At 40.2% G+C, this 137,561-nt stretch overlaps 5 protein-coding genes across 8 annotated transcripts; 2 read left to right on the forward strand and 3 right to left on the reverse strand.

Annotated features, from left to right (window-relative positions):
• Positions 1 to 2,666: 2,666 nt before the first annotated feature.
• zfyve16 (zinc finger, FYVE domain containing 16) lies at positions 2,667 to 44,699 on the reverse strand. The gene is made up of 18 exons (XM_006797283.3): positions 44,509 to 44,699; positions 39,702 to 39,811; positions 35,771 to 37,887; positions 24,704 to 24,800; positions 18,650 to 18,826; positions 18,421 to 18,560; positions 12,837 to 13,053; positions 12,563 to 12,685; positions 11,713 to 11,868; positions 11,398 to 11,622; positions 10,756 to 10,838; positions 10,298 to 10,402; positions 9,398 to 9,548; positions 9,200 to 9,280; positions 8,950 to 9,112; positions 8,698 to 8,803; positions 8,383 to 8,559; positions 2,667 to 6,799 (listed from the first exon to the last, which is right to left on the reverse strand). Exons 2-18 carry the CDS (start codon positions 39,769 to 39,771, stop codon positions 6,623 to 6,625), a joined length of 4,365 nt encoding a protein of 1,454 aa, XP_006797346.2. The 5' UTR covers positions 39,772 to 39,811; positions 44,509 to 44,699; the 3' UTR covers positions 2,667 to 6,622.
• A 1,843-nt stretch (positions 44,700 to 46,542) lies between these two features.
• ube2l3a (ubiquitin-conjugating enzyme E2L 3a) lies at positions 46,543 to 51,021 on the forward strand. The gene is made up of 4 exons (XM_006797284.3): positions 46,543 to 46,668; positions 49,315 to 49,410; positions 49,926 to 50,112; positions 50,216 to 51,021. Exons 1-4 carry the CDS (start codon positions 46,642 to 46,644, stop codon positions 50,368 to 50,370), a joined length of 465 nt encoding a protein of 154 aa, XP_006797347.1. The 5' UTR covers positions 46,543 to 46,641; the 3' UTR covers positions 50,371 to 51,021.
• Positions 51,022 to 52,190: 1,169 nt separating this feature from the next.
• On the reverse strand, positions 52,191 to 64,325 carry ckmt2a (creatine kinase, mitochondrial 2a (sarcomeric)). 2 transcript variants are annotated; one of them, XM_006797286.2, is made up of 10 exons: positions 64,245 to 64,325; positions 62,511 to 62,687; positions 56,415 to 56,613; positions 55,821 to 55,916; positions 55,502 to 55,723; positions 54,568 to 54,653; positions 54,193 to 54,316; positions 53,066 to 53,200; positions 52,656 to 52,781; positions 52,191 to 52,539 (listed from the first exon to the last, which is right to left on the reverse strand). In XM_006797286.2, exons 2-10 carry the CDS (start codon positions 62,651 to 62,653, stop codon positions 52,423 to 52,425), a joined length of 1,248 nt encoding a protein of 415 aa, XP_006797349.2. In that variant the 5' UTR covers positions 62,654 to 62,687; positions 64,245 to 64,325; the 3' UTR covers positions 52,191 to 52,422. The 2 variants fall into 2 exon arrangements, with proteins under 2 accessions (XP_006797349.2, XP_087700098.1); XM_087843972.1 differs by lacking the exon at positions 64,245 to 64,325 and having other exon boundaries at positions 62,511 to 62,839.
• A 699-nt stretch (positions 64,326 to 65,024) lies between these two features.
• On the reverse strand, positions 65,025 to 108,510 carry rasgrf2a (Ras protein-specific guanine nucleotide-releasing factor 2a). 3 transcript variants are annotated; one of them, XM_006797287.2, is made up of 29 exons: positions 107,734 to 108,510; positions 95,357 to 95,463; positions 92,075 to 92,222; positions 91,745 to 91,834; positions 91,414 to 91,667; positions 90,926 to 91,005; positions 88,660 to 88,853; positions 87,862 to 87,971; positions 86,018 to 86,136; positions 85,765 to 85,928; positions 84,132 to 84,198; positions 83,900 to 84,027; positions 83,733 to 83,815; positions 82,829 to 83,077; positions 82,559 to 82,651; positions 81,967 to 82,475; positions 79,962 to 80,087; positions 79,202 to 79,291; positions 75,856 to 75,962; positions 70,685 to 70,797; positions 69,673 to 69,733; positions 69,546 to 69,575; positions 69,219 to 69,322; positions 68,586 to 68,670; positions 67,805 to 68,002; positions 67,642 to 67,721; positions 67,437 to 67,554; positions 66,725 to 66,793; positions 65,025 to 66,243 (listed from the first exon to the last, which is right to left on the reverse strand). In XM_006797287.2, the coding sequence occupies exons 1-29, from the start codon at positions 108,010 to 108,012 to the stop codon at positions 66,148 to 66,150; spliced, it is 3,951 nt and encodes a 1,316-aa protein (XP_006797350.1). In that variant the 5' UTR covers positions 108,013 to 108,510; the 3' UTR covers positions 65,025 to 66,147. The 3 variants fall into 3 exon arrangements, with proteins under 3 accessions (XP_006797350.1, XP_087700090.1, XP_006797352.1); XM_087843964.1 differs by lacking the exon at positions 69,546 to 69,575; XM_006797289.2 differs by lacking the exons at positions 69,546 to 69,575; positions 82,559 to 82,651.
• A 13,032-nt stretch (positions 108,511 to 121,542) lies between these two features.
• ankrd34ba (ankyrin repeat domain 34Ba) lies at positions 121,543 to 128,617 on the forward strand. The gene is made up of 2 exons (XM_006797290.2): positions 121,543 to 121,693; positions 123,736 to 128,617. The coding sequence occupies exon 2, from the start codon at positions 123,784 to 123,786 to the stop codon at positions 125,380 to 125,382; it is 1,599 nt and encodes a 532-aa protein (XP_006797353.1). The 5' UTR covers positions 121,543 to 121,693; positions 123,736 to 123,783; the 3' UTR covers positions 125,383 to 128,617.
• The last annotated feature ends 8,944 nt before the right edge of the window (positions 128,618 to 137,561 follow it).

The following is a 137,561-nucleotide window of genomic DNA, read 5'->3' on the forward strand; positions in this document are numbered from 1 at the left end:
ATTCTATAGCTACCTTCAAGCAAAAGTGCAAAAAACCCCACCAGTTTAATTCTAGTGCAGACTGAATGCGCTTTTATTCTATTAACCAAGTCTGCCTTTTTTATTGTTGTTATTTGGCATGTGTTATGTCATCGGACAGTATTGTCTCATTTATACTGTGTAGTTTTATGTGATCTATAAGTGTAATTTGGGAGTTTTGCTAAAATGCTTTAGATTTTGTTGACCATCACATTGTGCTCAATCGACTGAGATACTGTGTGTACAGGGGTTTGGCTTTTGCAGTGGTTTTATTTATCTGAATGACCCTTTTCTGTGGCTGCTTCCAAGTAAAGCTCCTCTTCCACTTCTCCCTATGGTGTACCTCAAGGTTCTGTTTTGAGGCCTTAAAGGTCTCTGTTATATCTGAATCTCTTCAGCTGATACTTGCTTGTTTGTTCTCAACTGAATGAAGATAAAACAGAAGTCATTGTTTTTTTCCCCTGACAGATTTGTGGGCATGGATGGCATGACTAATAGGGAGAGTCAGGTGGATACCCGATAAACTAGTTCACTTTCACCTCTCTTTTGGGCCAGTTCAGTAAGGCCCATAAGTGCAACTTTTCTAAGTGCTCACTTATCACACCATTGCTAATTAAGTTACACCAAATCCCCATTAACTTTGGAGTTCACTTTAATATTGGGGCTTTGAATTTTAGAGCTTTGTATAGACATGCACCAGTGTACATCGGAAAACTTTTACATATATACATCCCCAGCATATGATCAGGGCCTGGCTGTGCAGCATACAACAGTAGCGAGTCTGTGGGCCTGACTCTGTGAAGCAAGTGGAAACTCCAGTTAAATATTTTATTTTTAATTTTTTTTTAACTTTCAGAAAGATAACAGGCAGGTTGAGTTTTGTTTTTTCATAAAATTCTTTTATTCTTTAAATACACAGGCTATTCAGAAACTGGTTAGGATGCAGACCGCAGGGTCCTCAAAAAGTAAAGCTGGTCTTATGAATAAATGGATGATTTACAAAAACTTACATCAAATCAATCAATACTTCTCATTTTCACACAGTGGAAGGTTGTTTTAACGACCCGAGAGAGAAAGAAATTTGAATAATTTGCCTCCCAAAATATTTCTCAAAATGGACATGTTCTCGTCCCAAAATCCAAAGCTATTAGGCTTTGGACTGTGGAAGGAGAACATGTCCATTTTGTAATGGAGGGGAAAAAAGGTGGACTTTGTAAAAATCAATAAGTTTTACATAAACCACTGCCGTACGTTTCAGAGATGTTTGCACGGCAGTATAAACGGCACAATTTCCCCTCATACCCGCTTTCTACATCAGAATCAAAACTCACATTTTTCCTTTTTCAAACTACTCAATAACAACAACAATAATAATAATGATGATAATGGTGGTAATGGTAATAATAACAACTTTAGATAATCCACCATAAAGAACAAAAGCGGCTTTAGGTGGAAAAGAGTAAGTCTTTGTGAGCTCCTGATTAAAGTGTGGTTGGTGTTTAGTAAAGGACCTTAAATACAGATTCAATATAAATACAGATTCAGACTCAGCTTATTCAGTCCACTGAACACATTTCATTTGCATAGGTTTTTTACAGGTCAGATTTATAGCTGAATCTTTGGACAACCATTTATGTTAGCAGAAAATATCATCTGCAGATTAGGTGTACATGAATGCAGTTTTCAGGCAATAGATCACGGCCTCTCCAAAGGGTGAGAGATTTCTACTGAAGCTAGAAAGCCTCCCAATTTAACATTCAGTCATTGCATGCATGGCTAAAAATCAACACAGTCAGCTACGGCAGTTGACCTTTCTAGTGTTTAATAAACATATCTCACATGGAGAAGTTAATCAACAATTCACAGATTTCAGTGATTTAAAAAAACCTGTATATAAACCTTCATACATCTAGAAGACTGCAATCAACCTGGAGGTTTACAAGTCTTTACACGAGTATTCATAATAACCCAGTTGTTGCTAAGAATTAGAGCACGACTTGCAGAAGAGTTCATAACTAAGCTCAGTATTCAGATTTTTACCAAAAACATTCATGTCAAACGAAAGCGCTTCATGTATTTTGAGATTAGATATTTCCACCTTCTAACAATTAATTCATTTCTTGATTTGTTTCTCCTCTCAAACAGCTTGCTACACAAACTGCAGAATTAATGTAGCCAACCTTCTATCAAAAATATTAACTTTTTTTTCTTTTATACCAACATTTCAAAAATAACTTTTAATATTTAAAAAATGCACAAGGTTTGATACAATCTCTATGTATACAGGATATCATCTATACATTTGGGAAAAAAGTCCTGACTGAAAAGTGAGATGAGATGTGACACAATGCACTTTGCCCTAAAAAAAAAAAAGAAAGAAAGAAAACAAACAAACTCAGACCTAGCTTTAGACAAATGGAGGCTGCAAAACACTGCTACAAACAGTGGACACAAAAGTGAATGCACTTTACAGGGACATAACCTCTGTGTACTCTGAGTTTCAGGAGCATTTATTATTCCGACTCATAAGAGATAACTGCCGGTTTGGATCCAGAAATATCATTACCAAAAAAAAAAAAAAAAGGTTTGGTTTGCCAGATTGCCTTCAGGCATCTGTCAAACCAAACCTTTTTTTTTTTCTAACACATCAGCACACTGATATTTATAAAGTGCCTAAAGCTGTTATAAAGACATTAAATAATGCTAAAATATGAACCCAGTACAAAACAGCTCCTACTCCAATCAATAAACTGAGGAAATTAGCTTTTTTTGTCCTTCTGCACAAAACCTGGATGAGAAGATTGATACCACGCTTATATTTGTGTGTTAATTTTAAACTAAAGCCACAAAGCTGCTAGATGAGACTTGAATTTAGACTGGAAACCACCGTCGTGTCTCAGTTCTTGGCTACTTGAATGATAGAAAAGGACCACCAAACAAGATTCAGCCAGCAGGAGGCTGTAATCATCAGCACTGATGATAGTGGCTTTGCTAGCTTACTAGCTAAGAGCAGCAGACAGCAAATTGTCCATATGGGTGGTCAGAGGCAGAACAAGTTTAGGACATGCAGTAGATCACGGGACAACCGGAGTCCAACATTCAGAATGGCATTTCATTTAAGAGCAGAACGTGACATGTCCATTTGAGAATTAATCAGTCCAAAATTACATACTAGGCAAGTCAGTATGTAGTAGTAGTTTTAGTACTACATGAAGTGAACTAATATTATGAACAAAATTGAGACCAAGCATAGGAATTATTTATCTTAAAAGAAATGGTCAATAGAGAATTAGCTCTGAAAAGTTGGGCCAATAACAACACTTAAAAATAATAATTTGGCTGATAATTAAAATGTTATTGTTCTGCCTTTTCTGCAACAGAAACCAAAGTCTTCATTAGAACAAAATAACCAGTTGTTTCAGCATCTTGTAGTCGGCACAGAATTAAGGTGACAATACTTGAGTGTGTCACTGCTACTGTTACCTGTCACTGAATGTGTCAGTCAATGGCAGCCATTAAATCTGATGTTAGCTGGTAAAGACAATTAGCTGCTCTATCCATGTAAACAGACTAAAAACCAACCACCAATTAACTCAATTAACTCCAGTGGCTTTCATCCTTCTTTCTAAACATCAAACAAAATATACAGAATAATTTGTAAGCTTTGATGGTTCTTGAAGGCTGAATGAGGCCAGGCTACACAGTTTTACCCGTTTCTACCCATCACACTGAACTAAGCTAAGCTAATTCGTGAACATAGACTATATAAAAGATAGAGGTAGCCTTTGGGCTTGTAAAGTGGAGCCAATGTGGAAGAGCTTTAACTCTGAATTTTTATAAATGGCCAACAGGAGGCGACCAAACTGAATAGCAATAGTTTCAGTCTGATCCATCCATCACGCCTCACATCCAATTCAAAAACACTACAATGCTCACAATAAAAACAGGCACCTTCAGTCCCACATAACTGGTGACATTACTGTGGCCAATTCCATCGTTTATATACAATCTGTGTTAGTGACTTGATAATAGTGCAATCAATCTTCTCATCTGAAAGAATCATCTTCATTTTTTTAAATAACTAGTAAAAGTTGTGAGATGAACTGAATGAAAGAGTTCTCATTAGCTGTGCAAAAACAACATTTAACTGAGACTGAAGCAGATAACGTAAAACATCTTAAAGGGGAAAATAATCATTAGTATTTTGTGTTTGATCTGGCAAGAAGTCATCAACACTGAAAGAGCTTCTCTGTGAAAAACAGGAGGGGATTTTTTGTTTTAACTCCCCTGACTGGACATTTTAATCCAGAAGCAGAGTGTGTACAATTAATATAGCATCCTCTTTGTTAAATTTACACCTCCTTCTGAGAAATACTGTCGGGATTGACATCATCTTTTCTTTTGTAAGATCTCAGTGTGAAATGAAACCTCAGTGTGAAGATGGATGATCAAATAATAATGGAAACATTTTAAGACAAACATACTATTGGATCAATTTTGGTGCCAGCAGGATGATGGAAACTAAAGCTCTGAGAAGAGCTACACCTGCAAGCTCAGTAATGAGCAGCTTTAACGTCAGCTACTCACCAAGAAAGACAAATTCAACTACAAGAGAATATTTTAACCCCTCACCTCCACCAGTTGTAATACTATTATACAAATAGTTCTGTAGTTTCATCAAGGTCAGTAGGGCAACACTCTTAATCCTGCCAAAATATACCTGTCATATGTTCACTTTTTAGGAATATAAAAAACATTTGTAAAGTTCCAGACGCAAACTTCAGCTATGTTACTGACACACACACTGGGCCTCATGCAGGAAAGACTCACTCCCACAGGTTTGTTTCCATCACTCTCATTGCTTGTAAGGAAAGTGTGGCCTTATAATTACGAATTATAATTGACAGAATAAATAAATCCTTGATTATTGCTGCTGTTGTACAATCAGGGCTCAGAGAAATGTTTTTCAGATGCTTTCAGCTGAGAGGATTACGAAGTGTCATCTAGACACGGCCAAACATCTGGGCAGCTCAGTTGGGCTAACAGTTTGCACTGGTGAGGCTGCCTCCCCTGAATGAGTCGCATCCTGCACTTTTGTTGTGTGAAATTCATGTATATTCTAGACCTGTCGTTTAATGTAGTGCACAGTCTCTGCTTTTATCCACATTGGAATGTGTTTCTTTGACTTGGATACATCTTCATTGGATTTTTTGTCATAATGGCTGTCGTTTTTCTTTAAAGTCTGACATAACTTGTACACGTTATTCACTGTCAGCTTGTTAGGTTGTTGTGCATCAACGATTAGTTGTTGTGTAACACTTAACTGACAATAAATAAAGCAGAACAAGTAACAAAGCATGACAGGTCTAGATGTCAATTAAACCAATGATTCTGTCACACAAAATGAACACACTTTATGTAAAAACTCAATAATTGTTAACAGTGGATATAATGTCAAATATAATTTAAATGAAAAACAAATATATAAATGAAAAAAGGGGAGAGTCGTGAGAGTACCAGAGTGTTTTAGTAGGCAGCTGGGAAATAATTGGGAGTTGTTTTTAACATAAAGCTAAAATTAGCATCACTGGTCCATGCCATGCTGGTTGGGAGATTGTTGCTGCAAACGGGGCAGGGAGCAGCAGTGGATGTGTGTGCACCAAGAGACCTGCATAGCAGTTACATTGTGAGTGGAAGAGAGCTGAAGCCTCTGCTATCCAACTGTTACTTGTTGCAGAAAGCAGACTCAATTGAGAAAAAGAAAAAAAAAAACAGACCCTGAGCAATATAGACATAAAGGCGATTGTTAATCCTCCCTGTAGATAGACCTTGTTGATCAAACACTCTACTTTTCTTAGCTTGAGTTGAGTTAAACCGGGAGAAACTCTGGGCACGTGGATAGGTGTCCTTTAGAGAAGTGCACTGTAATGAAGTTTGGTTTAGTTTTTATAAATTATCATTAAAAGGCAAACTTGGAATTTAAATCAAATATCATTCATCAGCCCAGCCCTAGGACATAGTTACAAAGAGGTTTCCTGCAGAAGGCCCATTGTTTTCCTGTGCAGTATCATCACAACCATCATGTCAAATGAAAGCATAGTACCTTGAGAGAAAGTGAGCCCTGTGATGTCTGCATTTAGAACAAGCCAACTATGTATGTCAAGTAGCTCTACAGTAGCACCTGATCACCTGTCTACGCTCATTAATGTCCCTACTTTTAATGTAAAAATAATGAGAGCCATTTCCATATTGTCTGTAGGAAACATTCACTGAGGTACTCCACACTGACGGAGGCCAGCAGGGAGTCTGGAAGGCAGAGCAGAGGAAAGCGCTTTGAATAGTTTGGTTGCTTTTGGTCATGTTGTCATATTTCTTGTTTAGTGTTTGGCTTCTTGTATTAAAGCAGCTTTGGTGAACATGAAACACTCAAAAGTACAATGGCTTCTTAACAGAAGACCATCATCCAATCATTGATCCCTCTAAATCACAAACCTCAGGGTGGAAATGTTTTTCTTCCTGTGTGGGTGGCTGCTGCTCCAGCTGGGAACGAGCATCCTGCCTGAAGCTGCAGCTTTGTTTTTTTGCCTCCAAAACTTTGAGTGTGTCATGGTCTACATGCACATTCAATGGCATGTGTGATATAGAACATGAACTCCATGTCCATGGCAGTCTGTGGCACACTTGCACTCTCCCCATGGATGACAGGGATCAGAGCGCTGTCCATCTCATTCATGTAGCGCTGTGGGAGAAGACTGCCTTTGGAGCCAGCCTGGTACTCCACCTGAGAAAAAACAGTAAAGAAATATTCAAAAAGCTTTAAGTGCTTAACACAATAAATCCAAATAGGGCTGTCACAATACCAGATGTTCACTTCACGATTACTGTGGTCAAAAAAACTTCCCAAAACCTATTATTAGGGGCGCAACGATACACAAAATTCACAGTTCGGTTCGATACTTTTATCGATACAAAAAAATGTTCATGCCTTTTTAATTTGTCATTTATTAAAATTATAAATATATATTTTAACTCAAAAGTACAGTTTTTAAATTTAATGTTGCTGAAACAACGAAATAATAATTTTAAAAAAAAATCTATCTGATCGAGAAATCACTCATCTTTGGAAAAGAGTTTATTACAGAGAAATGGCTCTTTCCAAAATAAAAGCTAAACTATACGCTTCTTCTGGGCTATACTCTCAGGAGCATATTAAACATATCAGGTCCCCATAAGGAGAATCATGTGCTAAAGGCTGTCTAAATGACTCGGGTAAAGTTTGTAGTATGTGTGCTTGTTGTTTTTGTCTGCTTCCACTTGTCTTTGCACTAGGATGATGTCGACGTAAATGTGCAGTCATATTCGTTGTGTTCCCACTAGTGCTGTCAGCGTTAATGTCGTTAAAATGACATTAACGCCATAACGCGGCAAATCTCCGTTAACGAGTTACCACGGATCGCCCCGTGCGTGGGGCTGGACGGCGTCAACGCGTTAACAAGCTAACCGTGCTAACGCACTAGTTCCCACAAGTTGAGCATTGCGTGGCACAGCCAACATACTATTTTACTTTTGTCCATGACGCGCTTACCTTCAGGGTCATACGTCACATGAAAACCAAAATAGTTCCAAACGCCAGATTTGAATGAGGGTGGGGGAGGTTCAATTTGCCATGTTGCAACGAGAGCTTAACTTCTGTCTCGCTAGCTTGCCCTGCGCTCAGTGAATCTGCGTTCGACTACTCCGCCTAGGCTGCACTGTTGAGCGCAGATCCACTGAGCGCTCAACACAGACAGCATCGTCAGAAGGAAAGTTGATAAAATAAATTAAAAATGTTGTATTGTTCGATACATATGCGTACCGAACCAAAAGCACTGTATCGAACGGTTCAATATCGATACGAGTATCGTTGCACCCCTAATATATACATACACACACACACACACACACACACATATACTAGGGGTGCAACAATACACAAAATTCACGGTTCGGTGAATTTTGGCAAACACATACACACATGGAGTAAATCATTGTGTGCAGTTACCCTGTTATTTATATATATATATATATATATATATATATATATACACACATATATATATATATATACATACATACACACACGCACACACACATATACACACACGCACACATATGGTTAAACTCAAAACACAAGAGAGAGAGAGAGAATTCAAAAATGACCATTAGAGTGGTGATACTAGTGTGTGATTTTTAAATACAGTCAGTCATCATTAATACATCACTATTGTTGCATCTGCATTTTCAATACCTTGTAAGACCACTCTGCTAATGCAGAATGGTCTTAAAAAGGTTTTACAATATTAACCTGAAACACTGCTCGTTTACCATGTCAGCCTGTGTCGAGACACACAGTGAGAGTGAGTTGATGCCGCTGGAAGTGAGAACGGCGAGGTGAGGAGTGAGAGCGCTGCAGGTTGCCAACGCTATTTCCTTCTGAAAAACACTGCAGGACGATAAGACAGATGCCAGGTTGCAGTCTGGAGACTTCAGCTGGTAGAATACCTGAACAGAAATACAGTTCAGGTCATGCACACATCACGACTTTTAGATGGCTTTAGAACTCAGAATGGAAACCTCATTCAGTTCACAGAAGGTGTCAGATAGGAGCAAACAATTTGATGTGAAATAAGGAAAAATTACCTCAGTGCATGTAATCAGCCGATTGTCTGACTCAAACTCAGTGTCTTGTTGCATCCTCACACTACACACTCCATCTAGGGATCTTCCATCAACTCCACTAGTTTTGCTGCAGGAATACAAATTCACAGGGTCACATTAGAAAGTACTGTTTTCCCAGAGATTTAAACTGCATCGTGTTTTAGTTAAAATATGATCAAATACCGGCATTGGCAAACACATACACACATGGAGTAAATCATTGCGTGCAGTTACCCTGTGTTGACAGGTGGATTCCACTCCACCCAGCGGACAGTCACATTCTCTCTGAGCTGCTCATCATTAATCTTGCCACAGGGTATGTGGAAGTTTGTCTGCTCCCTGAGGGCAGAGCGAAGAGATTCCATGGTCTCTGGAGGGATTTGCACCATCAACCCATCTGGTAAAAACAAAACAATTGACTAGTCTGGCCTAGCAATAACAGAATGGACATAAGTATTTCAGAGCCAACAACCAGTCACAGTACCTTCTACAATGCTGGACTTCGCAATGAAACCTGAGGAGGCTTTAAGTGCTCCATTGAACACCACAAAACTGGCCCCAGTGACTGTAACAAAACACAAACCCCCAGAAGTTCATGTATGCATGGTACAACAAAATGCTTGCCTCTAATGTTTTATTTTTCAAAAATACAGGAGTATGGAGCATTTCTAAAGATACTCACCTGTCCGAGACTTCCCAGGCATGCTGTTGGCCTGGGTTTGGTAATTTCCCTCCTCATTCTGGTAACAGACCAGGTGAGAGTCGGCCTCCGAGCTGAATCTTGCTCCAATGCTGATGACATGTTCATTGGATGCATTTATCACCTTCTGCACCTGAAAAATACAGAAAAATATACATTTCTGTACAACACTGCTGTGTGTCAACTTTTGCTTTATTTACTTATTATTCTTACATACATACATTGTTTGATTTTGGCCTGTTGTAAAGAGAATTTTAAAACGACAAGGGAATCATTTTCTGGTTGTTCATTCAAAACAGATCTTACTACACATTCTTTAATAGATAATTTATCAAGGGTTTAATAGGGGTTTTTTTTCCTCTAAATGCTACCTCTATCTTCAGCTTCCAAAACGTATTTTTATTTGCCAACGATGGCCCTAAAACACAACTATATAAAACTAAGTAGCTTTGACTTGTTTGTACAAGACAATTTCTCAACATGTGGCAGGAAAATTTACAAAAGAAAGTAAAGAAAAACATATTGTACTGATCATTCAACTGATTTAATCTACTTTGTACCCTTTTCAGTTATCCTTTGCAGGGAGTTAGAGGACGACCACAAAAACCTAATTTCTAAACCAATATGTTTCTAGAGGTTACAGAAATTTTGGGGGTAGTTTGTAGTTTGATTACCAAAAAATTAACCCAAAGCACTTGTAAATAAAGAAGTCAACATCTACTGAAACCAAGTACATGAAGCTTGGGCACCAAAACACCTGAGAAGTTATTCTTTTTTTAGTTGCAACTGTGACAAATGACATATTCAAGCATTATCAATGTTTATCTAAATCCTAACCAGAATCTGAACAAGTTTATTTTACAAAATTAAAGGAACTCTTACCTCACTGAAGCTACTTTTGGGAATGTCAATGTAGCTGTGGCCCATCTCCATGTGGATCCTCAGGCCCTCCACCACTGACAGGCTATACTGGTAGTTCCTTAGATCCTGGATGAGAACAGTTTATAGAATCTGAACTCATCAAAGTGTTCTAATCAATTTTTTTCAAGTCTGCCAATAATCAGCATCACAAAAGTGTCTATGACTGTTGTCCTAAAAACATTTATGTTCAAAAACCTTTCACCAAAAGCCCAGTATAAAACAAATTAATTTTAAACTGTCAATCATCAAAATCAAAAACTACTCTGCCAGACACCCATGAAATCTGCATTACTTAAAATGTGGCTTGAGTGGAGTTAAGAATTATGTGTAGTTTTAGCTCTAACAAAATTTTGCCAAGCTTCTCAATTATAAATAAATCTTATTTTCTTTATTGCAAAATCTTATTTTGCACTACTTACAGCCAATAAATTCATAATGGTGTGTCCTGTCTCTCGATACACTGACTGCCGAAAACGGATACTTATCAGTGTGGTGGGATACGCTGAAAAACAAAAACATTATATGTAAATAAACCATAAAAGCACAATATGTATCACTTGTCCCTGTGTCTCTCCTAGAACAGCCTATATGCTTACAGACAGTAATTTACAATGGTTTAGTAATTTAACTTGTAGAGGGGTTTACCTTACAGTATAAAATGTGTTAGTGTGACTGCTTTTGTGATTTGAGCTATATAAATAAAACTGAATTGAACTGAAATGAACAAAAAAACGTAATCTATAAACAAATATATCACCATTTACAAATACAATTTTGTCCAAAAGTCCAAAATCTAAATAAATTAAACTTACTATCAGGTATACTGGCAAAAAGTTAAAGGTAAAATAAGCTCTTTACAAATGAGAAGGTGGAACTGGGGTATTTTTTATTTACTCAGCAAACTGCTGAAACTAATAATTTTAACAATAATAATAAACTAATAACCATAATGTTTCAGAAGAGCAGGTTTTTTTCATTTTCAACAAATCAAAGTTTAAGATTACTATGTTTTAATATGAAATAACACTCAGTGTTGTCATGAGCAACAAAGATTTACATACAGTTGTATTCAGCTCCAAGACGCAAAAGCAGTCTCAGTGGAAAGACTTTGGCCCAGGGCACCTCCAGTTTCTGAATGAGCAGGCCAAACAAGAATGGCTGTGAAGGGAGAGTGAGGCCGTCTAGAGACTGGCAGGTGGGAGAGAAGAATACCATCCCAGCATGATCCTTACTGCCCAAGAAACTACTTGTAAAAGTCACATTATCCAGCTCCTCCACAAACCTCCCTGTAACACAAGATAATGATTATGTTATCCTTTATAAGCTAAAGGTGTAGTTATTAAAAGTTGCAAAGGCAGGCTGAAGGCAGGTATTACCTTTTTGGGCATCCTGGAAAATGCTGAGATATATGGTAAAGAGGTCTTTGGGAAGAGTTTTTTCTTGAGGCAAACACTCCAACAGAAATACTAACTCTTTCTGTCCCAGAGCCTGCAGCCCATTAGAGCCAAAACACCAGCATTCCCTGCCAGAGTCTGGAAGATAAAACACACAAGAGTTAATACATTGGAAGGCATGTGAGGATTCACAAGATTTGAAAGAGGAAATATGAGATACACTACCAGTCAAAGGATTGGACACACATTCTTGTTCAATGTTTTTTTCTTTATTTCTACTGTTTGCTACATTGTAGATACATACTAAAGACATCAAATATATGACGGAAGATATCTGGAATTATGTAGCAAAAAAATAATTTAAAAAAAGATAAATAACTCTAAATATGTTTTATATTTTACATTCCTGAGAATAGCCACACTTTGCTTTGTTGACAGCGCTGCCAATCCTTGGTCTTCTCTCAATGAGCTACATGATGTAGTCACCTGAAATGGTTTTCACTTCAAAGGTGTGCCTTGTCAGGTTCATTTGGCCTCCACAGTCACCTGATCTGAACCCAATGGAGATGGTTTGGGATGAGATGGACCACAGAGTGAAGAAAAAAGGGCCAGCAAGTGCTGAGCATCTCTGGGAACTCCTTCAAGACTGCATAAAACCATTTCAGGTGACTACCTCATGAAGCTCATGGAGAGAATGCCATGACTGTGCAAAACAGTAATCAAAGCAAAGGATGACTATTTTGAATAATCTAAAACATAAAACATGTTTTGAGTTATTTCACACTTTAGTATACTACATAATTCCATATTTGTTTATTCATATTTCACTTACATGTCACCAGTTTGACATTGACTAGCAGGTTGGCATTAAGAATGAATGTCAGAGGACGGGGTCCGCCTTCTTCTAGTAAGTGCAGAATCTGACATGGAGCAGGATTCTCCTCAACTAAAACATCTAAACAGAAAACACAGCAGAGCGATTATTAAAGTATTTTGGATAAAAGCCAGTGTGAGACTTACATTTCACTCTGATCCAAGCACAACAGAAAGACATAAGATGTCCAGATGTGCAAAAATAAACCAAGAGATTCATGTCTAAAACACACCTCCTCCTTGGTCCTCTCCAGTGGCAATGAGCAGTGGAGGCAGCTCGTCTTCATTGTCTGGCAGCAGACTGGGAAACCTGTTCACTGAAGAACCAATTCCACAAAGCAACGCGAAATCCCAGGGTCCAGACACTGGGCGGCAAACTACCTCTGCTGCCACAGCAGCCTCAGGGGAAGATGCACTGTTAACTCCGGTCTCTGCCCCAGGTAAGCCAGGCTGAAATAAGAATGTCATTTTATGTAATACCATCGTCAATGGACTAATTTTTATTGTCCATTTTTTTTAATTTCTATTTATTGTCTATCTAATTGTCTATTTTAGTGTAGCAGTACTAGAAAATGCCAGGTTGCCAAGAAGCACATAAATCAGCTGCTTCTCAAGAGTTTCTCATCATTGTATGAACGTCAACTTGACCATGTTGGACAGCAGCTGGCAGCACTTGTTTTCAATTTATGAAAGAGTTTCTAGGACCTCTGGCCCTGATATTTGACATGGATATATGGAGTAGAAGGGCCAGTGACCTTAGCTGCAGTTCAATACACTGGGAGTGTATGCTGTTATTTTTGTGCCACTATTCTGAGCGCACGTAACAAAGAAATTTGAGCGCAAGTAAAAAAAAGTTTGCAGGTGCAAGTGTTGCATTTTGAGGAGAAATTTATTTTGAGCGAAGAAAAGCTGAATTTGAGCGAACAAAATTCATTGCTGCGTGCAAAAAATGTATTTCAGTGTTTGCTGAACACTGAAATCCACTGCTCTCAACGTGTTGCTCGCGCTCTCAACGTGTTGCTCGCGCTCTCAACGTGTTGCTCGCGCTCTCAACGTGTTGCTCGCGCTCTCAACGTGTTGCTCGCGCTCTCAACGTGTTGCTCGCGCTCTCAACGTGTTGCTCGCGCTCTCAACGTGTTGCTCGCGCTCTCAACGTGTTGCTCGCATTCTCAACATTTCTGCCCGTGCGTGTTCAACTCTTTGTGTACGCCGTTATATTTGTGCCACAAAACCAGCCAATCACAGACTTGGATGCAAAAATATCTGATTGGCTGTTCTGGTCTCCAGTCAGCTCGAAATGACAAAATGCAATATCCCAGATTCCATTTCGTCCAAAACTCAAACGAGGCAGTGGCGGAGGAACACAGAGTGACGGAGTTTGAAATATTACTCTTTCTGGGTCACAAAATAAACTTTTAAGATATTTTCATGCGAGAATGGTGCTGTGTAAACTTCAAATACCTGCTCGACTCATCAAAACATCACATATTTCCATAATGCTCTAATGTTTTCGGAGATGCCTGTTACCCACCAGCTGACCGGGTGGTCACTTGGGTTAAAAATAATATATAAAGCTCAACTGACAAAAAATCGGCCGACTACACCACCAGGTATTATAGGAAAAACCATAAAGCCTTTGAACTAAAACAAACGCTGTTGTGACAGTGATGTACACTGTCTTGTTGGTATATATGTATGATTTGTATCACCTTCATGTTTCCAAACCGATATCATGAGCAGCAGCTTTTACAGCTGTGGCTCCAGCAAACATCAGCTGATACTAGAAATTAATTTTAAATAAATTCTAACAACAGCTTATCAAGCTTGAACGTGCTGTTGTTGTTTAGCGCGACATCCGCTGGTTTCCTGTTTCTGGCGCAAAGTGGGAGATAAACAAGAGAGACGATCAGCTGATCATTGATCGGTTTTATGATTGAAGTAGCAACAAAAAAGGAGAGGGAGGGAGAGAGAATGAGGGGAGAAGAGGCAGCTGTGCAACGTAAAGACAGAATAACTCCAGCTTTGTCTTTTTTCATTCTAGCTGAAGTACAAGACTAATCGCGTTCCTTTTCCTCTCAATACGGATGTATTGTAATTGGTCCAGCCCAGAGTTGATCATGACCAATTGGCTAATCCACCACCTTTCATTGTTTATACTGTTACAAAAATAAACAAAACATAAAAATGAAAAATCACCATCAGCCCACCGGGCAAATGCCCAGTATGCCCAATGGCCTGTCCAGCTATGCGGTCAGCTGGTGTTTAACAGGCATCTCCGAAATTGTTAGAGCACTTATGGAAATATGTGATGTCTTGATGAATCGAGCAGGTATTTGAAGTTTACACAGCACCATTCTCGCATGAAAATATCTTAAAAGTTTATTTTGTGACCCAGAAAGAGTAATATTTCAAACTTCGCCACTCTGTGTTCCTCCGCCACTGCCTCGTTTGAGTTTTGGACGAAATGGTTTCTGGGATATTGCATTTCGTCATTTCGAGCTGATTGGAGACCAGAACAGCCAATCAGATATTTTTGCATCCAAGTCTGTGATTGGCTGGTTTTGTGGCACAAATATAACGGCGTACACAAAGAGTTGAACGCGCACGGGCAGAAATGTTGAGAGCGTAAATCAATCAATCAAGGCTTTATTCGCCACGTGCAGGTTGCCCTGCAGTGAAATAGGACCTCCCCCATCCCTTACACACACACAACACAGACATCACATGGGGATACAGGTCGGAGATCGGTAGCGTTACAGAAAAAAAACAGAAATATACACTACAATGGGAAAGTACAAGAGGAAAATTAAAGCTGCAAGCAGCGTTATGAGGGCCCTCGCACCCCATCACTTCGAGCCACGCCCGACACCTAAAACCAGCACGTCCGATCTGATGTCACATTGATGGAACTCATGCATTTAACCACCAGCTAACATTTCATCTTATTCAATCATGATTATAGTTCTCCCACTAGGTGGCGCTCTAACCATTACTGACAAATGGCATAACTAACATTTCCGAGCTTGAGTCTCATCATCCCAGCGACCTTTGGGAGAGATTGGAAATGGTGTTTTTGAGTGACAGCAGATTACTGCTTTTTGGCGAGTGATTCAAACTCCACGTGCCGCCATGACCAGTCTGGTACTGATCAGACTGGATTTCATTGAGTTATACTAATTTGTTTCTTCATGGCGAGACATCAATGTTCGCCATGCTGCTGAGGTCACACCCTTTCGCGAAAAGTCACAGTTTTCACTGTAACCCAAGACCAACTCCTTAAGGCTTTCCTGGAGAAATTTGAGGCTGCAGATGTCACCCATCACTATACTGTACCCCAAAGTGTAAAACATGACATTTCCTGTTTCCACTAGGTGGCGCTGTCCCTGATGTCAAATATGGCAGTTGAAAAATGTTCAGGGGTGGAGCCTTATCATATGTGTGCTCTTTGGTCCAGATCGGACAATGTATGACAAAATGAGAGGCAATAACACACCCCGGCGTGTCGAGCCACGCCCAACACCTAAAACCAGCACGTCCGATCTGATGTCAAATTGATGGAATTCATGCATTTAACCACCAGCTAACATTTCATCTCATTCAATCATGATTATAGTCGTCCCACTAGGTGGCGCTCTAATCATTACTGACAAATCGCATATCAAACATTTCCGAGCTCGACTCTGATCACGCCTGCAAACTTTGGGAGAGATTGGACATTGTGTTTTTGAGTGACAGCAGATTACTGCTTTTTGGCGAGTGATTGAAACTTCACGTGCCGCCATGACCACCCGTTTCCCTGAACGTAAAACACTTCGCAATTTAACATCACAAAGGTCTTCAGATTCCATGCACTGGAGATCGGTTTAATCTGAAGAAATCCCTTGGAGGAGTTCGTCAAAGTACGGTGCCTGAAAAGAGGGGAAAATGTCGCCAAAATTACACATTAATTTTAAAATGGCTGACTTCCTGTTGGATTTGGGATATTGCTCCAAGATACTTTTTTGTGCATCTTAATATCTTCCATAAGCTTACCAGGTTTCAGACTCATAGATAAAACACAGAGCAAGGGCTGATGTTTTGAAATTTTGTAGGGGGTGCTGTGGAGCGATTTCGCGCTATTCAATTGAAATGATCACATAACAACAAAGCCTTCATCACATTGGAGGTGTGCGCCAAATTTCAAGACTTTTTAAACATTCCAAGCCCCTCAAAAGCCACTTCATCTTTCATGGTGAACCGCGTTGCCACCAGGGTGCGCCGTTCAGTTTAAAGTCACAATTTTCGCACTGAACCATCATGAGGGACTGATGGTGATATTCACCGCTTTTGAGGTGGCCACGATGAACCTGTGAAAATCAGTACAACAAAGTGAAAGACATAACATTTCCTGTTCCCACTAGGTGGCGCTCTGCGTATTCCTGACAATGGGCACATCAATCTGTTCAGGGCGGGTCTGACATCACGCCTCTAAAGTCTTGTACTGATAAGACTGGATTTCATTGAGTTATACTAATTTGTTTCTTCATGGCGAGACTTCACAGTTTGCCATGCTGCTGAGGTCACACCCTTTAGCAAAAAGTCACAGTTTTCACTGTAACCCAAGACCAACTCCTTAAGGCTTTCCTGGAGAAATTTCAGGCTGCAGATGTCACCCATCACAATACTGTACCCCAAAGTGTAAAACATGACATTTCCTGTTCCCACTAGGTGGCGCTGTCCTTGATGTCAAATATGGCAGTTGAAATATGTTCAGGGGTGGAGCCTTATCATATGTGTGATAAGAGGCTAAGCAGGAAAGGTAAGGGAGAAGAGGAGAGGAGAAAAGTGCGACCACCTTCGTCAAGAGCAAGAGCAGAAAAAAAAATTGCGAGCGAGCGCAAATACAAAAACTGAGCGAGAGGGGCTGCTATTGTGTGTGTGTATGGATAATAGCAAACACTGAAATACATTTTTTGCACGCAGCAATGAATTTTGTTCACTCAAATTCAGCTTTTCTTCACTCAAAAATAAATTTCTCCTCAAAATGCAACACTTGCACCTGCAAACTTTTTCTTACTTGTGCTCAAATTTGCGCTCAGAATAGTGGCACAAAAATAACGCCATAGGAGTGGAGTCTGTGGGACCACAGAATGAGAAACCCGACTCTGAAAAAAAAAGTTAGCTGGGACTAGTTGGTCAGTAGTGACTGAACTTTCAAGACAGATGGGCATGTTGACTATAATACTAACTATTAAATGAATGTAGGTATTTACACTGTATTTGTACCAAAACAAGGGATCAGTAATTTGAGCCATTTGTTGAGTTATAAACAGGGGTGTACTAAGTGGTCTGCAGGTGCGGGTTCACTGTCAAAATAAAAGACGCGCACCAGATAAGAAGTTGCAACACGTGTTTGGGTACATAAGATTTTCTGGAGGAGGACAAAGATTTGTTCAGAACTCTTAAAGATGTCGAAGAAGCAAGCTCCTTTAAGCAATTACATTGGTGTTCCTCCATCTCCAAAGAAATGTCCAAAGGAGTCCAAACCGCAAAAGAAGCGCGCATTCTCGGAAAAGTGGTTGCAGGAGGTGAGCTGGTTTCAAACAAATGATGAACGCACAGAGATGTGGTGCAGAATATGCCGTGAAAATCCCACTCTAGCGGACAAAAACAGTGCCTTTTATATGTACGCAAAGGCGCGTTGCAACTTCTTGTCTGGTGCGCGTCTTTTATTTTGACAGTGAATGCGCACCTGCGGACCACTTATGTGCACCCCTGGTTATAAAGTTCTAAAAAGGTGGAATCCTGATAGATGAGCTATGAGGATGATTGCCTTACTGTTGTCTCATCTGGGGTGACACCACTGAACTCTTGGGAGCTCCTGCGGCTCATCACAGACAGCTTGGCAGTGTCTGCCACCTCTCCATTGGGTAAGATACCATCAGCAAACCACACGCGCTTTTGCTCACGAGGACAACCTGATAACACAGAAAAAGGAAGTGTCTTCAGGGGTACAGTTAAGGAAAACAAGTGAAAGGTAAAGCAGACTGTGTAAGAATAACCTTACCGTCATTGCTTGGGTGTTTAAGAACAGACACAGGCACCATGACAGTAGGTGGTGGGGAGTTTAGAGTACCAGCAGCACGGGCCTGCTGTAAAGGGGGGATTGTGCTGCAGTATTCAGATGGGACATTTGGGTTTGGGCTAGGACCTGTAGGACTCATCATCCGTTCCAGAGCCTGGGCTACAACAGAAGGATGCTGTTAGAAGCATGTTCATTTTTTTTTTTTTTTTTTTAAAGGTGTTAACTCGAGTCTAAAAACCTAGTTACCTGACTCATTTAGATGTAGAGACTAGTTTCTTGAATATGACTGTCTGAATGTCTGTGAAATGGTGGCAATCTAATCTGAGGTTTTATTTAGATTTTCAAGTCCTCTTTAGAGTAAACTAAACTTCAGTGGTCAAATGATTTTTCGTTACTAAAGTTTATTGTATTTCTGGAGAACTAATTAAAGGCTGTGCCTTTTCAAACATGCTGGTTTTAGTAGTAAGGCACAACTTTTATTTTGAATGCAATCCAGCAACTGCTTGCAGTTGGAAAGCATACATTTTTCCCAAGTGGCCCAGTTTACAGGTCTGTGTGACTGAGGCCTATAAGGCCCACTCAGCCTAAATTTGTCCCCTGCTACAAAGAACCAGGATATTTCTTTTTCCTTTAAAAAAAAAAAAATCTACAATTAATCTACAATTAATTAATGGTTGTTACAAAAATTAAAACAACATTTTAAAAAAGCAATCAGAAGATAAAAGGGGGGACATGTCTACTGCAATGCAAGATTGTGAATAATTTTCCTGTAATTAATAAGTTGTGTTTAGAAAGTGCAAGTGGTGGAGAACAAAGGAGAGCACTGCAACATATTATTATAGCTATATTTCATTGGTTTAATTAAAAAGGACTTCCACTTTCTGCGGTTCTGTTACAGATTTGGAAAATAAGTGAGGACACTGGAGAAGGAAAAATTAGAACAAAAATTAGACAAGCATCTCTATCAATAAGTTTCTTCAGAGAAGCCTGTTGAAAAAAAGCTGGACAGTATATTAGCAGTATCTGACCAATAATGGACTAACACAGATATATATCTAAATGCGTCTAAATGCAGTTTAAATATTGAATTTGTCAAGTATATAATATTTACACAGACTTCCACTGCAGGAATTTTATTTAAAAAAATCCTGACAAATAACAAAACGCCTCTCAAATTAGTTCTCTTACAGATGGACATCGACTCCATTGTCCTGGACTGCAGCTGGTAGCCCTCCATCTGTATTGCTGCCTCGGTGATTGTGTTGTTATGGAACTTGAACCACTTTCCACCTGCTCCACATTCCCTTAAGTGTGGCTCTCTAGCTATCATTACCAGCTGCAGTCCAAGATGGTGGAGTTGGAGTCCCTCTTAATGCAGCAGGAGAAGCAGGTGAACGATACAGAAGAGTGCCGCTACACGTTTCCTCTAGCTCACTGACTAAAAGAATAAAATTGGTGGCAGCCAGTGGTACCCTTAAGCCGATACACCGATGGTATCAGTTTCAAAATCCTACGTTCTCAAACTATCACATTCACAAGATGTTCACAAAATGTGACCGCTATCCTTGATCATGAGGTCAAGTTTTAGGACGTACACTTATATATACACACGTATAAATTTCAAACTCCTTCTTGGCTTGTTCTCAAGTTTCTGTATTCATAAAGTTCAGTGTTGGGGTGTAGGACTGTAGCCTACATCATAGGGGTGAGGGGAAAAAATCGATACTGTGTAGTATCGTGATATTTTGTTTGCTAATAATGTATGGATACAGGGACAGCAGGAATCGATATTTTGTTACAAAAAAGGTTTTTGTGCTCTGACTTCAGAGCATGTTGATCCTTTTTCTGAGCAAGAATCCTGACATTCCTTCACTGTCCAAATGTGTTTAACTTTTTTTTGGCAGCAATAAACATGACAGTTTACTTATTTTAATTTAAGACATGTTTTATTTTAATTAAGTTTAAAACTTTTTTATTTAATGTAAAATTATATTTTGTTTGTTTAATTTACTTTCAAATTCTTCAGTTGCTGAAGGGGCTGCATAGTTTTCATAAATTGCATAGTTCATAATAGCTATAATTTTACCAGATGGTTGCATTCAGTTAAGTTGGACTAGACTGTAATACAAACCGTTCAGTTTGTCAACAATAAAACTGAAATGAGAGAAAGACTGAGTGTGAGACTTTGTTATTAGATAAAATGAATATTGATAAAGTTTACCTTTATGTACAGAATCTGAATATCGCAAAATATTTTTAAAAATTGCAATAATATCGTAGTATATTATTATGATATTGTGATAATATCGTATCGTGGGATGTATGGTGATTCCCACCTCTACTACATCAGCATAACAGCTTTTCTAAAGCTGTTCCAGTTGGATATTGGTTCAGTCCCCAACATTGCTATAAGATGAGTTATTACTTTCAGGAAAACTGGCTATAGTGGAGAGGCTTTCAGAACAGCTTTTCTCAGCGCTGCTGATCAAGCAATTATGTCGTATTATATTGATTATGTATCACATAGCTTTAGTTATCCAGTATGTAATGACAGCAACAACAATGTCGCTTTCAAAAACACAGGAATGCAACCACAGCAGATTGAAACATTACAACGATATTATGGTTATTTAGACCCTTGTTTCTATAATTTCTTTTAAGTAATTCAATTAGTATCAATAATTCAATTAGTATCAATGCAAGAACAGTTATTCACCTTGCTGTGCAACGAAAGGATGACATGGCAGAAAAAAAGTCAACCAAGGCTTAAGGCTATTTACTGACCCCATTTTCAGTGCAACGGTAACATAACCAAATATATTACTTAAAATGGAGACAAAACACTGATTTGCAATATATGCACACATTCTAAACTCAAACAATCCAGCACAGCAGCAGTACAAAGTTTCTAACATTTTATTCATTACCAGTAAGAAACATCTTACCTCATCATCTCCTCCTCAACTAAAACACAATTAATCCACATTATGACAAATCTCTCTTGCCAACTGACATCAGACCACTCCTCACAGCTTTTCTGAAGCGGCTCCTCTCGTAAATAATAACAGGCTATTAGCTGTACGCTGAGGTGTATGCAGTAAGCCTCGTATACTGATGTCAGTGAGGGAGAGGAAAGCAAGAGAGGGGAGGAGAGGAGGAGCTGTGTGAGGGAGAGAAGAGAAGGATTGCAACACACTGCCCGAGCATCCAAAAGCCACTAAAGTGGACCATCTCCTCCTTAATTTAGACAGCATGTGAGCATCACATGTCCACTGCACTCGGTGGTCCTGTACTACATAGACTCACAAGCTCAAGGACAAGTAATAGTGTCCTGTTATCACTTTCCTCTCCAATCAACTCCGATCTCCCATCTCTCTCCAAATCACTGCTGCAGTCCAGCTAAAAAAAAAGGTGCCTATTTCCACGTCTTTTATTGTTACCAAGATGGTGAGCTTAGGGAGAGTTAAAGAAAATGTTTTTCCCAGTCTCCAAAACAGCATCACTTAATCTAATGCTAACTTTGTAACTGCTCCAATCCACCATTGTTTGTTTTACACAGCGAAAAATGAACTGTTAACTTAGTCTGATGTTTAAATTAGGTAGCCTGTTGAAGGCTGACTGTGGCAGCTATACCACTCTCTATTGCACTGATACTTGGAGCAAGCAGGAGTAAATCTAAAGAGGGGCATGAGGTGTACTAGACCATATTTATTTCAAGGCTTTCATCATATTATTCAGCTCATTGCAAGCACCTGCCTAGACAGCATGATAACACTAAGCTAGCCAAGAACCCAGAGTGATGTTGAATGCACACGACAGCCTAGCAGCCAGACCCTAAACTTCAGATAGCAAATGGATGAGCAGTCAGGCTGCAGCCTTTGTTTCTACCTGTTCATGTTTATACAGTGGAATCACTGTAACGAAGAAACTTCAGAAATATGTTAATGTGTAAATTGATTTACATCGCCCAAAATTTAGGATTCTTATCTTTGCTTTGTGCTGTCAGCTTTGTGTTCCTACTTAAATACTAAAGGAAAGATTGTATGTGTTTTCATTAGGATAGAAATGGGGCTGGGTATTGATTTTGATTTCTATAATCGATTCAATTCCAATTCAACTTTTTATAGCAGATAACCACCTTAAAAATGTACTGCAGTAGATCGATGAATCAACATAAGAACATTACCTGATGCTGCTTAAGTAAAGTAGAGCAAAGTTACAGAGGTTTTATTAAAGACACAGCTAAGCAATAATTTGTAAAAGTCTAAATTCCTCCAGTACTGAACAGCAGAAATTAGGCTTTCTTGTCGGAGGAAAACTTTGTTTTTCTTCAATGCAGCCACCACATCTTCCTTTAAACTAGAGCTGGGCGATAGAACGATAACGATATGTATTGCGAAATAACTTTTTCTCGATAGAAAAGTTAAACTACTGCGATAGGCCTCATCTCTCTTGTCCTCTTAAAAAAAAAAAAAAAAAAAAAAAAAAAAAGAGCAGCCAATCCAAATTAACTAGGGCAGAGCCGAACCAATCACAGCCGCAGCGTCACGTCACGTGACTTGTTACGTACAGCACAAGTGCCAAGCCGCACATGTGTATTTGTTTGGGAAGCAGCCAGCCGCCGTGCCGCCCGGGTAATGGAGGAAATGAGTGTGCCGTCTAGAGAAAAATCAACCGAGAGCATGACCGAAGGTTACCGAAGAGAAAACAGATGATGGTTCCAATGCCGGAGAGATTGTCGAACGGAAGAGCCATAGAAGTTCCGTACTGTGAAGGTATTTCAGCTATTTCAAGTCTGACAAAAAACAGAGTAGTGCGCACTGTAAATTGTGCCGAAAGCAAGTCTGGAAATACAATAAACCGGTGCATGCTCAATCTCTGACTGGAAGCGCTAATTCGTCATTCGGTTTTTGTCAGACTAAAGTAACTGTTAAAACTGTTTGAAAAGCTAAGCTATACAACAAGGAGAGATTGAGAATTTCCTTTTAGTTCTTAGTTTATTTGATATTGACAAAAGTTGACAAAATTTTGTCTGTTCTTCTGTAAAACAAACTAAGATTTTTTTTTAGAATTAATATTTTGTTTCTAAGTGGAACTGACAATGTAGTAGTCTGTTTTGTTTGTTCTATTTTGAAACTTAAACGCTTTAGCGGCTGCCTTTTGTGTAGTTTGCAATATTTGCCTTTATTTATCTGAAGAAGTCTCATGTTTCTTAAGTACATCTACCCTGTTGAACTTATTATGGGAAATAAATATTTAAATCAAAACAAGCTGCTGATTATTTCACATTTTACTTGTGAGCAACGGCACATTTAAATCTTACAAATATAGTTATTTGGCTTATATCGTGATATATATCGTTATCGCCCGAAATGAAGAAAACATATCATGATATGAAAAAATCTTATATCGCCCAGCTCTACTTTAAACGTTTACAGACAAACTCACTCATTCATTAGCATAGTTGAACACACAGACCATACATGCACAAAAACACACACACCAAATCTACAAAACCATCAGAACTCATTTTCCCTTCTACTAATGTAAGAAACACAACCCATTGTTAAAATACAAACAATGTTAGATTTAAGTACGTTCAAACTTGATTTCAACTTTAACTCTAAAAGTTTTGACTCCAAAACAGGCATTTAAAGAAATGTGAGGAAAATATAAAGGCCAGCTCAAATGCTCTAACTTTCTCATGCCCTGAAACTGGTCCTCACAAAAGGACAAATAATATTTTTATTGTCTTTATTTATTGTATTTTATTTACTTTCTTTGTTTTCATAATACAGTTTAATTTCATTACTCACTCATGTTTGGATGAGCAGTTAAATCATTTACTGCCCTCTGCCACCCCTGGAGGCTATTGCCAACTCCTTCTGTCTCAATTTCTCACCAGGGCCATCACAGGTGACCCCTTGCACGCCGCCAACCACCTGTTTGACTCGCTATATAATCATGTATTTTATAATGGTACAACACATGGGGATCTTAATAAAGGCATACAAATAAACCAAACAAGAACCTTACCTCTGTGAATGGTGTCAAAGCAGAGGACACATACACGAGCCTCTTTCTCCAGGTACTTCAGTTTACACTTCCTGTTGCAGCACACAGCACAGTAAACCTGCCACAGAGGAGAGAGGATGACATTGACGCATAGATACGCTACACAGCAATCTGCATGGACAGTAAATTCACGTCTGGAAGAAGACAACAATTAACAGGATATTGAAACGTGTTTGTCTATCTGGTCCTTCAAACAGCATAAGATTGTGCTATAAACAATAGTAGAACCGAATCATGTCTGATTTAATAAGAGGCCTTTGAGGGACTTAACTCAGCACAGACCTATAGAAGAGCTGAAAAAAAGAACTGCTGACTCATGCTCTCTGCTTACATCAATTCACTGTGCTATATTTGGTCCTCACTTCATCAGAAATTTTACCCTTACATGCTAAAAACTTCCAGAAATACCTTGAATTACACAAGAAGAAAAAACAGGCAATGCAAAACAGGCATTTATAAGAAGCTCATTAGGTAATCACTTCTATGGTGGAATCCATAAGATTTACATTTATTTATCAGAATCACTGTTGGGATCTAGATTTTTATGATGGATGCTTTTCACAGTTTTCAGATTTTTTTGTATAAAGTAATCAGGAAAAATCTCATTGTTCAACAGTGAACTCTGCATTTCTGAGTCAATTAACTGTTTAATTGTAAAGCTGGGCATACACTGTGTGATTTTTGGCCCATTTTGAGCATATTTTTCAGTTGTGCGACCGTTTTGGGGATCGGCCCAAGTTTCGCCTTAATTGTGTGTCATGCATCGTGGAGTATACATGGGGTAACAAGAAGCGATTAACACCTCACGAATAGCTCCCGATCATCAATCGTATGCTCGCAAGGAAATCAAACCTGTTTGAAATCATGTTGGCCTTTGTGAGGTTGTCAACGGAGCCTTTCACACTGCGCATGCGCAAACAGAAATGGAAGTGGAAAGACGAAGTAGCAGTTTGGCAGTGCAGCGTGTGATCTGGACACAAGCGATAGAGGCATAACTTGCAGAACTTTATCATGACTGCACCAACTATGAAAAGAGTTGCATGGACATTGCTGCTCAACTGCAGCTGCCTGGTCAATGTTTTTCATAAGCAATTTAGCAAAGTTGATGGTGGTGGTGTGTGTGTCTGTGTGAGTAAAGACAGAGAGGGAGAGCAAGAGACAGATTTAGTGTTATAAGCTTCATGTTATGGACGCACAGTGTGAGCACTCAGGTTGCATCAGAGCATCGGGCCATATAGTGTGAGACCCTGCATCATGACAGACGAACCTCTAGCCCCTGCGATTTAATTGTACAGTTTGAGCAGGAGCTGAATAATGTGACTGAAAAAAAAACCGCACAGTGTATGCCCAGCTTAACGGCATTAAACTGTTTAAGTTTCTCTTACAAATGACATTTTTAATCTCAATGAGATATTTACCTGGATAAATAAAGGAATAATAATTATGTGAAACAACAGCTGTATTGCTTTATTATGTAGCACTCTTTGTCTACCTGAACACTTGCATTTAACAAAGCTACCGAAGTCAGGTAAATGCTGTGCGGCTAGTAGCTGACTAATTACACTTTGCTTGGCTATTACTGCAGAAGTTGACTTCTTTCAGCTGCTATTTGCAAGGGGTTGCCACAGTGAATAGATCTGCATGTCTGAACTTGCATAAATTTTAGGCCAAATGCCCTTTCTGACGCAACCCATCCAGGAATTTGCATCACCTCCCAGTTTTGAAAGTGATACCTTCGCATGCTAGGCACTGGTGTTCCCTTTCAGTTGATTCACTCGGTACAACACCTAAGTATGGGATATCACGCCCTTGCGTGTCCTGGCTGAAGAAACCTTTATTCACGCCTTTAAGGCGGATAACATGTGATGACACGCGCACGGACCCGCCTGCACATATAGCCGCTGTCATCACAGTCATGCCTCAGTTCTTATGCTCTTCACCTCGCTGAGAACACCTCTACTGAGTTGGGCTAGCTAGCTGCTACTAGTTAGCTCCGTTGTCTGCCGACTTGAACTTAGCTTAACTGCCCCTGTTGGTGTCAACCTCCACCGCGCAGTTGGTCCGTAGGCTGCCCGCGGAGCGCTAATTTCGAGTTTTCTTGTGCAGCGTTTGGCTTTGCGTTTTGGAATGGACTCCAAACTGATGCGAGCAAAGCAGAAATCTTCTGTTCGCCCTGTCTTCAGGGATGCGGTTTCTTTTTGCACGACAGCGACCAGCACAATGCCTGCCCTGTCTGCCTGGGGATCATCCACGCTAGGAGAGCGTTGACGGAGCCTGAAGCCTGTGCGTTTTGTCGCCAGCTCCAGCGCTCGATCCTGGAAACACGGGTGGCGTTTGTGGAAATAGCGCTGGGACGCTCGGCTGTGGATTATCCGGTCGATGTTCGGGCAATTAGCTAGGCTGACCACATGGGATATGTTGACAGGTTAGCTGATGACAAGCCGGAACCATGCAGGAGCGCTGACGGGGTTCAGCTTGGGTTGAAGCCCACCAGCGCTCCCCAGGAACACGATCACGTGCTGGACATCAGCCTGGACATCCATGGTTTGTCAGAGGATGAGCGGGAGAGCTCATTGTCGGCCAAATGTGCCGCCACTGCTGTTGCGCTGGTCGGCCACGATGACACCTGTCTTTTCTCCCTGTTACGCCGTACTGTTGAGAAGCTGCAGGTGGACTGGTCCTCTCCTCCTCCAGCTCAGAAGCCGTCACGGTTCTGAGCTGGAGGAGGAGAGGACCTCCTCCAGCTCCGGGTTTTTCCTCCCACCGGAGCCCAACGGCCATAAACTGCCTTCCCATGTTCCCAGACTTTGTATGCAAGCTAACAGCATCATGGGATAAACCTCTGTCTGCCCGCGTCACTGAGCCCGGCTATGGACAGTCCTTGGCTGTTTATCTGGCCCTGTCCCATAACCATGGTGTCAGCGGCCCCGCAACTCTGCCGTCCAAGCACTGCAGATTCTCTGCTTCGCACCTGGAGAAGATTTATCGGGCTCAGGCCTGCACTGCTTGCGCCATGAGCTCCATCACCATGCTCCAGATGTACAAGGCAAAGTGCCTGGCGGAGCTCGGATCGCTGGTTCCTGATGACAGCCCACTGGCACCTCTTTTTAACGAGGCCAGAGTTGCCACAGATTACATCCTCCGTGCGTCCCGCTGTGCAGCGCTCTCCCTGGGCAGAGGGATGGCTTCATCAGTAGTGGCGCAGAGGAACCTGTGGCTGACCCTCTCTGATGTCCCGGATAGAGACAGAGCTGTATATCTGGATGCACCAGTGTCTGCAGCTGGGTTATTCGGACATTCAATTGAAGCCATTTGGGCTAGATTCAATCTGAGGAAGAAGCAGACTGAAGCTCTGCACGACATCATTCCCACACGTCAGGCGAAGCCCAAGCCCGCAGCTAGCTCTCACAGGCCCGCCGCTCCTCTGCCGACTGGCAAGAGATCGACGCCCACTGCTGCAGTGGGTGTGCCACCAGCGGCGAGCTCCGGCCGAGCTCCACGCCAGTCGGCCTGGAGCAAAGGCCAACCCTCGGGCCCCTGGCGGGACCCAACACCCAGGAGGAAGAAGTCTCAACCTTCCTAGCTCTGGTTTCGAGTGGAGAAGGGGTCGAGCGGCAGGGAGACGCTGCTTTTACCCCTCTGTTGCCGCCCAAGAGGTGCTGCTCAAGTTCTGTTCAGGTTGTCAGCCCCAGAAAGCGCTGCACTTTCCTAACACTGTCTCCCAAGCGCAAACCCCCTGCACATAAAATTCCTGCTGTTTTTCATTGTTGTGCCCCAGGTTAGGTGCCTCCAACAAAATGTATGAATGTACATGTTCCCATGTTACAATCCAATCCAATTTTATTTATAAAGCACTTTAAAATACCCAGCACAGGAACAAAGTGCTGTACAGAAAATAAGTTAAAACAATAGAATAACAGAAAACAGCAAAATAAATAAGTAAAACACAAAACATAAAATTAAAATAGCCCTATATTAAAACAAAAACAAGATAAAACAGCATTGAATCACCTAAAAACAACTAAGATAAAAAATAAAAAACCAACATCTCACGTGGTGTCAAAGGCCAGGGTAAAGAGGTGGGTTTTCAAGAGTGACTTAAAAACCAGATAAAGAACTGGCCTGTCTAATCTCTAAAGGAAGCTCGTTCCACAGTTTTGGAGCTGCTACAGCAAAAGCACGATCTCCTCTAAGTTTACGCCCAGTCCTGGGTATCTTCAGGAGCAGCTGATCAGCTGACCTGAGAGAGCGGGTGGGTGTATAAGGCTGTAGCAGCTCAGAGAGATAAGATGGGGCTAGGCCATGGAGAGCTTTAAAAGTAAATAAAAGAATTTTAAAATGAATCCTAAAAGAAATGGGCAGCCAGTGAAGTGAAGCTAAAACAGGGGAAATGTGCTCAAACTTTCGAGTGCCAGTTAAAAGACGAGCTGCGGCATTTTGCACCCTCTGTAGATGACTAATATATAATGTGCTGACCCCAATATAAAGTGCATTACAGTAATCCAGCCGAGTGCTAACAAAGGCGTGGATCACTGTCTCAAAGTGCTGCCGTGAAAGAATTGGCTTTATTTTTGCCAGCTGCCTGAGGTGAAAGAAGCTTGATTTTACCACTGCCTTAATTTGATTATCAAACTTCAGATCACAGTCCACTTTGACCCCCAGGTTTGTGACAGTTGGCTTAACATACTGTGCCAGGGAATCTACATACACATTGGGGGTCTCAGTGGGGCTACCAAAAACCATCACCTCTGTCTTTTTATCATTGAATTTTAAAAAGTTAACAGACATCCAAGTCTTAATGTCATCGAGACACTGAAGTAATGGCTGTGTAAGGTATCTGCCTTTTTTCTTTAGAGGGACATAGATCTGACAGTCATCAGCATAAAAGTGGAAAGGAATGCCGTGCTTTCTCAGTACAGAACCAAGAGGAAGCAGACATAAAGAGAAGAGGAGGGGGCCTAGAACTGAGCCCTGTGGGACACCACACAAGAGGGGAGCGGAGGACGACACATAGTCACCAAGGCTGACACAAAAAGTTCGCCCCGCCAAGTAGGACCTGAACCACTCCAGTGCTGTGCCCCTAATGCCCACCCAGTGCTCCAAACGAGAGAATAAAATGGCATAATCCACGGTATCAAACGCAGCTGTCAAATCTAAAAGCACAAGAACAGCACAGTCCCCAGCATCAGTCGCTAAAAATATGTCATTAAAAACTTTTAAAAGGGCTGATTCGGTGCTATGAAAGGGTTTAAAACCAGATTGGAAAGCCTCTAAAACATTTTGCTTTTCCAGGAAGGCCATTATTTGGCTGTAAACTACCTTTTCCAGAATTTTGGAAAGAAAAGGTAGTTTGGAGATAGGCCTGTAATTTACAAGAACCGTAGGATCAAGAGCCGGTTTTTTAATCAGGGGTTTGACTACTGCATGTTTAAAATCTTTAGGGACAACACCTGACATCAGACTATGGTTTACCAGCTCAAGAACCAAAGGACCAACTGTGGGTAACACCTCTTTTAAAAGTCGAGGAGGGACAGCATCATTTGGAGACCCTGCAGGCTTAAGATGACCAACAGTCTCCTTTAAAAAGGACAGAGTCACAGGCTCAAACCTGTCAAAGACAGCAGAGCAGGAAACAGAGACTGAGAGGTCATAAGCACAAGGAGAGATTTGAGCCCTTGTGGAGGAGACCTTCTCAATAAAAAAGTGTAAAAAATTTTCACAGGCATCTGATGAGGGCTCGATACAGTCAGTATACGGTGCATTAAGAACAGAGTCAATAGTTTTAAATAAAACACGCGGGTTGTGACAGTTTGACAAAATAATGTCAGATAAGTGTTTTCTTTTGGCATCTTTTACAGTTCTTTGATATTGACGCCAACAGTCCTTCAGCATCTGGAACGACACTTGTAGTTTGTCCTTTTTCCACTTGCGCTCAGCTCGACGGCAGTCGCGCCTGACAGCTCGGGTCATGTCGTTCAGCCAGGGCTCAGATTTAGTTTTAGGCAGTCTGGTTTTTAATGGAGCCACAGTGTCCAAAGCAGTCTGACAGGTAGAATAAAACCATGAGCTCAGTTCCTCAGTCTGGCTGCATAAAAAATCCGGGATCTTACAGATCTGGTCAAAGACTGTTGAAAAGTGTTCAGCAGTGGAGGATTTAAAAACACGACGGTGCTGAGCAGCAGCGCGAGGTTTAACTGAGGCACAGGCAAGAGGAACTTCAAACATCACAGGACTGTGGTCAGAAAACACAGCATCACAAATCTCTATGTTAAAAACAGAAAAACCATGAGATAAAACAAGATCAAGTGTGTGTCCACGTTCATGTGTGGGACCTGTCACACTTTGCACCAGATTAAACGAATCAATAAGGTTTAAAAAGCCCTTCGCCATGGGCATATCAGGACAACACACGTGAATATTAAAATCCCCAACAATAAGAACACGATCATATTTTGGCATGAATTCAGCCAAGAAGTCCGCAAAGTCACTCACAAAGTCCTTATTGTATTTTGGAGGCCGATAAACCACCGCACACAACACTGTGTGAGAGCAGCCCAGCTCAAACACAGACAGTTCAAAGCTGGTGAACGACGGGGTTGATAGCTGCTTACATTTAAAATGACTTTTAAAGATCGTAGCTATTCCTCCTCCTCGGCCCAACATACGTGGGGAATTAAAATAGCAGCAATCGCCAGGTAGAAGATCTGAGAAGATGCTGCACTCACCGGCGCTCAGCCACGTCTCGTACACACAGGAAAAATCCAGTCCTCGGGATGTGAAAAAATCCTTCAGGATAAACGTTTTGTTCGCTAGGGACCTAGCATTTACCAATCAATAAAGAGTGTTGTTTATTCTCAAACAATCACAAATGCTCAGCCTGCAGGCAGAATGAGCCAGGTCAGGCAGGTGATGCATTCTCCTGCAGACACACTGGGGGGGCGACAACACCCCGCAGACAGTGCTGCAGGTCAGCCGGCTGGCTGCTCACTTCCCTCAGTGGCGCACTTGCGCCCCCTCTCCGTTGGTGCTGCAAACCGTTGCCATGGGTTACCGGTTGCAGTTCCGGGTCAAGCCGCGAGTCTTAAACGTACCTATGAACGTACAAGTTCAAGACAGCTCTTGAATGCACTCGGCCAGGGAGATTGGTTTACAACATAGGTGTCAAACTCTGGCCCGCGGGCCAAATTTGTTTTGTAATTACATTTGGCCCGTGAGGCCATACCAAACTACTATTAGAGCTGGCCCGCCGGTCTTATACAGCACATGTACTACTAATACTACAAATCCTAGAATGCTCTGTTGGCGTTTTGGCGCGTCAGTCAGGACAGGACCCATTAACGCCCTCTCCTCTGTTGACAGTAGTCATAGCAACCGTGCAAATACTGCCGCGCTACCTCTCCCAAAATGGTGAAAAGAAAGAACGAAAACAGGAGCTTTCTGGACAGGTGGGAGACAGAATATCTGTTTACCTATGTAATAGATAGACCTGTTTGTCTTGTATGTGGAGCTCATGTGGCTATAACCAAGGAGTACAACATTAGACGACACTATGAAACGAAACACCAAGAGAAGTACAAGGACCTGGACATGACTCAAAGGCGCCGGAAAGCAGAAGAGATGAAAAGAAGTTTTGTTTCACAACAGACTATGTTCAAAAAAGCCATATCACAAAGTGAGGCTGCTGTAAAGGCTAGTTTTGTTGTGGCAGCAGAGATCCCAAAATCAGCCCGGCCCTTCAGTGAGGGAGAGTTTGTGAAAAGTTGTATGATGAAAGTTTGCGACGTTGTGTGCCCAAAGAAAAAGCAAGCATTTTCAAATGTTAGCCTGAGCAGAAACACAGTAGCTGATTGCACACGTGAACTTGCCAACAATCTAAATAACCAGCTGATGGAGAAGGAAAACAGTTTCGTTGCATTCTCCCTCGCTGTGGATGAGAGCAGCGACGCCTCTGATACTGCCCAGCTTTCAGTCTTCATCCGTGGTGTGGACTCAACTCTCTGTGTTACGGAAGAACATTTAGGATTAAAATCAATGCATGGCACAACCACAGGGAAGGAAATATTTGAAGAGGTTTCCAAATGTCTAACTTAAATGAAGTTGCCATGGGAAAAACTTGTGGGGTTAACGACAGATGGTGCACCAGCGATGTGCGGTCAAAGGAGCGGACTGGTGGGCAGGGTACGGGAGAAGATGCGAGCGGAGAACTGTGCAGGTGAGCTGACTGTTTATCACTGCATCATACATCAAGAATCACTTTGTGGCAAAGCCCTAAAGATGGAACATGTTATGACTGCAGTAACACGAGTGGTTAACTTTATAAGAGCCAAAGGTCTGAATCACCGCCAATTCAAATCTTTTCTTGAGGAGTGTGGTTCGGAATACGGAGACGTGCCGTATCACACGGAGGTGAGGTGGTTAAGCCGAGGAAAAGTACTGAACAGATGTTTCGAGCTACGTGAGGAAATATTTCAGTTTCTGGAAAACAAAGGGCAAGACACAGCTGAGCTCAGGGAGCAAGAGTTTCTGTGTGAGCTGGCCTTTATGTGTGATGTCACGAGCCATCTCGATGCGCTGAACCTGCAGCTTCAGGGACGGGGGCGTATCATCACAGATATGTACGCTGCAGTGAGGGCTTTTAAAACGAAATTGTGCCTGTGGCAGAATCAGATGCTACAAGGAAACCTGGGCCATTTTCCCTGCTGCCAAACGATGAACATGCAAATCTCTACTGCTGTGTTCCCATGTGCACAGTTTGCTGAAAAACTCTGTGTACTCAGTACTGAGTTTACCCGGCGGTTTGCCGACTTTGATGCCCAGAAATGTCGATTTGAACTGCTCAGTAATCCTTTTGCAGTTGACGTGGCAAAAGCACCAACAAACCTCCAAATGGAGCTGATTGAACTCCAGTGTAGTGACACGCTGAAATCCAAGTATGATGCTGTGGGCGCTTCACAATTTCCACATTTCATCCCTGACACAATGCCTGGGCTCCGCACCCACGCTGCTCAGATGCTCTCTATGTTCGGCAGCACTTACCTATGTGAACAACTATTCTCCTCAATGAAGATGGTTAAAACATCTCACAGGAGACGTCTGACGGATGAACACCTTCACTCGATCCTGAGGATTTCCTCAGCTCAGAGCCTGAGCCCAGACATTGAGGAACTAGCATCCAAGAAGAGATGCCAGGTATCTGGCTTGGACGCATCAGAGTAGATCAGTGTGTAGCAAACTGAACTATAATTAACATTTTCTTTGTGCAATTTGTCTTGCTACTTCCAGACATGGGCTTGAATGGTTTCACGTTTAATTATATTTTTATTAGTTAAGTGGTTTATTATTGTTATTTTATTTTTACATTTATTATTAGCCTGGGGAAAAAGTTTACTGCTAAAATTTAATTCAGAAGGCTGCAAATACAATTTTTTTTTAAGAAATGCATTCCAGTGATATGTTATTTAATTGGAATTTCAATGTTGCATGTGTGCAATATTAAGTTATATATTTTTATATAAGTTATATATCGTTCAGTATTAAGCGCTGCTTATTCCATATTCAGTTTTTCAGCAAAACTTATTTGAGTCTGTAAGAAAAGGTTCCTTGTTATATCTGGAGGAAGATTTTTTTCAATAAATATTAATGTTAGCCCGCGACTTTGTTCCAGTTTTGAATTTTGGCCCACTGTATATTTGAGTTTGACACCCCTGGTTTACAACAATCGATCTAGAGTTTGAGTTGCTGAGCTTTTGCTCCCCTTCTTTTGCATCTGAGGAGCAGAGGAGGAGGCATTCTCTTTGTCCAGTGCATGTGCCATGCACCTACATTGAGCGCACTCAGAATGTGCGATGCCTGTGACCAGCTGTTTGTCTGCTTCATTAATCCAAATAGAGGTAGAGTTCTGTCTAAACAGAGGCTGTCCCACTGGATTATAGAAGCTATCTCACTAGCATACGGTGCCAAAGGTCTTGCTTTGCCCCAGGGGGTGAGAGCTCATTCCACCAGGGGGATGGCAACCTCATGGGCTCTTTTCAAAGGGGTGCCTGTAGCTGATATTTGTGCGGCAGCTAGTTGGGCATCACCGCATACTTTTGTGCGGTTTTATCGGTTGGACTTTACAGCCCCTTCGGTGGCTCATACTGTCCTTTCTGCTGGATCTATCACTCACTAAGGTGGTGGTGGTCCAATTCCAGTTCGGTGGCTGCTCTGCGGGACGTGTATGTATGTCCCATACTTATGTGTTGTACCGAGTGAATCAACTGAAAGGGAATGAATAGTTATGTCTATAACTTCTGTTCCCTGAAGGAGAGGAACAAGGTACAACACAAGGTAGCCCCACTGAGCAGTTTGGCTCAGTGAAGAGCGGCTACTGAACTGAGGGATGACTGTGATGACAGCGGCGATATGTGCAGGCGAGGCTGTGCGTGTGTCATCACACGTCATCTGCCTTAAAGGCGTGAATAAAGGCTTCTTCAGCCAGGACACGCGAGGGCGTGATAACTCTTACTTATGTGTTGTACCCCGTTCCTCGCCTTCAGGGAACAGAAGTTATAGACATAACTATTCGTTAACACTATGGAGCCACTGTTATTGTGGAAAGTAACAGTTGGTTATACATTAGGGATCAACCAATATGGACTCCTCAAGGCTGACTGTGGTTATTGGTATAATTAAAACAAAACTCTGGTATCATAATACAGGATAAAGTTGACCCTGAAATCAGATTAGGCCAAGGGCCTTAACGGGCAAAAAAGGAATGACTTGTGTTGGCCAAAACCCCCCCACAAAAACAAACAAACAAAAAAAAAAAAAAACACACCCCACAGAATTTATGTGGCTCTAAATTAATGAATCTTACTCTTCTCACTGAAAGCCACTGGATTTTTTTTAACGGCGAGCCAGAGAAAAAAGCCATTTGACAACATGTCACAACAACCATTAATTGCAGCCACACTGTATTTACAGATGACATGATGCTGACACAATCTAAAATTCAAGTGTAAAATACATTCTATTCAGTGACTAACATACCTTCCCACAGGCACGACAGTGATGCCGCCTTTTGGTAAAAGTGAACTTCTGATTGCACTTCATACAGTTGGGAGCTTCAGAGTCTGGCACCCAAGCAGGCTGTCTGTTCCCTAGCTCCTCCACTCCCTCCCTTTTGCAGCTCACTGCCTTGGCACTGTCTGTGGTAAACTCCCCAGGGTAAGGTGGGGGTTCTGACAGTTCATCATACACCACACTGTAATCCTGATCCTCCTGAGTTGCATATGAAGTGTTAGAATCCCTAAAGTTGATGGAATGCTCATCTGTAATACTGGGGTTTATTGGTGAACGTTTTCCATCCTCTGCAGTACTTGGCACTGTTGTAGAAGCACTTAACATCTGAGCCAGCTCCTCCTCTTCCTCTTCTCCTGCTGCTGGAGATCTTGCAGTTTGGCAGTGCAGCTGTTTAGGTCTTGCACCTCCATAGGAGGGTTGTAGATCAGGGCTACTGCTGTGCTGGGACTGGAAAGTGTTGCTGGTCAGAGAGCTTGCCCCAGAAGAATAGTCTTGCCAAGGTCTGCAAGAGTCCTCTGATACTGATAGAGCACCAGGGTTAATGCTCCCCTCTGCAGATATACATATTGCTTGATCACTTTCTGGAAAAGGTAGACCTTCTAAGTCCTGTTTTACAAGCCCTTCCTCTGGAGCCCTGTTTGATTCTGGGAGAGATTCAGGATAAGAAACACCCTGTTCTGCTTCAGCATGTGCTTGCAGGAAAGCATCCAACTCCTCATCTGTAACCAGCAGCTCAGCCTGGTCGCTCTCAGGCAGGTACTCGAAACCAAACTCTGGAGGATCTACAAGGCTGGTTTCTGAACAATTGGTGGAGGTAAGATCTGTAGAAGCTTCAAGAAAAATCTGTTGTTGCCCCTCTGGAGACTGTCTGCCCTCTGCAACCTCCTGGACCATAAAAGCAGGTAAAGCGGGTGCCTCCGGGTGAGAAGCGGGTGCCTCCGGGTGGGAAGCGGGTGCCTCCGGGTGGGAAGCGGGTGCCTCCGGGTGGGAAGCGGGTGCCTCCGGGTGGGAAGCGGGTGCCTCCGGGTGGGAAGCGGGTGCCTCCGAATGGGACTCTTCCTCCTTGGCTTCCAGGCATGACAGGGATTCTGCCTCTGTGCTCTCAGACACATCTGCATCAATGCATAGCTCAGCTTCCCCTGAATCATCTTCTGTGGTCTTTGGGTTCACAAGAGCGCCGCACATGGACACAGCTATGGGTAAACATGACAGGGCTACCGGCTTGCTGTGTGAGGCTTTGGATTCCTGACCTGGAAGACACTCGGCTTCACATTCATCCAAGACTTCATGAGACTCATTCTCTTTACTAACTTTGATTGTTCTAGTTTTTTTAACACCATCAACAGGATCCAGATCACTCTGTTCCACAGAGTTCTCAACTACTTGGTCAGAGATATCCCCCCCTTCACTGTCCCCCTCCTCTTTATTAGCTAAATCAGTAGCTATTGAAGATAGTGAATGATCTGCGGGATCACAGCTCCTTTCCACTGCTGCGGGGAGAATGACATCAAGCAGACTGAGTGAGGCAGAGTATCCACCACTCTGCTGATGTAAATCTAGACTCAACAGTACCTTCCCATTCCCTACAAGGGTTTGCTCTTTTTGGGTGTCTCGACTATGGCATGCACCCTCTTGCTCTTGTCCTACTTCGGGGCTGTTAAAATCCACAAGCAGTGCTTCCTCTTCCTCCATTTGCTTTTCCACCATGTCCAGCTTACTGAAGGCATCATGGCTACTGGACCTGACCAGAATGGCTGAGCTTGTGTCATTCACAAGGTCGCAGACAGGTTTCAAAGCTCTGTCTGGACAGGGAGGGGTAGAGCTTTTGGCTGACCTGCGATCCACAGACAACAGAAGGTCCACACCAGTGAGAGGCTGACCTTTGACCTCTCTATCAGTGCTGCGGTTATGGTTATGACTGGCAGAACCATCAGGACAGCTGGGTGTCAATCCATAATGAAGAGAATTAAGGTCCGGGAGGCTTGGTGGATTTGGGGACAGCTCTGTAGGTGAACACTGAGGGCCAAGTGAGGAGAAGGGGTACACAGAGGGCTTCAGGGAAACAGGCCTGCCTTCGTGTTCCTCTGCAATCCAAAAAAAGGAAAACAGTTAATTCAATTATACTTGAGCTGTACTTTGGATACACTGGCACTGTCAATTCTGTTTTGCTAGATTTTTTTGGTGGTTTTTTTTCCCAATCTGGTAATGTGGTTCTGGGGTCAAAGTTGTGCTGCTATCCGAACCATGAGTGCTAAAATACAAATACATGGTTATATTTACTAACTAATAACTAATAAAATCCGGTGTCTCTAGATCGGAAACGGCTTCGCCTGAGTGAGACTCTTCCTTCCTGGCTTCCAGACCTGACAGAGATTCTGCTATATATATTCTGCTATATGCACTGCCCGGCCAAAAAAGAAGTCACTGGGCACTATTGTATAGAATGAAAATATCAACATGTTGCTGATAAGAGAAAATATTTGTCTGTAGGTACACTGATGAATGTGTATGTATGCATGTACATCTATGTGCATGTCTGTGTGTAGATATAGATGTGTGTGTGTGTGTGTATAACGTATGCATGTTAACTTGGTGTGACAAAGGTTGCTAGTTTTGTAACACAGACCAAGAAGTTGCACAAAATGTGGTGTTTTTTTAACATCATCTCTTTTAAATATCTTGTTTCTCAAGATGTAAAGATTGTCTGATTTACTCTTTTTTGCCGTTTCTGAGCAGTGCTCACAAAAACAAAAGTTAGTTGGTTGCTCTTAGCAGTGAAAATACTGACAACTGTCACTGAATTACTTTAATGCTGAAGAAATGTTTGAAAGCAGAAGATTCTAATGCAAGTCTCTGCACTGCTGTATGAAAAACAAAAACATCAGTTCCTTGTGTTATCAGTTGTTAAATAAATCAAAAATCAGTATGAAAGGCTTGATCTTTGATACACATCTGTATTGAGGATTTGACGACTTTTTAATCACTGGCTTCACTTTAACACTGGGGGGAAAAAAATGCTAAAACCGCAGAAATCTAGGGCACATTGTGAAGCACTCCAAGTTATGGTATGTACAGTTACATGTGTTGGCTGCAGATTGAGCAACTTTTTTAAATGTATGTATTTTAGCGAAAGTTCTAATTTTTCACACCCTTTCCTGATTCTCGTTACGAGTTAGGGTTTTTTTGCTGTTGTTTTTTTAAATTATAAAAGCTATGGAGTACTGTACAACACATTGGGACAACAGCACTGCCATAGCTTCAAAAGTTCCTTAATCCTCTGGTTTAAAGGATTTTCTTTATCATCAAAGTAATTCAGTGACAGTTGTCAGTATTTTTACTGCTACCCAGCAATCAACAACTGTTGATAATTAATTTGGCAAACTTTATTTTCCAAATTGTAAAGAAGTACAGTTTTAAACAATGCTTCTGTTGCTGCTACAGTGTAACTCAGTTTAATGCCGTAACGGAACTGAGCATCAAAATTACCAATCAGAATAGGACACACACTTCCTTTGGGCTCCGTCTCCAAACAGTCAAAAGTCAGTCCAATCCTGCCAAAAGTGTGAAACTGCAGCAGACTCAAAGCAGACACTCTTGTGTTCGCGATGGCTTCTTTCTGTGTGTGGCTGCTAAGTTCTACACATGTGAGTTATTGAATTTAAACACAGGGAATTTAATTGCACCTGTGAAATGAAATTATTTGCTCAGATTATGTTTTTTCTCACACGTGACATATAATAGTATAATATAATAATTCCATACACATTCTTTGTTACTTGTGTTATCAGTTGCTATATCTTTACTGAGATAAACTATAAAATGAATAAATCCATTAACAATGAATCATGTCTATCCCTTATCAGATGTTACTGTCCATGTGATGTGTGACTGGTCTTACCACTATTGAGTTCAAAGTCATCTAGCAGCTTGTCCAAATCACATACAGCTGCCTTGAAGAAGCTGTCCATGCTGCACTAAAGGAAAGAGGCTTTTTATGCCCTACAGTTTCTGAAAAGAAAAACAAAAACAGGTCTGTTGGGTGAAGAAAGGATTACTTCAAATGTTGGATTGTTTTTCAGGTTCTTTGGTGTTTGGGTGGTGGAGTAAAAATCCACTTAACATGCCAACTACAGCTTAGTAAACATTTACTACACCAGTCAAGGACCTCGGTAAAGACAACAAAAGTGCAAATGCACATGACGCTGAGCTGCAAATGAATATCTTTAGCAGGGATCATCCCATTTAGTGGTAGATTGTCAGTACTCTGCACAAAGTGACATGACGATAGTGTGAAGTGGCTAAAATGAGCTGATAATGTTGTTGTTTAGAGGTGAAGAAGCAGAAATCTCTGACATTATAGTCTTTATCAGCTTAAGACACAGCAATAACTGTGTTCCATTAGTGTTAAATAAGCACAGTTTCATATAACACTAAAATTCCATAATTATGTTGCAGTGAAAATTTAGATATTCCTCTTTAGGAGATCCCCTCTGGTAACAAATAAAAAAAAGAAAAGCAAGTATAAATAAGGAAAAAGAATCAAAGTGGCTAACAGAAAAAGAACAAGGCTATGGTAGAAGCTACATTAGTAGGAACCCAGAAATTAACACAAAACAGTCAATGGAAAACCATAACAATTAATCTCCAAAAGTTGAATCTGTTCATCTGGACGTAGAGTTTTGTGGGAGAAACGTTTCGTCACTCATCCAAGTGACTTCTTCAGTCTCAGCTGACTGCAGGTTTCCCCAATCTTATAAACAGTACATTTGCATAATGACTGAAACCAGCCCACTGAAGGAACAATGGGCTGGGAGGTCAGTTCCTTAATCTTAATTATGCAAATTCTCATGACCATTGATCAACAACCACTTGACCATTGTTGTTAAAGAGTGACAAAATGTTTCTCCCACAAAACGCTATGTCCAGATGAACAGAATCAACTTTTGGAGATTTACTTACTTATTGAGCATGCATCAAGACATAACAATTATTATTCAGACATATGGTTTAAGTAGGCAATAAGGGGACTAAGAGTTAAGGAATAAAAAAGAAAGAAAAAAAGCAACAGAAGCCACTACTGCAAGAAATAAGGACAAGGACACAGTTCTGTGTTACAGTAAACAAATAGCAGTCATGTGATCTACTGATGCCATCACTTCCATTGTTATTGTTTGTTGACTTTATTTCAAAAGGAAGTGCAAACTGTTAAATAATTACACTCAGGTCCATTATTAACCATGTGGGCCAACCAGATTAATATTTGTGATAATGGGTGTGATAATTCAACATTTGAATGCAGTTACTGATCACCCGTGAAGTGTTGTTCAGTGTCTTGAATGCAAACTAGAGCAGGGCGATATGACCAAAAATATTTATCACGATATACATTTGAAATTTTGCGATAACGATATAACTGACGATAGAATTGACACTAGACAAAATACTTTGCAACTCCACAACTTTATTAGTGCAAAAAAAACCCAAAACCCATCAATGTATTTTCACTTAAACAAGCAGCTGTTTTTTATGTGCATTAAAGTTATATAAAAATTTAACAGTGCAAATGCAAATTCCTTGCTGACAGTTTAACCAGTTCCACGCCATTTTTACAAACCAATTCTGGTTCATCTGTTTCATTCAACGATCCGCTTTCGCCCTTCTTATTCTCCGTCTCCGCCATGCTTTTTCCACCATGTGCGTACGTATGAAAACAAAGGCACTGCACATGCGCGTTTTACCCATATTCTATTGTGATATTTCATTTTCTTATCGTTGCCCAACATTATACCGGTATTACCGTGAACGGTATGATATGGCCCAGCCCTAATGCAAACTACTGAGGAGATGGGGCATTACTGTGTAGAGCTGAGTGTCAGCTGGAGGAAGTAAAGACAGCACTGGTGACATAGACATTAATCTTAATATCAAGTAGTACATCATTGAATCTTGTACCAAATTATCTTGTATTATGAACAAAATAAGGTTGGGAGATATGTAAAAATTTTCCAACCGACAATCATCAGTCCAATAACCGACGTTAGGCAATATATTCACGCAGGCACAGACTTTTTGATGGGCAGAGCAATCATCCACGAACTTATTTGCACATTTAGAAAGTTTTGTTTGGAGGGAATATTTAACTTTCTTTTCTTGTTTGTTTCAGTATTAATATAGCTACTTTTTAGATTATGAATTAATTAATGTATTTATTTATTTTCTTGAGATGCGCCAAATTGGCAAAAGACTTAACATTTTATCTGAGATTTTTTACTTTTTGTTTAATTTTGTATTTTTTGTTTGGTGGAGTGTGTAAGACAGATAAACACTGGAACAGCCTGTAACCATTGGTGAAAAAAAGAAGCCAATTTCTCTTTGTTTACCTCCCCAGCATTGTGGAGTTTTTAATTTAAATAAAATGTGGGGGTTCCTTTTCTGAACATAGGCTACTGCCTTTCTTTCTTTCTGTTATAAGTTGGAGTAAATGAATCGCTGCATTTGTGCTCTGAGGAGGGTGCATTTGCTGGAAGCTGGAAGAGGGTGCTGTTAAAACAGTGCTATTATTTTTTCTGTCGACTCTTAGCTTCAACCAACATTATTAGCAAACTTATTCATGGTCAAATAAATAAATAAATCGCTCTTGTAAAAACAATCAGCAAAAAGCCTATCATCGATAGCTGATATATTCATCCAATCGCCAAACCTTAGTACACAAGTCATTGTTTTCAGAGCAAGCCTCCATCTTACTTAGAATTTAGTCCAACATGAATTCAAAAAGCTGAGAGTGTATACAAACCCGTATCAACTATGAATTGTCACCCTCCCACAAACCAGTTTCACAGCCATCACATGATATGAACCATGTGAGTTCTGGTGTCACTCAACTATTACTCATTGTGATTTGTGGGTTTTTACACTACTTAATGACAACTATGTCTCGTTTGTGTAGCGCAGTAGTCTATAGCTGAAGAGTAGTAGTAGAAGTAGTAGTAGTTCAGCTGTACTTTTACCAGACGGAAGCGATAAATGAAAGGAGAACTAGGTGATATACAATCCTCGGGTAACTTAACAAGAACACCACAAGAAGGATATGTGTATGAATGATTCACAGTAGTGCTAAGGTACAGACTGGTACTAGAATGCAGTTCCCACAACTTCAATGTCTCAACTTAACTCATAAAGCTTATCACTACATAGTTCTTAAAGTAAAGGTCCATGAACAAAGAAAAGGAAATAAATAGGGATGCAGCTATTGATTGTTTCACTAATTGACTATGCCATTGATTAACCAAGTAATCGGACAAGAAATAATAACAAATACTTAAAAGAGAAAAAATACTGGTCTTTCAAAATGAACTACTCATTGGTTTCCCTTTTAGAAATAGCAATGCTTTTAATAGTTTAACTTCATACAACATCTGCCAAAGAGTTAAACGTGTTCACTGTATTTATATACCCTATATTATATGTTTGAAAATAGGTCTGTAAGTACTGTATCTTCTGTGGGTAGATTAGGTGTGTGTTCTTGTGTATGTGTTTGTGCCTCTGTACGTTTAACTATGCTAGTAAATCAGTGAGTGTTTCTGTAAGCTTTTTAAATGAGTATGTGGTGGCGGTAATGAAGAAAATCAAACATATCAACATTCTCAGAACTATGCTTAGCCCTGTGCTTTTATGCAACCTTTCCTGTCGCAGAAAACAGACATGATGATGGTACAAAAATAATTATTGTTTATAATAATTCAGTGTCCAGCCCCAGGAATGGCTTGCTTTAAACATTGTCAGACTAAGCTAATAGTCTCCATATCTTATTTTATCTTCTGTAGTTTTGCTAAAGATGTTTCACTAAACAGTGGTGGATAGGATCAGATACTAATTTCACTTTTCTTCACGTTGGAGCTTTCTGAACACGTGGTTTAATTAAGGAATTCCACCAGCTTTTTCTCAGTAAATGTTTTTCTAGCAATTACAGTAACAAGCTGAAGTTTGGAACGCTGGAAAAAAAGAAAAATTTTCTTTCACTCCACTAAGCTTCCCACAAAGTGGGAAGAACTTCTTTTTCCGGTCTTACTTAGAGAGCCTCTTTTTGCTGCTGTCATTCAGTAACTAGTTTCCAACAAGGTTTAATATTTAAGGGAAGGATGAAGTCTCAACAACCCTCTGAACTGAGGTTTGATAAGTATTCTGTCATTTAAAATTCATGTCGTTCTGCTGCTCATTGCTTATGAGACTGGCAAAATGCAATGACAAATAATATGAAACGAGAAGTACCAACACATTCACTATGGCTGTTTAGAGCTGAAGTTACAAATATCGGTTGTGGCGTAAACAACACATACTACATACATTTTTCTTGCTCTCGTTTAAAACGGTTTTCACAAACCAAAAACGCAGTATAAGAGCGAGCAAGGTAAACAAAACTAGCAAACCCCATCATATATGAAACGTTAGCAGGTAACATTAGCACTTACATTTCACATTAACAAACCCACTTAGCAGTTAGCCAGAGTCCTATTTTTACAGCTAACTCTGGCTAACTGTTTAAAGGTGAGCCACCTTTGGACTGCCTGTTGTACGTCTACTGAAATTAGTACGATTACGCCAGGTGTTGCTAAAATTAGCCCGTTAGTTGTTACTGAACAGGCTAGCTGGCTAATGTGGCTACCAAACTATGGGGAGGGGGGCGGGGGGGTTAACGAATTTCTTACCAGTATGTTTTACTCCATGTGTCGAACCTCAACAATTATGCTTCGCTTCAGATGTAACGCATAAGAAAACGTTGCTGGTATCTTAGGGTAATTCCACGGTAAAAGTCGTTCGGCCAGCTAGCTGCTGGATTAGTTTTACTGGAGAGGTGTAAATTCTCCACTTAAGCGGCCATCTTGAACATGCAGACTGTCGGGAGGTCACAGGATATGCTTAGGCTGTGTGGCTGGCATACAAGTTTACTCACCAGCGCAGAAGTGGTGGTGAGTAAACTTGTTCTTCCTGGGAGCTACATACAAACGAGAAATTAGAAGAAAGAAAAAAAAAAACCTTGACAAAATCTTTCTCAGGCAAGTTCTGAAACATTAGAGTTTCTTAAAGGTAATCACTGTAAATTTCTCTGTTATTTTTTTTAAATATAATTTTCTATTCTAAAAAAAAAAAGAATAAAAAATTGGAAGTTGAACAAAGGCTGCCTTGTGCTTTTGTGTAATAGCAATTTATTATTTTATTATTTTGCTATATAAGAACCATTCCATTTCCCATCACCTCTTCTTTTTTTAATACTGAGATTGTGATGCTGCAAAGGCTCATCTCAAAGTTTCAAAATGGGACTTCAGAAATGAGTAGATGGCAACATGATAGCCATCTTTCATGTCATGTGTGATAGCTCCAGATGAGTTTGTTCACAGTTATCAATGACAAGCAATGGTGGATCTTACTGTGAAACAATAAGAGTCATCTACTGTATACCTATGTTATAACAAGTTGTTATTTGTATTTTTGTGTCCGTCCTGTGAACTCAAAGCAGCCTGGCCTGTCTCTTTTGACCTGTAGCATCAACAAGGTATTTCTGCCTAGAGGAATCTTAGGACCTTAAAAAGGTCCTAAGCTGGACTTCTTTAATTTTGTTGAAGACATTTCACCTCTCATCCAAGGCTAAAAAGTGGAGAGTCACAGATATTTAAACCTTAGTTGGTAGTGTCCCTTAGGAGGGGGTAATTGACCCACTATTAATCATGTGACTCTTCACATAAGGTGTGAAAAAACCTCTAGTGGTTTCAGGTGAAATCAGCGTGATCCCTTAACCCACCCTAACATGTGAACGATTGAGGTCACCTGATATAAGATGCGACTGAAAAGAAAACTGCTCCTCACTGTGAGTCAAACTTAAAAGGTTGTAATTTAGAGAATTATGAGTAAATTAGAACATTTCTGACAGCCAGTGAGAGTAGGATGTTCTTAGACTCTGTGATTTTTTTTCTTACATTTTCATTATTATGTCATTGTATTGTCAATTCAATTAAATTCAGTTTTATTTATACAGCACCAAATTACAACAACAGTTGCCTCAAGGCAATTTATATTGCCTACCCAACAATCATAAGACTCCCTGTGAGCAAGAACTGTGGTGACAGTGGGAAGAAAACACTCCCTTTTAACAGGAAGAAACCTCCAGCAGAACCAGGCTCAGGGAGGGGTGGCCATCTGCCACAACTGGTTCATGGTGAGGGGAGGAAAACAGGACAAAAGACGTGTTGTGGAAGAGAGGCAGAGATTAATAACAAGTAATGATTCAAATGATTCAGTGCAGAGAGGTCTGTTAACAACTTGTCACTAACAGGTGACAAAAAATTTAATTTAATAGAATCACTTTTCATAAAAAACCTTTTTGATAAAAGGACATTCCCATTTCATCACTGTGAAATGTGGGGAAATTATCTTTTTTTCTTTAATTGTCTTTTAATTTCAAAATAATTCATGTGTGCTTGGTTTTTTTTAACGGTTTTGCATCGATTTTCCACATCTCCTTTAAATGAGCCATGGTTAAATGTATGTATTAGATAAATTAAACGGAACTAAATACTGGACTAGCTTACCACAATAGATGGATAAATAGAATAGTTTTATTCTAAAAGGATGTCTTAAAGAAATGGGGATACCTAAGGAAACAGGAACACATATCCAAAGCAAAGCGGTAAAAATTTGGTTAAAATCTGTAACCCTCCGGGCCCAAAGAGGGCGGTAACGCAAGAGAATCCCGCCCGTCATCCGTTTTAAAACAAACTGAAAAGAAGTCGAGGTAGAGCGGAAAGAAAAAGGAAGAAGAAGGAGAAGACGGAATCGGTACCACAATGACTTCGGCTCGGAGACTAACTAGGGTAAGAAAAAGGTCTTAGTTGTTGGATTTCTGCAACTTTGACATGGTTTAAACAATGGTTTCGACTTTATGAGTGTAGCTACAGATTCGTGAGCAAAGAGAAAATGTCCGGGTGTTTGTCGCTCAAGTGTCTGACAAAACGAAAGGATAATGACGGCCGACAGACGGTGACTCGGGGTTTAGTTGTTAATTTGAAATGCCAGCAGAGCGTGATTAAGCTTTAAGATAAAACTGTCATCTACGGCTTTAAGTCGGAAAGCAAGCTGGTGTTTAATAGGCGAGCATGGTGGAAACTGTAGCAGCTCGTTTTAACCGCTGTCGCCGTCTGAAGGCAGCCGCGGAGGCGAAAACATGGAGACTTTGGGGTTGGGACGTGACGTCAGACCTCATCTGAGCCGTATACGTTTAATAAACAGTGATATATCTATATATATATATCTATATATATATCTATATATATATCTTTTTCTATAAGTAAGACATATTATTCTCTTGTTTAGGGGGATTAAGAGTGAGTTATTTACAAAACAGTATACAAAGTTATTTTGATTTATTTTGACTTGGTCATGTACTTGCATGTAAACAAACGCAATATGAAACAAACAGAAGGAGTAATGCCTTTATTATTTCAGCAACAAAATACAGTAGTCAATAAATTATGAAGAATTAAGTGTAACAATTGGAAAGAATTGTTCCTGTAAGTTAAAAGAGTAAGTAGAAAAATGTGGCTATTGTAGACATTGATTTTTATTTTTAAAGAGAGAAAAAAATGAATTGTATGCTAATGTTGTAAACAGTGTAGTGGCTGGCCAGGCGTTCATACTTTCTTTTGTTCTGACTCGTTTTAGTTTTGATTTGCTGTATGTTAGTAATTTCCTCATACCAAAAAGAAAATGGTGTAGTGTGCTGTCACGACTTCCTGAAGTCCCCTGACAGTTCAGTTTTACAGTTCACGTAAATTCCAAATTCCACTGGGAATTAGAAAATTTCTACTATTTGCTTTCAGTTAAAACTGTTGCAAGAGAATTATCTGAAATGACTGGGACTGTAGAAATGTACAGCTTGAATTGATCGGTATAAAATATTTTGACTGTCACTTTCTGTCTGCCAATCACTTGCAACTGTAGGACCTCAGCGGTTTGATAACATTTACTAGTTTCTTCCTCCTGTTTGTCTATCTCACCTAGATGTTCTTCTGAAATTTATACTGGCAGACTTTTTGACCATATGAATGAAAAATATTTGATCTGAGTAACCAAATGGATTTGTTTTGTAATGCTTTTAAGCTTTTTTTTTTTTTTTTAACTAATGCTAGTGTTCAGCTAACAGCTGGTAGTGGTGGTTGAAGGTGACTGTTATCACAAGGCTGCTCCTTGATATTCTCTGCAACTGCTTTGCTTTATACCTGAAATCAGTCAACCGCAAACAAGGTTAACAAGTCACAAACTAAACACTTTTTGGGTTTTTTTGTTGTTGTTTTTTTTAAATAACTAAAAGTAACCATCATGGAACCATTAGTCCTCAGCCAATGTTGCTGCACACGCACATTTTAAAGATGCAATACCCATTTAAGTTCGAAGCTATTTCAGGTTTTTGTTTTTTAATTTTTTTTCTTTAATTTGTTGAGGGTTATGTTAAAAAGCTTAGTCTATATGAATCCTTGAGTGTTTCATACATCACAGGCCTTCATAGCAAAAAACTGAGTTCTCCACCTCTGTCTGTTTGCCATACACACATGTCATTGCAAAGGTCACAGTCTGGAAACCCATTATTTTATTTATTTATTCATTTATTTATTTATTGTTAATTAGTATGAATCTATGACTGCTGCCCTGTAAGTATGCAAAACTGTATTAGTGGAGGTGAAGGTCTCACACAGGCCATCATTGTCCGATGTTAATAAAATTTAAAACACCATAATTGTTTTTGCAGTATTTATGTGAACAGCCTGGAAGGAAAAATGCATTGTGTGAATAGTAATCTGAACCGAGGAATGAGCGGGTATGAGTCATTGTGGAGGAAGTGATGTAACTGTTTACTGTCTGACGGGACTCGGTCCATCAGGGCCATATTACACAGTTCCTCTGAATCACCTACACCCAGCAGATTGTATTTCTTAGCTGGTTTCTTGACTTTTCCTCACGTTTTATCGACCTCAATCAGCCACAAGTTTAAAACCACAACCTCATAATGTGGCGCTCACCCTAATGTCACCAAAAGAACACACCTTTAGTCAGTGTGTGTGTCCATGTGTGCCCATCCCAACAATGCTTGTCTCGGTTGAGATCTTGGAAATTTGGGGACCAAGTCAGCACTGTGTTGTTCATGTGGTCAATGTAGGTTCTGACAGTCTGCATTTGTGCAGCGTCATGCACAGCAATTTGTGTGCTGACACATTTTTGTCCTAGCCAGCTGAAGACTGTTTTTCTGTGGGCTGAAACGGCATGGTCCAGTACTGCCCTTTCTGAACCTGCCGAGTCACCATTTCTCCTTCCTTGGATCACTTTTAGTAGGTTCTGGCTTCCAGTTTGGAGATGTTGTGGCTGATTACTCTACGTTATACATTCACGCATTTGTCTGTTTGTTCTTCCTGTTCTGTCACTGCATAATTTTACACCAAATTTCAATCAATTATGTTTTGTTTCAGGAGATTCAAGACATTCGCGATTCTGGAATAAAGAATTTCCGAATCATTCAAGTGGATGAATCTAATATTTTGAACTGGCAAGGGCTTATTGTTCCTGTAAGTATTGACCCTATGTAACTATACATTTTTCCCACTTTTGTTTCTCTAATGGCTCAAATTTCAGATCACACATTGTGAAGTTCGAGAAGAACATTTTGGTAGAAATTTGGGTTGACTTGTATGAAACATATTGTTTTATATAGTCTATATATATCTGTTGTGAACAGTACATTATCAGCTTACTTGTTTTTTGTTCACTTATTTTATTTTTTTAAGGTTTCTGTTTTGGTAAGTGTCAGACACAAGTTTTGGTTCTGTTTAATGCTGTAGAGAGGGGCATCCTTAATATGTTCAGAAGTATAAAAAAGAAGAACATTATTAGAGAAGAACACTGAAATCATTTTAGCAACATTTTTAATTTTCACTATTAAAACTATCAAAGGGGCACATAAAAATGACCCCCACCAAGTCATCTTAAAGTCAAAGAGCATTATTAATTAAATTATGTAATTATTGTTGACTAAATATTATTTCAATTTTCCTGAAATTAACACATACTTATTTTCTTCAAGGACTGTCCTCCATATGACAAAGGAGCATTTCGGATTGAGATCATCTTCCCTGCAGAGTATCCTTTCAAGCCACCTAAGATAACCTTCAAGACAAAAATCTACCACCCCAACATTGATGAAAAGGGCCAGGTCTGCCTGCCCATCATCAGTGTGGAGAACTGGAAGCCAGCCACGAAAACCTGCCAAGGTGAAAATGGACATCCACATCTTATTATTGCTTTCTTATATCTGTTCCAAAAAGTACCAAATATGCTCACAAATGTTCTTTTCTCATTCCCTCTGTCTGCCAGTGATTCAGTGTCTGGTTGCGATGGTGAACATGCCTCAGCCAGAGCATCCACTGAGGGCTGACCTGGCAGAGGAGTACACTAAAGACCGTGCAAAATTCATGAAGAACGCAGAGGAGTTCACAAAGAAACACAGTGAAAAGCGACCTGTGGACTGACGACCCGCCTCTTAGACTTCCTTTTTGTTTCCTGTTCAAAGAACCCAGCCTGACTCTCTGTTCTTATCCCCTTATTTCACAGAGATGGCCTGTTCTCCAAACCTGCATTGTTTAGCACTCTCCAACCACTCTTTAATAGAGGCTTGTGTTGCTGTTTCACTTTGCCAAAAAGAAAAGCAGGACTTTTTGGTGCACAGGCAGGCTCTGGCCTCAAAGTGTCACCTTTTGGTTGTTTTTGACTTCTTTCTACTGATTTTTTTCTTTCCTTTTTAGAAAAAATAAAATTTTCTGAGGTGGCATCGTCGAAAGTGAAATCTCTGAAAAGTGCTGTTCTGCTTACTTTAATGCTGAATGTGTTCTTAGATTAATCATTAGCTTATGCACACCTGTTTACAGATTTTTTTTTAAGCATTGTTTCAAATCTTGACGGCATTTAATGCTGTGGGTTATATTTGTCGTCTACTCCTTTCAATCGTTTTCCCCCTAGGATACACCGTGATCTGTAAAATCACCCGTGGCAGTGGCAGAATTTAAATTTGTTGCTCATGCAAAATTCACGCAGGAGCAAAGAAACTTCTGAAAATGCAACAACATTCAAGTCATTGAATCATTTTTGTATCTTTAGAAATATTATTAAACTTCTTCCACCTCTGTTGGCCCCTTTGTAAAGTGCATGTTGTCAGTGAACATTACATTAAAGATCCATTATTACTGATGTAAAAATAAGATACAAAATTACTGATGCTTACAAATGTGAGAAGCCAGTAGGAAATACAGAGGCATATGCAGGATCTTTCCTATTCCTGTAGTGGGATTTTGAGGCATAATCCTTACCAGATTTACAGCTGGGTCCAGCTTTGGAGAGGTAAAGAAAGGCGATTGACATTTGATAATGTCATGGTTGTTGATGCTATAGATGGGCTCATCTAAGGATTTCAAAAACTGCACATCTACTGGTATTTTACTGCGCAACCATCTCTAGGGTTTAGATAATGGTTAGGAAAGGAGAGCGTATTCACTTAACTTATAGATTTTTAGAGGTCAGAGGAAAGGGACCAGGCTACTTTGAGCCACTAGAAAGGTGCCAGTAGCTCAAATAACTACTTGTTACAGCAACACCAACTTTGAATGTTAAGCGTTGAAGCTGATAGGCTACAGAATTAGAAGACCATACCAGATGGCACTCCTGTCAGCTAAGAAGAGGACACTGAGGCTACAATGTGCACAAGCTCACCAAAATTGGCCAGCAGAGGACAGGAAAAATATTTATTTCTGCTGTGATGTTCAGATGGTAGGGTCAGAATTGGCATGCACATAAAAGCATGGATCCATACTGTGTCAATGTTTCAGGATGATCGTGGTGGTGAAATGGTGCGCAGGGTATTTTTTTGGTACATTTTGGACCCGTAAGTACCAACAGAGCACTATTAGCCTACCTGAGTATTATTGCTGACCATGTCCATTCCTTTATAACCATCACGTGCAACTGGAAAATCTGCAGCAACTGGTTGACGCTATCGTGACAGTATGAACCAAAATCTCAGGAATGTTTCTAGCACCTTTTTGAATCTCTGCCACTAATAATTAAGACAGTTCTGAAGACAAAAGGGGTTCCAAACCAGCACCAGCATGGTTTACCTAATAAAGTGGCTGATGATGATAGGAAAATAAACAGCCATCTAATAATTACAAAACTGACATTATCTTCATACAAATAACAGACCGTGCTTCAGTGAAAGAATTCTGAACCACTTTCTACACTTTATTGTCCAGCCAAAGTGAAAAACAGAACAACAGCAAAAAACAAAATGAAAGCAATAAAATGTTGTATAGTGTTTATTCATTGAACTTGGGGTTACAATTTTCCTGAGGTAGAGTTTTCCTCTAAAGAACATGTCTAAGATGATTTATCTTAAAGAAATACACTCTGTCTTGGAAACTTAAAGAGAATGCTTTCTCCTCGCTGATGGGAGTCCCTCTCAGGTGCTCTAGCAGGCTCAGTTTGAGAGGGAGGACTGATCAGGTCACCGAGGAAACTGAGGAGTTCAGTTTTCATTTCCTAAACTGAACAATGGGAGATGGGATTTTGATTTCCTGGCCTTTTTCCAGCCGTTTCTCACACTCAATCAGGTAGTTGACGCCGTCGACCAACAACTGGACCAACTCTACCTAGAAGCACACAGCAACAGAATAGCTCAGACAGGGCGTTATATAGAACTGATGCATGTGAGCTTATTAGCATGAAAAAGGAAATTGTGCAAAGGGCAACAAAAGAATATCCTCACCTCAGATTTCCCCAGACGGTCAAGGTTGGAAATGTCAAAGGTATCACCAGTAGCGGCCGTGTCGACTCCCCCTGTGCCGCGTTTCTGCAGCCGCAGGTTGTCAAGGATTTTGCTGAAACGTGGGTCCTGTAAGTTGGAATCATTTATAACATGTTGAAACTGTAGTTAAAAGATTTATTTTTCAAGAACAGAAATAATAACATGAATAGAAGCTGGGTTTTTTGGGGATTTAAAAAAAATTCTAGATGAGATCATGAGGAAGAATTTGGATTATAGAAACCTTTAAAAATTAGCTTCTGTCAGCTGGTGCTGACAGAAGCCCCATGAGACAACTGTTGTCGTAAATTGAAAATATTTAAATAAAAGTGAATGGAACTTAAAGTTATAGTGTTATAGTGTCATTATATTACCTTGCTTAGTTTTGGCAGGCGTACATGGACACCCGCCCTGAGGCCGGTGCCCAGGTTGGACGGACACGTGAGGACGTATCCCAGACGTTCATTCCACATGAATTCCCACCCTCTCTCCTGGATCAGGTGCTCCACCTGTAAACAGTATGTTTATGGTTGCCCAATCACATTTTATCTATACATAATAGTTGAGCAAGATAATCACTTTTTGCAGCGCTTTAGTTGAGAGCTGAGAAGTTTGAAATTTGAGGAGTTTTCATGTTAACAAAATAATTACATAATGAAATAAATGCAGTTTTCTTTTATTATGAGTCAGGATAGATAATATATAATATTTGTTCCCTTTTTCAAACGTAGACTGTAAGTAAACTAGTCATCAAACATAAATTATTTATTAATAAACAGAATTTTAAAACACTCAAAGTGCTGGATCAAAGACTCAGAATTATGACACTTGTTTTCAGGTGCCCCAAATGACCAAAATTGGATAGTGCTGACATGTGAAGTAACATAGCTAAATTGATGAAATGCAGTTCCTCTAGTGGCCACTGGAGCCTGGCTCATAATCAAGCCAATGCACATAATTTTGGTGAGTGAAATTCTAGTATTTTATAAGTCTGCTACTTAACAGGTATATGTCTTTGAATAGTTAATGGATCCAACCTGCTAATCGAGCTAGGTAGTACTAGCTAATAAGTTCTACCCTCTCGTCCAAATATGGTTTCTTTTGGTCCCCAAAAACAACATGACAATGACTAAAATGCTGAAACGTTATCAAAACCTGTCGGGAATGGCATGGTGGCTTTGCCCATCTTTTATATACAGTTTGGGAGTGTGATGCATTTATTTTTTAAACCAGTGGCCAAACAGAGTTACAACAGCTGAGTTTGCACCTCACAGTGGATTTAATGTGTCACAAAGAATAATCCTTTTTGATGACTGAAATGGAGATGTGTCAAATATGAAATTTGACACAATTCGTGTATAAACACGAATGTTTATAAATCGAGTAATAATTGAGATATTTCAGCCTGATACAACTCAGCAACATTAGCAGCCACAAAAAAGACTGGCTAATTATCAAAATGATATCCCTTTACTCTGTTTGACATCACACTCCACTGTACCTGTTTGAGTCCGTTGCAAAATCTCTCAAACACTCTCTTCATGTTGCCGCCCTTCTCCATGGAGATAACTCTGGTGTGGTCCTCCTCATTCACCCAGATCAGGAAGGTCTTATCATTGTTGTGCCTGAGGAAAAGAAAACAAGAAAACTACTCGTCTTTCATTACTGCTGATGACTCATGACACGAGGCACTTTGATATACACACTTGTCGTCTGTGCAAAAACATGCGTTTATAAAAAGCTATGCACACCAAATGGAAAACACAGCATCAAACTTCAAGCTGTTTTAGTGGCTCAGTTTCCAGGAACAGGCACAATAATAACTCATACATGGTCACACAGCAGCGGACATGCACAAGAACTGAATAGACCATACCAGATCCCCCTGGCATCTGGCCAGTCTCTGGCCATAAAGGCACATGTCAACAGTGGAGAGACAGGCTTGTCAAATAAGAAGTGATCCTACAGGTGGGAATGGGAGGATCAAGAAGGAAAGAGATGTAGATTTTTAGATTTTAAAGGGAAGAAAGACTTCTTTACAATTTGGTGATGAAAAGATTTCAAAGAGTCATATAAAAGGGAGGGCATTGGTCTTTTTTAATAGGTATTGTTGAGGCTGGAATGAGATTTGTTTTTAAAAAATGGATTTAAAAAAATATATTCTCAAAAAAAAAAAAAAAAATAAATAAATAAATATATATATATATATATATATATATATATATATATATATATATATATATATATATATATATAAATATAGATGAACAGCCTTTACAGAAGCTACACGGGGTTGCTGCACCATCTTGTGGTTCAAAGTGGTATTATGCAAGAGTACAACTTATCCCATTTCACTGTCAGTTGATATCCCTGCAGATGACCTGAACAGCCACTGCTGTTTCTTCACCTTCTGTTGAAAGCCTTATTTCAGTTTGGAAAGTTTTAAACTCTATTTAAGCAACATATTTTGTTAAGATTTATTTTTGTCCTTATCTGGCAGTTCAGCAGTGAAGAGTAGACAGGAAAGAGGGTGAGAAAGAGAAGGAGAAGACATACAGCAAGGGGCTGCAGGTTAGACTGAAATCAAGCCACTGCATTTCAGCTGTAAGGTATATGGTGCCTGTTTAACCAGTAAGCTAAACGGATACCCAACAAAGTGCTGGGTGCCAAAGAAACATCCACCCCATAAATCTCTATATTTACCCTTTTTAAATTTACCATTCACACAAAATAATAATTAAAAATAACATTAAATCATAAGTTTAAATGTAAAGGAAAGCGTATACATTTCTCTGAAATGATTAACTGACATCAATAAGTTGCTGCTGCTCCTTTTCCGTCATGTCTCCTAGGCTGTAGTAGTGTCCAGCCAGGTCTCCTTTAAGGCCAGCTAGGGCTGTCACTACTACCCGCTCCACCTCACGGCGCTCAGCCCTCGAACAGGCTGGGGGGAGGCTAAGCCCACGGATACTACGGCCAGTACGCACCCGGGATGACAGAACATAATTCTCATCAAACATGCCGTGGGTTATCTGGAAAGGACAAAGGCAAAAAAAAAAAGTGTTTCATACGTGTAGAAATCGAATATGGATGCACTGAAATTATAGTGGAAAGAAGCTATGGTCTAACCTTGGAGGCATCCAGGTCAGTAGGATGTTTCATGACTCTGGGGTCATAGCCATTATGTCTGTCTTTGATGATAAGGTCAAAGAGCTCAGCATACACCTAGAAGCACCAGCAAACAAAGTCTGCAGTGTAGGTTTGTTTCAGGAAGTCAGAAGTTTACTTTGACAGTTGATGTCTTATGATATAGACGGTGTGGAATTGCACCTTTATAATAAGGATAATCATCAGCTCTATGACAAAGAATCAACAGTTACTGGCTTAATGGGGAAAAAAGACTGTTTCAACCATACATTCATTCAGGTACTACACTCTGTATAATGACACATCATTTCTGACAGTATGCATGATACTTTGGCTATGAACATATGAATCAGTTCATAAAAAGTCTTCTGCTATCTTCTGTTGTCGAAACATTTTGTAGTGAGTAATTCTTATGAAATGTGCAAGTGATATGAGGCATGCTTTTTTTAACCTTACTGCCTCAGTTTTTGAGTTCTCACGTATTACCAGATTTACAATTAATCAATATACTGATTATTATTAAGATAAGCATGGGTTATTCAGTGGATAATTTAAACAAAACCCACTTTGTTTTACCTCATAGCTCTCCTCGTCACCAGCCACGCAACCCACTGTCTTGATGAAAGGGTGTCCAGGGTTGTCGACTCCCGTTTGGATGCACTGGTCAAGGGTCCAGTTGTTGGGGGTGACTTTGTCCCTCAATTTGGCATAAATGGCTGGAGTAAGAGCAGAGGCCATGCAGTTGTTGTGTTTCCTCAGGTCAGGGTAATCAGAGCTTCAAGAGGAGATGGATTGAAGAAATGTAAAAGTTTTGAGAGTTACTACACCCAGTTACTACACCCCTGGAATAATATTCCTTCTTACTCCAGCTAATGTTGACAACATAATTTTCCCTTCAACGTATTCAGTGCTGATCTAGCATATAACTGTGGTACAGAATACCAGTTGGTTAACCTGGAGAAATCTCATTTGTAAGCAAATAGACAATTTGATGTGTAAATTGTTGGTTTGGGGTTGGGGAAAAGATTTTCAGGTAATTTTTGTTCTTTTATTTTGCTAACTTAGGGGTTTTTATTTATTTATTTGTATAGCACACCTTGTTCGAACATAAGAGTGTCCATAAGTGCACGTGGCACCAGGACGCTCTAGGCCGTAGGTCGATGATCGATTTTGTAATCGTATCACCAGATCTGCGACCATATGTTCTGGACACTCGGGTAAAGAGAGGGGCTGAGCTGTCAACTGATCACCACCTGGTGGTGAGTTGGATCAGGTGGCGGGGGAGGACGCTGGACAGACCTGGTGCACCTAAACGCGTAGTGAGGGTGTGCTGGGAACGACTAGCAGAGGCCCCAGTCCGCGAGATCTTCAACGCACACCTCCGGCAGAGCTTCAACAGCATTCCGAGGGAGGCGGGGGACATTGAGTCCGAATGGACCATGTTCAGCGTCGCCATTGCCGAAGCTGCTGCATTGAGCTGCGGCCGCAAGGTGGTTGGTGCCTGCCGTGGTGGTAATCCCCGAACCAAATGGTGGACACTAGAGGTGAAGGGAGCCACCAGGCTGAAGAAGGAGTCCTATCGGGCTTGGTTAGCCTGTGGGACTCCGGAGGCAGCCGACAGGTATCGACAGGCCAAGCGGAATGCGGCTCGGGCAGTGGCTGAAGCAAAAACTCGGGTGTGGGAGGAGTTCGGAGAGGCCATGGAAAAAGACTTTCGGACTGCCTCGAAGAGATTCTGGCAAACCGTCAGGCCTCTCAGGAGGGGAAAGCGGTGCTCTACCTGCACTTAACTCAGATAAAACTGAGGTCATTGTACTCGGCGCTGAAAAGCTTAGAAATATGGTATCTAACCAGATTCTTACTCTGGATGGCATTACCTTGGCCTCCAGTAACACTGTGAGGAACCTTGGAGTCATTTTTGACCAGGATATGTCCTTCAACGCACATATTAAACAAATATGTAAGACTGCTTTCTTCCATTTGCGCAACATCTCTAAAATTAGAAATATCCTGTCTCAGAGTGACGCTGAAAAACTAGTTCATGCATTTATTACTTCCAGGCTGGACTACTGCAATTCATTATTATCAGGATGTCCAAAAAACTCACTGAAAAGCCTTCAGTTAATTCAAAATGCTGCAGCAAGAGTACTGACAGGGACTAGAAAGAGAGAGCATATTTCTCCTGTTTTGGCTTCCCTTCATTGGCTTCCTGTTAAATCCAGAATTGAATTCAAAATCCTGCTCCTCACATACAAGGTCTTAAATAATCAGGCCCCATCTTATCTTAATGACCTTGTAGTACCATATTACCCTATTAGAGCACTTCGCTCCCGCTCTGCAGGCCTACTTGTTGTTCCTAGAGTATTTAAAAGTAGAATGGGAGAGAGAGCCTTCAGTTTTCAGGCCCCTCTTCTGTGGAACCAGCTTCCAGTTTGGATTCGGGAGACAGACACTATCTCTACTTTTAAGATTAGGCTTAAAACTTTCCTTTTTGCTAAAGCATATAGTTAGGGCTGGACCAGGTGACCCTGAATCCTCCCTTAGTTATGCTGCAATAGATGTAGGCTGCCGGGGGATTCCCATGATGCATTGAGTTTTTCCTTTCCAGTCACCTTTCTCACTCACTATGTGTTAATAGACCTCTCTGTATTGAATCATATCTGTTATTAACCTCTGTCTCTCTTCCACAGCATGTCTTTTATCCTGTCTTCCTTCTCTCACCCCAACCGGTCGCAGCAGATGGCCGCCCCTCCCTGAGCCTGGTTCTGCCGGAGGTTTCTTCCTGTTAAAAGGGAGTTTTTCCTTCCCACTGTCGCCAAAATGCTTGCTCATAGGGGGTCATATGATTGTTGGGCTTTTCTCTGTATCTATGAAGCGCCTTGAGGCGACATTTGTTGTGATTTGGCGCTATATAAATAAAATTGAATTGAATTGAATTGAAATTGGTGGAGCGCTGCTGACGTCGACTGAGAAAATTGTCAGGCGGTGGAAGGAATACTTCGAGGACCTCCTTAATCCCACTGACGCGACTTCCGAGGAGGAAGCAGAGTCTGGGGATGAGGGGAATGACCCACCAATTTCCGGGGGCGAGGTCACTGAGGCAGTTAAACAACTCCTTGGTGGCAGAGCCCCTGGTGTTGATGAGGTCCGCCCCGAGTTCCTGAAGGCTCTGGACGTTGTAGGGCTGTCTTGGTTGACACGCCTCTGCAATGTTGCGTGGAGATCAGGGGCAGTACCCCTGGACTGGCAGACCGGGGTGGTGGTCCCCATCTTTAAGAAGGGGGACCGGAGGGTGTGTTCCAACTACAGGGGGATCACACTCCTCAGCCTCCCCGGGAAAGTCTATGCCAGGGTGCTGGAAAGGAGAGTTCGTCCGCTAGTCGAACCTCGGATGCAGGAGAAACAATGCGGTTTTCGTCCTGGTCGCGGAACACTGGACCAGCTCTTCATCCTCTCGAGGATACTTGAGGGGGCATGGGAGTTTGCCCAACCAGTCTACATGTGTTTTGTGGACTTGGAGAAGGCATTCGACCGTGTCCCTCGGGGTGTCCTGTGGGAGGTGTTGCGGGAGTATAGGGTGTCTGGCCCATTGCTACGGGCCATTCGATTCCTATACAACCGTTGCAAGAGCTTGGTTCGCATTGTCGGCAATAAGTCGGACTCGTTCCCGGTGGGTGATGGGCTCCGCCAGGGCTGCCCTTTGTTACCGGTTCTGTTCATAATTTTTATGGACAGGATTTCTAGGCGCAGCCAAGTGGCAGAGGGCTTTTGCTTTGGTGGCCTCAGAATCTCATCTCTGATTTTTGTGGATGATGTGGTTCTGTTGGCTTCATCCGGGTCGGGGATGAGTTCCTGCCCCAAGTGGAGGAGTTCAAGTATCTCGGGGTCTTGTTCGCGAGTGATGGGAGAAGGGAGCCGGAGATCGACAGACGGATTGGGGCTGCAGCTGCAGTAATGCAGACCCTGCACCGGTCCGTCGGTTCCAGGCATGTCCCACCGGGAGGAGGCCCCGGGGCAGACCCAGGACACGCTGGAGAGATTATATCTCTCGGCTGGCCTGGGAACGCCTTGGTGTTCCCCCGGATAAGCTGGAGGAGGTGGCTGGGGAGAGGGAGGTCTGGGCCTCTTTGCTTAGGCTGCTGCCCCCGCGACCCGGCCTCGGATAAAGCGGATGAAGATGGATGGATGGATGGATGGATATTTGTATAGCACCAAATCACAACAGCAGTCACCCCAAGACACTGTATATTATAAGGTAAAGACCATACAATAATGGAGAAAAACCCTAACAATAAAATGACCCTATCTAAGCAAGCACTTGGCAACAGAAGAAAGGAAAAACTCCCTTTTAACAGGAAGAAACCCCCAGCAGAACCAGGTTCAGGAAGGGGCAGCCATTTGACAGAACAAAAGACATGCAATGAAAGAGAGCCAGAGGTTGATAATAGCTACTGGTGACTCCCATTTGTCCTCAACTAGCTGTTAAACTTAGCTGCCATTTAGGGGGTAAGAGTACCTATAACTCTGGAATCAGAGAGTTCATCAATATCAGGAATCTAATATTGGACAAAGAGTATATGGAGTCAGTGGTCAAATTCTGAATCTTTATATTGTGTAAAACTATTAGGAACTTAAGGTGCTTTTAGATTCTGATCCAGCATGCAGTGGCACTAAGTAGGCTTCTAATCATTCCAAATTTATCCTGGAGCCTAAATATGAGCACACTATGAGAAAAATCTTCAGCCACCAGAGAAGCAAGTGCACTGTATGTATGCATAGGATGAGTGGGTAAAGGCAGTAAAAGGGGAGAGCATAAAATACAGTGTGAAAGAGTAAGTGAGAGTGAGCCAAAAGTAACCCAGATGAAATGTGAGAGCGTCACTGATCTTGCAAGACATCGCCAGCATATCTGACATGACATTGTGTACTCTTTGAAACTCTCAGATGTTTAGTTGGACTGTGTTGACACAATCCACACATGTTTATTAATTCTGCAGGCTCAGTGCATAAGATGAGATCAGAAAGCCCTTATTTATCCCAGAAGTTGGGAAATTGCTGTGAAACAATAACTTGTTATATAGAAAATACAAAACAGTATGTAGTTCATAAACAGTCTAGTGATGTCACCTTCTGCTTATTTCTGTTATGGAAACATTTTGTAGTGAGTCACTCTTATGAAATGTTCAAGTGATGTGAGGCACGTAGTTGGTCTGTCTGTTTTTAAGGGAGATAATTGCAGTCTAATACCTACTCACTGACTGGTCAAGGTCATCTACTGCAGAAAGAACTTTTTGCTTCAATCCTCACATCTCTTATTGTCATCTGTTCCTATGATGTAACCTCATCATCACCTCACTTTTCACTGTCTTTCTTCTTGCTTAAGCATAGAGTGTATATGAAAGATGTACAAAGCCACTGTGACATCATTCTATTCAATTCAGTTTTATTTGTGTACTACCAACTCATGCTTGAAGGTACTTCATATTGAACGGTAAACACCCTACAATATTTTAGTGTAAAGGCACAACAATATTAGAAAGTCAACCCCATGAGTAAACACTAGATGACAGTGTAAAGGAAAAACTTAATTTTAACAGGAAGAAGCCTCGAGCAGGCTCAAGGGGAAGTTGGGGGAAAGGGAAATAGAAGTGAGCAGGGAGAGACAGGACAAAAGGCGCGCTATGAGCCATTAACTATTAATGGTTAAATATAATTGTGGTGTATAGCATCCAGAGAGTGAAAAGATGACGCAGCAGAACTAAGGATTGAGGTTCAGGGTCACTAAACCAGCAGTAATTATAAGCTTTATCAAAAAAAAAAAAAAGTATTAAACTTAATTTTCAATTTAGTGGTATTGTGCAAATGGATGAAGATATCCCTGCATATGTTGTCAATGGAAGAACATATCCTGGTCAAAAATGACTCCAAGATTCCTCACACTGTTACTGGGGGCTAAGTTAAGGCCACCTAGCATAAGATTCTGGTGAGAGGCCATGTTTTAATATTTTTAGGGTAGAGTAAAATAACCTTAGTTTTCTCTAAATTTAGAATGTGATTCAGGAACTTCATGTCTTTCAGACATGCCCATAGATTAACTAGTTGAATTGTATCATTTGCCACTTGGTATTTTGAAACCACACATCAGGGGTGTCCAACTCCAGGCCTCAAGGGCCGGTGTCCTGGAGGTTTTAGATGTGTCCTTGGTCCAACATAGCTGATTTATAGGGCTATATAAATGGCCTGTCTTAAGGTTCACCAGAGGCCTGGTAATGAACTAATCATTTGATTCAGGTGTGCTGACCCAGGGTGATATCTAAAACTGGCTTGAGGCCTGAAGTTGGACACCCCTGCCATACATAGCCAGTGAGGGGCAGATGTGACTGAGCAATGTGTAAATATACTGTAACAACCTGTCAATAACAAGGTAATGTAGGCTGAATCTTAGAGCACACCTGGTTTTATCCTCCTTTTTTTAAACTGTAGTCATATTTTACAAAGTGAAGCTTTAGTTGCGCTGAGATCATAAATTCTTCAAAAAAATAAAAAACTACTAAGGTCATAGAACAAGGAAGCCAAATGGTAATTTTCTAACAGATTTCTAGCCAACCAAGTTCTTTTTACAACTGGTCACCCCTTGGTGGCATTAGTGGTGCTAATGTTGACCTGTCTTACCTGGGAGGGTAAAGCTTCTTCTTTGCCTCAGCAGCCAGAGAACTGTTTTCACTCAACAAGAATCCAGCAGTTCCTGCTCCCAAGCCGGCCAACAGCACAGCTGTATTGCGCTTGGAGATCAGGCGTGTGAAAGAGCTTGCCATTTTTCTGCTAGCTGGGTTTTCAGTAGCAAAAGGACTACATATAAAAACACAAAAGCAAGGTTTTGTTGACGACTTGTGAATGCCTATACATGTATATGTTAGTACCAAAGTGGAAATGGACACCTGATGTGTATCTAGTATCCTCATGTTGTGGTGTTCCTGGATCATCATAATAAATGTTGGTGTAAATTCAGCATTGCAAGTGACCAATCACATTGTCATGATGTTATAGTTTTGGGGTGTAGAATAAAACTGCTGATGTACACTGAGAAAAATATCCAAAAAAGGATCAGGTCAGGGTTAGGGCTGAGGATTGGGATGTGATTGTAGTGAGAGTTCTAAGGATACCCAGAACAATCTAGGCCTAACTTGCTCTTATCTAATGACCTTTCACCCATGAAAAGTTTTATTCAATATTATATCAAGCTTAGACCATGGGAGGCTCTGGCAAACACTCTTAGTGTTATTATCGCAGTCTGAATGGCAGGTTTCATATGATACAGAATGGCAGGTTTCATATGACCACTAATGCTTTGCTATTGAACAGTTAGAAGTCAGCCATAAGCTAACAAAAAATGCGACATTTATTCAAAAAGAAATGGCTTTAATAATCATTCTTGTTAATTTTGTCGAAATGTCCCACAAAAGCAATTCATTTAGTTTCATGGACCTGGCCTGGAAGGTCAAATTTTAGCTTATCCTCTGTGGATTGTGTCCATGAGAGTGTGTCTTTATATAGAGGGGAGCTGTGAGGTCGTTGTTAGTCCTATTAATCCGAGTCAGACCTGAAATTAAAAGTCACTCAGTTAGTCACATGATTTTTATGAGCTCCGTTTGTCCCACTCTATTGCTTTTCCTTTCACTGTGTAGGTTAAAGGCAGTTCACTCTGTGGGTCAATGGGCGTAGTATTTATAGATTGGTGGAAGGCGGTTGCACTGCCAGGATTCAGTGCCAAGATCCAAGCCATGCCTGGCTCAGACGGTGACATTCAGAACTGGTCATAAGACCAGAACCTCATAAGGCAGTAGGACAGACAGATGGAAACAAGGCAGATGGAAGGTGAAGTGCACAGGAGAGCTGATGTATCAGGATGAAAAACAGGTGGAAAGAGAGTGCAAGAGTTCTTTCTAGAGATCAGCCTGTGAGAAACCACCTCTACTAACCAACACTGAAAATTATGAGATCTTACAGATGCTCTAAGATCACTGTCCCCTGGTTGCTGTGACCTTTTAACTGGAAACTTTTCATGTAAAAAAAAGTTTTTACGTTTCTTCCTGTTGTTGCTTGCTTACATATCACCTTGGAGTCATCATCAAATCCTGCTTCACCTTCCACCTTTGCTTTCCTTGTCCATAGCTTTTAAACTTCACATTAATTTTGAATGTCAAAAGCATGCAAATGTTTTGTATACAGCTTGGATCTTTAATACCAGTTCTACAACCAGCTCAATAATTTTCCTAGCATGCAAATTTTTTGTATACAGCCTGGATCTTTAATACCAGCTCTACAACCAGCTCAATAATTTTTCTGTAGTATTGGAAGCAAATGAAGGCTTTCTGTAGGAGAAATAAGAGAAAGGAGATACAGTACCTGTAGAAAAGCTGCTGCCTTCTTGCTCAGGGTCTCTTGTTAAACAGCTTTTCACTCTCCTCTTACACAAGGCTCCACCCCGTCATGTGGGATTAAAAGGTCGGAGCCAATCAAAAGTTCAGAAAGAAATAATTATAAGCCAATGGACATATAGTATGCTTCTGCTGAGCCATGATTAACCATGACCACCAAGGCTCCAGTATCACTGTCCAGTTTGACCTTGATATTTGAAAATGATCTCTTGTTCCACTTCTGTGACCATGAGAGCTATGTACAGCAGCAGCCATGCCCTGAGTTAGAGGATTCAATATTTGCACATTACAAAAATCCCATGGATAAAATTTAGTGAGAAAATCCTATGTGGATAGGTAGTTAAACTAGACTCACTGTAGCCAATACCAAGAGAAACTAGATCTCCCAGTATAAACCCTAGAGTTTTGTACACAAGTACTGTCCTCCCAATGCACTGTCAGCTAATAAGCTGCATGGGTATGGGTAAACTTCAGTGCAGCTTGTTTTATTTGATTGTCCTAAATCCTATCACTGCTGAGATTCTGGTCTGCCATGATGGGTCATGAGTCTAATTTGGAAATCCATTATTTTTCAATATCTCAGTAGATTATGCTCAATTCTTCCAAGTGATCTCCTCTCAGTGAACTTGCATTAGTCTGTGTGCAAGTTTTATTTTGGCAACACTGTGTGTGTTCATTTTTTTCTTTTTGATGATTTTATGTGTCCTCTCTCTGCTTGATAAAACAACAATGTGCATCAGAATTACAGTTTGAACAGTTTATTTTTTATTTTATTTTTAAGCTTATAAATACATTAGCAAAACTGTAACTTCAAAGTATGCAGCAGTGTAAGAAAGCAAATTCCGGACCTTTGAAATGGCGAAAAATACGCCCCCAGACCCAATAACTCATCCCTGCCACATCCCAAAGACATCAAACAAGCACAAAATTTTAAGTACAGGGGAAATCACACTATATTCATGTTATAATCAAAATTACAGTCTAATGAAAATCTTTGAATTAATAATAAATTAATAGTGCAAAGATCTTACTATTTCACTAATAGACTCAATAGAGTTTGAAATATGAATATGAAAAATTGATCACATTGACAGGAACTATTAAGAATAGTGCCACATATTCTTGATATGTGGCAATATGCTTTTGTAGCATGAAAGAACCCCTTGAGTCCAACTCTCAAAAAGTGAATCTCAAAACGTTTTGTGTACAAAATCATAAACATTAAAAAACTCAAAAGACAGGATCTGATTGTAAAGAGAAAGAAAAATGTCTTAAAAACTGTAATGAGCATATTTCAAAACCTGCAATGTGTTTAAACTTTAAGGATTTTTGCTCTGACATGCAAGAGAATCTGTAAGAACATAAAGCTTTCATTTTTCCTTTTTATCATAGCGTAAGATTAAAAAAAGATAAAAAGCGAAGCGTTAGATAACGTCTCCTGTGAAACAGACAGTATTAAAGTAGATAAAATATGTGACGTACTCCAGCTGTTTAGGAAACCCAGCATGTCTACACACACACACACACTTTCTCAGTTACTCAATTATGCAATTACTTGATTACTTGCTACAGGGTCCCCAACAACCCCAAACTTACTGTGTAGCAACTAGTTTGTGTTCATTTGATTTGTGTTACAGAAAACTGATATGTTGTAAGGAAAACTTTGAATAGGTAACAGAACTGTACCACTGTTTTATAGTCTGTTCACTAAATATACACTTCAGTAAGGCACATTTTCTCCTGAGTTTCCCAAGCGCAGTGATTGATGGCATTCTATGTAACAACCCCTACTGTGTAATGAATGAATGAATGTGTTGCTCTGAGCTAGAAATTGTATATATATCAACTATATGTCTGTTTAGAAGATGCAGTTAGCCAGGTGGTAGTCGGGGTTCAATCTTGAGTGAGAGTTCATAAAGGGTATCTTCATCAATCACTAGGCTTTTATCCAGCAGGAACTGAGTCACCTGGAATGGAATGAGATAGGTTAAATTTAAAGATTTTGGATTTTTTTCAAGGTTAAGCAGTGAAAAATTATACACTTACTCTGATATTGATTGTTTGTTATTAAACACATTTTGCTGCTAAACTGGCTTCAGTATATTTTTTTAATTATGTAAACAGCTAAACAAACTGCAGAAGGAATGGAAAATGACTGAATTCATTTCATTAAGTGCTTTTAAATCTAAACTACGAATCCTTGAGGCCAAGTCCATAACATGCAACTGTTTCAATTAGATTGATTGTCATTTTAACTGACTTTTTTTATTTTTATTTGAATTTTATTGAATTTTATTTGTATTCTTTGACTTATTGTTGCATGTGTGTTGTTGCTGCCTGTGTTTGAGTAATTTCTGTAACTGTGAGACATCTGCTGCTGCCTATCTTGGCCAGGCTTAAAAAATCATTAACAATAATTACACGTTACAAATATCTAATTAGACACACCTTTGGTTGGTGCTCTATCCTGTACGGTGTTTGCTGGAACTGACGGATCTCCCGGATGATATGAGAAATCTGAGATACCAAGGACAAAGTTACTGGAATGCTTCAGACAAGATGTTTTTTTCTAGTGTGTGTGTGTGTGTCTGTGTGTGTGTGTGTGTGTGTGTGTGTGTGTCTGTGAGGGGGTGGGGGTTGACTCTCTGTCCTGGTAAGAGACTTGTCAGTCTCTAACCAATAACCTGAAATTACTCCCTGCTACATGCTTGTATTTCAAAGAAAATATCTGAAACAAACTCATTAAAAAAGATGCACAGAGTACAGGCCTTTTTGAGAGCCAGTACAATAGTATTGTTTAGGCCTCCAGCAGTAGTAAAGGTAGATATTCAGTGCAAGTATTAAATTATTTAAGCCACAATTCTGGAAACTGTGACTTTAGGTATTGTAGTATCATATCACAAAGATGGACAAAAACAGGGGTTGTGTGCATAGATGTTCAATGTCTAAATAGATCATCATAATCAAGTCCTAGATGACCGTTAGTCAGTATTCAATACAGTATGGCATATGTGCCTCAAACGGATTTAAGCAGCTCAATAACTGACATCCAGATTCAAATTTTATGTTTTTAAAGTTTTTTCTGCTATATAGACCATTAAGGCACAGTGAATTGTGAGTTTTGTGCCAAATTCCAGTTTTAGGAAAGTGTAATCCTTACCATCCTCATCTTAGAGAAGTTAACAAGGCCCTCCTCTGTAAAGTTGGGTGTCCCCTCCTCAATGCAGGCCAGGTCAGTGAGGTACATGCCCAGGTAAGGGACACATGGAGGATTACAGCTGTGCAGACAAAGCAGAAATATACAGTGTTTATGAACTGATTTGAGACATGTACATTATTTTCCTCTGCTCGCTGGCTAGATTTACTTTTTCAGTGTCTCTCTGAGGTTCTTGAACCGTCCCTCTGATGACACAATCTTCTGAAGTCTGTCCCTCAGTCCCTTTGTCTGAAAATAATGAAAAAAAGAGTAATTTTTTCAGTACACAGATGTGGTATTATTTTCAGCAGCTCTCTGAAAGGAGAATCAACCTGTTTGCAGACTTTTGCCCAGGTCTTTTTAAGCCTGTAGATGGCACTGCCTTCGAGTGCAGCAATGATCTCCAGTACTCCGTTGTAGTTATTGAGGCAGCGACAGATGTCAGCCACTGCCAGCCACTTCTCAATGGAGCTGGCTCTGGAGGCCACATCAGTATGGGTCATTATCTGAGACGCTACCAGGTTGCTCATCTGTGAAGCAAGGTATAGAGAGATGAGAGATGTTTCCAATAATCTGTCTGCCTTCAGTGATATGCCAAATTATGTCACTGATATTAGTGGACATACTTTAGTAGGCAAAAGAATACACCACCAATCTAATGTGGATAATCATATATATTTAGTTTGATTGTGAAAGCTTTATTCTTTGTAGACTGAAATTTTAGGAAAGACAGCTATTAAATGCAGCTCGTCCTTTGATTCTTCAGCAGTGAGAATCCAGTATTTAAAATGTAGAAATATATTTTAATTAAAGGCACTGCTCTTACTTGTATTTTTCCATTTCCACTTTTTGATTACTGAATGTTTTTGTATTATTAAGTCTGTTAAATCCTCTTTTTCAGTTCTGTCTCCCTCTAGCTTACAGAGGGATGTCATGGCAAGATGCCAGTGTACTGCACTCTAAGTAGTGGTCACTGGCCACTTTTTAAGAAACTGTCTGGCTTTTGCCCCTGACTGAACAAGAGAGACAACTGTTGTACCACAGACTTTTTATAAAACTCCTTATAAGCCCCACCACTACATCACTGCTCAGGATAAAAAGTCACCATCTTACATCATTAAAGTGCTGGGTGGTCTTCATGATGTATGGAGTCCTTTCCGTTTTATCCAGCTTCATAAAGCCCTGACCTAGGAACTCCCTGCGGGACAGAAAATATCCAAAATCATAGGTTACACATACTGTATGTCCACATGTCATAATCTGTTCCCTACAGTCTCTGAGCTTTACACCACCAAATCTTTAGCCCCCTATGGGAAGTTATCTTTGAGTCAAATACTTTTCTTTAAGTGTAATTTTGTTTTATGCTAATCATATTAATCAAGGATAGTGTTAGTTCAGGTAGACCATAAAATCAAACTCAGCCTGGATCCCAGCAGATCAGCTGATATCATTGATATAGATGTAGTAGGCTGCCAATGATATCAGCTATTCTGCTGGGATCCAGGCTTATAGTCCTTTACACATCTAATTTAAGGTGTTTTAGCAAGCCAATAAATCCTAGTTAAATTACTGTACAATTTGTTAACTTGCTAACTTACTATAAACTGGGCAGCTGTATTCTTGAGATACCCAACTAGACTCAATATAGGCAAATACGCTGTACAAAGAGATTTTAAAGAGATGATCATATTAAATAACTCCAGGGTGATGCAAGGAGAGCTTGAATGTCTTGTATAACATACTTACTCATAAGGAATACTCCTGAACACAATGTGATCCAGCAAGGTGATCTGTTCTGCTAGTTCTATGGCTGAGAGTGACTCAAAACACTCTGATTTAGGACTCTCCGCCTTGAAAACACAGACAAACAAACTGCATGTGTAAAAAACAGTACTAAACTGCAAAGCTCTTCAGAGGACTACAGTACCACACAAACACAAATTAAGTCCACATATAAGGAAACGACCTGTGGATATTTGAGGAGGGAGGTAACATAATTCTCCTCAATACAGAGTAACCACAGCGGCTATTTTTCACAAGGCAAGGACATGACATTACTGACATTATTCTTACCACGATGAAGTGTAGAAGTGGGCAGCTCTTCTGTGTCATTCATGAGATAAAGGATTTCAACAAACAAGTTATAAACTTGTCAGGAAAATCTTTAATGAAACCCGTTCTGCTAAATGGCAGTACTGACCATTTGTAATATGTCCTCCATCCCGAGCTGAGCATCGTCTTGTTCTTCTTGAGAAAGTGCACTGAAAAACAAAAATGAAATAGCATTACATACATGCAGTGCCAGTCATATGAAAGCTGTTCTGCATTTGTACTCATGAACATTATGTAAACCTCTACAACACTTTCTGTTGCAATGAAAATAACTCAACTAAACATTCAAAATCATGATCTAAAATTTGCATGAATTTTTGAAAAGGTAATTCATCCATAGTTAGGTGACAACAACAAGGGTCTTCACTAACTAATGGGTGACATCACAGTAGCTACGCCTATCTTTCAGATAAAGTTTATGGTATTAAAAAGGGACCTGCAAAAGCAGGGTCATGAGGCTAACAACACAGGGAGCTGAATTAGCAGTATCAGTTCTTTTTATATGTAATCTGCTGTTTACCTACTTCACCCTAGAGGCAATCTGCTATAAATGTGACTTTGTCCGCATAAATTCTAGTGTTAAAATGCTTAGGTTAACGGCACTCAAAACCCTGTTTAACTCACTCATCCTAAATTTACACTTGTATGACTTAAACTGATTGGACTGACAGGTGCACAGACACAGGCAGCTGTTCTGGATAGACCATCACAAGAAATTTGTGCTTCAGTTTTGACGATTGAAATTCTTGTCTTGGATAAGTCTTTTACTAATTGCACTATGTAACTTTGTCTGCACATTGCCCCCTTACAGTTTATCAATAACAGCTATAACCAAACTCACTAGAATGTGCTATCTTAGCACTCCAGCTTCTTTTCCAAATATGGAAACTTTGACTACAGAAAAAGCAAGATAGGGTCTTAAACACTTACACTGAAGTTTCCGCCTGCAAACTAATGGGTGACAACATGTTAACTGAGTCTATTTTGTATGCACAGTCTATGGCTTCACCTTGCCTATTGCAGAAAAAAAAATTCTAGGACAGTGTGTAGAAGGCAGTGTAAAGAAGTACACAATGATATTTACAGCAATCCCTTTGTACCTTAATATGTTTGTTGTAGCTTTCCTCTCTTGCGGCAGCAGATCTGGATCTCGCAACACCTCTTCCAGTAGACTGATCACCCCCACCTTCAGCTCACTGTTCATTTCAAAGTCCTGATTGAAACAACACATGCATATATATTTATAGGGAAGCTTAGGCTTAAAGTTAAGATTAGAGTAGTGGGCACTCACAGAAAGATTCATTTCAGTGGTTTATTGTGTATTTAACATCTAATTAAGCTTGCACTCATATATGACAGTGGGAAGGGGAGAGGGTGAGGTTGTAGGTGAAGGGAACAGAGGTGATGAGAGGTGTTGGATAGGTATGGTGTTAAGAAGAGAAATACAGGGGAACAAATAGTAACCAGAATTTGCCAAGGAGATGGAAATGACTTTAGTGAGCATGTGCTTTAAGATAGGGAGGAACATGGGGTGAAGCATAAGAATGGAGGAAAGTAAACACAGCTGGACTACATCTTACACAGAAGGTGGAATCTGAAAGGCTGAAAAATGCAAGGACATAGTCTTTGTGGAATATGATGTTTGCAGATGACATTGTGATCTATAGTGAGAGCAGGAAGCAGGTGAAGAGATGCAGGTCTGCGAGACAGACACATCCAGATTTTGTATTTTCAAGACGGAACAAACCCTATTAGCAGTTCACTATGATGTGAACCAGTGGGGGGACTGAAAACCTATCTACACCTTTACCTTAGCAAAAATTTGATGTATTTGTGCCCGATTCCATCCTCCAGTTACTCCAGTTCTCATTCATTACTGACATTATCCTATCATACCTCAAATTCTCATGTCTTGAAATAAATTGCCCCAAGACCATTAATAAAGGCTTCTGTGTTCAAAGATGACAGCACCTCCAGACGCACAGCTCTCGCTGTAAGACGCCTTTCACACTTAACCTAAGAAGGCCCAAAGCAATCCTCTCTAATCTGAGTAAATGGAGATTCATCTGGAAAGATCATCAGCTGACGTCCCATTGCTGCTTGAAGTCTATATTTAGCTAAAATCCTCCTTATACTGTAGCAGTACTTGCACCTGGAAACAAAAAGCTTTGCTGAAACTGAGAAAGCATGTGATAATGTCCACTCTGCCATGTTTTTTGATGTACATGTTGAAGCACAAGGTCAGAAGTGTGAAGATCCCAAGCCAATAAAACCTGATGCCTTGCCCCCTCTGGTATAGCCGCTCCACTAAGCCTAACCCAACTCTCAAAATGCCATCCATAAGCTTGAGAATAAGCCTGCTGAGGTGACTGCTCTTCTTCATATTTTCACCTTTCTGCAAACCACTGATCTCATCTGAATATTTCTTCTCCTGAATTAGCAAATAGATACTAACTCTGAAGCCTTGTCTCAAGCCAGGCAAGCTGACCTAGGCTAGATTCAAAGCTGTTTTTAGCTGTCTCCTTCCTAAGCTCCAAATGAACCTAATTAGCCATGCAACCCTCCCCCGGATCAATCTAGAAAGAAAATTAAATGATGAAATCCAAAAGTTTGTCCAAATATTAATTTGGATCACTGCCTTGACTTCAGGATCAACTTTTCCAACTCCTTTCTAAACACCTTGTCCATTCTACTCGCAGCTAAATCAGCTGTACATGTCCAAGGGCATGTGAGGAATGCTAGTTTGTTTCAGTGGAATTACACTGAGCAGAAGCAGAAGCAACATCTCCAAAGTTATAAGATTTAAAGGACCTCTCAGTATTATAATGTACAAGCTGTCATCCATCTAGATTGTCCATGCTTGTGCATGTGCATCCCAGCCCAGATGTTAGTAGATACCATAACACAACATAACAGGTCCCGAAAACTTAAATGGGTCATAGAGAGGACTTACAGTGGATAATATCCCTCTCCTTGTGAGAGGTTTGCTCTTACATGTTATTTAAACATTCAATGCTCTCTCTACTGGCAAGTTTTCACTGTCCAAATCCAAGTCCTTAACCTTTGATATCTCCTGCTGAGGTATGGTAGCAGGCATAACTCGTCTGTTACTAATCTGTTGCTTGTTGGTGAACTTAAAGCCTCCTTAAGCACAGAGAGGACCAAATGCTTGAAGCTGCCTCCTCTTCAGAACCAATAGTGACGAGACAATCATCTACATAAAAACCCCATAGAAGAGTGACTACAACCTCTAGTCTGAATTGCTGCCTGTTATCCTCTGTGCATTTCTCCAAAGCAAAACTTACACAGCTCAGAAATGAGGTGCCTGCAAATCTGTACTGCCATTCTGCATTCTAACTGACCTGGTGTTGATGAACATTAAGGTAGAGTGAGCATGGATCAGATTTAAGGCTAAAATGTTGGGTTCTGAGTCAGCATCTTAACATCTGCACTGGAGAGCCACAGGGCCACCAAAGAAATAACAGGTCCAAGTTAGCTGTTGGTACTTTGATCTGACCCGTGCTCACCTCTTTATAGTTGTCAATACCAGGTATGGTAAACAGGTGAATACAACTACCTTGCTCCTATAATGACGACACAGGAACAACACCAACACAGGGATATCAGATATACCTACTAATTAGACACATTATAACTCTAACATGCACTTTTGAAAACTTTACCAATGGTTTTTAATTTTTCTGTGTTCGTTTGTTTTTAAATTTCCCAGCATCTTTTACATCCCATTGGGGTACATTGCCATGATAACATAGACTGCAGGCCTAACTTCCTCCAGAGCAGGTTAGGGTCCAAAAAAGAAATGAAATTATGATCCATTAATTCTCTGTCTCACCATTCTTGGAAGATTCCTTAGACCTTACTGGATGGTTAGCATGAGGCTCTAAAGTACATTTCTCAAAAATAAATAAATAAATAAATGAGAACACTTGATCATTACAGTATAACACAAAGCCAACTTCAGGGGTAATAATCTTTCCAGTTATGAAGCATAAGTCAATGTGAATCAATTTCACCCGCTTTGAAAATGATAGTGACCGCAGATGTCCTGGGAATGCAGCAACAAAACAAACCCCAAAAGTACTTGTCACTTTTTAGGCTCCTTTTTATCTGTTAAAGCTGCAATTTGGAGATAAGTGTTAACAATTAAGACCATGTTTTTAGGAAGAAGTAGACGTTTTACACTGTTTACAATGTTGTTATAATAATTTTTTATTATGCTTTGCCATAACTAACTTAATAAAAATGTCTAGAAAATTACATCAAAACTATAAGGCCAGCAGTAGTAGCGTGTAAAAAGCCACAAACTGAACTGACTTTTGTAGGATGATATTTAAAAGAAATTAAAGGTCATGGCCACATAACACTTAACCTAGGACCAACCAACAGAAGTTTACTTTCCAAGCTAAAATATTCAGTTGCAAAAATAGCATCTTATATAATGTAAAATGAAAATTATAATCTTTTCGCTACCCTGGGGAAGATGCTGACCTTTTTCCATGCTTCCTGGGTGGGAGACAAGACATGAAGAGCAAAAAGTACCTCCATGAGGGAAAAAAGTGACGGGAGAAAAGACACAATCAAAACAAACACAACAACAAACTCTTTCAGGTGGGCTGAGCAATGGTCCAGTTAGCCAGCTCTAGGTTTCTTATAAACTTTCTAGAGCAAATGAGTCATTACTTAGGTCACATTTACTTACATGGCTGACTTTTTTATTGTCAGCTATATACATACAAGGCAGCAGCACAGTATTATTATAGGTTAGATGCTCAGCATGAAGTTCCTCCTCCCACTTTGGGTTGAAAAGTAGCTTCTACAGACAACATTGTTTTAAAAACTTCTTCATGGAGATGACAAGAGCCATGAAGGCAACATTTATCTTCAGTATAATTGCTACCAATTTCTACTACCCTAGCTTTATAGAGAACACCTAAAGTCCAGCTCTTCATTCTGTTAATGTGGTAAAATCTTTCTGTCGTGATGGGTCCAAAATGCTTGATGATTCAATGGCAACAGATCTACCGTGTCACTTCTCTCTGCAGTGGCAATAAAACGTCTTTATTCAGCAGGTCTCTTCCTCCAAAGAAGCTCTAATAGAATGGACAAATTGACTAATACCACTTTCACCCCTCACAAATGAAGCAAAAGTGGTTTATTGCACCATGCACTAGGGCTTGCTGTTATAGTGCTATATACATATATCAAATTTACAGATCGAGGCAAAATTATTAGCCCCCCCCCCCATTTTTAATTTTTTGTCAAATTCAAAATAGTATAAAAACTTCAGCAACTGTAGTTTCAAAGAAGACAATCACTAGAGCCCTGGACAGTGGACTAAAGAGTGGACTATAAGGGTGCAGACGTCTGCAGAAGACACAGCTTCAAGCCAGTACGCAAAGGACAACCTGGAGACCGATTTTGCATACTGGAAGTGCATTCTTAGGTGAGATGAGAAGAAATTATTGCGTTTTTTGCCTATACAGATGCTGCCATGTTTATAGAAAGAAGAGAGAGGTTTCACTCCCATAGTGAAACACACTAGTATTATGCTGTAGGGATGCTTCAGTGCATCTGGAAATGGGAATCTTGTCAGTGTGGAAGAAATCATGAAGACAGAAGGATATGTAAAGATTTAGAAAACTTCCAGCAGTCAGCAGGAAAACTGGGTTTGAGTTGTTGCTTTATCTACCAAATTGCTAATGACCCAAAACATACACTGCTCCTGATAAAGAGCTATCTTCAGAAGATCAAAGGTCCATAACGCCTTTCACTAAAAATTAGTTTGGCAATTAGCTTAACTTTAATGTGTGTTGGACCATATGTTCTCAACTAGTGTGAAGCATGCAAGGAGTTTTGCAACTATGTTTCCAGCTAATGAAAACGCATTTTAAAATACCACATTACTCTAAATTAAAAACATGTTTTTTGTTTAAAAAAAACAAAAGCTTTTTCTAATTACATAACTATCAGCATGTAATTAGTCACTTACATGCTGATAGTTTTTGTTATTTAGCTTTTGCTTGTTCTAATGACACCATCAAAGACTACCCATGTACAGCTGCATAAATATTTTCGCATAAATATTAAATATATACACAAGACAAGAAGACTGCTGTCTGGGGACTCCTGTCTCTACTACCCAGAGTTCTAAACTATACAGCTACAGTGACATTACACAGGAACAACTATTTATACTGAAACAGAAAATCACCAGAGTCCTTAAATAGGTGAATTTATTTGGAAGACTTACCTGGGAATGCTTAGAAACCCAGTGGCGCAGCACATTGAGAACTCTGTTAGTAGCAGCTCTGCGGATGATGAATTCTTTGTCACAGGCTTTCTCAGAATTGTTAAAACCTAGAAGGACAAAACAGAGATCATGGCCATTAAAGATGTTATGTCAGGCAACATTTATTATTTTGGTATCAAGAGAATTTTCATGGTCCTTTCAGGGTTTGGCTTTAATTTTAATTTTAAGTTACTAGCAGTACTCAACCTACTCATAAATGTGTATATGTATATGTGTGTTGTGTGTGTATTTTTTTTTAAATTCATATTTATTTTTGGCTCTTAGCTTTTACTGACAATAAAGCAGAGGGAATGACATGCAGTAAATTTCCCAGGGCAGAGTTGAACCTGCACCTGTCCAGTAGGTAGCCTTATAACATATAAGTGGTCCATTCAACCAAACGAGCTATATCCGCACCAAAACAGCAGAATTATTTACAAAAAATGGAGAAGATAATAAATCATAAAGTGTTGCTAAAGTTTACAAGGTGCAAAGGTTAATACTGGTGCCACTTGTAAGAAATTAATAATAAGTCTTAGGGCGTCTGGGGAGTCCCTAGGGATGTTTCCCTGGAGGGCCTAACCCGGGGGATGTGGCCATGACCTAGTTAGGGGCTCTGGTGGCTCTTAGATGGTGTTTTCCTTGTGGCTGCGTACAGCGGAGATGGGGGAGGGTCTGCGCTGGCGGACGTTGGTTACTGGCCTGGTAGCCTGGCTGCCCCTGGGTGGGTCCGGGACGGGCGTGGAGGCTTGGGGGTCTGGGGGTGCTGCGCCCCCGGTCTGGGGTGCTGGCTGGGCCTTGGGGGTTTGGGTCCTGGCTGTTGTGTTGCCGGAGCTGTGGGCGGGTGGGTGCAGGGGGGCTCAGCCCCAGTGCAGGGGACCTCTGGTGCATCGGCCCAACTAGGGGGCTCTCTAACTGGTGGGGAGGCTGTTATATCTTTGCAGGTGGTCTCCTCTCTACAGGAGCTCACTCTGCAGGTGGGGGAGAGATATAGGAGAGGTAGAGAATGAACTCAACCTGGGTGTCTATTGTCTTGTGTAGTTTGGGAGATGATTGGATGATGGGGTGGGCGCAGTTTTCTCTGGGGTGGAGTCGGGGGGCTGCCCCAGACTCTGTGGGGCTGGGCGGTGCTGCTGCTGCGGGCCTCGGTCCGGATGGGCCTGGGCCCCCTTGCCCTGGTGGGTTCCAGAGTGTGGGGGTGCCTACTGGGGTCAGCGGGGGAGCTTCCCTCCCATCCTCAGCTGCCTCCCTATTCCCGCTCTACCACACCCACCCACACACGCAGGGCTTGGGGTGCAGGTATGTCAGCAGGGTGCAGGGTGGCACGGTTCCCCCCCTTTGGTGGTCTTCCTCGGGTCCTCGTACTCTGGGGCCTCTGGATGTCTGGGGCCTGGATCTCCTCCATACCTGCTTCATGCCCTGGGGGACGGGGCTATGGCTCCCCACACTCCCTAGCAGATTGTTACATGGAGAAACCTTTGGAATACAAGCATGCTGATCCACACAGGTGTGCACACAGGTGTACACACGGGTGTTCACAGACACTGACTACACCTTTCTTGGCTGCTGCCTCAAAGCACATTGTGCGCTGTCTATCTTGCGTGCTGCACAATAGCGTTTAATATTTAGTATCTACTGTTATCTACTGCTAGCTAGTTTATTGTGATGGTGCCGTTTTTATTATGTTGCTCTTTTTTGTTTGTTTTCTCTTCTGTTTCTTTTTCTCCATACAGGTGATCCAGGTGTTTTGTTTGGTTTTCTTTCTTTCTTTCCCCCTCTCTCACCGTCTCTTCTCCCCTCTGGTTTTCTTTCTCTCCCTCTCTTTCTTTCATTCTTTCTCCCTGTCCTATCCCCCAGTCATTTCTGTACCGTTTGTAGCAACTAAAAATAAAATAAAATAAATACATAATTATAATAAAGGTCAATCAAATGGACCAATATGGCAAGGCCATGATGATCCACTTGGTAAAATAAATCCGCTTGGCATTTTTCTTGGCCTTAAGACAACAATTCTGATGGCTAAAGATCCAAACGGGACAACAACAACAAAAAAAAGAAAAAGAAAAAAAAAGGAAATTAATAATAAGCCAATAAAACAACAACAACATTTCCAGTTATATATTGTTTTTCTTGGACTCTAATAGAGTAGCTTTGCACGAATCATTTGTTGATGCGTATTTGTCTTATACTGGGCCTTGGTGAAGCTCCTCAACTTTCTAAAGCAGGGGTCTCAAACTTAAATGAGCCGTGGGCCACTGCTGACACTGTCATCTTTATTGCTCAAGTAGTACAAAAAGCAAACAAACAAGAAAACACCCAAATATTTCAACAAACAACAAACAAATCCTCCCTAACAAAAAGTAATGGGCTAAATTGCATTATTTTTCTTCATGTCAATATACGGGCCACGAGCAGAGGTGATGTGGGCCATGAGTTTGAGACCCTTGGTCTAAAGGAAACAGTTTATTTTGATTTTCTGCCTTCAAAAAAATAGGTTTTGAAAACTAGATAGCCACATCAGTGTCTGACTTCACAAATACACTTCTGGAAAAATCGTCAAAAATCCCCATAAACACTCTCTTTAACCTTGTGGGAAGCCATCCCAGAATTGCTGAGGCTACTATAGCTGCAAAACATGGGTCGACATCATATTAAATCCTATGGTTTCAGAATGGGATATCAGTGAAGTTCATGAGGGTGTGAAGTCAGACCAGTGAATATTTTTGGCAGGATAGCGTTTCTACTTTCCGTGACATCATAAAGAGCCAGAGTGGAAAAAAAAAACTCCCTCAAAATGCCTGAGTTTGTTTCCTGAGCTTTGGGCTCAGAGTTTCTTTACAATCATATTTATCTCATAATTTGGAACCCTGGGAATGGAATATGAGCATTCACCAGTGTAACAGTATATAAATGTCAAAAAACAAACAAAGGCATAGTACTATTAAAAATGGAAGAGTATTAGAACTTTGAGACTTTTACAATCAAATACATCATCACAACAAGGCGACTGCACATACATTTTAACTAATAAAAGTTTATAAATATAGGCTTTTAGCTACTGTTTTTAAAATCCTGATGGAGTCCCGAGACAAATAAATAGGGTCAACAATTTCAATATCCTCTGAATCAAAGTTTTTGAGTACCAGAGTAGAAGCTGTGAATTTCTAAGCACTAACATTTTTGCAGCAGATGATTTAAGCCCATCATTACATCTAGCAACCTCTTAATATTAATTTAAATGACACCAAAGCAACAGTTCCCTTCCTCTGGTGTGCATCTTTGGATCTTGATGAGTTGACATGCTCACCCTGGGAGCTGCTATGCCCAGCAGCAGCAGTGGCGATTGCAAAAGCTGAAGCTGGTGACATAGAGCAGCGAGAGGTCTCCCCTGATGTAACTGCAAGGAGTCAAAAACATTAAAAACAGCAAGAAAAAGAGAGCCTGCTCTCTTTACACAGTCTGTTATAAATAATGTGTAAATATGTTTGTGTTATTGGTAATCATCATATTATGAGGACATAAATCTGTTTACATAGTCATCTCATGTGAAAGTTGTTTGGCATGGGGACCAAAAAGAAAGTCACCAAAAATAAAATTATTAAACGAATATAAGTGGTGTTGTGAAGGTACCTGTGGGGTTTCCACAGCTCTTCCCACATAGTACCAGCGTACACCAGCAACCAGTGTAATGAGCAATCAAACCTCAAATCAGGAAAAATTACTATAACTATAAAATTACAATAGAGGTGTAACTGGTAGGGGTTACACCTCTATTGTCAGCCACCTTGACCATTCAAAGGGGTCTGCCTCAGCTGCCATGCTGCCATACTCAGATCCCAACATTTTTGAAACATCTTGCTGCCATAAAATTTAAAATAAGCTAATATTTTTCATGAAATACTAAAATGAATCAGTTTAAACAAATATATTTTCTATGCTGCACCATGAAAAAATAAAACCATGTTTAGTGTACTCATTGTTTTCCATGCCTCTAGAGCCTTTAGAAAATTGTGTGTGTGTGTGTGTGTGTGTGTGTGTGTGTGTGTGTGTGTGTGTGTATTTGGTACCTCCCGATTGACGGTAGCGGAGATGCCTCGGTGTTGAAGGCGAGCGGCAGGGGGATGTGTCACCTGGCTCACTGGTAGCTGGTGACTCAGGAATGAATTTGTCCAGGGATACTGACTCCAGGACAGCTGTTAAGGAATATACTGCATGTAACATCTGAAACAAGTATTGGAGCATTTTTTAATGACTATACAGTACTGAGGGTAGAAAACAATCACGTGGTAGTGTAAAACACACAGAGAACAAAAGTAACTTAAAATATTATTAGGGACTCTAAATATCAAGCACATGCTGAAAATAAGCCATCTCCTATCTAAGATTAACAAGTTAACTGAGCCGCCAAGCAATCCCAAATGACATGGACCAAACACAACCCCAATTACTGTTACACTGCTAACCTAGTCTCTTAACCCTTTGAGATCTATGATGACATAGATTTCAAAGGCCCTAACCCTAACTGTACTCTAAACCTACATTTAGGAGAAACTTTTTTGAAAAAAATGTGTGTACATTATGATGTGCATCAGAATGATTTCTTTCTTTGCTGCCTGACTCCTAAGACTGGGGAAAACAATGTAAGAAAAACCAAAAATGATATTCTGATTAACAGGGATAATGAGGGGATTAACAGCTTGAACCCAGTCGTGACAGTACTGAAGTTTGTGTTGTCTCTGATACAAAACGTTTCCTAGTCCCTAAGTCTGTCCTTGTCTGTCCACCATGTTAAGTCCGCGTCTTAGCCTGTCATGTGTTTCATGTCTGCGTGTCCTATGTTGTCAAGCTCATGTCATGTCATGTCATAAAACAGGAATATAACGGGTTATGTTCCTGTTTTAGTTTGAAGAGTTGTGGTGTCCCATGTTCATTCTGTTTAGTTTCACTTCCCCAGTGGTGTCATTATTCTAATCAGCTCCATGTGTTTCTACTATGTTTAGTTTTGCATCAGTTTAGCTTGCCCCTTCGTTTGCACCTTTTTATTAGCCTCAATAAACGGCTTGCCTTTTGTTAATTCAAGTCACGTTCCACATTACGTTTTGTCTGCATTTGGGTCCATTATTCCCTCAACACACAGTCAGCTTCCGCCTGGCTGTGACAAAAAAGCAACCTGCCTGCTGGTAGGGAAACTAGATATAACAAGGCCCGTGGCTTACTGGTTTGCTGTAAAAATAAAAGTGAAGGTTTACAAAATAAAAGTGTGAGGACTGTCTACTAGTAAATTGATCATGGTCTCAGACAACCCTAAAATGCTAAACCATTAATATACACCCCCCCCCCCCCCCCTTCCACCCACCCACCCACCCAAGAAAAGTCTACATGGAAAACACTTTGATGGTAGGAAAAAAAACATGTCTGCATTAATTATACAGCTCTACATATCTTTTGTGACAGCTTAAAGAAATCGTACCGACAGTTAGAAAATTATAATTGTTATTATTTTTAATCTAAAAGGCTCCACAGATAACTAAGCTATGAGTTCAAAAAAGAAAGCAACCTTAAAATGAACACCAGACAGAGTGTTCATGTGAATGATTGAACTTGTGGATTACAAGCTGCTCTTCTGACTGCTATTGGACTTTGGAGAGGGTCAATAGCAAAGTAGAAAGCTCTCTTTATCTTCTTATTGTCATTCTCTTCCTTGTTTGTTAGAGATTTTCTGATCTAATGCTTCAGTGCTGTTTTTATAGTGAGCAGGCTGTCAGCTGTAGCCAGATGGTGATGTAAGAGCACGATTATTCCTGTGTTGGGTAATGGTGACCCATTTATGTCTTTCACTGAGTCTGTTTAGGTGGGCAAGCCTTATCAGGAATAAATGAATGATTAGAGGAGAAAAAGTTCATTAGAGGAGAAAAATGTAAGACTACTTCTGAAACAGATGATACAAATTTTTAAACATGTTTTTAATGTATTATTTTATACTAGTTGACTCTCAGGCATGTGCTTACAAATGTGTTGATATAGGGGTCTCACAGAGTGTGAATCATATGTCTTTGTATTGCAGATACCCACCCCTGCGGAAGCTGCGCCTCAGCTTCCCACAGAAGGCATCAATGCGAGGCAGCTCTCCACTGGCATCCTCCCCTGCAGCTGGACTCAGCTCTGGGGAACTAGAACCACGGCTGAGATCCAGTGGTGCCTTGGTGGAGACAGGGGGTGGTGAGGATACCCCAGAGGCCTGGGGGAGGCTAGGAGACCTTGTGGCGGTGGGTGGAGGGGAGGAAAAGCCAGAGGGCGCCCTGGTAGAGCCAGGTGGAGGAGAGGCGATGGATGGGCTGTGACTAGAGGTTGGGGAGTTGGCTGCAGAAGAGGAACGAGTGGTGGACAGGTCTAGGGCTCCTGTTTTCACACTGATAGGGGAGTTCAGGGAGAGCTTTCGGCAATGCACAGGGGAAGCGGTACGAGAGGGGATGGACAGAGGAGGAGGAGAGGAAAACTTGCGGCACAGCCTTGGCGATTTGTTGTTCAAAGGGTCAGTTCCCCACACGCCCTGGTTGGTTGCAAAGAAGAGCTCCAGGGATCTAAGAGAAAGGAAACTAGCTGATGTGCAGTGCTTGACAAGAACACACTCAAATGATTCACCAGTCCTACTGAGGGTCTTTACTTGGACTGGTCCAGTGCAAGCTGTGTGATCTTCAGACTGTAGTCAGGACAGAGTGACATGATGGACAGACGGTCACATGAATGTTGCTCAATCCTGGGGCAGTGACAGAACAAAAAGAGCATGGAAAAAGGAAGGAAGGAGGATGAAAGGAGCAACACAAAATGTGGAAATGGAAAGACGTGCTGCAGGCAGCTATACATGCTAAACATGAAGGGGGGAAATACATAGAGGATTCATGAATATTACAATGTTACAAATGATGACATGTACCTTACAGGTATGGAGGTGAACGGCTTCTTATAGATGTCAGCCAGCTTGTCGATGACCACAGTAGCTGTGGTGAAGATCCTATAAGTGTGGAGGAATGTGTTGAGGAAATCTATGGAAAGGAAGCGCAGGTCTGTCAGACGCTCTAGCAAGCGCTCCACACTGGCGTATCGGATCTGCGGGACTTTGCAGGAGTTGAGCGTTTTCGAGAAGCAAATGTCAACATCGTCTTTATGCAGTCGAGCATCAGACCTTCAGAAAGAAAATACCACAGTCAGGTTAAATCAGAATGTTTAGGGGAGTTAATCAGCTTCTGGGGGTTGTACCCCAACCCCGACAAATGTGGCATCAATAGAAAGCCCAGGATGTCCTCTTGAGGATGTTAAGAATATACTACATGATGACATGAAAGTCTGGTTCATTTCATATTCTATTTCAATTGTCATTGTAAATCTTAAGAAATCAGGAATGGTTCAAAACTTTAGCACAGTACTGTTAATTTAAAGATACAACATCTCAATGCTAGATTCTGTAAGATTGCAAACTGCAGTCAACAAAGTATAGGCTTTTTTCCCCTATAAAACTGGCTCTGGTAAATCTTTGTGAAAGAAGTCCAATATGAGTCAATGACTCAGTTAAGTTCACTTCCATTCAATGGTAGCAATACTGAGGTGAATTGTTGAGGATATCCTGAACTTTTCTATTGGACAAGTGCTTCTGTTTTTGCTGTTAGCCAGCGTTAGTGAAACTTTCTTTGAAGTAGTTCTAACATTGTTAAACTCCCAAAATTCAAATTCAATTCAAAGTTGTACAACCAATTCTTCTTTTTATGACCATGACAAATATATAAACTTCCAACTACGACTGTAGTTATTTATACTGCACTTTTTCACTCATTTTTTCTTACTTGATCATGTGTGGCACAGAAACTTTGGAGTTTTCCTCAAACACGCTTGTCATCAGGCCGTTGCATCGGATATTATCAATGCACTAAAACACAAAGCAGAAAAAAAGCATGAAACCTTGCCACAGGTAGGTAAATTCAATTCCATCTTTGTACCATTGACTTCTTACCTGGCTGATATCACTTGTCCAGGCAGCTTTCTCCTGGCGGGAAGGAGCCAGGAGAACAATGGAGAAGGACTGACCGTCAGGAGGCTCAACCACAATTTTAAACTCCAGATGGTTAAATCCTTGACTTGCTGCATTGTTGGAAATAACACACAACAAAACAAAACATTAGTCGCACCTCAGTTGAGCTATTATGCATGGAAAAAGGAAATAATGACTGAAGAAAGACACTCACAGTCTTCATCAGTGGCATCCAGTTCCTCAATCAGAGTACACTCGATCAGGGACAACATTCCTCCCTGCTGTTATTGGAAGAAAAAACACAGCTTAAGTTAGTTATGTCACTTTTTATTTAGAAGAATATTTCCCAAAGGAAGAGGGAAAAGCAAAGTAAAAATTCAAAATAATCGTTAATTTTATAATATGAACATTTCTAAATAAAAAAATAGGAAGCAGCTGAATGCTGTTTTTAACATTTCCTCAAATATCCTTGAAAGGATAAAGAGCTGGTCCAGTGTACTGCATCCAGGACAAAAACTGGATTGTTCCTCCTGTATTCAAAGTTCAACTAATCTACATCCTCTCTTCTCTAGTACGGTGGCATAGACCTTCCAAGAGAGGCTGAGTAGTGTGAACCCCTATAGTTGGAGCAGATCCTCTGGTCTCCCTTCTTAAAGAGAGGAACCACCACCCCAGTCTGCCAAATCAGAGACGCTGCCCCATAGCTCCAGACAGTATTTCCAGAACCCCACTGGTTTGGCCAAAATCACCATGGCACGGACCAACCACCTTGCAGCCACAGCTCCTTGCTACAGCCTCAGCAATGGAGGTGCTGAACAATGTCCATTTGGACTCAATGTCCCCAGTCTCCCTTGGAATGCTTTTGAAGTTCAGCAGGAGGTGGGAGTTATAGATCTCACAGATCAGGGCCTCTGCCAGGCGTTCCCAACACACCCTCACAATATGTTTGGGTGTGCCAGGTCTGTCCAGCATCCTCCCCCACCACCTGATCCAACTCGCCACCACAGCTCCTCTCATCACCCAAGTGTCCAGAACATGCAGCTGCAAATCTGATGATGCAATTACAATATTAATCATCAACCTGCGAACTAACATGTCCTGGTACAATGTGCACTTAGAGACATCCTTGTGTTCTCTGCAAATAACAGAGAAGGCGATTGTGGCTCAAGATTTGGGAGTTCGCCTTGTAATCGGAAGGTTGCCAGTTCGAGCCCCGACTTGGACAGTGTAAAGCACTTTCCTCAGGGACTAGTAAAGCGCAATACAAATACCGACCATTTACTAGAAGTCTGTGGCTTGGATCATATAGATATGGTTTGTATCAGACAGATAACAAACTGAGGGGCTACACCAAAGCCTGGTGTAAGCTAAAAAATATTTTGAAGTATGAATCATGGAAGATTCCAATAATAAAAATGTTGAGATGGGAATTAGCATATGTTTCCTTTAATATTTTTCCCTATTATCTTAAATCACAAGACCGTTATCTTTTGTGTGTGCTGATGCAAAAACAGAGCAAGGAAGGCATTCAAGTTTTCTGCTTTGATGGGAAATAAAATTCATGAACATGCTAACCACAATGGAACCAAGATGGCTCCTTTTAGTTTTAATTTTGATTTTGCTCATTTTAACCTTGAAAAATGGTATAATTAATGATACAAATGGTATAACCTTTAAAGACCACCAGTTGGCTTTTACTATTGTTTTATTTTTGATATTATGCTTAGTGGTTTAAAACTTTTAATGCATCAGTGCTGGTTAGGTCTACCTTAGCAAAGAGTTTTCAAACCAAAGGGCACTGCCCATTGAATAAATAAAATGCAAAGTTGTGAACAGGTGAAGCTGACCTTGAGCAAGTGAAGCTTCCCTCCCGATGTTCGGGTACAGATGAGGAAGTGTTTGGTAAAGAGAAAACATTGTTTCTCTCCTTCCTTCCTCAGTGAGAGAGAGCCCAGGCGCACCTTACTGAGAACACCCCGTTCACTGCTGGATGGTAAATGGATGAGAGAACCTGCCCACAAACAATGAGAATGAGTAAACTGATTAAGAACTGGAATTACATGACTTGGTAAAGCATGAAATACAAAGACAGAAGCTCACCTTGTCTGACGAAAGTTTGACTTGTGTCTAAAAGGATGTCACAGCCCTCTACAATCATCCTTTCAATGGCCAAATTCTTCCTGATGTTCTCTGTGTCGCTGACTTCATCATGTATCATCCTGCCAAAACAAACAATGATGGATGGACAATGGATGTTCTGGTCTGCTAGTCATGCTCTTTAAAAATATTTTCTTTCATGGCTAATGTTAGTGTGCCTAGGTCTAGTTTTTATTTTGTTTGTTTATATTTCTAGCGCCCTAAGTTCTTTAGTATCTCCTGATTTCCAGTCTTAGGTTCTGTTTAATATGCCTTTCCTTTATTCAGTGTTATGCCTTTTTCATGTCTCTATCTCAGTGTCAGGTCTGCATTGCCATTCTACGTCCCATGTTAATATTTTCAGTTTTGCTTCCCCTTGGTCTTGTCATGTTCGATAACTCCCAGCTGTGCTCTCCTCCTGTGTCTAATTTCCCTCGTTATCACTCTCTGTATTTAAGCCCTCTGTTTTCCTTGGTCTATCTATGATTGCCATCATTCTCTGCCGTGTGTCTGCCAGCTAGTTATTTGTTTTCTCAGTTCAGTCAGCTTTTTGTTTTGTTTTTTCTGCTGTGCCTCCACAAATCTGCATTTTGGGTCCTCTACTCCTGCCTGCTGCACACAGACCATGACACCTAAAGCCTGCTGAAAGCTGACTATAACGAAGAGTAGACATCAACCTAATTCAATCCACGAACTTAGGTTTGCCTACAGCAATTTCATAGAAGTCTAAAGATTACACAGCCAGACATCCATCAAAGCTTAACATATAAACCTCCCAAATTTAAAATAATTCTAATTGTACTGGTTTCTAATCCAAAATGTTTTTAAAGCTTGTTTGTAGCTTGACATTACAGGTTGATTTGGTTGCCTGGCCCAAGTATTACTCCCAAACTTTTAAATTAATTTATTTCTTATCTATAAGTATTGAATAATTATTCCATAGTTTACTTACGAGGAACACATTGATACAGTTTTTTTTGGGTTTGGTTTTTTTTCCTAGAAGTTTTTGCTGTTATATTACTGACTACATCATCAGCATGCACTTCACACGCTGCTTCTTTGGAGGTGTCTGATAAATCAGAAATATATGGGTTTCTCTCACAAAATTTAAACCTGCAGATTCCCATTTTGCAGTTTTTAAAGAATAATTGCAAACCATTACCTTTAATACACTGCTCTCAGGATTAAAACAATGTCTTAAAATAGCATTCTTGTTCTGAGAAATGTAACTTTTTAAAGCAACAACAAACAACATGACTCACAGTACTCCTCCTACTTAAACAACATCTAGAGATTGCTTAACTTCTGTTAGATGGCGTGTTGCCATTTCACTTAAGTAGCTTGATAGATACTTGTCTTTCATTTCATTTTCCACCTAATTATTGCCAGCATAAAATCTTTACCGTTCTCCTTTCAATAGCCACTTTGTTTCTAATATGATATGAAATCTAATATGGGGTAATTGTTTCTATATAATGAAGAGTTTAAGAACTTTCACTACTTTTCAAACACTGTTGTTGTTTTTTTTGTTTTTTCTTTTCTTTTTTTGCACGCTCTAGTCTAGTGAACTGTCACTTTTCATGTACTACATCAGTACTGAGGCTATTGAGGCAGTTATGTGCTGCAGGTAAAGCCAATTTTAAGCAGAACACTGGTAACTCATGTTTATGTGGTTCATATAAACCTCAGAAACCAAATAACTGATTCAAGCTAACCTATATATATATATTTATTATTATTCAACAACAGTCTGAGTATTTAATCAATACAATAAATTTCTTAAACTGCATTTATAAGCACACACTCACTTTGACAGTTCCTCCAGTTTGGATTTGGCAAACTCAAGACTCTTGCGCTCCACATGCTCATGAGGTGTGTGCGCCAGCAGCTCGTGGAGAGTTCTGATGTAACGGGGAATCTAAAATGTAAAAAAACCCATGTGACCATTAGTGAAATACACCCAGCACTTCTGTAGGAATTTATTGTAAATGGTTAAACCATGAAATCCCATCCAAGCTATTCCAAAAAAGTTCAGAATGGGAAATTAACTTTTTAAATAAGAGACTGTGTGAAAGATCCACCACAGACCAAACCATGTACTCATGCTTTTCAGCATCTACTATTATTAATACGGTTGCATTACACTTCAGACGGCTGCAGCTTTGCAGCCACACACAACAACACCAACACTGCAGGACCTAGTTCAGCCTTTAAGCCAATGAGGCGTGATTGCAGATGCCGCTCAGGTGTCTGCCTCCCCTGCAGTGGCACTGCAGACCACGCCCCACCACAGAGTGAAACAAAGATATTAGAGGTCTTTGTGAATGATGAAAAAACAAAGTTATTTAGATTAATGCAAATAAATTTACTATCCTGCCTTTTGAGCTCATACACAGTATATCAGTATATGAGGGCAAATATATCAGGTCAAGGCATTTAAAAGTAACCATGTTATATGACTAAATATTATACTTTGACTATATAACGCTGTCTTTATTTATTGTATCATCAGTGTTTGTTGCAAATTATTAAGCCTTACAGTTAAGCATATTACATAGTTTTTAAAACAGCAGCTAATGGATTACATTATTTAATGTAAAAAGTACCTGAAGCATTGGATAAGTGAGGAATGTCTCCAGCATCCGACCCTCACAGGCCGCGTTGGATTCATACTGTTTCAGCAGCTTGTCAAAGTCTCTGTTCTGTTTACAGTTTGCCAGCACCTGAAGACTGTACTGGTGGTTACGCACAAACTCCTGGTAAATGTTCAGCATAGGCAGTAGAATATCAAACAGGTCCGCTGGGTGTCAAAAAGAAGTTTAAAAGACAACATCATTGAAGGTTTTCTAGATTTTATTAAGCTTAAAGAAAAAAGATCACATGTAAAAATCCAAGATGTATATTTAACCTAGGACCTGGCGTCCACATATGTGGACATCACATTTTGGGTTGTCTAGACCCAAATACTAAATTTTGCTCCACAAGGGCCTGATATCCACTTACGAGGACATTATACTGCCACTGTTCTATCGAAATTTAAAACAAATGTCCTCAATTGTGGATCTCATTTTTCTCAGAAATAAAAATCGGGTAGAAAAAATTCTTTGTTTTTACATTCATCATGTCCCAATATGTCCAAATATCAAAGAGAAATTAAAAATGCATGCCATTGAAGAGTTCGGGTCTTAGGAGGTTAAATCTCAAACCTGCATACTACACAATGTATTATCAAAAGGTTGTTCTACTATAAAAAGCAAAAAAACAAAAAAGTGATTTATAATAATGGGCCACTTTATTTGTGGCCCACACATATCTACTTCATACAAATCATAATGCAGCAATTCAGTGCATTTATCAACGTGACCATGGTCAAGAAGACCTGCTAAATTCAAACAATGTATTGAATAAGCAAGATTTAAGTGACTTGATGCGTGGTATGATTGTTGTCTGCAAACAGGCTGCTTTGAGTATTTCACACACTGCTAGGACCACAGCCTGCTTCAGTACTTTTGGTACTTTTGGTAACCCTGTTCATCACATTACATGTTTAGTTCAATGTACTTGAAATGGCCTCCACAATCACCAGATCTCAGTCCAATAGAGCATCTTCGGGATTTGGTGAAAACAGGAAATGTGCAACCAACTGCATGCTGATATTGTGTAAATGTGAAAATCTCAGAGGAATTCTAGCACTTTGTTGAATCACTGCCATGAAGAATTAAGGAAGTTCTGAAGGCAAGCGTAGGTCCAACCCACAACTAGACAGGCACACGTGATAAAGTGATTAGTTTGGTTGATCTCCCTTTCAAGTTATCTGTTCAAGCATTCCTGCATCAATCCCATGTCTTCTGCTAATTTGCAGATCGATCCCTGTTTGTCCCATTCTGACCAAAACAAAAATCCATTAAACACAATCTCATTTTGCATTCACCTAAAAAAAAAAAACTTTGCAAAGAATCCTGCTCTTTTGATATGCTATGAGCAGGCACCTGATGACACATGCTGCACTTTAGTTCATTTGCACCAAAAGCTCTTCCTCAGATGCCTTAGGATGTAATAGCAGACGTTTGCATTCATTAATGGTGAACAACCCAGTGAATCTAACAAAGAAACCATTAACACGCTCCCGGTCAAAGCTCCTGCTGGCTTCATGTTTCCAAACTGAAACACTTTCATTTAAAACTTCTATTTGTTTTCTGTCTTGCTGTCAGAAACTCAGTTCTCATCATTAGCCTTGACCATGGTAAATGAAGCACTTTCTACTCTACTTTACCACTCAAATATATACAACATGTCTAACTCACCCATTAACACCGTCACTTTTTTCCATGCTTTTTCTACCCACGTGCCTTCTATCTAATGTTTACACTCCAATCAAGATTTCAGACAGCAACTTGGGGTGGCTGTAGCTCAGGAGGTTGAGTAAGTCATCTACTAATTAGGAGGTTGGTGGTTCAATCCCTGACACTGCTGCAGTCTACATGCCAAATATTCTTGGGCAAGATACCATTCCTAAGTTGCTCTTCAGTGCATCTATTGGACATATGAATGTATGTGTGAATGTTAGACAAAAAGCACTTGCATTAAAAAAGTGCTTGACTGAATGAGGCAACTTGTTGAGTACTCAGGAAGTGCAGAAAAGAACCAGTTCATTTATCATGTACCACTCTAGTCTACTTCCACAGACCACCCTGTTCTATGCAAGCAGTCAGAAAGCTCCACTGGAAGCTTTGATACACAAGAAGATGAGCTACATGTAAATCAGAGGTGTGTGGGGTTTTTTTGGGTTTTTTTTGTCTCTATACATGTAGTAGCAGAACCTTCTGACCACAGCTTATGTTAAAAAAAAAGTGTAAGCTGAGAAACACTCACCCAGAACTAGAGTGGGCCAGTTGGCAATTCGGGCCTTCAGACCTTGATGGAAGATTTCATGCAGAAACATGATGGTCTCACTTCATAGTGAGAGAGAGAGAGAGAGAGAGAGAGAGAGAGAGAGAGAGAGAGAGAGAGAGAGAGAGAGAGAGAGAGAGAGAGAGAGAGAGAGGAGTGAGTTCAATTCACCAAGAATGAGTTTAGTAGTATAACTATAAGGCCAGGAAGGCCGCAAGAAGGATCTAGGTTTGGTGCGTTACCTAGGCGTTACACCTAGACAGTTTATAGAAGCAGTTTGCTAACCAGGCTGCCAAGTGTTAGCTGATGACTTACTACATTCTCATATTTGTTCAGAAATCGATGTGTGACATCAGTATTTTATATCTAGTATATAGTTTATTACAGACTTTATTACAAACTATTAGAAACAGCTGAAATACAGGATTTGTGTGAAAAGTTACGCAAAACAAAAAAAGAGAGAGTTGCACCTGTTGAGGAAGATGCTGCTAACATCATCATGGCGAATGGGAGGTTTCTTGGAACTGGCGGCCATGCGGAGCGGCCTAAGGAAGCAATTCACCAGGATGGAAAGCTGGTGCACGTATTCTGTCTCTGCTTCCACCATGTTGAACACAATATGGTTCCTCTTCCTCATGCTCTCAGCGTGAGGGGAGCAGATATAGTCCTGGACAATGATTTTCCACTTCCTCCGACACAGCCAGCCACGCATGAAACTCTGCACCTGTATAGCCATTGCACACTAAGTTTCTCTCACAACCTTGTCTCTCTACATTTTAATATGCAGTTACAATTCTTTACCATTTTAATTTTTTTAATATCGGGGTCTTCCTCGTCTTGGTTGTTCTGGTGCGGCTGCATCCTTTCCTTGGCTTTGTTCAACACTGTAATCTGCAACAACACAACAACAGCGCCCATATGAAAAAATGTGCAAACAAAATATAAAACATTCATGGGAACATTTTAAAAGGTAAAAAAACAAAACAAAAACAAATAATAGGCCCCAGAATCAGCGGAATCCTGCTGTGATTTAATTTAGGAATCTGCATGCTTTGACTTTCGAGTGTATGTGGGTGCCTGTGTGTGACAGTATGTGCATTTATGTAGCCATGCAGATGCACTCATGCATACCTCTGCTTTGAGCCTCTCAATCTCTGTGTCCTGGTCCTCCAGCTGAGTACGAAGCTGATTGGCTGCAACCTTCTCAGTCTCCATGATCTGGACCAGATGGATGTACTTCTGCATCAGGATGTCACGTTCAATGATGATGTCAGAGTAGCTAAAAAGAGCACAGGAGGACAGTACTGAAGTCGGTTAGTGTGGTAATTTAACATGTACAGAGAGCTTTGTGTGCCAATTTGTTTTAGTTATAGACTTAAACGAATGATCAGGCAGTAACCTGATATTATTGACACCTGCAGTAATATGTCATTGTGGGCAAGTAGAGACATACTTTCTACTGAATGTTACACTAAAAATAGGAAAGACACAGAAAGTGAGACCAGAGAAAAACAGAGGTCGAGTTACGAGATCAAGTCTGTGATGTAACCAGTGCAGCACTACAGCACCAGTGTGACCTAAATGTGAACCGCTGTGAGCAGAAAGAACACACACTTGCACACAAATGCACACAGGCATGTTAAACAAATATGGAACAACATGAGGTAGTGGTGTCAAATCTGCATAAACACACAAAAAGAGCAGAAGGTAGAGTTTGAGTCGCACTTTTCAGCACAGCACATTTTCTCACAAAAAGTGTAGGAACAACAAGATGAACATTGTGGAACATTTTACTACAAGATAATAAGAAGGAAAAGATTTTCATTGTAGTGGAAGGTAGTGAAACAAACAGCATTATCATGTACATACATATTTCATTACAAATAAAGGCCCTGTGTTGTCAGTTTTACCATCAAAATGTACCAGACGTATCAAGAGTAACTTCTGCAGTATTATGTTATACCTAACATTATAAGAAAACTCTTCATCCCTGAAATGCCTTCATTTGATCCAAAACGCAAAACAATAATACCTAGAAAGAAAGACAACATTTTTCTCAGGAACAGAGAGAGGGGACAGTCCAGTCTCTATTCCTGTTTATTCTGCACACCTCAGAATTCCACTGAATTGTGCTAACAGCACACTTTACTTTGTGAGGATCTCTGAATCTCACTCGCACTGACTAAGCTGTACAACTGTGAGGAACCTTGGAGTCATTTTTGACCAGGATATGTCCTTCAATGCACATATTAAACAAATATGTAAGACTGCTTTCTTCCATTTGCGCAACATCTCTAAAATTAGAAATATCCTGTCTCAGAGTGACGCTGAAAAACTAGTTCATGTATTTATTACTTCCAGGCTGGACTACTGTAATTCATTATTATCAGGAAGTCCTAAAAACTCACTGAAAAGCCTTCAGTTAATCCAAAATGCTGCAGCAAGAGTACTGACAGGGACTAGAAAGAGAGAGCATTTTTCTCCTGTTTTGGCTTCCCTTCATTGGCTTCCTGTTAAATCCAGAATTGAATTCAAAATCCTGCTCCTCACATACAAGGTCTTAAATAATCAGGCCCCACCTTATCTTAATGACCTTGTAGTACCATATCACCCTATTAGAGCACTTCACTCTCGCACTGCAGGCCTACTTGTTGTTCCTAGAGTATTTAAAAGTAGAATGGGAGGCAGAGCCTTCAGTTTTCAGGCCCCTCTTCTGTGGAACCAGCTTCCAGTTTGGATTCGGGAGACAGACACTATTCTCTACTTTTAAGATTAGGCTTAAAACTTTCCTTTTTGCTAAAGCATATAGTTAGGGCTGGACCAGGTGACCCTGAATCCTCCCTTAGTTATGCTGCAATAGATGTAGGCTGCTCGGGATTCCCATGATGCATTGAGTTTTTCCTTTCCAGTCACCTTTCTCACTTACTATGTGTTAATAGACCTCTCTGCATTGAATCGTACTTGTTATTAATCTCTGTCTCTCTCCCAACCGGTCGGAGCAGATGGCCGCTCCTCTCTGAGCCTGGTTCTGCTGGAGGTTTCTTCTTGTTAAAAGGGAGTTTTTCCTTCCCACTGTCGCCAAAGTGCTTGCTCATAGGGGGTCATATGATTGTTGGGTTTTTCTCTGTATCTATTATTGTAGGATCTACTGTACAATATAAAGCGCCTTGAGGCAACTGTTGTTGTGATTTGGCGCTATATAAATAAAATTGAATTGAATTGAATTAAGCTGCCCTCCATAACAGGAAGAGTAAATGGTGGATAGAAAGTAATTATGTACTTACATGATGGATGCAGGTTGCTGATGAACTACAAGAGTAAGTTACTTTAGTTGTTGTTAAACTGATGTGTTAAGCAGTTATTTTATACTTTTAGTGCAAGTTTTCAAGGAAACCAATACCTAGACTACTTTTGTGCTTACATTTGGCTTATAGTATATTGTGTCATGGATATAATATCATATGTAAGATTAAAACAATAATCAATGGTAAGACTTTGAGGAGTAATGAAGGAGTGGTCTCTAACAGACACGTTGATGGTTTGGAGGAAATGATTACTGAAGTTAACTCAGAATCAGAATCAGTATCAATCAGGCGGAAACAAAATTAGTATCAATAGTATAGATAGTATGTGTGATGTTTATGAGTCATTTCTTTCGTAACTGTTAAAACCTCTGAAGAAATTCATGATGTCATTACTAGTTAAGTTCCAACAGAGCTCTGACTCTTGGCCAGCATGGCTTCAATGCTAGAGAGAAAGGTTTTTCTTATTTTTTTCAATCAGTGAGGAGTAGTATGGCTTCTTAGCTTCGCAGTTGGCTTTTTTATAGAGCAACAAAAGCTTTTTTCCACAAAATAAAGATCTTCTAAATTAGTGAGATGTAATTTTTTACGCGTTACTTATGGGTTATCTACTTTAAGGTTCACGTTGAGACTCTAAAACTACCCTAGACAGGTAAAGCCGTCTGGTGCTGGTTTAGCTCAGTGGTTGATCTTGCAACCATATGTTACCTGGCCTGAGTGGAGCAATGCAGGATTGAGTCTGACCTGCAGCCCTTTGCTGCATGGCTTTCCCATCTCTGAATAATAATACATTTTATTTAAAGGCGCCTTTTAAAACACCCAAGGACACTATACAGAACAAATGAGACAGGCATAAAAACAGGAAATAAACACACTCTTGCTCTACAGCAGGTATTTTTCAGAGTTTTATGCTACATGCCCTTCCTGATGCAACCAAGGGAAATTTGAATCGCTGGCTGGAATTAAACTAAAAACCTTTCACTTACAAGGAAATATCTAAACCACTGCAGTATGGAGCCATTAGAAAGATCAAGTCGTATACAGATGAAAATACATAAATGACAATATTTTATAACATTGTAAAAGAGTGAAAATTCTTGTCACTTCATACCTGGCCTGCTGGATGCCCTCCACCCATTCATTGCAGTCCAACTCATCCTCTGTTCGCATCTCTAGAGGTTTCTGCCCATCGTGGCCAAAATTGACCATGAAGTAGTACTATGTGAAAGAAAAGAGACAAAAAGTAATGTGACTTCATGCTTGGAAAAAAGATATCTAATCTTAGGTCAGAGTATTTTTTTCAACAGGTTTATTCAGGCTTACAAACTAGACAATGACAGAATTATTATATGTTTTTACCTCAAGTTTAATGAAACTACATTAATGTATGTGTGCAACATACAGTCCAAATCAAAAGATTAAGACCACTTGAAAAATGGCAAAAAAAATCCTGTTTTGCGTGATTGGATCTTAACAAGGTTCCAAGTAGAGCTTCAACATGCAACAAGAAGAAATAGGAGTGAGACACCGAAGCGCTTTTAATTTCCCTTTTTAATTTCAGCTGTCTTGTGAATTCTTGCTTGATGTCATTTTTTGTTGCTATTATCTTTTGTTTGTTAAAGGTCTAGTGTTGGACACATAAATAATTAAGTGACAAGGCCAGGAAACAGTCCAGATTTCAATCCAGCTGAAACTCTATGGTGGAAATCGAAAGAAATTGTCTTTGACAAGAGTCCTATAAAGCTGATCTCTCAAAAGAGAAAACTAGAACCAGCTTGAATAATATAGTAAGTAAATGCCTCGAAAAGCCACTTTCCTTGTATGTCTCAAAAACGAGAGTTTTTGTGTCAAATCTGTTATTTGTTTATTGGCTACAAAGTAGAAAAGATGAATGAACATCCTCCAGCTGCGGTGATAAATTCCATAATTTAAGCCAATTGTTATACACCTTGTATACACGGACTAATGAAAATAACTGTTGGCTGCAGCCCTAAGGAACATCCACACTTGGTTCACATTTTCATATTCAGCTTCCTCGTCAGAGTTCTTGCCCCAAGTAACAGCACAAAGAGCACAAGTAACACTAAAATAGCACACAGAAAACAGACCTGCTTCCTCATGAGTGGAGGTGATAATTGGAAGAGTACAAGGACTCCACTTCAAAATGAGAATTAGTGAAAATAACACGAAGTACATACAGATGCACTTACATACATGCATCTGTAAAGATGAGGACAAAATGATTAGTATCCTCTTAAGACCCGAACGCTTCCACAGCATGCATTTTTAATTTTACTTTGCTATTTGGGCTGATTGGCACCTGATGAATGTAAAAACAAAGAATTACCACTTTTTCTTTTTTTACCTAATTTTTCTTTCTGAGAAAAATGAGATCTACATATGAGGACATTCGTTTTAAATTTTGATAGAACAGTGGCAGTATAATGTCCTCGTAAGTGGATATCAGGCCCTTGTAGAGAAAAATTAAGTATTTTGGTCTGGACATCCCAAAATGTCCACATCCCATTAGGAGGGTATTACCCCTAGTTTTGTCAAAATTTTCAACAAGGGCAATTCTAAACATACTAGTTTTCTTTAAAGTATTGTTATTATTGTTATTATTGTTATTATTATTATTTCAGAAAAAAAAATACTAGGATCAACATTTTTAGCCCATGAAAATCTTTTCTGTGCAATGATGTTCTTTAGCTTGGTTATCTCCACACACAGTGTAAAACTTCAGCAAGAGTTGTCACTTAAGAAAACCACACAGTACAGAACTCTCCTGGAAGAGGTTTGAAGTGAAAGATTACAAAGAATCAGGAAAGAAAACTAGTGAGAAATGTGTCTTAAGACCCTTAGAACAACTCCCAAGTAGGGTTTTAATAGTTTTGCAATTTTCATTAGTTTTTATTTTTATTTAGTTTTGACTTCAGATTTTCAATTTTATATCAGTTTTGATTAGTTTTTACCAATTGTTTGCTAGTTTAGTTTAGTTTTTATTTTTTTTTTGAAAATTCTTAGTTTCAGTTTAGTTTTGATTAGTTTCAGTTATAGTTTTAGTTGTGTTTGCAATAATTAAGTGTAACAAAATCCCAGTTTCATCATATCAGTCATTCTCTTCTGCTTATCCTTGGGTATGTTGCTATTCCAGCTACCATACCCTGCACCCTGGACAGGTCGCCTGTCTGTCGCAGGGCTAACATGCAGAGACAGACAACTCACATTCCCACCTATGGGTTCTTTAAATAAATAAATAAAGGCAGATGAACAACCATTGATACCAGGCAACTATAAAATGTATATCTTGGCCCCAATGAGACTATTAACTCTTGCAGCACCGGGTGTTCGTAATTTTGGTTCAAGTGAATTGATAAACATTTTGAAGGTAATTGACTCACACAGTTGTGTAGATATCCCCGTCCTGTTGTCTCGGGATGCATCACGCTGCCTTGCCTGGGGTTAGCTTCTGTTTTCTGGGGATGAGGGTTGAGTGTGCTCCCTTACCTTCTCAAGGTAAGCTAGGTTAGCCTTCTTGTGTGAGCTTTTCAAGTGCACTTTAAGGTTTGTGGGATTTTTTTCCCTTTAGAAATGTCCCTCATAATTTGTCTGTTTCCACTACAAGACACTTGCTTTATCCAAAACACAGTCATATTCAAAGTAATCCCAAATTGGACACTCATTCCAGTTTTGGTTAGTTTTCCTTTTTTTGTTTTTATTTTTATTTCCGTTAACGAAAATGTTTTTTCACTTCTAGTTTTCGTTATTTCGTTAGTTTTCGTTAACGATTGCTTGCTCCCAAGACTCGAGCAAATGATTGAGAAAGTCGGGAATTGTAGTCTCAAAGAAGACAATCCCTAGAAACCTACACAGGAATGGTTGCACAGAACAGAAAACTACACTTCAAAAGTGTTTCTTATCCATTTACTAGATGCCTATGTTCAAATTATGTGATTTACACAAAGGCGTTGACAAGGCTTGTACTTCTAGAGACAGGCAAAGATAAAGTTGTAAAATTATACCATGACACCAATGAGTGCTTTTCATGAACATGGGTGTAATTTTCACTGTGTACATATTAACCTCCTAGGACCTGGCGTCCACATATATGGACATCACATTTTTGGTTATTTAGACCCAAATACTCAATTTTGCTCTACAAGGGCCTGATATCCACTTACGAGGACATTATACTGCTACTGTTCTATCAAAATTTTAAACGAATATCCTCATATGTGGATGTCATTTTTCTTAGAAACAAAAAGTGGGTAAAAGAACAAATCTGGTAATTCTTTGTTTTTACATTCATTGGGCTCCGATCAGCCCAAATATCAAAGAGAAATTCAAAATGCATGCTGTGGAAGAGTTCGGGTCTTAGGAGGTTAAATAAAATATGAAGCAGAAAAATGCAAATATAAAAACAAAGCCAGTTGTGTTAAAGCAAAACTATATCAAGCTAAATCGTTTCAAGGCTGAACAAGGTAATCATAAACACACTTCAACTTCTGGTTTTTAGTCATTTTACTTAGTGCTATTTAGTGCTTCTGCAGCAGTTGTGGCAGCCAGCATGACTGCCGAGGACACTCAGCAGATGAGCCTGTGCATGTAAAACTTTGGGAAGCGCCATGTATCTTTAAAATTTACAAAAGGTCATTGTAGCGGGGCGTGGCCTGTGGTGCCGTGCAGGGAAGGCAGACGCACCTGCACTGCATCCACAATCATGCCCCGCCATCTTAAATATGGGGCTGTGTCCCATTTCAGGGTCTGCACGCTTGAAGTACGCGCACTACGTACTACATACGGTGCGTACTATAAGTACGAGAAGTGCGGAAGTGAGAGGCTTGTGAAATGGGACGGTATATGCTTCGTCGCGCTGTTCAGGTTGCCTAGCAACCATGATACTGACCGCGAGACACGTTACATACAGCTTTGTTTGACAGAAATGAAGGAGAAAATTGTTTTGTTGGTCAATAATTTTTGTCATGACATCACTTTGATTAGTTGAGTATCTGAGGCTGAGACCACAGGACTGTAAAACATGATTCAAGGGCTTCATTTCTGTACTGAACAGTCATTTAAGATTAGCTAGTAAATAATAATTAGTTAATGTTGTTCATGAGACTAAAGTCATCTCACTATGGTAATGTAAATATAATATGGCCAATATTATAGTATTGTCAGATTATTATGATATATATAATATAAATATAATCTATATCACTGACTTTCAGCTTGTTGTGTTTGTGGATATATGACTGACTTTAATTATCCATAAAATCATCAGATTCTCTGTAAGATTAAGGTCGACTATATGTATATTTAGAAGTAGAGGCTTTAAAACCAAGTTAATGCTGAAAGTACAAACATCACTAGTGTCACATAACTTTGCCGACATGTGGCCAACAGCAATGTTTTAATGTTCTTCATTATTAAACATTCGCACATGAATAAGTGACGTCATATTCAGTACTTACTTTTGACAGTTCACTTTTCGGCCGCTCCCTTCTGCCGTATTTTGCGGCAAAATTATCCACACCCACCGCCGCGCTATGAATTGTGGGATATATGGGACCACGAAGCGTGCACCGGACCACGCTTGATATTTGGGGAAATCGACGGCGCATTTGGAGTATGCATTTCAAGTACACTTCGAATTGGGACAGCCGTCGTCGCGTGGCGGTGACGTAACCGCACTTAAAATGCGTACTTCAAGCGTGCAGACCCTGAAATGGGACACAGCGTGGGACTGGGTCCTGACTGGGGGTTGGTGGTGTTGATGTGGATGTGCACAAAACAATAAAAATGTACAGAACACAACTGGGTCCAACGTGCATGTTCACAGTAGTGCCAAAACCCAGGACGGGAGGCACGGCAGACCCAGGACTGGGTAAGCAGAATGAGGAGCTGGCCAGAATGGTGGCCGAGCTGGCGGCCACGCAGCAGGAGCAGGTGGCGGTAGCACGCCGTTGGCAGGAAGAGGGGCTAGGGATGCCAACTGTCCGGGCCGATTCTCTCTCCCGCTCGCGGGGGGAGGGGAGTAGCATCAGCCGGATGGCTCCCTGGCCTCAGTAGGGCGATGGGGGTATGTGGCGGGGCGTGGCCTGTGGTGCCGTGCAGGGAAGGTGGACGCACCTGCGCAGCTTCCACAATCATGCCTCGCCATCTTAAATATGGGACTGGGTCCTGACTGGGTTGGTGGTGTTGATGTGCACAGAACAATAAAAATGTACAGAACACAACTGGGTCACAACTGGGTCATGTTCACACAGTGGCTGTCCAGCGTGGTGGCCTGGGGGGGCACAGGCCACCCCCCCAACCAGACTGGCTACCCCAGGTGCCACCCCGAAGCTAAAACAATAAAATTCAATGAAATATCAAATGTACGATTATGTTTTCACAATGAAGCTCAGATATCCGATTGTAAGTGAATGCAGCATCGGCTTCTGCACTATGAGCATCATGTTAGCAAAGGAAGGAGAGCCAAGCACAAAAGACAGCACCGCAAAAAACAATTTTTTGGCGAAAGATTAACAAGTTAACATAGCTGGACTGGCCATCGGGCAGCCTGCCCTGATGACTTTTTTTTTTTTTTTGTAACGGCATGAACAATGACAGGTTGTGGATTGATGTGTAAAAATAACTCAGTTGTTTGGTGGTGGCTATGGCGGAGCTTCCACAGAGGCCAGCAGGTGGATGAGGGAAGGGGAGGCAGGAGGAGGAGAGACTCGAGGCAGCCGCCTGTCCGAGTATCAGGTGAACTGAATTTCAGGTAAGAAGTTATGACCTGCAGTCTATCTGGGTCAGATATAAACCAAGTTTAGGTGGAGTTTATTTTCATTGTGCTGACTTTTTACTGTCAGTTACAATAACTCGTACTGTACTGCTGGGTGGGTGCTATGATGTTACTGATAGTGAACTTTATTTTATTCATAAGGTTAGTTAGTAGAGTTGCCAACGGCTCCTTAAAAAAAATGGAATCGTCCTGTATCCAGAGAAAATATTACGCGTTTTGTATTGAGCTGAGAAGAGACACAGTTTGTCCCGGACTTTAGCTAGAATGAAAAAAAGACACAAAGCTGGAGTTATTCTGTCTTTATGCTGCAGCTGCCTCTTCTTCTCTCATTCTCTCCCCTCTCTCTCCTGTTGCTACTTCAATCATAAAACTGATCAATGATCAGCTGATCAGCTTTTTACTCTTGTTTGTTTATTGCCCACTTTGTGCCAGAAACAGGAAACCAGCTGATGTCGCGCTAAACAACAGCAGCATGTTTAAGCTTGATCAGCTGTTGTTAGAATTTATTTAATATTAATTTCTAGTATCAGCTGATGTTTGCTGGAGGCACAGCTGTAAAAGCTGCTGGTCATGATGTCGGTTTGGATATGTGGTGAGAGGGAAACATGAAGATGAAACCAGGAGATGTCCTCACTGAATCATTAGAGCTGAACAGGTGATGGAGAAACAGGTTTACCTTTTAGGTGACATGAATGAGTTGAAGGGAAGTTATGAACTGTTTCTGAGAGACAAATAACACCAGGATCCTTTTGTAAGTAGCTGATAGTAACTGTGCAGGGGCGGGTCTAGCAAAGTTTTGCCAGGGGGGCAGGTAGGGCATTAACAGGGAGAGGGTGCACAAAGAAATACTTTACTTTCTTATTCTCATTTAAAATATCTAGCTTTTATTAAATAATTATGTGAATCTTGCGAACAAAGTTTTTATCTGATGTAAAATGTATAGAAATCATACATATACCAACAAGACTGTGCATCACTGTCACAACAGCGTTTGTTTTCATTCAAAGGCTTTATGGCTTTAATACCTGGTGGGCTGGTCTGTAGTCAAAATGCCCAATTTTTTGTCCCAGTCCAGCCCTGCAGGTTAACACTGGCAGTGTCATCATGCCAGCTGACTGTATTTCATCATCAGCCAGTGTTGTTCTTTCTACATCAATATTACTAAAGTTTACCATAAGGCAGCATAGAAAGTATTTACTTGCTTTCAGGTTTTATTCAAATGTTAGTCTTTTCATTTGTTTCCCCACTTTTTTCCTGTTTTAAAATCAAACACCAGTTTGTGAGAAGATTATCTTCTTTTTTTAATAGGCAGATAAAGTTTTGCATTGGCTAATTTGCTACATGTCAGTAAAAATACTATGCAAATATTGCTGTCCTTGAATGCTGAATAAACACTGACAAAGCACTGATTGTATCTCTTGTACCTTATCAACGCAGTATCTAAAAAACGTAGTGGTTAAAATCTCATTCTAATAAGCGTTAAAAGCGCATTCGGTTATTAGGTTTATAGGGTTGTTGAATTATGGTTAACGGTTGGTAGAATTGTTTTTAACATTATCTGCCAATTACATCTGCCACCCTTCTCCAAATCTGCGCCCCTACCTGGCCCCCCCAACAAAAATTTTCTAGACACGCCACTGTAGTTTACAGTTATTCATTTGTTTGTGAAGCTAGAAAATTTCAAAAATAAATAGAAATTTGTTAAGGATTCTGTGAGCTCACAATCAACAGGTCGCTGAGCCCCTTCTGCATTTAGAGAAAATATCTCCAGGTTTTCTCCCACTTTGCCTTTGCAATCTAAGGCTGAGATCTTTGCAGTTTTAGAACTCTGATCACATTTTTCTGAGTATAATCTGGATGTATGATTATAATTATGCACAGGGTTTTTGCTGATTTTTTTCTTTACATTAGCATTAGCTGGCCATCCAGTTGATACAGATTGCTGCTGCCTCTGCGGTAAAAGACTGCCTAACTTCTCATTTTAAAGCCAATTTGTTCTCTTTTTGTGTCGTTTCTGAAGACAACAATACCACCATTGACTCCTAAGCTTATGAATATGCTGTAATATTTAAGCTCAGTGGAGACTTCTACTTATACATATTGCAGGCTAAATCTATTTTTTACAAGTACTTATCGTGTTTAAGTTCACTGGGGCATTTGACAAGAGTATACATAATTTAGCAAAGACACAAATACAAATCCTGACTCCACCTGTTCCACTTTATGCATGAATACAAGATTCTAATCCCTTTAAATCATAGTGAAAATCCATCCCATATCACATTTTTAAATTTCATATTTTAAGTTTTTTAAAAATGCACTAACTAAAGTATGACAGGAATGAGCCCATCATCAAATACTCAAAAAGCAGTCACCAGTAACTCAATGCATGTGTCAGTCCTTTTTTTTTTTCATTTGTCATATCGTTGTCCCTTCAGCTGTTTACTAAACCATACTAATGAGGTTAGCACGTGTAACAAGGAACAGCAGTTCATCAAGACTTGGATTTCATAATACACCAAACTCCTTTGCATGGCAGTTTTAGGAGTACTTATCCATTTAAAAGCAAAAGATACACAAAAATAGCCTTACAGTAACCTGAAAACTTTAGCATGTCTCTAACTACCTTAGCTAAACCCTGTATTTCAACATTTCACATAAAATAACTTGTATTGTTGAATTTGTCATAAAAAAATAATTAAAACTGAGCTTTAACACACACCCCTGCGTTATATTTTACGGGCTTACCAAGGTTCCACACTGGTAAGCTCATAAACATAAGCGACCCTACGGGCTCAGGAGAAAAAAAATACAACAAAACGTTAAAAAAAGAAAATTATCCAGGAGTGACACAAACTTTCAATAGGCAATATGTTAAAAGTAGAAACTGCAGAGGTGCATTCACATGACAAACTCTGTTTTTTAGTTAATAAATGAATATGAATTCAAAATAAATTGCTGTTTTTTCTCAAGGACAACTTAACCCAAAACGACTGCAGAAATTTGAACATGGTTATGCACTAATTTTCCAGGAAAATTACTATTTTATTAATTCAGAGAAATAGGATAGATATTCTCTGAGGTCAGGCAGTAGAGTGGGTCATCTACCAATCCGGAGGTAGGAGATGAATCTCTGGCTCCTCCAGCCCATGCGTCGAAGTATCCTTGCGTATGTTACTAAACTGAGTTGTATTTAAGTCATTATAGTCTGTATTTGCCAAACATTAAGTCCTTAACAAAGTCACAACCCTCTGATCCATGATATATGGGTCAAATAAACATATAAATTACTTGCTGAATATCAGTTTTTTCCTTTCCTCTGTCTGACAATATAGTTTGCTAAAAGGGTGCCACAGAGAGAAAGCAGGTCTGTATAGTAATGATGTAACAAAAAACGGGTGAGGGACACTTGCTAGCGTGTGTCGGCTACAGACCAGAGAGGCTTAAGGGCTTGTTTGTGTGCGTTGGGGGGTAGGGTGGGGGTTACATAACCATCAAGGCTTGTGCAGCATCCTTGCATTGCTAATGCGGCTTCCCCGCTCACAAGCCTGCTTTAAGCACAAGGATAACAATAAGTTAGACGAACAGACGGACAGGGACAGACAGAGTGAGAAATAGGGAGCTGTAAGCTGCCTTGCCCTGCATCGAGCATCACCGCGTTCACTCACAAAAAAACACTTCATCAGTCTGCTATGCACAGATGCAAACATGAGAGCTCCCGCTTACAGCCAGGACCACTTTCAACACGACCTGACCTGCAGGACAATGGCACTGTGTTACTTCCTTCGTCTCGCTTTCACTCACAGAGCACTGAGGACATAAGCTGCGGTCTGGGCTACTTTTTATACTATGCAATACATATTTGTGTGGTTTTCACTACAGTTATTTTCATTACTGAATCATTGTCTTTAAATTATATAAAAAATATAATAGACATTAACTATATTATTAGGATGTCATTAAAATCTGTTTTTCAAAGATAATATAATCTGACAGGAGTATAAATAATTTTATTTAATGTATAATTAAATAAAATGTCAATAAAATGTCATGGTAATTACAAAAACACGTTTGGGACTGAGAAATTCACATGTACCCCACTCAATTCATTAAAAAGTGTTGAAATGAAGATGAAGCAGTGTGCTTGTGTCACACATGGAAGATTAAAGTAAATATTTAGTTGATCTGAGCTAAGGTAACTTCTTGTCTCATTTTTTGGCTAACATTTCAGCTGTCCCAGGTTGTAATAAGTAGCTGCTGTTTGTGAAGAGAGGCCTTCGTTAGTTAGAAAAGTGATTCATAAGCACTAATCCTGATAATAAGTCAGCTAAAGTGGTTATAAACTGGAAACCGATCTCAGTGTTTAAACACTCACAGAAATAAAACACAACACAGTGTTTTTGTGACATTTAGCTTGTTTCTGAACTTAAACTGACATGAACAGGAGTTAGAAGTTATGATTGCTGAACTCAGTAATGCAACAATTATGAATGCTCAGAAAACTAGAAAAAGGGAATATTTGATGATTTGTATTAAAAAAGACTACTAAAAAACTAGATCTCATGTTATTGCACTTTTTAATGCTATTAAATTAGCAAAAATGCACACTCACTAAATGATCAACCTACATTGTGGTTATAAAAATTACTGTTGAAATAGATCAAATAGATTTTCTATTAAAGCTCCGTTACAAACTGTTTCTCTATTCCCGAATGTCTGTCAGTATGAGTGGATCTCCCTAATATGGTCCACACAGTGCACAAAAGGCCCACCTTCCATTTCTAAGAAGGAGCCAATCAAAAAAGGCAAGGGGAAAAGAAGAGTTGCGGGGCAGCACCCAAGCTTTGGTTATTTTGAACTCTGAATCATCCAAAGCTACCTTACTAGAATCCAAGAATAAAAATATTGAGGTAGAAATAAGCATTACAGATCAAGCATTATGATCAAACACAGGATTTACATCACAACTTCACTGTGCAAACACATACCAAGGAGGACTGTGCCATATTTAAAATACGTACATTGTTTTGGACTTTTTCACTTAACTTATTTTGAAGAAATTACACTAGGTTTTGTTGTTATTTGGTTACATGTGTACCATACTCATAGAAAGGCAGTAGAGTACAGTAAAAGGTAGTCTCCCAATAGCACAGGTAGCACTAGTGCGTAGCAGCATCCATGTGTGAGATGCAGTTGTGTTGACTTGGTATTCAGACAGTGACTGCAGGCAAAACAACGAGCAAGGATGCTATTCTTAGTCTAGCACAGCATCATCCTAGAGCAGTACCACATGTCGGATACAAACTCACAAACAGAAAGTATTACATATTCACATCAGAATCAATTTTCATTATTTAAAAACACACTAGTGTGATTTATCACATTTAGCCTTTAGCCTCAGTTAGATATCCTTTCAAGAAAACGTCCATATTTTCATATCTCTGATTGTGTAACGTCAAACTTACTGTATGTCCCATTTCACCAACTACCAACTTCATCACTATGGAAACACATCAGTCAAGTGGCACATGGGTGAGCCTATAATGGGCAGCAGCATTAGCATTAAGCATGGTGAGAAGGGGGAAGAAAAAAAATTTCTTTTAGTTGCTTTATATTTTGCTACTACTAACTATAGGAGTACAAACGGTTTTAGCAATTATTTTAATATTACTTGACAGTTCATTTTAGCCTCTTTCAGCTCATTGTTCTGATTTATAGATAAATTGGTGATTCTAAATTGCCCACGAGCTCTGTGTTAGCCCTGCAACCGACTGGCCACCTCTCCACGGTGTATCCTGTATGTGGCAGGAGTATCAGAACAGTTGAAACACATCTTTTTTAAAAACCGCGTCTCCGTGGCTTTTAAACCCCAAAACAGGATGCCCCCAAAATTGGTCCCTGACATATGCCTGACATATAGACTTTAAATTACAAAAGAATACAACAATGAACACAACTCCCTTTGTGTGACTTGTTTAATAGGTTTCTCTTGAAATTTCTGCTGTAATTTCTGTTTAAATAGTGACAGAATTATTTTACTAACTAAAACTGCTATACATAATTCTTACTAATGGTTTGTATGTTTTTATAAGCACTGTAAATGTTTGTATTTAGTTAGTTAGTTAGTTAGTTATTAACTTTACTGACTGACTAACTTTAATGACGGTGTTCTTTCCCAACTTTTACTAAGTAATTCTTGTGAATGATGGTGTAACTTTTCATACCTAAAAATACTCACCCTTTAATAGTGTTGCATATTATTAAAAGTATAGTTGAGCAACTGCCAGTTTTAAGACAAACCAGAAACTAATTATTTTATAACTATATATTTGAATGTAAACGTGTATGCACTGAGTACAAAAGAGACACAGCTTCGAATAAAAATACTTTTTAAGTATAATTAGGACATAACACTTCATTTTAAGCGCAAAAATTTTAAACCTAAATTCATCAAAATTACCTGGTGGGATATCCCACCATAAGTTACAGGTTGTATCATGAAGGATGTCTAATTACCTTCTGAATTCCTGATAGCTAGAGTTTTGGGAGGGAAAATAAAGAAACGCTGAGCAACACTCATGACACCGTGTATGTGTGGTGAGGACTTTTTAAAGGGACTCAAGAAAGACAGAAATGAAAGAGCAAAGAAAATTGACGGTTTTTCACGCTAAAAGCACGTTTACCGTGGGACGCACCTGCTGCTTCTCAATAGCATCCTTGCTGATGGCGGACACTTTGGACGCCGGTGCCCTCTCGCATGTGCATCCCTCCAGCAGGTATATACCTGAGGGCCGTGCGCTCTGGTCGTTCTCGAAGTAGAAGAGCACATTCTGGTAGAGGGCGAAGTACTTCTCAGCCCAGCGACTGTTCTCTGTGGTCTTCTTGCTCAGGTAGCCGCGCTTGGTCCCCTCTTTGCGCGCAACCACTGACAGATACAGAGCGTGGCCCTCATTGTACCGCACGCTCTTCTGCATTATGTTTACACTGAGTCCTGTCCTTATTTTGGTCCCAACTTCAAAGAGCAAACATATGTATCACATCACGCATCCTCGATATCGCTACCGTTATCTCTACCGGATGGATACTGAAGAGAAAGTGGTTAACATCTCATCTGCAGAAAAAGGTAATCCAGGTTTACGATGGCATAAAAAGTTAGAGAGTGCATCACTCTTACCAGACTGTCAAATACAGGCTCCAGTGTGATCTGCCCCGTCAAGCTGAACCGTTGAAAAGCAGCACCGCTTCAACACATCTCCATGCTGCAAAGTTCGGACATGACCTAGAAAGCCAGTGTGTTTCTGTCCTGGTGGTTAAAAAAATGAGGAAAACGACGGAGAGTGTAGTACCGCCAACAACAGCACACAGAAATAGACTCAGTGAACAGACGGTGAAAACAGAATCACGACGGACATCAGCGCTAATCGGCTTTGACATCAACTTAGATCGCCGCAGCCCGCGCGCTGCTCTCTGAGCGCGAAGCCTCGCAGGAGTTCCATTTAGGCAGCGCACCAAAGTTTACACACCCACAGTTTTACACAGCACACGTTTCGCTGTGAAAAAAAGTCCCTGCTGAGGAGGGCTGGTTCCCGCTTTGCTCAGGTCCAGTTTGTTGGTTCTCTCAGGTGGATAGTGATATTTTTCATGAAATCTGCCTCCTTTAGAGGTTTGGTATAAAAATGTTCGCAGGTTTGTTGACATCAAACTTGGGGATTTTTTTTACTCAGCAGTTTGGACATTGGTGCCCATATTAAACCGGATAAATCTTGTAGCCTACTTTTTTCTCCAAATGCCTCTTTTTGGTTTTTGATGACCAACAGCAAGCAATTTTATCAAAACAAGAGAACAAAGTATATGTAAGGTGTATTGCTATTAAGTGTGTGTGTGCGCGTGTGCGTGTGTGCGTGTGTGTGTGTGTGTTGGGAGGGAGGTGGGGGTCCATTACCAGCTATTTCAGCCTAATTTTGTTACGTTTACATGAGCATTATTCCCTGACCTCTGAAATCAGCAAAGCAACCTAGAGTTGGTTGTGCAACAAAAATTCCAGCAGATCAACAGTTTCAAACCAGGCTGTATTGGGGTTTTTGAGACAAACAGCACACGTTAAAAACCCATGTCAGTTTGAACTTCAGTTCATTTTGACCATGTCTGTGGTTCCTACCTAAACTAGTGCCATGTGTGGGTGATTGATATTTATGTTAGGGAGCAGTTGATCAGGTATACCTAACAAAGTGGCCAGAGAAATGGATATGTGCAAATCACAATAGCATGATAGGCCTTCTTAAACAACTCTGGTGATTTATTTCAACTTAGTCATGTGGCTCTATGAGTAATGTTAATTGCAGTCCTCCAAAACATTTGGTGAAATTTGTTCCATGAAATAGCAAATATTGCAGTGACTTTTCAAAGGTCTGACTGATAGTCCGACTGATATACATTTCAGACTCCAAATCACCTAAATCAAAAGCAAACCTACTTACTTATCTCTCAGATTATTTCTTTTACAAAATAAGTTGTTATGCTAAGTGATGTCTAAGCATAAGTGTATTTGTATCAAGATTTGACCTTTAAAATCAACATAGCACTTGTGTTCTCAAGGAGTCTTAAAATATAACAAAATAAATATTTATCACACTTATGGTAGTTCCCTTTAGAGTAGATATGCCTTCAGCACTAATAATTGTGTGTGTGTCTCTGTGTGTCCATTTCTAACACACATTTGTAAGGTGGACAAAAGCAGAAGTTTCTATTTTTATAAAGTGGTTATTTGCATCAAAAGATGGCTGGTGAAAGTCCCATCCAGCCTGAAACAGATGTTGTAATGCTTTAGTAGTCAGTGTTTGTATGTGTCGCACACATGCAGAGACAAATGACTGACAGAGTTAAGGTGCCACAGACTTTGCATTTCACTTGTGTGCGTAGATCTCTGTGCAAAACCTCTTAAGAAACCTCTTCTTTATGTCAGACTGACAAAAAGTAAAAAGCAGTTCCTGTATTTTATTTTTTTATTTCTTTTATTTAAGATAGTTTTGTAAGCACATTGTATAATTTCAGCTAGCTCTTGTCTATTTTTTATTTTTATTTCATCCATCTTCTTCTGGTTTCAGGGGTGCTGGTGCCATGGGGCAAGAGGCAGGGTACACCCTGGACAGGGCTAACACAGAGAGACAGACAACCATTCGCACTAACATTCATATCTAAACCCAATTTAAAATCACAAATTTACCTTACTCCACTAACTGCATATCTCAGGACTGTGGGAGCAGTCATAGTACCTGTAGAGAACCCACACAGACATAAAAAGAACATGCAAACTCCATGCAGAAAGGCCCACCAGAAAAGAAAGAAAGAAAGGCCCCAGTCAGATTGTAAATTTGGACCCAAGACATAGTTGCTATAAGGGAAAAGTGCCAAACACTGCACCACCTCCGCCCTTGTTGGATTTGTTTGTTAGTTTAAAGTTAAATACTATGCTTTTTATACCTAGTTTTATATACCTCATCTATGTCTACTTTCAGTTATTACAGATTATTTTATCAAAAGGCACAGTGAAACAGAGCCAATGCCTGTGTAATCTGTTAGGCAGCTTAGTATCAGTTACCATGATGAAGTCTAACTCCACTCCACTCTGCATTGACCTGTTAAGAAGGTTATATTCTGAGAGCTGGGGGTCAAAATAGTACTGTAAAATAATAGAAATTTGAATAACATCATGGAGCAGCTATGGTTAGCACTGTTGCCTCACAGCAAGGTCCTGACTTCAATTTTACCATCAGATCAGGGACTTTCTATGTGGAGTTTGCATGTTCTCCCGTGGTCCCCGTGTTCTCTCTGGGTACTTCAGCTTCCTCCCACAGTCCAAAGACATGGAGTGGGGAGGAGGTGAGGTTAGGTTAATTGATAATTCTAAATCGTCCATAGGTGTGAATGTGAGTGTGAAAAGTAGAAAAACACTGCCACTGTTTGATTTTTTTTTATTAAAAATCAAATTTAATCCATATTTGTTCTATTAAAATTACATACAACCCACATAAACTGTCAGCAAGACTCTGTTCAAGGTGCTTTATATTATAAATCTAAGACCTTACAATATTAGAAAGAAACTCCATCAAGCACATGGAACCCCACAACCAAGCTACTGGCAATAGAGTGAATGAAAAACTCCCTTTTAACAGAGAAAAAATCTCAGGCAGAAGCAGCCTCACGAAGGGGCGGCCATTTCCCACAACCAGTCAGGGGTGAGGGGAAAGAGAGAAAGAGCAGAAAGAAACAGGACAAAAGACACACTATGGAAGAAATAGCTTAGTTTAATAGTTTAATAAGTATTTATGATTAAATATAGTAGAAGTTTATAAATACATAGAAGCGAAAAGAAATGAATGAAAAAGAAACAGTATATCATGGGAGGCCTCCCAACAGCCTAAGCTCAATGCAGCATAACTGAGTGAGGGTTTTGAAAATTCTAGTAACCACAAGTAAACCTACAATGTGAGAATGAAGTCCTCTTTTAGGATAGTAAGATACTACAAGGTCTTTAAGATATAATGGGTCCTGATTATTCAAGATATAGTATATGAGGAGATGGATTGTAAATACAGTTCTGAATGAAGCCAATAATGAGAAGCTAATAAGGGAAAAATGTAACTGGAAAAACTGTAGAAAGTATTTTCTATGTATTTGCACCTGTGTGTGTATGTGTAATTTCTCCTAGTTGTATTGCCTTTTAACTCTTCCTTAAATCTAAGTTTATAATGATCAACTGGTAATGCTGAAGTGTTTTAGTAAGCACTTTGTAAGCACATTCTTTTCCCCCTAAAAAGGTAAAAAGTGAGAATTAATGAATGTGTTAAGACTGAAAGTAAGGCATTGATATTGCACATACATAATCCCCCCTTTTGTAAACAGCCGACTATGAAGTCCTGGTGAGCTAGCCCATTAACTCCTGAGGTAGATTAACCTCATCCTGTCATGTCTGATCAGTTTCAGAGTATTAAAAGGCCACATCTGACTACTGTGTCCACAGGCAGACAGTGGCAATGCTGACAATTGGGGGGGAAAAGTCCCTTTGCAGCTTAATATCATGAGCAGAGCTACAAGGGGAGGAGCAAATAGGCAAACAAACCCTTTGAGGTTAAAGGAGTGGACAAGGACATGTTGCATCAGTGCCTGCCGTTAGACACATAGTGCTCAGTTTAAATTGTATTTAGCTTGGAGGTGAATACTGCTTATACTGAGAATTTGTAAGCTTAAAAGCAGTATAATCATCACACCAACTGTCAGCACACACCTTTGTTATACACTGTAGCAGTATGCTGTAATAAATGTACAATTGTGAATGCACATCAGTGAAGCTTTTCCTCTACTAAATGGCTAAGAACCTGTATCATTTAGAATAAAAAGCTAAACATTATACAGCAAAGACTATGTGGGCAAGCTAACAAATTATTTTTATGCACTGTGGGTACCTTAATAACTAACAAATGTACTGAAAGTGTTCTTTTATCTTTACACAACATCTGCTGTTGGATAATTCATATTGTACATTGTTTACACCTTCCATCAGCAAAGGAGAGTGAAACAGGTAGCAAGACTGTATAATCCATTGCATGTCTCTTTGTGTTCATGTACAATGTAAACAGAGGCATTTATGTACTCATAAAGACAAGGTTTTACAGCGTTATCTTAAAATAATAAAACAGTAATAATTGTTTACTTTTATTATGGCTGTTTTGTTTGGGGGTTTATGCATGGAAGTTGTTCATTGTTAGAAAAGAGTTACTTTATTACACATCTAACAGATGTCTAGAGTTCGGAGGTGGGTTTTTGTAGTGATGATAATAATGATGATGGCAAACAGAAAAAAAATAAAGCTGTTAAAGTGCTGTTAAAATAGTCTTCACCACAAGTAACTCTCTTTTTAATTTCTCTTGTGAAGTTATGAAAACTGTTGAGTATGTATACAGAGCCTTGTGTAGGCTCATTTGTGGTAAAAATGAGTCGGCCAAAATTATTTCTTAATTTCAGCTTTCCCTTCATCAAAACTGTAAGAGCACTGTAAAGACCCTCTGCATGCACCTCCTTCACTATATCCATAAATTTTCTGTGTGCCGTTTCTTCTTTCCTTCTGCCTGTCAAAATAAAGTAAAATGTTTTTTACATTTTAGGCAGTAAAATAGATGAAGTACTTTAGCATTTTAAACTGAATCTTGTTTTATTTGTTGTGCAAGCAGCATTGCATGGTGGGTGGTCCTTAGTGGGGCCATACAGAGTTTTAATACTCTCTGTAGATCTCCATCTGACAACTTTAGATATAGCCAGCAAAGGATTAAGGAGGATTACTATTTACTACATGCCTACCACTATGCCTGAAACATATACTATACATCTCTAAACATTACTGACCATAATCTGTATCCATATGTTATTGGGAAAAAGTGTAATAGCTTCCAGTTTTGCAGAATATATATTACTGTTTTCTTATTTCATAGCTAAACTTAGCACAAAAGTTAGGAAATTTATGCTTGATCAATGTATTAAGTGTTGTACCAGTGCTTCTTGGCAATAAATCATATACTGTTGGAAAGCCTGTTTACTTTCGCTTAAATGGCGCCACATTTGTAATGAAAATGCATTTGTGTGTTGAGCAGCAGAAGGGTGGTTTGTACCCATGAAAAAAATGCCAACTGTTCCCTGCCAATGCCAAACAACTTATTCTGTTATTCACTCTTGTTTTGAGCTGCTGACACCCAGATACAGCCAATCTAGCTCTGTACCCAGGCAATGCAGAACAGACTGCACACAACTAGTCTCACAGGACTGCTAGTTAGTAGGCCTGCTATTAGTGTCTTTCACAATCAGGAATGTTTGGACTGGTGTCAACAACTTGTGCACTGGAATCTGAAGGTCGTTTTCAGCGATGACTCCAGGTTCTGCCTATAGCAGTTGGATCATAGGGTCGATGGATGGAGAAGAGGGTGAGAAGGCTATTCTGACTGCTGGACCATTAGGGTAAAAGGTTTTTGTTTAGACAGTGTGATGATGTGGAGCAGCGTCTCCTTTCTGGAAAAACAAGTCTCATTATCATCAAAGGCAATCATAAGCCAAAGAGATATTAAGATAAGATTCTTCCACCAGTGTAATATTATGTAATATAATAACTCCATAGCCTGGGACTGATCCATCAACAGTTTCTGACTAAGCTGACAATGATTTATATGGCTCATTCTTATACTACATAACACAAACAAATAGAATCAGTGAAAGAGAGGTTCTGGTGTTGAGCCTTGTTAGCCACATGAATTGGATATCCTCACCTTTTTTTTTGTCTCTGAATATGTAATATGTAATTTTGTAATGCATTTTAATTACAAATGAACAAGTGAGTTGCGCTAATGTAAAAAGATACATGTACACCTCCATAATTTCTTTGTTCTTTTCTCTTCCAAAGCAGAGTGTCAGTAATAGACCTGCTATTCAGTGAACTGCTTGAAAGTTAGCTATAAAAAAAATCTCAAAAGTGTGTTCTTTCCCTTAAAGGGAAATCAAGCAGGTGCCTGGTTAGTCATGATGGCTAAACATACAGTGCTGTGGGTGTCTCTTGCTTCCAGCTGAGAGTACTTGTTCAGAGTGGTGATTTTCATCAGAACAGGGTAGAGAAACAGCAGGTAATAGGCACTTGTTTTTGCTGCTGTGCAGGGCTCAAACACTCCATATGGCTATATCAGGCAGCAGTTTTGTGGTTTTTGAACCACAGAGGATCCTCGCATAGGCATGCATGATAAACAGCATTTACTACTGATACTGTAGAGTTAGACTGAAATAAAATTTAAAAAAATGACACATTGATAAAAGAATATAAATCATGTGTTTCCTAAACACTAGTGTAGCCCAGATGAAAAAAACACTTTTTCACCAATGATAAAGGAAGAGAGGGTATTATTTCCTTTATCTTAACTGTTCACATCAGAGGGGGGCACAAAGAAGTACTTTTCTTTCTTATTCTCATTTAAAATATCTAGCTTTTAAAAAATAATTATCTGAATCTTACAACAAACAATTTATAGATTGAAACATATATACCATCAAAACAGTGTACATCACTGTCACACCAGTGTTTGTTTTCATTCAAAGGCTTTATGATTTTTCCTATAATGGTGGGCTGGTCTCTAGTCAAAACGCCCAGTTTTTTTTGTCCCAGTCTAGCCCTGTATGCAGCTCATCTGCAGTCTGGTGTTACCTACATCTTCCTATTCAGGAGGCAGAATTTCAGAGTTCTGAGTACAATCGAAAGCACCACGACTGCAGTTTTCGTGTTGGATGTAAAAAGCGCACATGACGCTGTGACGTAGGCTAGAATCATGGCCGCAGTCAACGAGGGTCCAGGCGTAGGATTTCTGTCGTGGAAATATGTACATTATTTTTTCCTTTCTGTTGGTAGGTGGCACAGTGCACTTGTGGCAAGTAAGCAAGCTAGAAGACTGGCAATCTTGCTGGGAAAGTTAGGGAAGCAACACATTAACAAGAGAATTCTGAGTAAAACCAAAGTTACTTTCTCTAGTAACTAGTTACTTTGAAAGTAACGAGTAACTTGAAGTAACTGAGTTACTTTTGATAGAAGTAACTAGTAATGTAACTAAGTTACTCATTTAAAGTAACTTACCCAACACTGATGACCAGTTTGGATTTCATACAAAAGTCTGCTGTTAAAATATCTAATGCAGTTGTTGTCACTGGGATAACACAAGTATCTGAAAAAGATGAACAGTTCATTGACTTTCTGAAACAGTATGGTAAAATTGGAAGAGTCCTTTTTGTTGATGATTCACTGTCCGACTTCTACCAAAACCTGATCGTTGAATATTCTTGCAGTTCAGCCTTAGAAGGTTTAGAACCTTGCTTACCTTACACGTACACAGCACAAGCTGACCCCAGCATTGTCTATGAAATTAAGACACTCAGTAGCGTGTACACTACCAAGGTTGGGAGCAAGGTTATTATCGTTAACGAAAACTAACGAAATAACGAAAACTAGAAGTGAAAAAACATTTTCGTTAACGGAAATAAAAATAAAAACAAAAACAAAAAAAGGAAAACTAACTAAAACTGGAATGAGTGTTCACAAAACGAACTAAAATTAACTGAATTTATAGCAAAAATGTGTTTAGTTTTCATTGATGTGTGCGTGTCATACAATAGTCAAGGGTGAAAATGAAGTTTAGTTTCCATATTTTTTTCTTGCTGTGTCTCATTATGCCAGCAGGTGGCAGCACGTTAGTCGAGTCGTCTGTGTCGCTGCTCCGTCCACGCGCAGAATCATGTCAGGAAAAGTTGGAAGAAAGCGCCAGAGTCCAATTTGGAATTACTTTGAATATGACTGTGTTTTGGATAAAGCAAGTGTCTTGTAGTGGAAACAGACAAATTATGACGGACATTTCTAAAGGGAAAAAAATCCCACAAACCTTAAAGTGCACTTGAAAAGCTCACACAAGAAGGCTAACCTAGCTTAGCTTGAGAAGGTAAGGGAGCACACTCAACCCTCATCCCCAGAAAACAGAAGCTAACCCCAGGCAAGGCAGCGTGATGCATCCCGAGACAACAGGACGGGGATATCTACACAACTGTGTGAGTCAATTACCTTCAAAAAGTTTATCAATTCACTTGAACCAAAATTACGAACACCCGGTGCTGCAAGAGTTAATAGTCTCATTGGGGCCAAGATATACATTTTATAGTTGCCTGGTATCAATGGTTGTTCATCTGCCTTTATTTATTTATTTAAAGAACCCATAGGTGGGAATGTGAGTTGTCTGTCTCTGCATGTTAGCCCTGCGACAGACAGGCGACCTGTCCAGGGTGCAGGGTATGGTAGCTGGAATAGCAACATACCCAAGGATGAGCAGAAGAGAATGACTGATATGATGAAACTGGGATTTTGTTACACTTAATTATTGCAAACACAACTAAAACTATAACTGAAACTAATCAAAACTAAACTGAAACTAAGGATTTAAAAAAAAAATAAAAACTAAACTAAACTAGCAAACAATTGGTAAAAACTAATTAAAACTGATATAAAATTGAAAATCTGAAGTCAAAACTAAATAAAAATAAAAACTAATGAAAATTGCAAAACTATTAAAACCCTAGTTGGGAGTAATATACGAAGACCTATTTAGCTGAGCTCAAGGAACTAGCTAAGCTGAGTAGCAAAGACTATGGTGAGGTGCTGAAGGAGATGATGTGTCATATTGGGGGGGGGGATGTGGAAGCCATGCCACCTACCACTGAAGATCCTTCCCCCACACATGTCGAGACCACTGTCGTATAAAGTGCAACAGTATCACACCTCACATTCAGATGTTACACCAAGTGATATTGGTGCCACTGATCATGTTCCCCTTACTAATGGAAGGAGAGCAGTGTCCCTTTTAGTAAGTGACTTGAACCCACCTGACATTCAGAAGGTCGTGGTAGAGCATATCGTATGAAGGCAAGATGTCCCACACATCCAGTCCCAGGTGAGACTCCGTTCCTTCTCCGATAAGGTTCCCAGACCTAACAATGAAACTGATTATGACGCACACACATTGAACTGCTCCAAAATGATCCCAGCATGTCCCCTCTGCAAATATCCAGAAAGATCCATGACAGCTTTCTCCCACCAGCAGCTGATATAGTTAAGAGCTTACGGAAAAACACATTGGCACCACAAAGCAAAGAACTCAGTTACAGTTCCAGGGTGCAGATGTTTTTTTAACCAGAGGAGAAACATGAGAGTAGCATTATTGCTATTGAGGATCTCAGAAACCACGTGGCGAGGCTGCACAGTCAACTAACTACATTCATGTCACAGAAAAAAACCCCAAAGTTGGCTAACACCAAGGGATCTGCAGGGAAGCCGCAGAGTAAGATGTCAAAGCCACGTGATGTAGATGGACGTATGCAAAGACAGACTAAAAAGAAACTGACCCAAGCCCTGGAATTGTTTCAACTGCGGTGAAGATGAGCACGTCGTCCCATGCTGTGTTGACCCTGCTAACCCCAACCTAGTGGCAGAAAAAAAGAAGCAGTTGGAGGCAAAACAGTGCCAGTGGGAAGTGCAAGATGGTTCAGACTCACCTTTAAATAACTAACAGTTCCTGTTGTGGGACAAACAGGAGCTGAGGAGAGTCAACAACGTCCTTCAGACATAAACAATGAAGACAAAATCACAGCTGAGGTTAACAAAGTAAGTACACCAGCAAAGAACGTCAAAGCACAAGCATATTCTGGCTTAAAACAGACTGAGTCATTTTACAAACAGCACCTTTCAGAGCAGAAGATCAAGCCACTACATGACCTCTTAGAAGTGGAAGGTGCTAATGGCCAGCTAGTGCCCTACTTTGGCTATATAGAAATGACCATAACTTTTCCAAAGGACTTTATAGGTGTTCCAGTAGATGTAAATACACTTGCTTTAATTGTCCCTGACACTTCACAATCCCTCGTGCTCATAGGCACAAACACTCTAGATTACTGTTCAACATCTACTCAAAGACTGACTTAGCCGGTCATCAACCCCTTCCACATGGCTACAAAGTAGTCTTTAAAATCATGGAGTTGAGACGGAAGCAGACAAGTGAAAACCATCAGGGGGTAGTCAACACACAAATGCAAGATGCCTCAAGTCATTCCAGCTGGTTCAACCGTAGTGGTGGAGGGAGTCGCCCTTGGCAGGGGCTTTCAGGATGAAAATTCCGTTGTCATTGAGTATCCAATGTCGTCCCCCTTGCCCAGTGGCCTGCTACTTAAAGCATGTCTGGTTGACTTCCCCCAGCGGCGGCCCCACAAGTTGCCAGTTGTTATAAGCAACGAGTCTGACCACGACATTGTCTTCCCTGCCAAGTGTACTATTGCAGAGGTTAGTGCTTATCAGACCATCCTATTAAAGGAGCACAACAAGACCAAGTAGTCAGAACCACCACAGAGAATGCCAGAGATTCCATCCTCCCAAGAGCCCACTATAACTTTCAGTTTTGGTGACTCCACTGTTCAACTGGAATGGAAACAATGCATCACACAGCAACTCAACAGCATGCCTGAAGTGTTTGCACATAAAACCCTAACCCTAACCCCCCATGACTAACCCTAACCCCTAACCCTACCCCTACCCTAACCCATAACTCAGCATTTTTTAGTGTGTATATACACACATACAAAGATCTCAAGATTTTAGAGAAATTTCTGTTTCATGTACAATAAACAAATATCAATAACTTACAAGTGTGTAAGTCATTTTCTTTTAATCATAAATGGAATGTTTAATCTTTTACTAACTAAAATGAGGAAAAAAGCAATTAAAAATAATAAATATGAGCTGCTTGAGTTAATATAAAGTGCTTGTTTAAGGATTCTTTTTACATATACTTTGAAATAGTTTTTTTAAACTATTTTTTTTAAAGGACCATAATTTGACATAACCTTTACAAGAGACTTAGTAGCACAGAAGTGGCTCATTAAAATTGCAGTTTACTCAAATAATTTGCTTTATTTATATTCTAAGTCAAAAACTGAATAATAAAAGTATTTGATTTACCATACAAACAAAAGGCGTGTTTACATTTTTTGCTTTTATTACGGATAAATAAAATCCAAATGACCATAAAATATCAATAAGACCTCATATGGAAAAACACTGTCCGATGCTAACATCTTGTGGAGGGATTATATATTGCACTCTTAGTTCGTCTTTCCGAGTTTCCACTTGGGATTTCAAACCCTTTACAGCCTACCTAACAATCCAAGATATAAGACTGGGCTTGCAAATATAAGTAAAACTTGCAATGGATACTGTCACTAGTGTGTGGGTGTGGCTTGCTAAATAACAATAGAATTAAAAAAGAAAGGTAGAGGAAAAAATACCTATTCCGAGTAATCCATGAATGGCTCTACACTGTTGCTGTAAGTAGCAAAACCCTGTTTTCTTTGCTCAACTCGGAAGTGACATCACTTCTAGCTCAGACTTCAGAGGTGACCTCACACTTGTTTCTATGGCTACAGCAAAGTGATAAAAACCATGTACCATTGTTTGGACAATTACTGTAACAGCTGGGTTACAAACAGCCTTAGCAGAATGTGCAAAGAATATAAAAAAGTCAGAAGCATGGCAAGTTTTATAAATACTGTGCTCTAATGGTTTTGCATTTATTTATGGCCATTCATTTCATTATAACCTGTTTTTCCCCGTCTCTGGCATGATCTTTTATTGAACCATTTAAAACTATTGTTTTTGATTAAAAGAAGCCAGTGAGTGAATTAAGGATGATCCAACCCAGTCACCTTGAAATGACATATTTATCTGCACTTGCTGATTTGTTTAAGTGTGCATAGACTGTATATGTAAGATGGACGTGGCCACAGTGATATCACCTGATGGTTTTTGGACTTCACATTTTGAAGCCTCAAACTCATTCTGGCCACCTTCATGGTATTTTTTTGGAGCCAGAAGTGACTATATTTGGCAGTAGCGGCACTGGGTCACAGACAAACTAAAAGACAGAACGAAAGAAAGAAAGTATGTTATAAAACCAATTTATAATTTGTAAATTAGTTTTAAATTAGGGAACTATTCACTGACACTAAAACATTTTCTATCAGCATTTAAAGCTTTTAATTAGTTAATTTAGCTTTAGCATTTTACTATGAGAGTTCTGGAGCCAGCCTAAGGTAGCCACAAGAGAAACTGAAGCTTTTGAAAACTGTTATGAGGCTACTGACAGCTTCCTGCTGAGCATATTTTCCTACTGGGTGGATCACAGTAAAATAGATATAAAACATACACAACCACAAACAGCTTTTACATACTATATGGAGAACTGAACATTTGGTCCAGCTGGGCTGGACAACACAAAGTAAATATGATCTATAGAGCCACATTAGTTGCATTAATGGGAAACACATCAGACTTAAAATAATAAGGATAATTATTTGTTAAGAACTACAAGTCTTTTTATGGTGAATAAATTGTAAGTAATCCTTGTCTTTCTTGAGTCCCTGTTACAAGCCTTCATATTCAAGCATTCATATTACAAAAAATAAGGTACATGCAAAGAATCTGGTTCTCACAGAGGTGTGTACACACTCTCCCCCCACACACATTCATACAGACAAAGAACAGTTCCTCCAGCACAATTACAATGTGTGCCGTCATTCAGCCTTCTTGATGGTTGTCATGGAGATGTCATTGATAAGGTGGAGAAAATGCAGTTTCCTTTCTGCACATAAGTAAAAAAAAAAACGTCCTCTGTGGCTAATTTCACAATTAATAAGCCTTTACTGAATCAGACCCCCTTTGATGAAAGAACATGTTGTTGCTATAGTGCTTCACCTTGTGCGTTCATCTTTGTCAACCTTCCTTGTTTTCTCTCTCTCTGCAACTGCTGCTGCTGTAGCGATGGATTAACCATTTCTTAGACCTCCCTGAAATCAAGTCTGTATCACTCGCGCTCATAACACATTTTGTCTGAGAAGCAGACTCATTCTGGAAAACCTTGGTTGCTGCAGTTTCTTTCTCCTCTCAGTTATTGTGACACAATCCTTCCAGCATCACGCCAGTCGCAGCTCTGCAACAGGAGAGTGAATGTCTGCAGGAGAGGACTAATCTTGACTGACTGGAGGCTGGTGAGTCACACAGATACACAGTAGCGATTCCTCAACTTTGCAACTTAATTTTATTATTTTGCTTATCTTACAACCAGTTGATAACTCTGAATGGAATTTAATGCACAAAAGATGTTAATCTTTGAAGTAACAAAGATAGCATTGTAATTATATGGCTCTAGGATTCTCACCATGAACAACACACTTGCAGTAAACATATATCTACACACACAAACACACACACAGTGGTCTTCCACAGGATGAATGTTGAGCTAATACTGTTCAGGTGAGGTGGATTTTTTTGATATTCAACTGTTCAACTGTTAGAGATCTGCAGAGAGGAAGACAAAAGGTGTAATGTTTGCACTGCAGTTAGTAAGCATTTGAAGGGAAAATAAGGACAGCATAAGGGTAGAGTGAAGATTTTAAGCTACATTGTAGATTGTCATCCCAAATTGTTATCCCAAATCTGTTGTATGCTAGTTTCATGCTACCTTAGACATCCACATTTATAATGTGCACACTATAAATTATATATGTCAGTGTCACATCTGGGCTTGTGAGATACTTCTCGAATTCCTCTGCTAATACTGTAATAATGTGGCTGAAAAGGTTATGAAGACACAAATGCCAAAGGCCAGAACCCAAGAGATGCATGTATAGTTCAGTAACCAAGTGATTGACCTGGGCACCAGCAAAGAGGTTTTGACCAAATACGGAACAGGATAACTGAATGCATACCACCTACACCTCATCTGTCAAACATGGTGCAGGTGGTGTTTTTTTTCTGATGGGTAATAGCTGCCAGCAGACAGACTTTACTGCTGACAGCAGTTGCAAGATGAAAACATGTTGCCTGCTCATATTAAAGGTAATGCAATCAAGAAGTAAGGTTCATTATATTCATAAGTGGCACAACATCTGTGATTCCCACCCAGCACAGCTGATGTCTGTTTTCTCATGCAAAACCACAATAACTATATTCTGTAGTTCAAATCCAGAAAAACTAGACAAGAGCAGTAATGTTTTCCTGTGATATATATATATGTGTGTGTGTGTGTGTGTGTGTTTGTGTGTGTGTGCGTGTTTTCACTGTCATCACAGCTCTAATATGACTGGTAAAGCAGGTCCCACATAAACACCCACTGTTGCTACTTTACATACAAAAAGCAGAAAAATTACCAAAAAACAGTCTAGGAATGTTTTTCATTGTAGTGTTTTGGTTTCTGTGACTAACTGAAGAAAATGTTGTGTTACTGTCTGAGACGTTGTTAACTGCAGCCTTTTCTGGCCTGATAGAAAAAGGCAAGGACAAACAGCACAAAGGCGGGTAGAAAGAGGCTGGCTCTGCTTGTGCTGCAGACATAGAACTGCTGAAAATGAAGATGACAATATCATTATCAGTCATCTTCCTGGCTATTTCATCTTCCAGTCATCTTTTCCTGGCTATTTGTTTCACACTTTGGTAAAGAAACTGTAATATATGCAATTCATTTGAAATTATCACTTATAAACAGAGTAGATTAAATTAAAAGTTAATGAATTAAAAAGCAAATTGTAAAGTAAGACTAAAGATAACAAATACATTAGCACATACATATAATATTATAACATGCGACACCTGGCACTTTTTTTTTTTCAACTTTTCTAACAACAGCCAGAAGACTGGAATTTTAACCCACACCATGACACTTATCTAAGCTCTAACTGTGTCCTTTTGCACCTTGACGTAACTAAACAAGAATCATATTGGTATCGAATTAAGGAAGATTTCTAGAGTTGCATGTGTGGGTTGCTACTGTTTTTCGACAGGTTTCCTGCTGATATCGTCATCATGGCAAGTGCGGCAAGTGTTGTACTGATAAATACAGTGTACTGGATTTGTATTTAAAATCCAGAACATTTTAGTTCATCTAACACGGAAAATGTGTACTCTATATGTACTTGACTTGAGAATACGCCTGGCTATTACACAACTATGTTCTACTTATTTCTATTAAAATTGCTTGTGTGCAACTGCTCTTCTTCTACAGAACCTTAAATAGTTTTGTTATTTTCCACAGAAATCTGTCTTTCTACATCTTCAAAATCACCATCTGTGACCAAGAAGCATGGAGGCAGAAGGCTGTAATCCTGGTGTAACCATAGATTCAGGTAATCCACTACTAAAAGCAGTGTTTCTCCGTCGCCTGCGGCTCACACGACTGCTCCTGGAAGGGGGAGCCTACATCAATGAGAGTGACAGCCAAGGCCAGACCCCACTGATGGTGGCCTGCCGTACCCAGCATGTTGATGCCCAGAGTGCCAGTCGAGTCAAGCTGATCCAGTTTCTTCTAGAGAAGGGAGCAGACCCCAACATCCAGGACAAAGAAGGTCGATCTGCACTGATGCATGCCTGCCGGGAGCAGGCTGGCCCAGAGGTGGTTTCTCTGCTTTTGGCCAGTGGGGCAGACATCAGTCTGGAGGATCAGTCTGGGACATCAGCATTGGTTTACGCAGTCATGACTGGAGACCTAAAGGTGCTGAACTTGTTGCTTGATGCATGTAAAGACAAGGGAAAGGAGGTGATCATCATAACAACTGACAAATTCCCATGTGGTAAACTGCAAACCAAGCAGTACCTCAGCATGCCTCCCCTTCGTCCTCGTGACCAGGCAGAAAAAATGACATTACCAGCTCCTGCATCTCCATCTGAAATCCAGCTCATCACATCTCCCCAGTGCACCTCCTCTACCTTGTGCCCTCCAAAACCAGTCTTTTCTTTTAAAGAAGCACAGATCTGTGGCATAAGCTCCCATCCGTGCTCCCCGTCAAGATTTCGCGGGCTTTGCCAAGCACCTCTAAATGGACTGCAGCAGCCTCTACTGAGGCTGAATTCTGAACCCTGGCTGAAGATCCCAGCATCTCTGCTCACCCAGCAACCTCCTGAAGCTTCAGTCTCAGAAAAAGCCCAGAATTTAAGTCTGACTGATAACTTCTCATTCAGAGTTCCTAGACTGGATGAGGATAACAGCCCAAACTCTGACAGCTACAAATGGTGTGAAGCAAGTAATGAAAAGGCAAGAGTTGGAAAGAATGATAGTGCCAAACAAGTTGGACAAAAGATACCACTACCAGGTCTCATTTCATCTCACTCTGCCTCCCATCCTAATCTGCATTCTGAAAACCTTGGTACAGATTCAGTCCCCTCCTCGCTTTCCACTGGTAAAATTCTTGTAACACAACTGCAACCTTGCATGGCTTCATCAAGCCTTCATAATGTCATTCAAAGACGCAAGCTAGGCGCAGACATATACAACTCTGACCCACAAATAGCTGTAAACATTCAAAATGTCCCTGAAGAGCAGAAAGCTAGAGACCTGACAGATGGCAAGAGGCTGGCGCCTTTGCATTCCTCTAGCACAATGGGTTCCAGGGAGTTGGTGTCAGGAACGAGTCAGAGAATCCTTTCTGGATATGAGCGCAGAGGTTCTGGTGCCTTCTTGCTGGATCTTAACTCACAGGCCAGACCAAGATCTCTGCCACCTCTTACTAACACCCCCATCCTTAATGTTTGTAACTTCAGCAATGGAAGTCGTTTTTCTGAGAAAGAGTCTGGCCAAAAGCAATTTTTTCCCTCTGCTCCTCCTGGGCCCCGGAAAGAGCTTACTAGGCGGATGCTTCTAAGAAGACACTCAATGCAGACTGAACAGTTCAAGGCCACAGCTTGAAATCTAGCCAGGATGCAAGAAAAGTGCAAGCGTGTTCCGACGTGAATTCTGTTCTCCTGTGAGCCATGGTGTGTGCATATTAATTGAGGAAAACCAAAGAGTGTATGCAAAATTATTGGATCCTCAGACATTCATGGATTTAACAACATATAAACTATAGATTTTTCTGTGCTTTGGTGTGCTGTCTTGTCAAATAGCTTTAGTGTGCAGTTCTTAAATATAGATCTTCTCTCAAATTATATTTAGATATTTTGGTCACTTGGATGACAGAAAGTCCAGCTAAAAACCTGCTTCTTTGACTTTAATAAATTGTTCTGGTGGAAGAAAGTTAGTAGAAAGTATATCCAGGGGAGTTAAAGAAATGTTAGCTTTAATTTGCAGGCATGCCTCTGGTTACTTAACAATTTTAAGTTTAATATTCAGTCCTTTTTAGTTTAGCTTTTTCTTTCACCAACAGCTGAAAGAAAAAAATGCCGGACATTCCACTTTCTTAATTTAATTACTTGTTATCTTTGCAAATCATCTTTTTATTGCTGTAGGCTATTACACACCAGAACTTCTTTCCACAAGACATGGATAAGAGTATGTGAGTTCAAAATCGAATGAAATGCTTAACTACACTCAAGAGCTGAGTTAATGCAGCTTTAAAATCTTTATGTGCAGAAATGTGCTAACAAAACTTTCAGCTTTCATTGAAAAGGTGTAACAAAAATATTACATTAACAGTTTAGGAATTACACCAACTTTTATACACAGTACCATTTTCAGAGGTTCTAAAGTAATCAGACAAATAAATGTATTTTTAAATATCAGTATTGTTTTTTATTCAATTCATTTCAATTCAATTTTATTTATATAGCGCCAAATTACAACAATAGTCGCCTCAAGGCGCTTTATATATTGTAAAGTATCCCTACAATAATACATACAGAGTAAAACCCAACAATCATATGACCCCCTGTGAGCAAGCACTTGGCAATAGTGGGAAGGGAAAACTCTCTTTAACAGGAAGAAACCTCCAGCAGAACCAGGCTCAGGGAGGGGCAGCCATCTGCTACGACCGAAAGACAGGATAAAAGACATGCTGTGGAAGAGAGCCAGAGATTAATAACACGTATGATTCAATGCAGAGAGGTCTATTTAACACATAGCGAGTGAGAAAGGTGACTGAAGAGTAAATACTCAATGCATCATGGGAATCCCGAGCAGCCTGCACCAAAAGTGTAACTAAGGGAGGATTCAGGGTCACCTGATCCAGCCCTAACTATATGCTTTAGCAAAAAGGAAAATTTTAAGCCTAATCTTAAAAGTAGAGATAGTGTCTGTCTCCTGAATACAAACTGGAAGCTGTTTCCACAGAAGAGGGGCCTGAAAACTGAAGGTTCTGCCTCCCATTCTACTTTTAAATACTCTAGGAACAAGTAAGCCTGCAGTCGGAGAGCAAAGTGCTCTGAAAAGCATGCTCCTGTTCAGTTGAGTTGAAGTGACTGGCATGGCCACTGCAGAATATACCATTTCTTTATCATGAGGAATTCTTAGGTTGATTTTACTGTAATGCTTTGGGTTGCATTGTATTTGCACCGTAAAGTGCTGGCAAATGTGTTTTGCTGCATTTGGCTGAATCTAAGCAGAGTATAGTCAATGCAGTGTTGTGGCATGTGTATGTTAGCACATACCATAACATTGCCTTCACAATCTTTGGCAGATAATGTGGTATCCTTCAGACAGCACAGTGACACAGTTCTTCTCCATAGTTTTCTTTTCAGATCATTCTTGTAAAAAAAAAACAAAAAAAAAAACAAAAATATAAAACTTACATAAGTATTCACAGCCTTTGCTCAATATTTGTCAAATCACCTTTGGCAGCAATTACAGCCTCAAGCGTTTTTGACTATGATGGTGCAAGTTTGGCACTATTGCTTTTGGGCAGTTTTTCCTATTCTTCTTTACAGAACCTCTCAAGCCCCATCAGGTTAGGTAGAGATTTCTAGGCTCAAAGGATTCAGCCCCAAGCCACTCCTTTGTTATTTTGCCTGTGTGCTTAGGGTTGTTGTCCTTTTGGAAAATGGAAGTTCATCCCAGTCCCAGGCCGAGACCACTCTGGTGCATGCTTTGATCAGGTATGTCTCTGTACGTTGTTGTATCCATCTTCCCCTCAACCCTGCCTAGTATCCCAGTTCCTGGTGCTGAAAACCATCTCCACAGTATGAAGCTGCCACCACCATGCTTCACTATAGGGATGGAATTAGCCATTTAATCAGCAGTGTCTGGTTTCCTCCACACATGACGCTTGGCATTATGATCAAAGAGATGACTTTTGACAAACTCCAGGCAAACTGTCATGTGCCTTTGAGGAGTGATTGTCCTTCTGGAAGGTTCTCCTCTGTGTGTGCAGAGCTAGAGCTCTGTAGAGTCTGATTATCGGGCTCTTGGTCACCTCCCTGACTGAAGGCTTTTCTACTCCGATGCAGACTAGGAGGAGTCCAGGTGGTTCCAAATTTCTTGCAATTACAGATGATTGAGGCTACTGTGCTCATTAAGAGCCTCCATTTTTCTACACCCTTCTCCAGATCTGTGCCTTGATACAGACAATTCCTTGGACTTTATCAAAGGCTTTATCAAAGGCTGTAGATACATATGTACATGTTATATGTTTCTGTTTTTTATTCTTAAGAAATTTGCAAAAAAAAAATTCAAGCAATTGTTTTCATGTTGTAATAATAGGGTACTGTGTGTAGAATCTTGAAATAAAAATACATTTAATGCATTTTGGAATAAGGCTGTAACATGACAAACTGTGGACCAAGTGAAGCACTGTGAATACTTTCTAGATGTACTGTAATTTTAAATTTGGGCTGTTAAAGAAAACAACTATGTTAAATCTTGAGTAATTGAAGTCATTTTTAGACACAGTCCTTACATTCAGGGGCTCAATTGGAATTGAATGATTCCAGTACAGTACTATTGAATACTAAAAACAAGCACACTGAATTGAATGATTTAGTATGCTTTTTTTCTTTTTTTTAAATTTATTTTTAGAATAGCTCATGTCCAATTTGTACCTTGTTGTTAACCCTCTACATTTTCTCCCATAATGTCTTTTTGGGTAGAAGTAAGGTTATAATATGTTGACCTTCCTTTTCAGGGTGTTTAGAAACATTATTTTATACCATGGAAATGATCCTGTAGATCCTGCAGAATTTGCAAGAACAGTTGTTTTCTTCATTCTCTATGTTCTATGCTAATGATTGGCTATTTTTTGGTTTTAGGTTTAAGGATTGCCTGTTAGGTTTGCAGCAGTAGCTCATGTCGTGTGTTAAAAGAAATGGATTCAAAATGCAAACTGAACTCCAGAATAAACACTCTGGAATTCAACTGTGCAATTGATTAGAATAATGAAACAATACCCTGCAATTGTCCACCAATGGCTTTTAAAAAAGTGTTGCAGTTAATTTGTACTCTTGAAATTAGGGTATTGTGTATAAAATTGGCTGTAACAAACAGTTAATACAATCTCCTCGATTGTCCTCTTAAAGCTAAAATCTGGATTATTTCAGTTTATATTTGTTGTTAAGTACAGAATCAAAACTGTCACTGTTCAAATAATTCCAGATCTATGTACGAATTAAATCAGGTAATGATAGGATTATTGTTAGGTTTTGTATTGTTGATTGTTATTTATGCTTAGAAATATCTACTTATATATGCTTAGAGTTTTATAATTAGTTTTAGATTGGTAGAGGTGTATAATCGATTGTGTAGTGATAGGATGTGTGATCCTTAATAGTCTGCAAAGGCTTTGTGCGCATTCCAGAGTGTTCTGGCATCCACACCCACACACTGGGAGCATGGGAGAGGTCGTACCTTCTCTTATTGTTTTATGGTAGGATAAACGTGGCTATATCTGTTGTAGGCTAAGTGCCTTTTGTTTAGATGGACTGCTGGACTTCCAGACCAGCAGGTTTAGGGAAGTCTTTATGGGGTCACACTCTGACCACACACACACACACACACACACAATCCTTTGTTCACATGTATACCTATGTAAGATGTTATATGTTAATGACCCTATGCATATTCATGTTACCACAATAAAAGGAGTGCTATGGGGAACCTGGCTGAGAGTCTGACGGAGATAAGTGGTGGAACGACACTTGGCTCCAGGCAGGTCTCCCTCATGCATGAGTAACACGAAGAACTTTGCCTACTTGGTGTTCAATGCTTTTGCTGTGTTTTTAAATTGTCTCGTTCCAGCGGTGGGCCTGTGCTAGACAGACCCAACATTAATTGGTCCTTCGAAGCCGGATCCCTAGAATTGACATTCACCCAGGGGAAAAAGAGACAAGCCGAAAGACGTCAGCCAGGACGTATAGAAGTTCCTGTAGTAAAATCCGGAGACGTGAGAATTCGTCATCGGGCCGGTGGATTAGCTGTCTGTTTTTTCTCCTCGCTGGATGGTTATTGACGGGATTCGAGATTAATGCAAGAGCAACACCAAGTAAGTACTGTACAAAGAAGAGCGCTGTAGCTGCGCGGGTTCACGCGGACCTGAGCCATGCGGTTAATCGCAGGCTTATAAAGGAAAGAGAGCGACGGCTCCTTAGTTGCGCGGGTTCACGCGAGCACGGTCGCGAGGGTTTCACGCGGACCTGAGCCGTGCGGTTAATCGCAGGCTTATAAATAAAAGAGAGCGACGCCTATGCCGTGCGGTTTCACGCAGGCAGGTGCAGCTCAGTGACTGCGCGTGTACACGCGAGTCCAGCAGCTCAACGGCCGTGCGGGTTCACGCAGGCTGGGGAAAGTTAAAGACCTATTTGTGTTGTTTGTGTACGTCTGTGTCAGTTGTTAAAAGTAATCTGCATTAAGCTTAGGGTTGCTCAAATTAAGTACAATGACATATGAGATGAAGTGATATAGGTACATATTTTAACTAATTACGTGCATAGAGGCATTTGACCTGTTTGAAAGATGTCGTCTTATTATGAGCCATTGTTGAGATATAGAGCACACCTGTGAAAACAACTAATATGCTGAACCCTGTATGAAGCAGCTGAAAACTACATGATGGAGAAGCTGAATTGAATATGAAAGTGCAAGTCTTTGCCACTGTGGGGCAAAGCACGCAACCACTTTGTGAGGTTGCGTTGTGGTCTCTTCTGAGCTGATGATCAAGCTACACATTATCAGATCAGGAGCTGGCTGAGAACTCTTCAAAGAGAGGGAAACAGAATTATGATAACTGTGATAACTGGAGTGTGCAGAGTTTCCGTGAGCAGTTTTCCTGCATCTTGACTCATGTGTAGAGTGTTCATAACATCAGCATCATGTTTTTGTTTATTTGTTTTGTTGGGTTGAAAATAATTAAATAAACTTGTGATCATATTTATGGATCACCATGGCACATGCCATTGGCCAAATGATTTATTTACGCAGATGAAAAAAGTGAGTGTGAATGTGTCTGACGTCACAGTGTTTTTGTGCGCTGTGTAAAAGTAATTGCCTCTGATTGTGAGAGCGGTGATTCTGCAGGTCACCAGCTATTGTAAAGAGAAAAAAAAAGAGTACAAAAGAGATAAAATTTACATTGTAGATGAAAAATAATCATAGGAAAAAGGTTTTGTGTTTATCAGCCAAGAACAACTACAATCTCATTTTCTGCTTTTAAGAAAGGACTGTTCACAAAAACAGAGAGAGAGAGAGATGTGTGTTGATTAAGCAGTGATGACAATAATGAAAATGTCTTAGTTTGTCACTTTCAGATGAAAAGCAGATCTGAATCAATTTTCTACATGCAGCGGTCGGAAGAAAGTTATAGTTTAACATCATTGGAAACGTTCAGGCCAAGTTACTGGCTGACTTATTTACAGCTCCATGTGTCCCTCAACCTCACAAGCAAGCTCTCACTCCTCCAGCGACAGAGACAGCAGCAAAGTCCTGGGCAAAGCGTCCCAGCAAGCAGCAGCAGTGTGGACAAACAGCATCAGAGAAGAAGAGCAAACCCATCATCCTGCCTGATTGGATGAATGGCACTGTGTTTCCAACAAGCTGCAAATTCACTGTGCATGTGAAAAGAACGTTTGAGGAGAACTGAGGAGACTGTTGGAGTTTGACATTTGCCACCTTTGGAGAAAATGGCAAGAAGAGACAGTGGAACACAGGACAAAGCTGAAAGAGAACTGCCAGCTATTGGACTGTTGAAGTGGGAGAGAACAACACAGAGTGAAAGTAAGTGAGAATGCTGTTGTTTAATCTGGGAAATCAAAATTTGGGTTAGCAAACCTGGGAAAAACAAAACTGACTGCTTAAGTGGGAAAATTGTGAAGGAGTCTGAAACACTGCAAAAAGAAACATACAAAATCACACACACAAGCAGAACATGCATTAACCCTACTAACACAAACACAAGAGAGCTCATGAAGATTAGACAACATCTTAAGCATGTGAGTCTGTTTTCCATCTTGTCCAAGTCACTTAGTGTGATGCAAAGACCAGTGGACTCATAGCACATTAGTTAAGAAATGATCAAATAATAGCAGAGAAGTGTGTAGGAAAGGCAGCTTTAAGAACATGCCCTGCTGGATATGCAGCTCCACAGACATTGATTAAACCTGCCTAATAACACAAATACACATGCAATGAAAATCAGCTTGTTGTCTCTCATCAGTGTTAAAATAGTGTGAATTTAACAGACACTTGTTATCAAATGCTGAATTTATCCAATGCAAAAAATTGACTCTCTAGGTTGCAGGACAACAGTTTAACTTTTGTGGGAAAAAAGATTCTGGTTTGACCAACCAGTGATCAGGCAATAAATTTAGTTGTTAATATAGTAAATTGGGAGATGCTTTCTGCTTGATTGATGCAGCACAAGTAATTTACTGTATGAGGGAAATTGTCTTTTCTGATACTATTTTGAACATGCATTTCTGTTGTCCTGTCATCTTAGTGGGTTAATAGCTGATATGCAAATTAGTTGATCGTTCTTAGATTAATGAAAGGTGACTGAATTCTAGCACGAGTGAATGGGATGTGTTGGAGTTTGTTAGAGTGGAGACTCTAAAACACTGAGTTTCCTGTTTTGATGTGCGAGTGAATCCTGTACCTAGATACACAACTCTGAATACGTCAGAACAAACTTCTTTTGTGAAGTGCATGACAACATGTCACATGTTTTATGATGAAGGGAAAAAGGAAAACTGAATAAAGTGGGTGTGTGGCCTAAATGAGTGAAGAGCACAGACCTGGGGATTAAACTCATAGCTAATAACATATTAGGCTTATGTTGTGTGTTGTGCAGCTGATGGTTGGTTTGGAGTTAATCTAGCTGATGATTTTTCTTTTGTTGTGAAGTTGAGCCTGCCAATTAGTATGATGGTATGATAAATCATGCTAATGGTATGATTTACCCTCCTGAGATGAGGAGCATGTGTCATGACTTAACAAGGCCTTTTTATTTTGATACTTTCACAGTGCACTGAAAGTTTTGTTCGATAATCTCTGTTGAGCAGATCTGCACGATTAGAACAGTGCACTGATTTCTGTTTGTGAATTTCTTTTCTTTAAGCAGATCTGCACATCGGGAATTAAAAGTGCTACACGTTGTCAAGAAAATTGTTACAAGTGAGTTTCTCAACATTAAAATGGGCTCGGGAGAAAGTCACTTATCTGGGACAATTAGAGAGTAAGTTCCTGCCCAAAAAGGATTCAGCGATGTAATCTGAGCTAAAGTTCTTTTTCTTTTTGAAATGACGTCATTTTGCTGAGAGTGGAAACTAAATGCGACGATAGGTTCCACTATCAGCAAAGAAATAATGAATGTATGAATGAATGAGTGAAAGAAAAAACAAACTGATTGGTAAAAGCTGACGAAAGCTGACAAGACTTTACTGATGTAACATGACTGTGCGAAGTTAACCCCCACCTGACAAAGGTGCAGATGAATCTATGTGTGTTTCTTTTTACAGGAGCAGAAGGATGACAGCAACATTCGAGGTTGCGTGACGATTTAACTTTTACAATGCCACTTTCTGTGTCTGTGCATCTACCAGGGGTGTTATTCACTATCTTGTGTTGCTTACAGAGGTAACTGTGACAAAGTGTGTATACATCTGCGCAGCGCTAACATTTGCATTTTCTTCTCTACAGCATTACAGTTCTTCATGTGGTTTGATCATGTGATTTATAACAAGACAACTTGTAGCAGCCCTTGGCATCAAGAACGACAGAAGAGTCTCTAACGGGTGCAGCCATTTATTTCCTCACCACATACGGCTCATTCTCTGGACATTGAGCACCGTGAAAACTATAAAATAAGAAAAAATTGATAACCGTACAGTCCTTTTGAACTATAACAATGAGTAATAACAACAATGAGCTTAAGTCAATTCAGGTAAGTTCAAACAAGTAATTCTGAGATATACAGTCACAGATTAAATAAAACAAAAGGGGTTACACAGTTCGGTTAAATAAAATATAACAACAGATCACCTCTCATCACATACCTCAGTCCGCTTGCCAAGGGTGCAAACTCCGGTAAACACTTAAACACTTCGGCCCGTTTCTCATGGGGTGCTGCTAGCTTGCATGACACACATGTCTAGCTAAAAAATAGCACATAAGTAAGTAACGTAAGTAAAGAATAAAAGGTTTTCAGATAGCTCACAATACAAACGCAGCAACATACCTTACATTAGAAACACAGTATTATCGTAACTTACATGGACTTTGTACAACTTATTCCTGCCGCGATAGACCGCTCCATACATGTTACGGGGCATGCCTCTGAGCACATCTGTCCTTAGTGCGACTGCGCATATAGTTCCGACAACCCCCGCAAGGATGACTTATGGTACAGATCAGCAGTTCATTACACTCCCACCAATCATGCTATGAATTACAAACTAGCTAATCATACATGATTTGAACAACAACAAAATGAAACCACTTCAACCAATATACAGGTGTACAAACATCATAGAGCAGGTTCCACCTGGACTGTTACATTGTTTATGTCAGTTCCTCTCAGATAATAACATAGTTGTTATTATTCTCTTTCAACAAGAACCACCAGTTTTTGAATAGGCCGCTCGATAATGGGGGGCTTGAAAGCACGGTCCTGTTTCTTGGTCTGACTTTGGACTCCTACTTGAACCTTGACCCGACGGACTAAACCATCATCGCCTTCGATAGTTTCAACGATACGCCCCAGTTGCAACTGACACCTTGGTAACATATCTTCCTTGATGATAACAATGTCATTCACTTTTAGATTACAGCGGGTTTTGTGCCACTTCTGTCTTGTGGAGACATTCATGAGGTATTCTCTTTTCCACCTACCCCAGAACTGCTCAGTTAAGTATTGTACTCTACGCCACCTCTTCGCTGCATACAAGTCTTCTCTCACAAATTTCCCAGGTGGTGGTAGAGCAACTTTGGACTTCATCAGTATAAGATGGTTCGGAGTAAGAGGTTCAGGTGCCTTTGGGTCGCAGATACTGCCCACAGTCAAGGGGCGGCTATTTACAATAGCCATGGCCTCATAAAACAAAGTTCTAAGAGAGGCATCGTCTAGTCTTCCTGCACACTGAGCGGTAGTGGCATTTAGCACATTACGAATGGTCCTAATTTGGCGTTCCCAGATGTCACCAGCATGACTTGCAGAAGGAGCATTGAAAACAAACTCACACTGTTTGTCTGCCAGGAAAGCCTCCAGTGCCTGCATGTCACATTGTTTGAGAGCCTCTCTGAACTCATTTCTGGCTCCTACAAAGTTTGTGCCTTGGTCACAGCGGAGTTGGCAAACAGCTCCTCTGAGGCTGATGAAGCATCTAAGGGCATTGATGAATGCATCTGTTGATAGGTCTTCCAGCATCTCAATATGGACAGCACGTGAAGACAGGCATGTAAAGATAAGCCCATACCTTTTATACTCCTTACGGCCCCGCTTGGTGCAAAATGAACCAAAGCAATCCATACCAGAGTACGAGAAAGGAGCAGAGGCTTCAGTCCTTTCTTTCGGGAGCTCTGCCATGCGTTGCTCCTCGGTGGGGCGCCGAAGTTTTCGACATTGCACACATTTATGTATTAACTTGGCAACTGCTTTGCTTCCCCCAAGCACCCAAAACCCATTTGCTCTGAGTTCTGCTAGGGTTTGACTGCGACCCTGATGCCAGATGGTGGCATGGTAATGAGACAGTATTAGTCTTGTAATGTGACTTTCCTTTGGAAGGATAACCGGGTGTTTTAGTTCTCGACTGAGCGTTGCCTTTGTCAGTCTTCCACCAACACGAAGTAGTCCTTCATCTAAGATGGGATCAAGACACCTTAGGGGGCTAGAGCATGGAAGAGAGTTGCCCTTCTGAAGTGTCTTTATGTCTTGCAAAAAGGCTTGTCGCTGAACCAGACTGATTACTAGCTCACAAGCTTTTCTCCTTTCCTCTACCGTCACAATGCTGCTGACACGATCTGCCTTCATGCCTAGTCTCTTAATTCTTGCAACTACTCTAGTGAGCGTTGTCCAGCTGGAAAAGCGGCTTAGACGGTTCAGAATGTCATTTTGCTCATTGGCATGGGTGGCAAAGGTTTTCACCGATTTAACTTCAGGGTCACAGACTAGCAAATCTGGTGAAAAATGTAGTGTTGGGTGTATCTCAGATTTCCATAGAAATTTAGGACCCGATAACCAGTTCGTTGACAGAATGTCCCCTGCACATAGACCTCTCGAAGCGTGGTCAGCTGGGTTTTCTGCCGTATCCACATAGTGCCACTGAGCAGGGTCTGTGGTTTCTCGGATTAGCTGAACACGATTTGCGACAAACACATGGAATCGCCGTGCCTCATTGTTGATGTAGGCCAATACAACTTGGGAATCAGTCCAAAAGAATTCCTCGTCAATCTGCATGCCGAGCTCTGTTTTTAACATGACGCTTAGCCTTGCGGAGATTACTGCAGCCGAAAGCTCCAGCCTCGGGATGCTCATGAGCTTTGTTGGTGCAACTCTTGCTTTGGCTAACACAAGGCTACAGTGTACTTCATCCTTTCCATTCTTGTATCTGAGGTAGGAACATGCACCATAACCTATGTTACTAGCATCTGAAAAGTGATGCAGTTCCACCCTCACTATGTTGCCAAAATCTGGAGGATGGTAGCATCTGGGTATCGCTATTTCCTTTAGCCTGTGTAGATCCCTTTTCCATTGCTCCCACCGTGCATGTAGGCTATCGGGAAGCTGATCATCCCAACCTATGCCCATGCGACACAGCTCCTGGAGAATACATTTACCACTCAGGATAAAGGGAGCTACAAGACCAAGAGGGTCGTAGAGGGAGGAAACTGCAGACAGGATACCACGACGAGTTGAGGGTTGATCCCTTTTGTCAATGTTGAAGCTGAAGGTGTCACTTTCTATTGACCACTGAATTCCAAGTACGTGACCCTCCGCTGTTGAATCCAGGCTAAGGTTGAGAGGTCCAGTGGTTACTGCCCTTTCTGAAGGCGCAACACCACATAGCGCCTCCACCTTGTTCGAGTTAAATTTGTGCAAGTGTAAACCACCAGTCTTACACAGCTGTTGTGCATTGATAATCAGGTCTGTAGCTTCTCTGACTGATGGGACGCTAGTTAGTCCATCATCAACGTAAAAGTTCTTTTCAATGAAAGCAGCCGCCGAAGGATAATCGGCTTCGCATTGCTGTGCAAGATATTTAAGGCCGAAATTGGCACACCCTGGAGAGGAACCAGCACCGAAAAGGTGCACCGCCATTCGATACTCTTGGGGTTCTGTTTCCAGCTGACCGCCCTTCCACCATAGGAACCTCAGGTAGTTCCGCATGTTGGGTGGGACATAGAACTGATGGAACATTTTTTCAATGTCGCAGGTGATGGCTACTGCTTCCCTCCTAAAGCGGCAGAGAACTCCTACTAGAGAGTTTATCAGATCAGGGCCAGTCAATAAGGTGTCATTCAGAGAGATGCCCAGAAACTTGGCTGAACAGTCGAAGACCACCCTAAGTTTATCTGGTTTCCTAGGATGGTACACCCCATGATGTGGGATGTACCAAATTGTCTCTCCCGCCTGTGCCGGGGGGGCTGGTTCTACAACACCTTTGCTGATGGTTTCCTCCATGAATGCTGTGTAATGGTCATGGTACTGCCTGTTGGACCTTAACTTCCTCTTGAGG

Source organism: Neolamprologus brichardi, chromosome 7 (assembly GCF_056152115.1).
Source record: "Neolamprologus brichardi isolate AB-2024 chromosome 7, ASM5615211v1, whole genome shotgun sequence".
NCBI classification, from domain to species: Eukaryota; Metazoa; Chordata; class Actinopteri; order Cichliformes; family Cichlidae; genus Neolamprologus; species Neolamprologus brichardi.

What these genes read in the sequence shown, in the direction of transcription:
- ckmt2a (XM_087843972.1), bottom strand. Translation starts at nt 62,824, where the DNA reads ATGATGATCCAGGAACACCACAACATGAGGATACTAGATACACATCAG. An exon ending in GTGACGAGGAGAGCTATGAG is followed by an intron (nt 55,917 to 56,414) that starts GTAAAACAAAGT and finishes TGGTGCTTCTAG; the next exon opens with GTGTATGCTGAGCTCTTTGA. An exon ending in CTGACCTGGATGCCTCCAAG is followed by an intron (nt 55,724 to 55,820) that starts GTTAGACCATAG and finishes TGTCCTTTCCAG; the next exon opens with ATAACCCACGGCATGTTTGA.
- rasgrf2a (XM_006797287.2), bottom strand. Translation starts at nt 108,012, where the DNA reads ATGCAGAAGAGCGTGCGGTACAATGAGGGCCACGCTCTGTATCTGTCA. An exon ending in ATGCTATTGAGAAGCAGCAG is followed by an intron (nt 95,464 to 107,733) that starts GTGCGTCCCACG and finishes TCTTTCACATAG; the next exon opens with TACTACTTCATGGTCAATTT. An exon ending in TGGAGGACATATTACAAATG is followed by an intron (nt 69,576 to 69,672) that starts GTCAGTACTGCC and finishes TGAATGACACAG; the next exon opens with AAGAGCTGCCCACTTCTACA.
- ube2l3a (XM_006797284.3), top strand. Translation starts at nt 46,642, where the DNA reads ATGACTTCGGCTCGGAGACTAACTAGG. An exon ending in CGGCTCGGAGACTAACTAGG is followed by an intron (nt 46,669 to 49,314) that starts GTAAGAAAAAGG and finishes GTTTTGTTTCAG; the next exon opens with GAGATTCAAGACATTCGCGA. An exon ending in GGCAAGGGCTTATTGTTCCT is followed by an intron (nt 49,411 to 49,925) that starts GTAAGTATTGAC and finishes ATTTTCTTCAAG; the next exon opens with GACTGTCCTCCATATGACAA.
- ankrd34ba (XM_006797290.2), top strand. Translation starts at nt 123,784, where the DNA reads ATGGAGGCAGAAGGCTGTAATCCTGGTGTAACCATAGATTCAGGTAAT.
- zfyve16 (XM_006797283.3), bottom strand. Translation starts at nt 39,771, where the DNA reads ATGGACAGCTTCTTCAAGGCAGCTGTATGTGATTTGGACAAGCTGCTA. An exon ending in TAAACACCCAAGCAATGACG is followed by an intron (nt 18,561 to 18,649) that starts GTAAGGTTATTC and finishes CTGTGTTATCAG; the next exon opens with GTTGTCCTCGTGAGCAAAAG. An exon ending in GGCTGATTACATGCACTGAG is followed by an intron (nt 8,560 to 8,697) that starts GTAATTTTTCCT and finishes ATTTCTGTTCAG; the next exon opens with GTATTCTACCAGCTGAAGTC.